At 44.4% G+C, this 144,179-nt stretch overlaps 2 protein-coding genes and 4 pseudogenes across 2 annotated transcripts; 3 read left to right on the forward strand and 3 right to left on the reverse strand.

The window, feature by feature from the left end:
- Positions 1–31,182: 31,182 nt before the first annotated feature.
- On the reverse strand, positions 31,183–33,085 carry LOC105733997 (proline-rich nuclear receptor coactivator 1-like; annotated as a pseudogene).
- A 10,457-nt stretch (positions 33,086–43,542) lies between these two features.
- Positions 43,543–62,481, reverse strand: LOC105708086 (solute carrier family 2, facilitated glucose transporter member 3-like; annotated as a pseudogene).
- A 951-nt stretch (positions 62,482–63,432) lies between these two features.
- Positions 63,433–63,950, forward strand: LOC105710572 (myosin regulatory light chain 2, smooth muscle major isoform-like; annotated as a pseudogene).
- Positions 63,951–64,202: 252 nt separating this feature from the next.
- Positions 64,203–78,045, forward strand: LOC105710571 (NANOG neighbor homeobox-like). The gene is given in 5 exon segments (XM_064379934.1): positions 64,203–64,248; positions 64,616–64,713; positions 74,042–74,365; positions 74,489–74,566; positions 77,947–78,045. Coding segments are annotated over 5 exon segments (645 nt in total).
- A 3,809-nt stretch (positions 78,046–81,854) lies between these two features.
- LOC110568882 (solute carrier family 2, facilitated glucose transporter member 3-like) lies at positions 81,855–110,012 on the forward strand. Its single transcript, XM_064379935.1, has 8 exons — positions 81,855–81,862; positions 85,375–85,555; positions 87,536–87,601; positions 91,897–92,054; positions 95,055–95,242; positions 102,345–102,399; positions 104,039–104,242; positions 108,019–110,012. The coding sequence occupies exons 1-5, from the start codon at positions 81,855–81,857 to the stop codon at positions 95,113–95,115; spliced, it is 474 nt and encodes a 157-aa protein (XP_064236005.1). The 3' UTR covers positions 95,116–95,242; positions 102,345–102,399; positions 104,039–104,242; positions 108,019–110,012.
- LOC110568881 (myosin regulatory light chain 2, smooth muscle major isoform-like) lies at positions 88,043–89,371 on the reverse strand (annotated as a pseudogene).
- Positions 110,013–144,179: the final 34,167 nt, after the last annotated feature.

The raw sequence follows: 144,179 nt of genomic DNA on the forward strand, positions 1-144,179 counted from the left end.
ATTTTTATCTTTACATTGAAAATGACCTAATCCGTTTGCAGCACAATCTGTGCTCCTTGCCACTGGGAGTATTTTTAGCATGGAAGAAAGCAGAAACTGCCTATGCATTAATTTTCTTCCATTCATTTGCTTTTAAGTTTATTTATTTTCTCTGTCAACTTAATGATTTCACACAAAGGTTTCACTTCCAGCCAGAGTCATGATCCACTGAGTAGAAGCATGCTAAAATGGCATCCAGGACACAGAAGCCATGACTAGTCCATACATCTGGGGACAAAGATGTATAAGATGTATAAGCCTCAAATCTCGTGTCCTGGGGAGCTAAACATTGAGCCACTAGATTGCAAGAGCCCACTGTTTTCCTAAAAAATGAAGATCTCAAAAAATGGAAACAAACCAAAATCCAATTCAGGAACATAAAATAACAATTTGTGCTATGCACGTACACTAAAATGCTATTCAGTTATGAAAGGGAAATATTGCTAAGATATGCAATAACATGAATAAAAACATTTCACTTTCTTTTTGAGTGAAAGTAGCTATATAAAAGGAACACATACCTGTGATTCCAATAGTATAAAGTTCTAGATTAGGAGAAACAAATATAAAGTTATAGGAATTCAATCACTACTTATCTGAGGAGGAAGTGGAAGAAGATTGAGAACAAAGGGCAAGGCAAAACTTTCTGGAGTGACAAAATCGGTTTACCTATTCATTGGGAAGTGATTATACTAAATATCCTCATACGATTAACAACCAATTTGCAGTCTAAAAAGGGGTACATTTCCTTTGATGTAAATTATACTAAAATAACATTACAATTTTGAAATGAAACAGGTCAGTGGTAGTAATAACAGACTAATTTAAAATATATATATATTTTAATTTCAGGACACACTGAAGCCTTCACAAATTAGTCATAATTCTGGTAAGAGTAAGTGGTTCTTATAGTGACTGAAATGTAATTACTTGGCATCCAAGTTTGATGGCGATGTGTAGACAGAATTAAGATAATTTATAAGCCTAATTTATTGACTGAAATATGTCCCTGGAAATAGCATTACATAAGTAAAATTATCTTAAAATGAATGAATGCAGCAATTCTACTATCAGTAATATTTAAAATGCACATAATGATTTAAAAACCCTTCTATTGGTGTGAAGTATGTGAAATAATATCATCTTAAATGACAGAGTAGATACTACAATAATCTCCGATGTGGAAGACAGAAAATTTCTGAGTTTGGGTTTTGGCTGTCCCATTGTCAAGCCTTAGAATATCATGTACCCTTTCAGTTTATCCAACTCCTCTTCTTATTTATATTTCTGGACTACCAGCACATTTTGAGTAATACAACTTACAGCACTAATCAACTATAACATGTTATTTTATTTTTTCTTTGTCTAAAAACTTCCTACCTACTGCACAGCTTATCAGTGTAGATTTTAGCATCTCACAGTCCCAAGGTCAACTTCTGTTTATGAGCTGTAGATCTTAGATAAGTTATTTAATGTCTCTCAGCCTCTGTGTTCTCATGTATAGGAGGGGGCTCTTACTCATTCTTACCTTCTTGGATGCAATGCCAGGTGTGGAGGGCATGCCACAGTACCTATCATTTATGGTAGTCTTCACCTATAGCCCAGAAGCAAGGGCATATCAAAATGTACTCTTTGGTTAACTACTTCAAATTTTTTTCTATGCTTCATTTCAATATGTTAAATAAGCATTAATTTCATTTTATGAATAAGAAGACCAGGTAAAAAGTTGGTTCAAAAGGTTGGTAAGAACATGTTAGAAAATTGGGTGAGAAGCCAGTCCACAGCCTCACTCATTATTGCTCAATCTAATGTTCTTCCTCCAACTGGTCACTACACTGGGAAATCTGAAGTAGGCAAGCAGACAAAAGGTGCTGTTTGTGTCAGTGAAAATTAAATTCTGAGTTAAAAGCATCTAGACTATGATCATTTATAACAATCAGCCTCAGAAAGGTATTTAAACTGATCAGATGGGCAATAGGAAACCATTGCAACTTTCTAGGTAGGAGAGTCATGTTAACATACTTTTAAAGTAACTATTTCATATTGAGTGTTTAACAAGGCCCAGACCCTGCAATAGGTAATCTGTATTGGTTCCACTAGTTGAACCATTTAAAAATATTGGTACTTGGACTAACCCCAGATTATAAAATCAAAATCTCATCCTGAGCCTCACCCTTGTGACTGCATACATCACCCCATCCAGAATTTAAAAGGGCATGTTCTTTGAGGCATTGCTGGTCCCATATGAACCAGGAGCTGGGCCCTGAGTGGCCTGCATGTTGGTGACAGGAGAAGGGGTAAGAATGTCTGGGAGTTGTTGCTGACTACAGAAAGAAGCTGCAGAAGAGTAGGAAGGAGCTAGGATGAAGCAGTAAAGAGCTTGCCTGGACAGGCAGGAAGCCAAGAGGTGTGTGGTCTCCTTGTGTCAGATTTCTATACCAATAGCATAGTTAACAACTGATGTATAAAACCTCTACAAGTTATAAAATCTCATCTTGGAACCAGATAGAGCCAAATCCCTGAGGATGGATCGACATGGTCTTGGGTGTGGGGTGTTGCCTAGCAGCAGGAGCAGAAGCCATTCTTCTCCTTCAGCCCACTCAAAATATAAACTACACTGACAGACAAAGTACATAAATACACTGGAAAGCAAGTCAGTATGAGGATATATCAGCAGCAACAAGAAACTATAAATTTTGATCTTGAAGGGCATTCAGATGTTGAACCAATCAAATATTAAACATACAATGAAAGTGTATGAAGGATTTAAATAAAGGGAGTAAAAAGTAATTATTCTGTAATAAGAAATAATTAGAAAACCAATAAAATTGAGCATGTATAAATATAAAACTTATATTTAATAATTAAGAAAATAAAAAATAGACACACAAAGTCTGTGAAAGTGTAAAGAAGCTGGAATATACAGAGAAATACAGTTGACCTTTGAACAGTGTAATACTTAGGGGTGCTTATCCTCACACATAATTGAAAATCTGCATATAATTTTGACTCTTCCCCAAACTTAAGTACTAATGGCCTGCTATTGAAGGGAAGTCTTGCCAGTAACAAAAACCACTGATGATCAAATATTTTGTACGTTATATGTATTATATGTTGTTATATGTATTATATGTTGTAATATAAAGTTAAAGAATATATTATTAAGAATATCATAAGGAAGAGAAAATATGTTTACTATTGATTAAGTGTAAATGGATCATCATAAGGTCTTCATCCTCATTGTACTCACATTGAGTAGGCTGAAGAGACAGAGAAAGGGGATGGCTTAGTCTTGCAGTTTCATGGGTTGCAGAGGTGAAAGAAGAATCAGTGGTGAAATGGAAGGCAGGAAAAATGGGCATACTGTGCGCATCTTTGTGGAAATACATAGATATTTCTATCTTTTTTTTTTGCTTTTCCATTTTCCTAAAATTTTTCCTAGGCAGTACCAATCTTACTTTCACTATTTCCTGTCGTTTCAGTGCTCATATCATAGAATGGTCTTTGTTGTGAAACAGGTCAAAAGCTGCCTTGAATAATCAGAATCTTTTTGCCAAATTATAATGCCAATTTATGCTCTGGCACTGCTTCTTCTACATGGTCTTCTTCATCATTTGGAGCGGGTTCAGAAGCACTCATCTCTGTCAAGTCATCTTCATTTAATTTCTCTAATGTGCAATTAGTTCTTGAATTTTTATAAGATCCATGTGGTAAAACTCTTCACATTTTTTTTTAACCATATCCACAATCTCTTTCATTATTTCCTTCATTTATTTTTTCATAAATCGTACTGCAGTCATGAAAAGCTTCTGGTCACAGTTTTCTCTGGCAGAAATTTATTGGGCTCTTGCTCTTGCTCTTTCCTAGGTTGGCCTTAAACTCCTGGGCTCCAGAAATCCTCCCACCTTAGCCTCTTTAGTATCTGGGATCATATGCCCACACCACTGCACCCATAATCATGGCTTTTACTTTTTTAATACCAATGATGTCATCTTCAGTGCTGTAGCCCTTCCAGACTTTCATGATGTCAACTTTACCAATGGTCTCTTCCTTGGCATTCACAAGTATTTCCATAGAGTAATGTGTGTAATGGGCATTAAAATTCCTTTTGACCTCCTGATTCAGAGGCTGAATTAGAGATATTGCAATTGGGGGCAAGTAGACCACTTTGACCTTTGTTGTGTTGAACTCATGAGGTTTTGGGTAGCCAGGGGCATTGTCCAACATCAAAAGAATCATAAAAGGCAGTTCCTTATTGGCAAAATATTTCCTGACTTCAGGGACAAAGTATCAATGAAATCAATAGACAAAAAATATTCCTGTTTCCTGGGCATTCTTGTTGTACAACTAAAACACTGGCAGCTGGTGTTTGCCATTTCTGTTCAAGGCTCAGGGGTTAGTTGCTTTATATATAAGAGCAGTCCTGATGATAAACCTGACTGCATTCTCTCAAACCTCAGGAGTTAGTTGTTTTATATATAAGAGCAGTCCTGATGATAAACACTACTGCATTCTCTCAAAACAGTAGAATTAGCTTATCGTTTCCTGATTTAAATCCTGGTGCTTGCTTCTATTTCTTACTAATAAATGGCATTTTTGGCATCTTTTTTCTAGAATAGGACACTGTCATCTGTATTGTAAACCTATTTAGGTAGTATAGTTTCTCTTCAATGATTTTCTTAATAGTTACTGAAAACTAATCTGCTGCCTCTTGATAACCAAAAGCTGCATCTCCTGATATCTTAACTTTTTTTAAACAAAAGCACTCTAAAACTATCAAACTGTCTTTGGCTGTCATTAAAGTATCCAACTTTAGATCCTTCACCTTTCTTTTGCTTTAAGTTGTATACAATGACTTAACATTTTCTGGAATCATATTAGAGTCTATAAATACACCTTCTGTATAAAAATTCTGCAACCAGAGATTGGATCCAAGATGGCTGGTGAGGAGGAACTCAGGATTGCAGGTCTGAGAGAAAACACAGAGGGTGAGTGGACACTGCATTTCCAGATGGATTTTTACTGCCCACAGACCAGGAGATTCACAGGTGGAGGACCCCCACGGGTCACCAGTGCCACTGTTTTGGCCAGCGTGGCCACTTGGCTTGTGCCCTGATGCAGTGGCTCCCAGTGCAGAGTGAGCGAGACTGAGTCCCCTCTAAGCCAGTAAGGGGAGCTGAAATGGGGAGCTAGGCCAGGAGATTTCTGGGCAAAAAAGCACCACAAATCTCAGAGCCACAGTTGAAGCTGACATAACGGCTCCTGGGGCAGAGCAAATGAGATGGTGTCCCCTCTTAACCAGCAAGGGGAGCTGAAACAGGGAGCCAGGCCATGAGATTCCCAGGCAAAAAAGCTCCATGGCAAACACAACTGAACCTGGGATGGTCAAGCTCTGTGGAGGAGGGGTGTCCATCATTATGGAGGCACCCTGCAGTTCCCAGGGCAATCTTCCATCACCAAGGCAACCTGCCACTACAGAGACTCCATCACTACAGGGGCGGGCCAACATAGTGTAAGCAGTTCTAACTACACCCACATAAACAGAGTGCAGGGAAGTACACACAGAAGCTGGGTAGAGCCCACAGCAGCTCAGTGAAGCCTCGGCAGGCTGAGTGTGACTAGGCTGCCACCTTGTGGGCAGGGAAAATGGCAGCAGCACAGCGGAAATTCATAAAGCCCTAACTCCCTGGGACAGAAGACCTGGGGGGAAGAAAAGGGGGTTTATCAGTTCGGCTGCTGCAGACATAAAATTACCAAAATCAGAAAGACAGCACTACAAAGTCAACAGGTGGATAAATCCACAAAGATGAGAAGAAACCAGCACAAAAAGAATGAAAACACCCGAAACCAGAACACCTCTCCTCCTACAAGGGATCACAACACCTCACCAGCAAGGGAACAAGACTGGATGGAGAATGAGTGTGATGAAATGACAGAATCAGCCTTCAGAAAGTGAATAATAAGAAACTTCCATGAGCTAAAAGAACATGTTCTAACCCAATGCAAAGAAACTAAGAACCTTGAAAAAAGATTTGACGAAATGCTAACGAGAATGGACAACTTAGAAAGGAATATAAGTGAATTGATGGAGCTGAAGAACACAACACGAGAACTTCACGAAGCATGCACAAGTTTCAACAGCTGAATTGACCAAGAAGAAGAAAGGATATCAGAGGTCGAAGATCAACTCAATGAAATAAAACGAGAAGGCAAGATTAGAGAAAACAGGGTAAAAAGGAATGAACAAAGTCAACAAGAAATATGGGACCATGTGAAAAGACCTAATCTACGTTTGATAGGTGTACCTAAATGTGACAAAGAGAATGAATCCAAGCTGGAAAATATTCTTCAGGATATTATCCAGGAAAACTTCCCCAACCTAGCAAAGCAGGCCAATATTCATGTCCAGGAAATACAGAGAACCTCACAAAGATATTCCTCAAGCAGAGCAAGCCCAAAGCACATAATCATCAGATTCACCAGGGTTAAAATGAAGGAGAAAATACTAAGGGCAGCCAGAGAGAAAGGTTGGGTTACCCATAAAGGGAAGCCCATCAGACTCACAGCAGATCTCTCAGCAGAAAGCCTACAGCCAAAAGAGAGTGGGGACCGACATTCAACATCCTTAAAGAAAAAAACTTTCAACCCAGAATTTCATATCTGGCCAAACTAAGCTTCATAAGTGAAGGAAAAATAAAATCCTTTGTGAACAAGCAAGTACTCAGAGATTTCATCACCACCAGACCAGCTTTACATGAGCTCCTGAAAGAGGCACTACACATAGAAAAGAAAAACCAGTACCAGCCACTCCAAAAACACACGAAATGGTAAAGAGCATCAACACAATGAAGAATCTGCATCACGTGATGGGCAAAATAGCCGGCTAACATCAAAATGGCAGTATCAAATTCACACATAATAATATTAACTCTAAATGTAAATGGACTAAATGCCCCAATCAAAAGACACAGACTGGCAAATTGGATAAAAAGCCAAAACCCATCAGTGTGCTGTATCCAGGAAACCCATCTCACATGCAAGGATACACAAAGGCTTAAAATAAAGAGGTAGAGGAAGATTTACGAAGCAAATGGAGAGCAAAAAGAAGCAGGAGTTGCAATTCTCATCTCTGATAAAATAGACTTCAAAGCAACAAAGATCAAAAGAGACAAAGAAGGGCATTACATAATGGTAAAAGGATCAATGCAACAAGAAGAGCTAACGATCCTAAATATATATGCACCTAATACAGGAGCACCCAGATATATAAAGCAAGTTCTTAATGGCTTACAAAGAGACATAGACTCCCACACAATAATAGTGGGAGACTTTAACACACCATTGTCAATATTAGACAGATCGATGAGACAGAAAATTAACAAGGATATCCAGGACTTGAACTCAGACCTGGAACAAGCAAACCTAATAGATATTTACAGAACTCTCCACCCCAAATCCACAGGAAAAAAACATTCTTCTCAGCACCACATCACACCTACTCTAAAATTGACCACATAATTGGAAGTAAATCACTCCTCAGCAAATGCAAAAGAATGGAAACCATAACAAACAGTCTCTCAGACCACAGTGCAATCAAGTTAGAACTCAGAATTCAGAAACCAACCCAGAATCACACAGCTTCATGGAAACAGAACAACTTTCTCTTGAATGTTGACTGGTTAAACAATGAAATGAAGGCAGAAATAAAGATGTTCTTCGAAACCAACAAGAACAAAGACACCACATACCAGAATCTCTGGGACACGTTTAAAGCAGTCTCTAGAGGAAAATATATAGCAATAAGTGCACACATGAGAAGAAAGGAGAGACAAAAAATTGACACCCTATCGTCAAAACTGAAAGAGCTAGAGGAGCAAGATCAAAAAAACCTCAAAACGTAGCAGAAGACAAGAAATAACTAAGATCAGAGCAGAACTGAAGGAGATAGAGACACGAAAAACCCTTCAAAAAATCAATAAATCCAGGAGCTGGTTTTTTGAAAAGATCAACAAAATAGACAGACAACTAGCCAGATTAATAAAAAAAAAAAAGAGGGAATAACCAAATAGATGCAATAAAAAATGATAAAGGGGATATCACCACAGATTCCACAGAAATTCAAACCATCATCAGAGATTATTACAAACAACTCTATGCACATAAACTAGAAAACCTGGAAGAAATGGATAAATTCCTGGACAGTTGCCTCCTCCCAAGCCTAAACCAGGAAGAAGTCAAAACCCTGAATAGACCAATAACAAGGTCTGAAGTCGGGGCAGCAATTAAGAGCCTACCACCCCAAAAAAGCCCAGGCCAGATGGGTTCACAGCCGAATTCTACCAGACATACAAAGAGGAACTGGTACCATTCCTTCTCAAACTATTTCAAATAATCCAAAAAGAGGGAATCCTTCCCAAATCATTTTATGAGACCAACATCATCCTGATACCAAAACCCGGCAGAGACTCAACAAAAAAAGAAAACTACAGGCCAATATCCATGATGAACATAGATGCAAAATCTTCAATAAAATACTGGAAAGCCAATTGCAACAGCACATCCAAAAGCTTATCCATCATGATCAAGTTGGATTCATTCCGGGGATGCAAGGCTGGCTCAACATATGCAAGTCTATAAATGTAATTCACCACATAAACAGAAGCAAAGACAAAAACCACATGATTATCTCAATTGATGCAGAGAAGGCCTTCGACAAAATTCAACAGCCCTTTATGCTAAAAACCTTCAATAAACTAGGTATTGACGGAATGTATCTCAAAATAATAAAAGCTATTTATGACAATCCAACAGCCAATATCATGCTGAATGGGCAAAAACTAGAAGCATTCCCTTTGAAATCTGGCACTAGACAAGGATGCCCTCTCTCACCACTCCTATTCAATATAGTACTGGAAGTTCTAACCAGAGCAATCAGGCAAGGAAAAGAAATAAAGGGTATTCAATTAGGAAAGGAGGAAGTCAAATTGTCTCTATTTGCAGACGACATGATTGTGTATCTAGAATACTCCATCATCTCAGCCCAAAATCTCCTGAATCTGATAAGCAACTTCAGCAAAGTCTCAGGATACAAAATCAATGTGCAAAAATCACAAGCATTCCTATACACCAATTACAGACTTAGAGACACTCAAATCAAGAACGAATTGCCATTCACAATTGCTGCAAAGAGAATAAAATACCTAGGAATACAACTAACAAGGAACGTAAAGGACCTCTTCAAGGAGAACTGAAAACCACTGCTCAATGAAATAAGAGAGGACACAAACAGATGGAGAAACATTCCATGTTCATGGTTAGGAAGAATCAAAATCATGAAAATGGCCATACTGCCCAAAGTAATTTACAGATTCAACGCTATTCCCATCAAGCTACCAATGACCTTCTTCACAGAACTGGAAAAAAACACCTTAAACTTCATATGGAACCAAAAGAGAGCCCGCATAGCCAAGTCAATTCTAAGCAAAAAGAACAAAGTGGGAGGCATCACATTACTGGACATCAAACTATACTACAAGGCTACAGTAATAAAAACAGCATGGTACTGGTACCAAAACAGAGATATAGACCAATGGAACAGAACAGAGGCCTCGGAGGCAACACAACCTATCTACAACCATCCTATCTTTGACAAACCTGACAAAAACAAGCAATGGGGAAAGGATTCCCTGTTTAATAAGTGGTGTTGGGAAAACTGGCTAGCCATATGCAGAAAGCAGAAACTGGACCGCTTCCTGATACCTTAAACTAAAATTAGCTCCACATGGATTAAAGACTTAAACATGAGATCTAACACCATAAAAACCCTAGAAGAAAACCTAGGCAAAACCATTCAGAACATAGGCGTAGGCAAGGACTTCATGACCAAAACACCAAAAGCATTGGCAACAAAAGCCAAAATAGACAAATGGAACCTAATCAAACTCCACAGCTTCTGCACAGCAAAAGAAATAGTCATTAGAGTGAATCAGCAACCAACAGAATGGGAAAACATTTTTGCAGCTTACCCATCTGACAAAGGGCTGATAGAATTTACATAGAACTAAAACAGATTTATAAGAAAAAAACAAAGAAGCCCATTCAAAATTAGACAAAGGATATGAACAGATTCTTTACAAAAGAAGACATACATGAGGCCAATGAACATATGAAAAAATGCTCATCATCACTAGTCATTAGAGAAATGCAAATCAAAACTACATTGAGATACCATCTCATGCCAGTTAGAATGGCGATCATTAAAAAATCTGGAGACAACAGATGCTGGAGAGGATGTGGAGAAATAGGAACACTTTTATACTGTTGAGTGTAAATTAGTTCAACCATTGTGGAAGACAGTGTGGCGATTCCTCAAGGACCTAGAAATAGAAATTCCATTTGACCCAGCAATCCCATTACTGGGTATATATTCAAAAGATTATAAATCGTTCTATTATAAGGACACATGCACACGAATGTTCATTGCAGCACAGTTTACAGTAGCAAAGACCTGGAACCAACCCAAATGCCCATCAATGATAGACTGGACAGGGAAAATGTGGCACATATACACCATGGAATATTATGCAGCCATCAAAAACGATGAGTTTGCGTCCTTTGTAGGGACATGGATGAACCTGGAAACCATCATTCTCAGCAAACTGACACAAGAACACAAAATCAAACACCGCATGTTTTCACTCATAGATGGGTGTTGAACAATGAGAACACATGGACACAGGGAGGGGTGCACTATACACTGGGGTCTGTTGTGGGGAAATAGGGGAGGGACAGCAGGGGGTGGGGAGTTGGGGAGAGATAGCATGGGGAGAAATGCCAGATATAGGTGAAGGGGAGGAAGGCAGCATGGACATGCTGGTGAGGACATCATTTTAGCCACAAGCCAACTTACTTGGTCATTTATGACAGCTGGCTTTGCCCAGATGGTGCAGGACTCACCTGCAGCCACTGTTAGGGGACCCACAAACCACCAGCTTCAACTTCCCTTCACACAGGCAATCACACCTCAGGGAGACCCTGGCATGGGCCCCCAAGCCCCCTGTCTGATATACATAGGGAAGAGGAGGCAAAAATGGCCCCTAAAGTGACAGGTGATGCACTGACAAACTTCCCACCCTGGACCACCTCTTCTTCAAAAAGAAAAAAAAACAGATTCATCCAACAGAGGAACTGCCTGCTGGGATCTGGGCATGTCCACAGTACTGGGGACACAGCAAGGTAGAGAGCAAAGTCTACCTGCAGCAACTTCACTCTCCCACCTTTGAGGTTGGTGCCTCCTAGAGAGCAATTGATTACAGTGAGGTGCTGGCCATCTCCCTTGGAAATGACTTCAGTGACAATAACCCTGAGTGTCTGAGTCACTGGCTGCCCTGGTTCTTCCCTGCCAGCCTCAGTGACACAGCAAAGCAGCAAATCTTTGGAGCTCTGAGCCATAAAGGACAGAGCACATGCACTCCATGATTTCCAGGGATCCCCCCAGCCTTGGTATCTGGTTTGGTGGCAGGGGATGGGGAAGGCTATGCCCTGAGCAATCACTATTTGCCATTCCAATCACCTGCACTCCAGGCTGCAGAACACAGCCCCAATTCTGGGGAGCTCTGTTTCTACAGGTAAAAGACATAAGCCGTGATGCTAGTACAATAAGCACAAAGTAAAAGGAGGACATTTGGGTCACTTTTAACTCCTAGTTAAAAAAAAAAGAGAGAGAGCAAGCTGGGCTTGGTGGCTCATGCCTGTAATCCCAGCACTTTGAGAGGCCAAGGCAGAAGGAACACTTGAACCAACGAGTCAGGCAACAAAGTGTGACCCCATCTCTAGAAAATATTGAAAAATCAGCCAGCACATTCTTGTAGTCTCAGCTACTTGGGAGGCTGAGATGGGAGGATTGCTTGAGCCCAGGGAGTCAAGGCTGCAGTGAGCTGCTGCATTCATGCCACTGAACTCCAGCCTGTGTAACAGAGAAAGAAACTGTCTCAAAAAAAAAAAAAAAAAAAAAGGCACTCCTGTTCTGGTTTTCTGGCAGATCCCAGCAACATCCAGGCCAGGTCCAAACCCCAGGACTCAAATTGGCACCATTTCCTTTGATCCCAGTGCAGAATTGCACAGACTAGCTTTTTTTTTTTTTTTTTTTTTTTTTTTTGAGACGGAGTTTCATTCTTGTTACCCAGGCTGGAGTGCAATGGCGCGATCTTGGCTCACCACAACCTCTGCCTCCTGGGTTCAGGCAATTCTCCTGCCTCAGCCTCCCGAGTAGCTGGGATTACAGGCACGCACCACCATGATCAGCTAATTTTTGTATTTTTAGTATAGACGGTGTTTCACCATGTTGACCAGGATGGTCTCGATCTCTTGACCTCGTGATCCACCCGCCTCTACCTCCCAAAGTGCTGGGATTACAGGCTTGAGCCACCGCGCCCGGCACACAGACTACCTTTAAGCCAGCTTCTTATTTCTGATGGTCTTTGCAGAATGCCTGAAACTCATCCTTAAAGGCCTGAAGACTCCAGGGAAGCCTTCAGCACCTGCAGCTGGGAAGGCAGGAGTTTTTGACAATATCTTGGTACTGGTAACAGGCAGTACATACATTGACATTAGTGAGACTTAAAAAGCCACAGCATCTGGCTGCCTGGTCAGGTGGAAAGAAAATTCAAAGCAGCATGTGTACAAATGCACTGCGTCTATTTCCCTCCAGAAATCAGCAGAACTCAGGTAAGAACTGCTGGTTCACCTGGCTACCTGTATAAAAACAAAGCCAAGGATGAAGCACACACGCTTACTTCCAAGGTAGAGAGCAAAGTCTACCTACAGCAACTGCATTCTCCCACAGAGTAAGCAGCAAGTAAACAATTCAAATGAATGACATCTAGGGCTGGAGGGACCCTAGCCTTCCCATCCTCAAGACCCCTTGAGGTGATACACTGGTGTCCTCAAACTTGTGTGTATTTCATATACTCACAGGTTGCAATTCGTGTGTCAGAATGAGCCCGTGATTCTGTATTTCCTGGAGGCACTCAGGGTTTTCCAGTGATTTTGGGTCGTCATTGACATTGCAAAGAGCAAGACTCAGTACTGCTCTTTAGAAATAAGAAGTGTCGACGTAGGGTCTGCATTGAAAGGCCTTTTCCGGATATAGCCTTCATTTTTCTGCCTAATTACTTTCGTGGTATCACTAAAACACACTGATTGGCAATATCAACAGAAACAGATAGAGAGATCGTCAATTTACTCCTTTGGAATGGCTAATTTAGTTGAATCTCGGCTATCTAGGGACTGATTATATGGTATGAGTTAGGTATGAAGTAACAGTGGGCTTGGTATCACGAAGAACTGAAATATCACTAATGTAAGAAAACATGAATCTATTTATACTACAATGTAATTCACTTCAGCATGATTTGGTGTCGACTCTAGCTTGGGAATGTTCCTTGATCTCAGCTGTCCCAGTAATTTTTGACAACATTGCCTGCTTCAGTCTCTAAGGAACAGCGGTCTGCATATGGGAATTACAAAATGTACACAGAGGCTGTGGTGCACTGATTGGTGGAGGGTTCTAACCTATTGGCTGCAAATGCTCATGTAGTTAGAGTTCTTTCAACGTTTGAGTGTATTCTTTAAAACGGTAAATGTATTCTGAAATGTAGGATGTGAATTTAGCAGTTAGTTTAAAAATGATTTTTATATGACATTTTAATTGGTTTTACGTTAATTGGGATATGTGAGACCTTTTCATTCTCTTTTGCTTGCCTAAAAATTATTTCTCTACATAAACATGAATGAACATGCATACATGTGGGCAAATGATGTGTGTAGTATAATCCCATGTTTAGCATTTCAGCCATTGAAGTCATAGTTGATCATTTCTGAAAACGTAAACGCTCTGAGTAAATCACAATTATGGACAATTATGAAATCTTGAGAAAAACCTTGAAAATGATTTGTAGAATTGATTTATTCTATCAGTTATATGTTTATTTACGAGTAAAGTACTATAAAGTATACTGAATTGGTTATGTTTTATTTCCTGTGGCATAAATGATAATAAAACGCAGGGGTCCAATTTAGTATTAATGAGAAATAGCTAAGTTTTCAAGTACCTAACTTAAGCAATAATGTTTAACAGAGGACATTTATTTTTCCATTCATTAAATATTAGATCTATCTCTCTATATTTTTTCCAAAGAACCAGAGGAGTAAAACAATGCTTTGATCCTGAGGAAGAAAAGCATGAGATTGGAATAAGTTAAGCACTTTGACACAGTGCCAAGTTTGAGAAATGTTCTTGCTTAAAATTGTTTCCCTCGTATCCTTATTTTCTCCTTTTAAGTTTTATTTGATTATCTCTTGTATGGCAGGAAAGAGTTCCTAGAGAGAGGAGACAAAGGCAGTCTGTGTTGAAAAACCAAACAAGACAAGAACCCAAGGCTGAAGATTGAAGAACTGAATCTGTAACTTTGGAAGCGAACTGGAGACAAGGAAAATCTTGTCAGGTGTGTTGGACATTGAATCCTTGTCTTAGGGGTTATGTTTCCATGTTTGTTATTTTCTCCTCACAAAACAAATGTAACAACATTTGCAAGGTAGGCCCTTGCTTAAAATATTATGTAGTGGAAACAGTACTTCAGCGACAGATTTCGTCCACTTATTGAACTCCCACACATGGTTATAGCCTGGATGTAGATGTAAATAAGAGTGATAATCTGACACAGGGAATTGTTTCTTTCTTGGCAAGAGATGTTGACAAAGGTCTCCCTTTAGAAGCCATAAAAATGATTTGGCCTAAACACTTTGTACTCAGATTATGATGTTTTATGTCAAAACAATAAAATTACTGAGCTCTGTCAGCATGCTGGTAAAGGAGAATTATGTAAGCCATGGTGAGAAGACAGAAGTTTTATTGACAAGAACAAACTTGGCACTTTGTGATTGCTTACCAAAGCAAATGTGTGAAATGCTTTTCTCTGACGACATAAAGAAAGGTGAAAAGATGTCCCAGGTAGATTTTACGTTTCTGTTTTGTTTTCCGTTCTTTGTAGGTCTGGTACTTTTTTCTTTTAGTGAGTCATAATGCTAATCAGGAGTCTCAGTTGATGCATCCCATTGGCTCTTCTCAACAGTCCAGAAGAAATTGATCAAAACTCTGAGTGTTGTGTGGGGAGTGAGTGGGTGAACAAAAAGAAAGCTAATTTCAAAGAGGCATCAGAGCTTCAAAGAACCATGGATTACGGGCCTGTGTCACCGCGCCCGGCCCAGAAGCATAGCCTTGTGTCCCTGTGGGTTTTCACTTTTTTTCCTTTCTTCCCAAAAATTCACTCATTGATTCATTAGTTCAATCCTGTTTGATTCTGTTCCATTCTGTTCCATTGTATTCCATTCTAAGTTTTTTTTTTTTTTTTTTAAATATGGGGTTTCTCCGTGATGGTCTGCTGGTCTTGATCTCCTGACCTCAGGTGTTCCACACACCTTGTGCTCCCCAAAAACTAGGATTACGGGCCTGAGCCATCGCGCCCGGCCCAGATGTGTAGCTTTGTGTCCCTGTGGGTTTTCATTTTTTTCCCTTTCTTCCAAAAAATTCACTCATTGATTCATTAGTTCAATCCTGTTTCATTCTGTTCCATTCTGTTACATTGTATTCCATTCTAACTTGTCTTTTTTCTTTTTTTTTTAAAGATGCGGCTTCTCCGTGATGGTCTAGCTGGTCTTGAACTCCCGACCTCAGGTGTTCCACACACCTCGGCCTCCCAAACAGCTAGGATGCCTGAGCAACAGCGCCCGGCACAGAAGCGTAGCCTTGTGTCCCTGTGGGTTTTCATTTTTTTCCTTTCTTCCCGAAAATTCACTCATTGATTCATTAGTTCAATCCTTTTTCATTCTGTTCCATTGTATTCCATTTTAACTTGTTTTTTTTTTTTTTTTTTTTTTTTTTATTTTTATTCTTAAAGATGGGATTTCTCCTTGATGGCCAGGCTGGGGGTTTCTCCTTGATGGCCAGGCTGGTCGTGAACTCCCGACCTCAAGTGTTCCACACACCTCGGCCTCCCAAAGAGCTAGGATTACAGGCCTGAGCCAGCGTGCCCGGCCCAGAAGCATAGCATTGTGTCTCTGTGTGTTTTCATGTTTTTTCCTTTCTTCCCTAAAATTCACTCATTGATTCATCAGTTCATTGTATTCCATTCTAACTTGTTTTTTTTTTTTTTTTTTTTTTTTTTTTTTTAAGATGGGGTTTCTCCGTGATAGCCTGGCTGGACTTGAACTCCCGACCTCAGGAGTTTCACACACCTTGGCCTCCCAACGAGCCAGGATTATGGGTTTGAGCCACCGCACCCGGCCCAGAAGCGTAGTTTTGTATCCCTGTGGGTTTTCATGTTTTTTCCTTTCTTCCCGAAAATTCAATCATTGATTCACTAGTTCAATCCTGTTTCATTCTGTTCCATTCTGTTCCATTGTATTCCATTCTAACTTGTTTGTTTTTTTTTGGTTTTTTTTTGTTTTTCTTTTTTTTTAAATATGAGGTTTCTCCGTGATGACCTGGCTGGTTTTGAACTCCCGACCTCAGGTGTTCCACACACCTCGGCCTCCCAAAGAGCTAGGATTAGGGGTCTGAGCCACCGCGCCCGGCCCAGAAGCGGAGCTTTGTGTCTCTGTGAGTTTTCATTTTTTTCCCTTTTTCCCAAAAATCCACTCATTGATTCATTAGTTCAATCCTGTTTCATTCTGTTCCATTCTGTTCCATTGTATTCCATTCTAATTTGTTTCTTTCATTTTTTCTTTTTTTAAAGATGGGGTTTCTCCGTGATGGCCTGGCTGGTCTTGAACTCCCGACCTCAGGTGATCCACCCACCTTGGCCTCCCAATGTGCTAGGATTACAGGCCTGAGCCACCCTGTCTGGCCTCATTCTAATGTTTTTGAGAAGCAGTCTTGCTCTGTCACCCAGACTCGGTGCAACCTCTGCCCCGTGGGTTCAAGCGATTCTCCTACCTCAGCCTACCGGGTGAGTCAGCAGCTGGGAACACACTACAGGCACGTGCCACCACAGGCCGCTAACTTTTTCGTATTTTCAGTAGAGGCAGGGATTTCACTATGTTGACCAGGCCGGTCTCGATCTCCTGACTTCTGAACCACCCGCCGTGACCTCCTGGGCTGGCATGAGCCACCCCACCCTGTCCAGAAGCGTAGCTTTGTGTCACTGTGGGTTTTCTTTTTTTTCTTCCTTCCCGAAAACCCACTCATACATTCATTAGTTCATTCCTGTTTTATTCTGTTCCATTCTGTTGTATTATATTCCATTCAAAAATATATATATATATATTTTAATCTGGGATTTCTCCATGATAGCCAGGCTGCTCTTGAACTCCCGACCTCAGGTGATCCACCCACCTCGGCCTCCCAAAGTGCTAGGATTACAGGCCTGAGCCACGCCATCTGGCCTCATTCTAATGTTTTTGAGCAGCTGTCTTGCTCTGTTGCCCAGGCTTGGTGCAACTTCCGTCCCTTCAGTTCAAGCGATTCTCCTACAGGCCTCCTGAGTGAGTCAGCAGCTGGGACTGCACTACAGGCACGTGCCACTACGGTCCTCTAAGTTTTTTGTATTTTCAGTAGAGGCAGGGCTTTCACTATGTTGACCAGGCCGGTCTCGATCTCCTGACTTATGAACCAGCCGCCGCCACCTCCCGGGCAGGCGTGAGCCACCCCACCCGGCCCAGAAGCGTAGCTTTGTGTCACTGTGGGTTTTCTTTTTTTTTTCCTTTCTTCCCGAAATATCACTCATACATTCATTAGTTCATTCCTTTTTTATTCTGTTCCATTCTGTACTATTGTATTCCATTCTAGTTTTCTTTTTTTTTTTTTTTTCTAAAGATGGAGTTTCTCTGTGATGGCCAGGCTGGTCTTGAACTCCCGACCTCAGGTGATCTACCCAGCTTGGCCTCCCAAAGTGCTGGGATTAGAGCCCTAGCCACCCCGTCCTGCCTCATACTAATGTTTTTGAGAAGCAGTCTTGCTCTGTCACCCAGGGTCGGTGCAACCTCAGCCCCCTGGGTTCAAGCGATTCTCCTACCTCAGCCTCCCAAATGAGTCCGCATCTTGGACTACACTACAGGCATGCACCACCACGGGCCGCTAACTTTTTTGTATTTTCAGTAGAGACAGGGGTTTCACTATGTTGAGCAGGCCAGTCTTGAACTCCTGACTTCTGAACCACCCGCCGAGACCTCCTGATCAGGCGTGAGCCACCCCGCCCGGCCCAGAAGCATAGCTTTGTGTCACTGTGGGTTTTCTTTTTTTTTCCTTTCTTCCCGAAAAATCACTCATACATTCATTAGTTCAGTCCTGTTTTATTCTTTTCCGTTCTGTTCTATTGTATGCCATTCTAATTTTCTTTTTTTTAAAAAAAAAAAAAAGATGGAGTTTCTCCGTGATGACCAGGCTGGTCTTGAACTCCCGACTTCAGGTGATCCACCCACCTTGGCCTCCCAATGTGCTAGGATTACAGGCCTGAGCCACCCCGTCTGGCCTCATTCTAATGCTTTTGAGAAGCAGTCTCGCTCTGTCGCCCAGGTGCTGTGCAACTTCTGCCCCCTGGGTTCAAGTGATTCTCCTACCTCAGCCTCCCGAGTGAGTCAGCAGCTGGGACTACACTACAGACACCCGCCACCATGGGTTGCTAACTTTTTTGTATTTTCAGTAGAGGCAGGGGTTTCACTATGTTGACCAGGCCGGTCTCGAACTCCTGACTTCTGATCCACCCGCCGCGACCTCCTGGGCAGGCATGAGCCGCTGCGCCCAGCCCAGAAGCGTAGCTTTGTATCACTGTGTGTTTTCTTTTTTTGCTTTCTTCCCGAAAAATCACTCATACGTTCATTTGTTCAGTCCTGTTTTATTTATTCTGTTCCGTTCTGTTCTATTGCATTCCATTCTAATTTTTTTTTTTTTTTTTTTTTTAAAGAGGGGATTTATCTGTGATGGCCACGCTGGTCTTGAACTCCCGACAGGTGATCCACCCACCTCGGCCTCCCAAAATGCTAGGATTACAGTCCTGAGCTACCCCGTCCGGCCTCATTCTTATGTTTTTGAGAAGCAGTCTTGCTCTGTCGCCCAGACTCGATGCAACCTCCGCCCCCTGGGTTTAAGCGATTCTCCTACCTCAGCCTTCTGAGTGGATGGGGTTATAGGCATGCGTCACCATGCCTGGAGAATTTTTTTCTTTTTTTTACATTCAAATTGAAGAAGTTTTTTTTGTATTTTTAGTACAGATGGGGTTTCACCATGTTGGCCAGCCTGGTCTTGAATGCCTGACCTCAGGTGGTCCACCCGCCTCAGCCCACCAGAGTGCTGGGATTACAGGCCTGAGCCACTGCACATGGCTCATAGTCACTTTCTACGGTTACGTTAAGTGTAATATTTTTATTTTCCTGGCCAACATGTTCGTAAGGTGGAAGGTGTGTTGTAGCCTCTCCCTGGGCCTTACTATGCTTTTAAAGGTTTAAAAAATAAAAATCGCAGGTTGTGGTGGCTCACGCCTGTAATCCAAGCACTTTGGAGGCCAAGGCGAGTGGATCACCTGAGGTCAGTTCAAAAACAGCCTGACCAACATAGTGAAACCCTGTCCTAAAAAACAAACAAACAGGGCCGACCACCATGGCTCACGCCTGTAATCCCAGCACTTTGGGAGGCTGAGGAGGGTGGATCACGAGGTCAAGAGATCGAGACCATCCTGGTCAACATGGTGAAACCCCGTCTCTACTAAAAATACAAAAAATTAGCTGGGCACCGTGGCGCGTGCCTGTAATCCCAGCTACTGAGGAGGCTGAGGCAGGAGAATTGCCTGAACCCAGGAGGCAGAGGTTGCAGTGAACTGAGATCGCGCCATTGCACTCCAGCCTGGGTAACAAGAGCGAAACTCCATTTCAAAAAAAAAAAAAAAAAAAAAACAGACAAACAAACAAACGAAACTTTCTATCCTTTCTCCTTTTGTTTCTGTCTTCCTAATTTCCTTTTCCAGTTCTTTCTTTCTTTCTTTCTTTGTTTCTTTCATTGTTTCTGTGTTTCTTTCGTTGTTTCTGTGTTTCCTTTTTTCTTATTTTGAGACAGAGTGTCACTCTGTCACCCAGACTGGAGTACAATGGCGCGATCTCAGCTCACTGCAACCTCCACCTCCCGGGTTCCAGTGATTCTCCTGCCACAGCCCACTGAGTAGCTGAGATCACAGGTGCTCACCACACCCGGCTAATTTTTGTACTATTAGTTTCCCCATGTTGGCCAGGCTGTCTAGTTCTTGTGACCACCGGTGATCCGCCTGCCTCGGCCTCCCAAAGTGCTGGGATTACAGGACTGAGTCACCACGATGGGCCCTGAGTCAGGGTTTTCTATGGAGCAGAGCAGCTCCCTCACTGCAATCTATTGAAACTCAGTCCTCCACACAAGGTTCTCTCCTCACATGCGTGGGGAACCTGGAGATGTGGCATGTTCCGTGTAAGTTAGCTGTGTTGCTCTACCTTCCGTTCTTCCTCCTTTTGCCCCTGGAGACATCCCTCCAAATCTGCTTATGTCCACCGGCCCCGGAGCCCCGGAATATGCAGCCCGTCTCTCTTTTCAGAGCCCATCGGTGGCTACCGGGCCATTGGGAGCCTCCCATCCCCATTCTCCGGCTTTCCAAAGTGACTTGACGATGGTTGCTGAAGTAACAGTGGCATTTTTGCTTGGCTTTCCCCTCTTTGATTCTGTGTTATCCCTCCACCGAACTGGAAACTACTGCACTGGCTGGGACCAGACTCGTCCAGCCTAGTGACAGTGACTGAGGTGAACAAGTCAGATGACAGATCCTTACTAAAATCTGTAACTGACACCTCCGGGATGGTTGAATATGGTGGGTGCAAGCTTTTCCTCCTTGTTGCTTAAGATGTGTTTGCTGTTCTGTTGTATTGTTAGTAGAGACAGGGTTTCAACATTTAGACCAGGCTGGTCTCGAGCTCCTGACCTTGTGATCCACCCGCCTCGGCCTCCCAAAGTGCTGGGATGACAGGCATGAGCCACTGCGCACCGTGTCTGTGTTTCTGTGTTTCTTTCTCTCTCTCTCTCTCCCTCTCTCCCTCCCTCCCTCTCTCCTTCCCTCCTTAGGTAAACTCAACCACCCTGGCCCTGGCTCTCGTAGTCATTTTTTTTTTCTTTCTTTCTTTCTTTTTTAAACAGAGTTTCATTCTTGTTACCCAGGCTGGAGTGCAATGGCACGATCTCGGCTCACCGCAACCTCCACCTCCTGGATTCAGGCAATTCTCCTGTCTCAGCCTCCCGAGTAGTTGGGATTACAGGCACGCATCACTGTGCCCAGCTAATTTTTTGTATTTTTAGTAGAGACGGAGTTTCACCGTGTTGAGCAGGATGGTCTCGATCACTTGACCTCATGATCCACCTGCCTCAGCTTCCCAAAGTGCTGGGATTACAGGCATAAGCCACCATGCCCGGCTCCTGTAGGGTTTTGTTTTTTTTTTGAGACGGAGTTCCACTCTTGTTACCCAGGCTGGAGTGCAATGGCGCGATCTTGGCTCACCGCAACCTCCGCCTCCTGGGTTCAGGCAATTCTCCTGCCTCAGCCTCCTGAGTAGCTGGGATTACAGGCAGGCGCCACCATGCCCAGCTAATTTTTTGTGTTTTTTTTAGTAGAGATGGGGTTTCACCATGTTGACCAGGATGGTCTCGATCTCTTGACCTCATGATCCACCCGCCTCGGCTTCCCAAAGTGCTGGGATTACACGCGTGAGCCACCGCGCCCGGCCTTCTGTAGGGTTTTTAATAATGACTGGGTGGTCTCTTTACAGGTCTCCTGGGTTTCTGTAGCCAAGAGTAAATTATTCACATATTGGAGTCGGGTGTACTCAGGGAACTCAGCTCATAAGGCAGCAAGATCTTGGCTAAATACCTCATCAAACAGAATGGGGAATTTTTAACCCCCTGAGGCAGTCTTGTCCAAGTGAGTTGACATGAGACCCTAGTGTCGGGGTCAGTCCATTGAAATTCAACTATGGGCTGGCTAACAGGGGCTAGTGGGATGCAAAAGAATGCATCTTTGAGATCCAAGTTAGTGTAATGGTGGTGTTCTGCACCCAAGAGACTTAGGACGGTGTATGGCTTTCGAACGATAGGGTGGAGAGTTTCCACTCCTTTGTTTACCTCCCTTAAGTCCTGTACAGGCCAATAGTCCTTTGTGCCTCATTTTAAGACGGGGAGCAAGGGGTTATTTCAGGAGGACTTACAGGTAGTATGGACCTCTCCTTTGAGGAGTCTTGTTATGTATGGAGCAATTCCCCATCTGGCTTCCTGGCTCATGGGATATTGTCGTATCTGGACTGGAGTTGCCATTGCCAATAGCTGGACCACGACTGGGCTACAGTGACTTGCCAAGCCTGGGAATTTGTCTCGGCCTACATTCCAGGTACATTCTCTTGGAATTGGTGGAGGAAGTCTGATGTTGGTGGTTGATCGGTCTCTGAGGATGAAGTTTCTGGCAAGAGATACTTGTCTGACAGAGCACAGGTGATGAGGATTTGCTGAGGTGGCCCTGATGTCAAGGAAGGAGGAATTGAGAGGCAAGCCTGACTCTCACTGAAAGAAATATTTGCTTGAAGTTTGTGAAGTAAGTCCTGCCCTAGGAGTGGGTACAGACACTCTGGAATGGCTAAGAAGGAGTGTGTGATGGTGCCGTTCCCCAGATCAACCAGTCGGTTAGTGGTCCAAGGGCTTGTTGTGTTTTTTTTTCTCTGTGGCCCCTTGGATACTTGTTTTCTTACTGGATAGTGGTCCCAGAGGCTAAGGACTGAGTGGGCCACCTGATGTTGAGTAAGAAGCTGACAGGTTTGTCCCCAACTCTTAATGTGACCCTGAGCTCTTGGGGGCCTAGTAAATAAGAGCCCCAGTCCCATCAATCCTGACCTTCTAAATTGAGGATAGCCCTCAGTGGATTTTCCTGAGCCATTACTCCTCTTTTTCTCTTGGAGCACTTATTCTTTCTAATTTTCTCTTCTTTACAGTAAACACATTGGTTTCTTCCTGATGGGGCCAGGGAACCCAGGGGCCCTTTTACAAGGCCCCCTGCTCTTGTGGAGTGACTCGTGTCTTCTGAAGGGCTGCTATTACTGTGCCTTAGTAATCTTTTTTGTTTTGTACGGCTCCAGGAGTATTCCTGTTATTAAAAACTTTCTGGGCAATTTTCAGCAATTGGGTTAAACTTATTTTTATTTTGTTTTATTTTATTTATTTATTTATTTATTTTGAGATGGAGTTTCACTCTTGTTTCCCAGGCTGGAGTGCATTGGGTTAAATTTATTCCCTGGAATCCCTCTAACTTCTGTAACTTTCTTTTAATATCTGGGGCTGACTGGGAAACAAAAGCCAGATTGATGGTCCACTGATTTTCAGAGCCTCAGGATCAACAGAAGAGTAGGTGCGATAAGCATCTTGTAGACGGTCAAGGAAGGCAGCCAGAGACTCCTGTGGACCCTGAGTTACAGTCCCTGCCCTGGAGAGGTTAGTGGGCTTGTGGGCTGCCCCCCTAAGCCCTTCTAAAAGATACTGGTGAAAAGTGTTGAGAGCCTGGTGACCCCCCAAGGTGTTGGGGTCCCATTGGGGTCGGGTAGAGGGAAAAACCTTTTTAATTTGGTCCCCCATTTTTTTCCCTACTGTTCCTCACCCTGGACCTATGATGGCTTTCAGGGCTTCCTGTCTAATTTTGCCTCTTTCCTCTGTGGTGAACAGAATCAGTAATAATTGTTGGCAGTCATCCCAAATGAGGTGATGAATCTAGAGTACACATTCTAAGAGCCCTGTCAAAGCCTGGGGCTTCTCAGAGAATGGGGGATGTTGAGTCTTCTGAGAGAACTTACTCCATTGTAAGACCCTGTCACCGCCTTAAGCTCCCCAGCCTCCCAGCACGACCCCCTTTCCATCTCAACGGGTTTCTAACCCTCCCCTCTCACCATCTTAGCAGTTCCCCCGCATGAACCCCTCCCAGGAACTATTAAACTTAGCAGTTCCCCAGCACCTCCACCCCTGCACAGCCTCTCATACTGGATGCATCTGCCGGCTCGCAGGCCATAAAAATTCCCTTTGCCATGCCACGGGTTCTGCGTGCCAATTTTGGGTGCAGCCCGGCAGCTTTTCCCTTGCTCTTAATAAAGCTTGTGTCAGCGCTTGGTGTTTTGGCCCTGTCTTTAATTTCTTTCACCTTCCAGTTATATAAGTCACCTGACAAGAAGGGGATGTGAACAAAGAATGGGCCACCCCGATTGTCTTCTCCTGTTTGGGGTGCCTCTTGGAGAAGAAGGACCACTGGTGGGTGTGGGCCTCCACTGCGGGTGTGCAGGGGGGACAAGGTTTGGTTACTAGTACTGTTCAGGTGGGTGCTGAGGCCCTGGTTCAGAGGGCCTTGTGTAGGGTGGAGGTAATTCCTGATCCTCCGCTAGCGTGGGGAGAATGGCTGGCCCAGAAGGGGCTTTCTTTGGGCTGGCTAACATGACCTGAAGTTTAGCCTGTTTTATGCAGCGTTTCAGCCATGGTGGGGTGGGGGGTGTTTGGGCTAAATCCAACCATCGGTTAATGTGTGGAAACTGTTCAGGGTGTCCAGGAGTTCCTGCGACCATTTTCCATACAGCCTGGGTAATTTTTTTTTTTTTTTTTTGAGTAGATCCCAGTGTCAAGTCACCTAATTCCAAAAGATGGCCATTCTAGTTTAGATAAAGAGCAGAGTTCTCCAGGGGTTAATTTTACCCCATATTGGCCTGAAAACCCAACCTCGAAGTTGGCCGTCATGCATTGGAGCATTGGAGCGGGATACAAGGCCGGCAGCTAGACGACCCCATTTGGTTTTTCCTTCAGTTTTTGAATTTCCCCCAAGAGATTTCACTAATTTAAGACTGGCTTCACTGAGGATTTGAACCAACAACATTGCAGTTGCAGGCCTTACACCTTGACTACTGTGCTAACAAGTCACTTGCATTACAAAGAGTTAGAAAGCTTTCCTTAAAGCCAGATTTTAGATGCAAATACTGCACCCTGAGGCAGTGTGCCCTGCCTGGAAGATGGGCAGGGCTGGTGGCCAGCAGAGAAAGAAAAAAAAAACGCTTTTTGTGTCAGTTTAAAACTGAGCTCTCAGCTGCTGGGCCTGCTGCGAGTTCCCCGACCCTGCAGCTTTTGGTCACCTTGACACAAGGACCCTAAAAAACATTAATTTCTTCTCTCCCGATCTCTCGCCTTCTTTTTTTTCCTTTTCTCTTTGTCTCTTTCTCCTCTCTCCTCTCTTCTGTCTCCTCTCTCTCTCTCTCTTTTCTCTGTCTCCTCTCTCCACTTCCCTTCCCCTACTTTCTTATCCTCTCTCCTCTTTCCCTCCCTGTTTCTGTTTCTTTTAACAGAAGAGACAGTTACTCCTTTTTTAACCCTAAAGTGAAGAAGAGGGCTGGTAGTTTCTTAATAAAGTTTGATTCTCTAAAACAGAGAAAAAAAACTACACCCAAGTCGTCGGGCGCAGAATTTTCTCTCCGACATGAAAGAAAGGAAGAATGGGGCCGGGTGCGGTGACTCACGCCTATAATCCCAGCACTTTTGGAGGCCGAGGCAGGTGGATCACGAGGTCAAGAGATCGAGACCATCCTGGTCAAAATGGTGAAACCCTATTTCTACTAAAAATACAAAAAAATAGCTGGGCATGGTGGCTCGTGCCTGTAATCTCAGCTACTCAGGAGGCTGAGAAAGGAGAATTGCCTGAACCCAGGAGGCAGAGGTTGTGGTGAGCCGAGATCACGACATTGCACTGCAGCCTGGGTAACGAGTGAAACTGCATCTCAAAAAAAAAAGAAAAATAAAAGAAAGAAAGTAAAAATTGGTGTGATGAAGGTATGTTCCTATTTTTTGGGATTGGGAGGCTTTACTTATTTTTTAAAAACAGGTATGGCCGGGCACAGTGGCTCACACCTATAATCCCAGCACTTTGGGAGGTCGAGGCAGGCAGATCACCTGAGGTCAGCCTGGCCAACTTGGTGAAACCCTGTGTCTAAAAAAAATTTTTAAAAACCCTAAGGTAAGGGGTTAAGCTGTAACATACTTTATTGATTTCCTCACCCTTTTTGGCTCTGTTTTACTATATTCCCTGAATTGTTGGTATGCTAATATTTATAGAAAGAGGTCTTATATTGCTGAATCATAATGACATTAGTACTTACTACTTTGGCTGGTTTAAGTACAAATGAATGAAACAACCATTTTTCCTTTAGTTTACCCAGATTTCACGTAGTGTTTCAATGAGTACAAATACAGCGTAAACCTAAGTCTTTGTTACATTTTTGGTTGGCGTGAAGGAAGAAAATAGCTGAGAAGACTGCTATCTTAGAAGTAGCTTAGTGTGGGGGCCCAGGCCTGTAGTCCCAGCTACTTGTGAGGCTGAGACAGGAGAATCGCTTGAACCCGGGAGGCGGAGGTTGCAGTGAGCCAAGATCATGCCATTGCACTCCAGCCAGGGCAACAACAGCAAACTCTCCTAAAAACAAATAAATCTGCCAGTTTTTTTTTTAAGGGCACTTCTGTGCTTTGTATCTAGTCTACAAATATAATGGGTTATTTCGCTATGTGAATATAATTAATGTGAACATTTAAAGTTTTCATCAGAGGCCAATATATAAGTTGACATAGATCTGGACCGGGCGCGGTGGCTCACGCCTGTATTCCCAGCACTTTAGGAGGCCGAGGCGGGTAGTTGACGAGGTCAAGAGATCGAGACCATCTTGGTCAACATGGTGAAACCCTGTCTCTACTAAAAATACAAAAATTAGCTGGGCATGATGGCGAATGCCTGTAATCCCAGCTACTCAGGAGGCTGAGGCAGGAGAATTGCTTGAACCCAGGAGGCGGAGGTTGCGGTGAGCCGAGATGGTGCCATTGCACTCCAGCCTGGGTAACAAGAGTGAAACTCCATCTCAAGAAAAAAAAAAAGTGTGCATGCTATAGGAGGGGCGAGGAAGATCATGCCTGTGATCCCAACACGCCTGTGATCCCAACACTTTGGGAAGCCCAGATAGGCATGTTGCTTGAGACCATTTTGGGCAGCATTGTGAGGCCCCAGCTCTACAAAAAAGACAAATTATATATATATATATAGCATATATATAGCCAAGTGTGGTTGTGTACACCTGTAGTTCCAGCTACCCTGAAGGTGGAGGCAGAATGATCCCTTGAGCCCAGGATTTGGAGGCTGCAGTGAGCTGTGATTGCACCACTGGACTCCAGCCTGTGCACAGAGGAAGCCTCTTGGCTGGAGTGCAGTGGTGCAATCTTGGCTCACTGTAACTTCTGCCTCCCGGGTTCAACAGATTCTTGTGCCTCAGCCTCCCGAGTAGCTGGGAATTACAGGAGCATGCCACCACGCCTGGCTAATTTTTGTGTTTTTAGCAGGTACATAGTTTTACCATGTTGGCCAGGCTAGTCTCGAACTCCTGACCACGTGATCCGCCTGCCTCTGCCTCACAAAGTGCTGGGATTACAGGCCTGAGTCACAGGGCTCAGCTTTTCTTTTTTTCTTTTTTTTTTTTTTTGAGACAGAGTCTCACTCTGTCGCCCAGGCTGGAGTTCCATGGCATGTCTCGGCTCACTGCAATCTCTGCCTCCAGGGTTCAAGAGATTCTCCTGCCCCAGCCTCCCGAGCTGGGATTTTACAGGTGCCCATCACCATGCCTGGCTAATTTTTGTATTTTTAGCAGAGATGGGGTTTCAACATGTTGGCCAGGCTGGTCTCGAATTCCTGACCTCGAGATCTGCCCATCTCAACCTCCAAAAGTACTGGGATTACAGGTGTGAGCTATTGCACCTGGCCCTTTTTTTTTTTTTTTTTTTTTTTTGATATGGAGTCTTGCTCTGTCTTCCCAGGCTGGAGTGCAGTGGCTCACTGTAACCTCTGCCTCCCAGGTTCAAGCAGTTCTCCTACCTCAGCCTCCTGAGTAGTTGGGATTACAAGTGCATGCCACACTCAGCTAATTTTTGTATTTTTAGTAGAAATGGGGTTTTGGCCAGGCACGGTGGCTCACGCCTGTAATCCCAGCACTTTCGGAGGTTGAGGTAGGTGGATCAGCCGAAGTCTGGAGTTTGAGACCAGCCTGACCAAGATGGAAAAACACCATCTCTATTAAAAAAAAAAAAGAAAGAAAGAAATGGGGTTTCACCACATTGTCCAGGCTGGTCTTGAACTCCTGAGCTCAGGTGATCCTCCCATCTTGGCCTCCCAAAGTGCTGGGATTATAGACATGAGCCACTGTGCCTAGTCCACAGCTTATCTTTCAAGCCTGGCCTGTGACATGAGCATTGCTCTTTGCACTAAGGGGCTTCACTTGTCATCTGGAATCTCCACTGGGGTGGTCAAAGCTAACTTCTCCCTAGGACCGTTCATATTAAGGTATAACTCAAACATTGATTAGACTTGACTATACAAGAGGCCTGCTTCCATCCTAATTGAGCAACTGAACTTTAATAATTTTGGACCTCCAAAAAAAAAATAAATAAAGGAATGAAAATGGATAATAATTTTGGAACTCACTCACTATGGGACTAATGTACCTTATCTATTTAAATATAGTTAATGCTTCAACATCAATTGACTATTGAGTACATTGCCTGTCAGGTTTGTTGACAGTATTCTTCCTCCTTAAAAACACTGTGAACCTAAGAAAAAAATTCTCTTCTTGCTGGGCTTGGTGGCTCATGCCTGTAAATCCCAGCACTTTGGGAGACTGAGGCAGGTAGATGGATCATTTGAGGTCACGTCTTGGAGACCAGCCTGGCCAACATGGTGAAACCCCATTTCTACTAAGAATACCAAAAAAATTAGCTGGGGGTGAGGTGGTGGTGGTGCACACCTGCAAGTAATACCAACTACTCAGGAGACTGAGGCAGGAGAATCCTTTGAACCTGGGAGGCACAGATTGCAATGAGCAGAGATGGCATCACTACACCGCAGCCTTGGAGACAGAGCAAAACTCTGTCTCAAAAAGGAAAAGAAAAAATTATCTTTGGATATGATTCATGAAATCATACTTTTTTTTTTTTTTTTTGAGATGGAGTCTGGCTCTGATGCCCAAGCTGGAGTGCAGTTGCTGGATCTCTGCTTACCACAACCGCTGCCTCCCAGGTTCAAATGATTCTCCTGCCTCAGTCCCCTGAGCAGCTGGGATTACAGGCACCCATCACCATGCCCAGCTAATTTTTTAGTATTTTTAGTAGAGATGGGGGTTTTACATTATTTGCCAAGCTGGTCTCAAACTCCTGACCTCAAGTGATCCACCCACCTAGACCTCCCAAAGTTATAGGGTTACAGACATGAACCACCGGTCTGGCTGTGAAATCATACTTTGATCATCTCTTTATTTCTGTCATTTGCAATACACTGTTTCCCAATGAATCCTAATCTAGGCCTTTATAAATAGGCATAATCATTGCAATAGACTAATCACCTGTCTTCCTCTCTTCCAATTTCTTCCCATAGTACAGGGACAGCAATCTAAAATGCAAATTTAATTATGTTACTCCTCAAAGCTTTTAAAGGCTCACATTTGCTTCTCCTATTTTAGTGTTTATCTAGTTTACCCTCTTATACCATCCTCCCCCTACATTTTTTTTTGAGATGGTTGGGGAGCTGTCTCTGTCACCCAGGCTAGAGTGCAGTGGTGCAAACATGGTTTAAGCGATTCTCCCACCTCAGCCTCTCAAATAGCTGGAACCATAGATGTATGTACCACCATGCCCTGCTAACTTTTACATTTTTTGTAGAGACAGGTCTTGCCATGTTGGATAAGCTGATCTCAAACTTCTGGCTTCAATCAATCCACCTGCCTTGGCCTCCCAAAGTTTTGAGATAACAGATATAAGCCACTGCGCCTGGCTCAGGTATACCGCCCTAATCAAAACGATATTTGGAAGTTTTTCTTCTTCTTCTTCAACAACTATGTTAGATATCTTGAAATTTTGTTTTGTTTTGAGACAGAGTCTGTTGCCTGGACTGGAGTGCAGTGGTGAGATCTCGGCTCACTGCAACCTCCACCTCCCAGATTCAAGCGATTCTCCTGCCTCAGCCTCCTGAGTAGCTGGGACTACAGGCACATGTCATCATGCCCGGCTAATTTTTTTTTTTTTTTAGTAGAAACGGAGTTTCACCATGTTGGTCAGGCTGGTTTCCAACTGCTGATGTTGTGATCCATCTGCCTTGGCCTCCCAAAGTTCTGGGATTACAAGCATGAGCCACCGCGTCCAGCAAGTTTTTTTTTTCTTTTTCTTTTTTGAGATGGAGTTTGGCTCTTGTTGCCCAGGCTGGAATGCAATGTCCAGATTTTGGCTCACCGCAACCTCTGCCTCCTGGTAACTGGGAGTACAGGTGCCCGCCACCATGCACAGCTGATTTTTGTATTTTTAGTAGAGATGGGGCTTCACTATGTTGACCAGGCTGGTATCGAACTCCTGACCTCATCATCCACCTGCATCGACCTCCTAAAGTGCTGGGATTGCAGGTGTGAGCCACCTTCCTGGCAAGGTTTTTCTTTTTTTAATGCAGATTTTTTTTTTTTTTTTTTTTTTTTTTAAGATGAAGTCCTGCTCTGTTGCCCAGGCTGGAGTGCAGTGGCGAGATCTCGGCTCACTGAAACCTCAGCCTCTTGGATTCAAATGATTCTTTTGCCTCAGCCTCCCGAGTAGCTGGGATTACAGGCACATGCCACCATTCCCGGCTAATTTTTTTGTATTTTCAGTAGAAATGGGGTTTGCCATGTTGGCCAGGGTGGTCTTGAACTGACCTGAGGTGATCCATCCACCTGGGCCTCCCAAAGTGCTGGGATTACAGGCATGAACCACGGCACCTGGTCTTTACATGCAGATTCTAAGAAATCATAATTACTAAATACAAAATCAAAATCCCTGAGTTTCAGGGCCCAAGAACATGAATTTCTTACAAGTACCCAAACAATGCTTATGCACAGTAAAATCAGAATCAAAAGCATGTTGAAAAAATTTTAAATTCATTTTCATGAGACCACAAAGTCTACTGAAATTGGCCGGGAGTGGTGGTTCATGCCTGTAATCCCAGCTCTTTGGGAGGCCAGTGTGGGAGGATTTTTGAGTCAAAGAGGCTGGGAAACATGGCAAGACCTTCATCTCTATTTAGAAAAAAAAATTTTTTTGAGATAAAGTTTTGCTCTTGTTGCCCAAGCCGGAGTGCAATGGTGTTATCTTGGCTCAATGCAACCCCCACCTCCCAGGTTCAAGCACTTCTCCTACCTTAGCCTCCTGAGTAGCTCAGATTACAGGTGCACACCACCACACCCACCTAATTTATTGTATTTTTAGTAGAAAGAGGGTTTCACTATATTAGTCAGTTGGTCTTGAACTCCTGACTTCAGGTGATCTACCCATCTTGGCCTCCCAAAGTGCTGGAATTATCGGCATGAGCCACAGTAACCATACCCAGACTTTTTTTTTTTAAGGGGGGCCAAATTATTATTATTTTAAAATTTGATTACAACCAATTTCATTGGCATTAAAATTAGAGGCATTAAGCTGGAATGGATATATACCAAAAACCAGAAAATGAGTTTGGCAAAAATGGGAATAGGATTTTTCCAGTAATTTCAGATTAGAAATCAACTTAGAGCAACAAACCCCATGCTTACATTGATTGTGCCACAGATTTAAACTCCAGTAGTGCATTAGCAAACTGTTCACATTTAGATCTTCACCTTGAGATTTGACAGCTGTTTCTTGAAAAAAATCTCAGTATCTTGTGCAAATAAATCAGTCTCCCTGTGCCTTAGCACACACTTAAAATTTCTCCATCGTGTATGTACAAAACACCTGCAATGTGGGCAGGGCAAAATACATACTTTCATAACAAAACTATAATACACCTCTCAAATACTAACAGTATACACATAATAAATGGCACACAGTATTTACAAAATATAAAATATAATACAAGCTGTTTGTGATTTTTCAAACTCATCTTTTGCACTTGTATGCTGCAACAAGGCAAATTTCCATTTCTATCAATTTTCTTAAGAGTCCAGGGATATGGGAAAACTTATGTTTTACACAGATACTGAAACTGAAATCTAAGATTGAACTTTCAGGAGCGTTTTTAAGTGTACCGCCATCAGCTCCATGTTTTGGTTGGAATTTTCAACAGTCTTCCCATCCAGTGACTAGGAGGCTTTGGAAGAATACTAGGAGAAGGTGAATCACTAAACTTTGCCCCAGCGTAATTTTCCTTTTGGCTAACTTCAGTTAGAAATGCTGATTTCTTCAAATGTGTATTTTTAATGTTCTTGGTATTTTTAAAATACTTTTTTTCCTGCTTCTGAATTCTGTCAGATGAAACAGAATCCTGCCAAAAGCTGTTTTGTTTCTTTTTGCAGAGGTGATCTTGGTTAGTGGCAAATTATATTTTCTTTTCTGTTTATCTTTGGTTTATCATACAAGTGTATACCATGAACAAGCTGGCCGTGGGCAAGGGCAATTTTCTCCAATTTTCCCATCTTTGATTTTAAAATCTCTTTCCTGAGCGGGGTTTTGTCGGGCGCCGAGGGCCTCAGCGGGACAAGGTCGGGGCTGGCTCCTTCCGTGAGGGTTGCGGCTGCACGACTCGGGACGAAGACAGCGGCCGGTGCTGCTGGTACTGGTGGAAGCGGCTGGGCAGCTGCCCTGCAGGGCTGGCCCGCACCTTCTTCTTTCGCCGCTTCTTCGGCGCTGCCCGAGGGCTGCCTCCAGCCGCGGGAAGGCTGCGGTTGGGCAGAGATGCTGGAGCGCGAGGCTGAGGGGTCAGATACGGGCCATCTCCCCCTAGGAAGTGAGGGAGGAAAAAGGTTGGGGGCAGTGCCGGGGATCTGGGATCCGGGGTAAAGGTGGCGGAGCCGTGGTCACCATGGGTAGGGCCCCGAAGTAACCGCGGGAGGAAAATCCAAGCGGCGCCAGGCGGCCACCCAGGACGAGCGGCTCCCGCTGCGGGACGGAGTCGACGGTCATAGCGCTAGGAAGCTTGTCGCTCAGCAACGAGGAGACAAGGAGAAGGTGAAGCCTGTGACGACAGGGTAGCGGATACGGATGCTGCTAGGAGAGCCCGAGAGGATCGCGGAACATGACTCGGGCGGTGGCGGCACAGCAACAAATCTTTTTTTGAGATGACGTTTCACTTCTGTTCCCAGGCTGGAATGCAGTCGTGTGATCTCGGCTAACTGCAACCTCTGCCTCCTGAGTAGCTGGGATTACAGGTTCAAGCTGTTCTCTTGTCTCAGCCTCCCAAGTAGCTGGGATTACAGGCACGCACCACCATGCCCAGCTAATTTTTGTACTTTTACTAGAGACAGGGTTTCACCATGTTGGCCAGGCTGGTCTCGAACTCCTGACCTCATGATCCACCCACCTCAGCCTCCCAAAGTGCTGGGATTACAGGTGTGAGCCACCTTGTCAGGCCGAAACTAATTTTTGTGCACTATACTAACTCAACCTATTATAATCTTAAACAAAAAAATTACTCAAAATGAAGGTACCACCATCTTTGGAAAATGGAAACTCTCATTGGGGCTTTGTTTTTTTGGTTTTTTTTTTTTTTTTGAAATGGAGTCTCCCTCTCTTGCCCAGGCTGGAGTGTAATGCAAGCAATTCTCTGCCTCAGCCTCCCGAGTAGCTGGGATTACAGACAGCTGCCACCACGCCCAGCTCATTTTTGTATTTTTAGTAGAGACGGTGTTTCACCATCTTGGCCAGTCTGATCTCCAGCTCCTGACCTCATGATCCACCCACCTCATCCTCCCAAAGTGCTGGGGTTACAGGCATGAGCCACCGTGTGTGGTCTTTTTTTTTTTTTTTTTTTTTTTTTTGTGACAGCTTCTCGCTCTGTCACTCAGTCTGGTGCACAGTGGCTGGATCTTGGCTCACTGCAACCTCTGTCTCCTGGGCTTCAAGCTATTCTCCTGCCTCAGCCTCCCAAGTAGCTGGGATTATAGGTGCCTGCCACCACACCCAGCTCATTTTGTTTTTGTACAATTTGCTGTTGGCCCACTTTACACATTCCTCTAGAATTGGACATTTCTCCAAGAAGCCTTGGTTACTTTTAGCAAGGAATGATATTTACAAATCAAACCTGATCACTGGTGTTGCTATGATTAAAGGCAGTTGCAGATATTGGCTTTATGTGCAGAAAATTGAAAAGCCAGAAAAATCTCAGAAGTCTCTGTGACTTCGCCTCACATATTATCCAAAATTAATGTAAGCCCATGGTTAAACTAACAATTTGGCAAGGCAAATGAGATCATCACAATTTATCTCCCACAGCTGGGTATAGTGGCACACATCTATAATCCCAGTATTTTGAGGCACCAAGGTAGAAGGATCACTTGAGGCCAAGAGTGTAAGACCAGCTTGGTCAACATAGTAAGATTCCATGTCTACAGAAAAGTTTTAAAAATTAGCCAGGTGTGGCTGGGTGCGGTGGCTCATGGCTGTAATCCCAGCACTCTGGGAGGCCGAGGTGGGTGGATCACCTGAGGTCTGGAGTTCAAGACCAGCCTGACCAACATGGTGAAACCTCATCTTTACCAAAAAAAATAAATAAAATTAGCCAGGTGTGACGGTGCGTGGCTTTGGTCCTAGCCAGTCAAGAGGCTGAGAGAAGAGGATTGCCTGAGCCTGGAGTTTAAGGTTGCAGTGAGTTATGATTGTACCACTGCACTCCAGCCTGGGTGACAGAGAGAGATCCTGTCTCTTAAAAAATAATAGCCAACTTTAGTTTAGATCACATATTATTAGTTAGAAAAACAGGCCCCGTGCGGTGGCTCTTGCCTGTGATCCCAGCACTTTGGGAGGCCAAGATGGGTGGATCATGAGGTCAAGCCTGGCCAACATGGCAAAACCCCATCTCTACCCAAAAATACAAAAATTAGCTGGGTATGGTGGTACACACCTGTAGTCCCAGCTATTTGGGAGGTTTGGTCAGCAGAATCACTTGAACCCAGGAGGCAGAGGCTACAATCAGCTGAGATTGCACCACTGCACTCCAGGCTGGTTTTGAACTCCTGACCTTCCAAAATTCTTGGGATTACAGGTGTGAGCCACCGTGCCCTGCAAGTTGTTTTTTTTTTTTTTTTCAGATGGAGTTTTGCCCTTGTTTAGCGGGGTGCAATGGTGGCCACCTGTAATGCCAGCTACTTGGGAGGCTGAGGCAGGAGAATCCCTTCAAGCTGAGAGGCAGAGGTTGCAGTGAGCTGAGATTGTACCACTACACTCAGCCTGGGCAACACAGCAAGATTTCGCTCAAAAACCAAAAAAAAAAAAAAAAAAAAGAGAGAGAAGAAAGACAAAAAGCCATATTAATGATTTATTTAAGACGGAGTTTCGCTCTTGTTACCCAGGCTGGAGTGCAATGGCGTGATCTCAGCTCACCACAACCTCCACCTACTGGTTTCAAGCAATTCTCCTGCCTCAGCCTCCCTAGTAGCTGAGACTACAGGCCCTGTGCCACCATGTCCAGCTAACTTTTGTATTTTTAGTAGAGACAGTGTTTCACCATGTTAGCAAGGATGGTGTTGATCTCTTGACCTCATGATCTGCCCACTTCGGCCTCCCAAAGTGCTGGGATTACAGGCATGAGCCACCACGCCTGGCCCTACCTCCAGTCTTTAGGAGTAGTTCGCAGTCCAACACTTGTGGGTGTGATATGAGCTAGCCATTTTAGGTTGAAAGCTTGATGTTGTAAAAATTACGTTGTAGAAATTCTGGATTCTGTTGTGTTCTTCTGGGGATTTTGTATTTTTGCTCTAGTAGGCATACACGCTATCCTCCCAGCAGCGTGCAACAGCTGATCTCTCTATCCTGATCTGTGGTTTCGTCTGCTGCTTTTTGTCCCGCAGACTTACCTGTGCCTGCAAAATTCGCTGGTCAGCCAGGAATCTTGGCAGAAAGTATGATCAGACTTTTAGGAATGACTTTCTCTGTGTTCCTCACCACCACGACCTTTTTAGTTGTTTTTGGTAGGATTCACTCCTAATTCCAAACTGCTCTGTTGGTGTTGGGCACTTCCAGCCATAAAATTTGAGATTTCTGCACAAGGCCCTGGGTGCATTACTCAGCACCACCACCGAAAGAAAAAAAGATTTCTGTTTTCTGTAGGCTATGGAGGAGTGAGGAATACATTCAGCTTTTAAATCATATTATTATTATTTTATTATTTTTATTTTTATTTTTTAGAGACAGGGTTTCACCATGTTGGTCAGGCTGCTCTCGAAATCCTGACCTCAGGTGATCTGCCTGCCTCAGCCTCCCAAAGTGCTGGGATTAAAGGCATCAGCCACCGTGCCCGGCCTAAATCATATTTTTTCTCATTGCTTTTTTTTTCATTTTACATTTACATGAACATTTAAATTTTATTTTGTTACTATTATTATTAGTAGTAGTAGTAGACAGGGTCTGGCTCTGTCACCCAGGCTGGAGTGCAGTTGTGTGATCATAGTTCACCCCAACCTGAAACTCCTGGGCTCAAGTTATCCTCCTGCCTCAGCCTCTCCAGTGGCTAGAATTACATGCACCACTACACTGATGTTTTATGAAATAATTTATTTATTTTGTAGAGACTGGTGTCTTGCTATGTTGTCCAGGCTGACCTCAAACTCTTGGCCTCAAGCTATTGTCCTGCCTTGACCTTCCAAAGAACTGGGATTATAGGCATGAGTGACATGGGCTGGTCCAAACTTAGTCTTTTCTTTTTTTCTTTTTCTTTCCCAGACTGGAGTACAGTGATGCTATCATAGTTTACTGCAGCCTCCAACTCCTGGGTTCAAGTGATCCTCCCACCTCAGCCTCCTGAGTAGCTGGGATTACAGGCATGCACCACCATGCCCAGCTAATTTTTTTTTTTTCTAGACTGTGTCTCCCACTGTCACCCAGGCTGGAGTGCAATGTGGTGATCTCGGCTCACTGCAACTTCTGTCTCTTGGGTATGAGTGATTTTCCTGCCTCAGCCTCACAAGTAGTTGGGATTACATGTATGTGCCACAACACCTGGCTAATTTTTGTATTTTTAATAGAGATGGGGTTTCACCTTGTTGACCAGGATGGTCTCTATCTCCTTACTTCGTGATCTGCCTACCTCGGCCTCCCAAAGTGCAGGGATTACAGGTGTGAGCCACCAAGTGTAGCCAATTTTTATATTTTTATTAGAGATGGAGTTTCTCCGTGTTACCCAGGCTGGTCTAGAACTTGGGGCACAAGTGATAAATCCACTTTGGTCTCTCAAAGTGCTGGGATTACAGGCAGAAGCCACTGTACCCGGCCTGACTATAGGATTTATGAAGCTTTGCCCTGTCTAAATTTATGGGTTTCTGCTCCTACCACGAAAGGTCCTACTCTTTCCCTGCTTTTCTCAGTGTTCCTACCTTTCAATAATAAGAAAACAATTTCCTGGGTGCAGTGGCTCACACCTGTAATTCCAGCACTTTGGGAGGCCGATGCAGATGGATCATTTGAGGCCAGGTGTTCAAGAGCAGCCTGGCCAATGTGGTGAAACCCCGTCTTTACAAAAATATGAAAAGTAGCAGGGCACGATGGTGGGTGCTTGTTATCCCAACAGCTTGGGGACTTAAGGCAGGAGAATTGCTTGATCACAGGAGGTGGAGGCTGCAGCGAGCAGAGATCACATCATTGCACTTCAGCCTGAGTGAGAAAGTGAGACTCCATCTCAAAAAAATTAAAAAATTTAAAAAAAAAAAAGAAAAAGGCTGGGCATGGTAGCTCATGGCTATAATCCCTGCAATTTGGGAGGCCGAGGTGGGTGGATCATCTGAGGTCAGGAGTTCGAGACCAGCCTGACAAACATGAAGAAACCCTGTCTCTATATAAAAAAAATTAAAATTAAAAAATTAAAAAGTAAATAAATAAATAAAATAAAAATCGAATGTGATCATCTTTTTCTTTTTTTTTGAAAAGCTTATTCCAGTAGTTGCTATTGCTTATATAAGATTTGTTTCTATCATTGTATTGTCAGCTTTCTACTTTGTATTGCTTTTTCTGTCTTCTCTTTCCAACTCCTTCTCTGCTTTTAAAGGTAGTTGGTTGTGTGGTGTGTGACTGTAATTCTAGCTACTCAAGAGGCTGAGGCAGGAGGATCACTTGAGTTTAGAATTCAAGTCCAGCCTTAGCAACATAGTGAGACCCCATCTCTTTTTTTATTATTTTATTTTTTGTTTTTTGTTTTCTTTTTTTAATTTAAAGATGCGGTTTCACCATGATGGCCAGGCTAGTCTTGAACTCCTGACCTCAGGTGATCCACCCAGCTCAGCCTCCCAAAGTGCTAGGATTACCGGCATGAGTCACCACACCCGGCCTATTTTTTATTTTCATGACCCGGAAATATTTATGAGACCCCATCTCTTAACAAGCAAACAAACAAAAAAAGCTGGTTGGTTTGTTTTTCTTTACATAGTCATTTTTTCCCCCATGTAAAATAGTTGGAATTTATCATTTCTAAGCCTTATTCATTTAATAGTGATTGAATTCAAGCGATTTTCCTGTCTCAACCTCCTAACTAGAATTATAGGTGCACACCACCATGACCAGTTAGTTTTTTTTTTTTTTAATTTTTTCCTTTTCAGCCACCCAGAAAACAATTTTTTTTTGAGACAGTATCTCCCTCTGTCACCCAGATTGAAGTGCAGAAATGCAATCTCAGCTCACTGCAACCTCCTTCTTCCAGGTTCAAATGATTCTCCTGCCTAAGCCTCCTGAGTATCTGAGATTACAGGTGCATGCCACTACGCCCAGCTAATTTTTTGTATTTTTTGTTTGTTTTCTTTCTTTTTTTTTTTTAAGTCGGAGTTTCGCTCTTGTTACCCAGGCTGGAGTGCAATGGCACGATCTCAGCTCACTGCGACCTCTCCCTCCTGAGTTCAAGCAATTCTCCTGCCTCAGCCTCCCGAGTAGCTGAGACTACAGGTGCACACCACAATGCCCAGCTAATTTTTTGTGTATTATTAGTAGTGATGGGGTTTCACCATGTTGACCAGGATGGTCTCGATCTCTTGACCTCATGATCCACCCGCCTCAGCCTCCCAAAGTGCTGGGATTATAGGCGTGAGCCACCGTGCCCAGCCTTGTTTGTTTTGATATGGAGTCTCACTCTGTCATCCGGGCTGGAGTGCAGTGTGTGATCTCAGCTCACTGCAACCTCCACCTCCTGGGTTCAAGCCATTCTCCTGTCTCAGCCTCTCGAGTAGCTGGGACAATAGGTGTATGCCACTGTGCCCGGCTAATTATTTATTGTATTTTAGTAGAGATGTGGTTTTGCCATGTTGGCCAGGTTGGTCTCAAACTCTTGACCTCAAGTGATTTGTCTGCTTTGGCCTCCGAAAATTCTGGGATTACAGATGTGAGCTACCAATCCTGGCCAACTTTTTTTTTTTTTAGATGGAGTTATTTTGAGATGGAGTTCTTGTTGCCCAGGCTGGAGTGCAATGGATCCATCTTGGCTCACTGCAACCTCCACCTCAAGGGTTCAAGCGATTCCCCTGCCTCAGCCTCCCTAGTAGCCAGGATTACAGGCATGTACCAGCATGCCTGGCTAATTTTGTATTTTTAGTAGAGACAGGGTTTCTCCATGTTGGTCAGGCTAGTCTCGAACTCCTGACGTCAGGTGATCCACCCACCCCAGCCTCCCAAAGTGTTGGAATTACAGGAGTGAGCCACCGCTCCCAGCCTAATTTTTTGTATTTTTAGTAGAGACGGGTTTTGCCATATTGGCCAGACTGGTCTGGTACTCCTGACCTCAGGTGATCCATCCACTTCTGTCTCCCAAAGTGCTGGGATTCCAAACAAGAGCTACTGCACCTCACCTCTTATTTCATAATTTTGACTACTTTGAACTCTGAGTGGAACTTGCATTCCTCCAGAAAAGATTGATGTTTGCTTCTCAGTTGTTTAGGACCTGTACTAACCTAGAACTGGTTTAAGTTGTATTTTCCATTTGTAGTTTTTTAGTCACACAGGTAGCATAAAATCAGAAAACAAAACTGCATGAGGACCAATGTGTAGCTAAGAATTCTTGGGCCAGGTACAGTGGCTCATGCCCATAATCCCAGCACTTTGGGAGGCTGAGGTGAGTGGATCACCTGTCAAGAGTTTGAGACCACCCTGGCCAACATGGTGAAACCCTGTCTCGACTAAAAATACAAAAATTAGCTGGGCTTGGTGGCCAGTGCCTGTAATCTCAGCTACTCCAGAAGCTGAGGCAGGAGAATTGCCTGGATTTTGGAGGCTGAGGTTGCAGTGAGCCAAGATTGAGCCATTGCACTACAGTGAGGCTGAGGGGGGCAGATCATGAGGTCAGGAGTTTGAGACCAGCCTGACCAAAATGGTGAAACCCCGTCTCTACTAAAAATACAAAAAAAAAGAAAAATTAGTCAGGCATGGTGTCACACACCTGTAATCCCAACTACTCAGGAGGCTGAGGCAGGAGAATTGCTTGAACCCTGAGGTGGAGGTTGCATGGGCCGAGATCACGCCACTGCACTCCAGTCTGGGTGACAGAGTGAGACACCATCTCAAAAAAAAAAGAAAAAAAGAATTCTTAGTGAGAATTTTTTTTTCCTCCTCTGTTCATCACCAAAGTCACAAAGCAAAAGAGGACTGCTGCCTTCTTCTGAACCATGTGTGTATCTCTTATTCATCCTTCATGCAGGGATCTCCTTTTAGACTACCTAGATTTTATGTTTCAGCCTCCATGCTCTGTGAAGCCTTCCTGGGAAAAGTCCAAGATCAATGAAGTTTCCCAAATATGTGAATAAGGAAAAAGCTACAATGTTTTAAAAAGACAGATAATTGCCAGGCATGGTGGCTCATGCCTGTAATCTCAGCACAGTGGGACACCGAGGTGGGTGGATCATAAAGTCAGGAGTTCAAGATCAGCTTGGCCAGAGTGGTGAAACCCCATCTCTACTAAAAATACAAAAAAATTGGTTGGGCATGGTGGTGTGTGCCTGCTACTCAGGAGTCTGGGGTAGGACAATTGTTTGAACCCAGGAGGCGAAGGTTGCAGTGAGCTGAGATTGCTCCACTGCACTCCAGCCTGGGCAACAGAACAAGATTCCATCTCAATCAATCAATCAATAGATGATAGAGAATTTTCTAAATTTTTGTTTTGTGTATATACATTTTCAAAAGTAGAATAGACTCGTGGAATATATTTAAAAAACACAAGATGGGACAAATTGAAAAGTAAAGGTCTTCTCAATAAGATTTCTTTGCATTATTCAGAGGTAACGATTATTAACCATTTATTCAATATCCCTCCAGAAACTCTCCAGGCTTACCTAAGCCTCCATAAGTAAGATTCCTTTTCTTGTCTTCCTTCTTTTTCTAATTTAACAAATGGGGTCATATTGAAGATTTATTCTCTAACTTGTTTTCTTTACTCAGTGATATAAATATTATAACACAGCAGCACAGAATATCTATCTAATTATGCAGAGTATCTGCATACTACTACATTACATGGACATTTAAAAAATTATGTTTACCAGTTTCCCATCAGAGGGTAGTTTGGTTTTACATCTTTTCTTTTATATTTTGAGATAGGGTCTCCTTCTGTCACCCAAGCTAGAGTGCAGTGGTGTGACCTTGGCTTACAGCAACCTCGACCTCCTGGGCTCAAGCTATCCTCCTGCCTCAGCCTCTCCAGTAGCTGGGACCACAGGCATGTGCCATCACACCTGGCTAAATTTTAAATATTTTGTAGAGATGGGGTCTCCCTATGTTGCCTAGGCTGGTCTTGAACTCCTGGGCTCAAGTGACACTCCTGCCTCGGCCTCCTGAAGTGCTGGGATTACAGGCATGAGCTGCCACACTTGGCCCTCCCTGTGTTTTCACTGCCTACTCTTCCCTTCCAAGACCACCACTAAATCTATCTTCTTTCTCACCGTAGAATGGCCTATAATGGAAATCTCACATAAATTGAGTAATATAATATGTGGTATTTTATGACTGGCTTCTTTCACTTTGTTTGTTTTTGATTGTTTGTTAATTTATTTGAGATGGCATCTCTGTCTGTCACCCAGGCTGGTGTACAATGGCAAGATCTTGGGCCATTGCAACCTCCACCTCCCAGGTTCAAGTGATTCTCCCTCTTCAGCTTCCCAAAGTGCTGGGATGACAGGCTCGAGCCTGACCAATTTCCTCATTTTAAAAAATGAAATTTGGGCCGGGTGCAGTGGCTCACACCTGTAATCCCAGCACTTTGGGTGGCCGAGGCGGATGGATCACGAGGTTAGAAATTCAAGTCCAGCCTGGCCAAGATGGTGAAACCCCGTCTCTACTAAAAAAAAAAATTAAAAAAAAAAAAAATTGGGTCATGAGCGGTGGCTCATGCTTGTCATCTCAGCACTTTGGGAGGCTGAGGTGGGTGGATCACAAGGTCAGGAGATCGAGACCATCCTGGCTAACATGGTGAAACCCTATCTCTACTAAAAATACAAAAATTAGCTGGGTGTGGTGGCATGTGCCTGTAATCCAGCTACTCAGGAGGCTGATACAGGAGAATTGCTTGAACCAGAGAATTGGAGGTTGCAGTGAACCGAGATTGTACCACTGCACTCCAGCCTGGAGACAGAGTCAGACTCCATCTCAAAAAAAAAAAAAAAAGAAAAAAGAAAGAAAAAAAGGAAGAAAGAAAAAAAGGAAAAAATAATAGAAATAAATTTGAATCTTATCCCTAAAATATGTCCCGACTCAGCATTCAACTCTATCAAGTTACACAGCCTAGAGCAGTTCAGAAAGGGCAGTTAAATTCACTGACCTGAATTTGAAGCCTGCCTTTGAAAGTAGGTCAAGGTCGCTGGGTTCCAGGTATATCCTGGGTCATAGCAAAGAATATTGGTAATCATGAGCAAAACCATGTAAGAATGACAGGGTTCTGCGGCTGCCCAAGCCTGCACAGTGAAGGGGACTCTCCAGGAGCCAGCGAGACCCAGGTCCTGCCTTTTTATATTTTTACTTTTGTTTATTTATTTGTTTTAATGAATGAGAGGTTCTCATGTCACCCAGGCTGAACTCGAATGCATAGCCTTGCCCCCTCAAGTGCCAGGACAAGCCACTGAGCCTCCCTTTTTTTTTTTTTTTTTTGAGAAGGAGTCACCTAGGCTGGAGGGCAGCATTGCAATCTTGGTTCACTGTAACCTCTGCCTCCCGTGTTCAAGTGATTCTCCTGTCTCAGTCTCCTGAGTAGCTGGAACTGCAGACATGTGCCACTACAACTGGCTAATTTTTGTATTTTTAATAGAGATGGGGTTTCACCATGTTGGCCAGGCTGGTCTCAAACTCCTGGCCTTCTGATACTCCCGCCACAGCCTCCCGAAGTGCTGGGATTATGGGTGTGAGCCATGGTGCCTGGCCAGGCCCAGCCTTTTGCAGGGTCTCCAAGTCTGGGACTGCTGGGCTTGGGCTCAGTGCTCCCCAGGGGCAGGGAGGTGAAGGGGAGGAAGAGGGTGAAGGTTGGTGAGAACTGCAGTTTCAGCCACGTCAGTGCACGGAAGGCTCCTGATTAGAAAGACAGATTTGTTACTAGATGATTCATAGGTGCCATTCTTTGGGTATCCAAAGCTCGTGATGATAGAGGACAGCGTGATGAAGGTCCGCAGCGTGGAGCCAGAGCTAAAGCCAGAGAGGGCCGCGCAAGCCTCACCAGCAGTTTGGCTGTAACAGCATCTTGCGGCTATGACACTCCAGGCCCAGAGGCACTCCCTCCACCTTTTTTTTTTTTTTTTTTTGGTCTTACTTGCCCCCCACTCAGCAAGTGACCCCTAGCTGAACCTCCAAATGGGAAACTTGGCCAAGTTTCTTCCACCACCATTTGATTAAAAAAGAAAAAGAAAAAAAAAAAAAAGGGCCGGGCGCGGTGGCTCACTTCTGTAATCCCAGCACTTTGGGAGGCCAAGGCAGGTGGATCATGAGGTCAAGAGATCGAGACCATCCTGGTCAACATAGTGAAACCCCGTCTCTACTAAAAATACAAAGAATTAGCTGGGCATGGTGGTGCATGCCTGTAATCCCAGCTACTCGGGAGGCTGAGGCAGGAGAATTTGCCTGAACCCAGGAGGTGGAGGTTGTGGTGAGCCGAGATCGCACCATTGCACTCCAGCCTGGGTAACAAGAGTGAAACTCTGTCTCAAAAAAAAAAAAAAAAATAGGAGGGTTTTGTCAGGGTGGGGGCCACATTTTAACTTGAATTTTCTCTGAAAGCCCAGGTGGCTTTGGGAGGTCTGGAAGGGGGATAGCCTGTCAACCAAAACCCACTGTTATCTGCCCAGCCATCTAACACTTATTGTGCTAGTTATCAATGTATTGTCTGTCAGCTCAAATTCATCCCTCAATATCTCCTTTTAAATGAATGGAATTCCTTTAAGCATTTCTTTTGTAGAGTACTAAGAACAATGCTTTCTCAGAAGATGGTCTGGAAGGGTACTGCAGGATGAAGGGGGGTTCCAGTGCTGGTTCCAGTGGCCGCACCGCACCGTAGGTCAAGTGTACATGAGAGGAAATTTGGTGGTGACCTGCCCCAGCCACGCCCTGGCCTGGTGGTCACTTTCCACAGGGATGTCATACTCCAGGCCTCCTACCCCTCTGTGCCTGGACTCCCTCTGCACATATGCATGTCTGGTCACCAGCTGTGTGTTCCCTCCTTGCCCAGGGACTGCGCACCAGCACTGGCCTGGGCAAACCTCCAAACTTCTCTTCTATCCAGTGGCCTGCGACTCTACATTCTCCAGTACAGTGTGCACCTGTTTTGAAGAGATGGCAGTGGCCCTCCTTCCAAGTATGTCCTTTCTTGGATAATCTCCCTCAGCCTTAGGAAACAGCATTTTCTCTTACTTCTTACAGTTACTTTTATTATAGCTTGATATTCTTTTTTTCTCTCTTTTTTTCTTTTTTTTTTCTCTTTTCTTTCTAGTCAAGTGAAGCAGTGGGAGTGGAGAAGGAACAAAGAAATCTGTAACTGGTTGTGATCAATTAGTTGTAAACACCACTGCACTCGGACCAGCCTATAGCTTGATATTCTTTATATTAACCTCTCCCTGTAAAAAAAAAAAAATGTGTAATTTTCGTCTTTTTTTTTTTCTTTTTGAGACAGAGTCTTGTTCTGCTGCCCAGGCTGGAGTGCAGTGATGTGATCTTGGCTCACTGCAACCTCCTCCTCCTAGGTTCAAACAATTCTCCTCCCTCACCCTCCTGAGTAGCTGGGATTATAGGCATACACCACCATGCCCGGCTAATTTTTGTATTTTTAGTAGAGACAGGATTTCATCATGTTGGTCAGGCTGGTCTTGAATTCCTGACCTCAGGTGATCTGCCCGCCTTGGCCTCCCAAAGCTCGGGGATTACAGGCATGAGCCACCACACCTGACCATATGGCCACATTTTTGTCTTCTGATAGGACTCAGACTGATGCACTTAATTAACATCAATCAGGCCAGGTGCAGTGCCTCATGCTTGTAATCCTAGCACTTTGGGAGGCTAAGGTGTGTGGATCACCTGCGTGGATCACCTGTGTGGATCACCTGAGACCAGCCTGGCCAACATGGTGAAACTCCCTCTCTACTAAAAATATAAAAATTACCCAGCCATGATGGGCTGCATCTGTAGTCTCAGCTACTTGGGAGGCTAAGGCAGGAGAATTTCTTGAATCTGGGAGGCAAATGTTGCAGTGAGCCAAGATCACACCACTGCACTGCACCTGGGCAACACAATGAGACTCTTGTCTCAAAAAACCCAAAAATCCCAAATGAAAAACACAACAACAGAAACGACACACAGAAATGTCAATTAGGCCAGGTGCAGTGGCTCATGCCTGTAATCCCAGCATTTTGGGAGGCAAGGTGGATGGAGCACCTGAGGTCGGGAGTTCAAGACCAGCCTGACCAGCTTGGAGAAACCCTGTCTCTACTAAAAACACAAAATTAGCCAGGCATAGTGGTGCATGCCTGTAATACCAGCTATTCAGGAGGCTGAGGCAGGAGAATCGCTTTAACCTGGGAGGCAGAGGTTGTGGTGAGCCAAGATCACACCATTTTACTCCTGCCTGGGCAACAGGAGCAAAACTATCTCAAAAAAAAAAAAAAGTCAATTAAGTGTTAGGCAGTGTTCTAGGCATGAACAAGGCAGACAAAGTATGCTTCTTATGCTTACATTTTACAGAAGCTGTTAACTAAGACCTGACTCCCAAGATAGATTCAGTCAGGGAAAACTGAGGCAGAATATTCCAAGCACTAGCGGACAAGTGCAAAAATAACCTAAGTGATAATGAGTTTGATGTATATGACAACGGGAAGGACCAATGGGGCTGACTTAGGTATACAAGGAGGATAGCAAGACATGAAATTGAAGAGGCAAGGCTTTAGGTAGGCTAACTGTAACAGGCAATTTTGAAAATGAATCAAGGCAACTTAAACTGTGACCTATGGTCACTAGATTTGTTAGTCGTGGTGAAGGAGTCTGGATACGATTTTAAGTGGTAAAGATGTGATTGGAAGACTTTAAGCAGAGAGTGACATGAGTCAATTCTGAAAGATCATTCTGAGCTGAGTGAAGAGGCTCAGGACTGTAATCCTAGCACTTTGGGAGGCTGAGATGGGGAGATCACTTGAGGTCAGGAGTTCCAGACCAGCCTGGCCAACATGGTGAAACCCCATCTCTTACTAAAAATACAAAAATTAGCAGGGTGTGGTGGCACATGCCTATAGTCCCAGCTATTCAGGAGGCTAAGGCAGGAAAATGACTTGAACCCCAGTGGTGTAGGTTGCAGTGAGCCAAGATCCTGCCACTGCACTCCAGCCTAGGTGACACAGCTAGATTCCATCTAAAAAAAAAATCTGGTATACAAGGAATAAATTATATGAAAGAAAGCAATGGTAGAAAAAAGGGAGCTATGACAATCACGGAGAGGCCAGGTACAGTGGCTCATGCGCATAATGCCAGACCTTTGGGAAGCCAGTGGGAGGATCACTTGAGCTCAGGTGGTTCTAGACCAGTCTGGGAAGCATAGCAATACCTCATATCTACTAACAATTAAATTAGCTGGCCATGGGTACGGTGGTACTCCTCTGTAGTCCCAGCTAATGGGGAAGCTGAGGTAAGAAGATCCCTTGAGCCCAAGAGGTCACGGTTGCCAGTGAACTGTAATCATGCCACTGTACTCCAGCCAGGGTGATAGAATGAGAACTTGTCTCAAAAATAACAGTAATAATTGTATACTCACCAGGCCCCTTTGGGACAGTCAGAGTATTTCATCTTTTTATTCTTTCTTTTTTTTTTTTTTTTGAGATGGACTTTCATTCTTGTTACCCAGGCTGGAGTGTGATGGCATAATCTCAGCTTACTGCAAACTTTGCCTGCCAGGTTCAAGTGATTCTCCTGCCTCAGTCTCCCCAGTAGCTGGGATTAAAGGCATGGGCATCACACCCAACTAATTTTGTATGTTTAGTAGAGACGAGGTTTCTCCATGTTGGTCAGGTTGGTCTCAAACTCTCGAACTCAGGTGATCCACCCACCTTGGCCTCCCAAAGTGCTGGGATTACAGGCATAGGCCACCTCACCCGGACTCATTCTCTCTAATATGCACAATTACACAGTGTAAGGAAAATTTTGGGAATATGGAAGGCTTTATGGAGCACATGACTGGGGTAAACAGAAATAGAGAAAGTGGCTCCTCAAATATATTCACTTTGTGGAATGTCAGAACTTATAAATGAAGGCATGGAGGTATGAATAAATGTGTTTTTTTTTTTTTTTTTTTTGAGACAGAGTTTTGCTCTTGCTGTTTAGACTAGAGTGCAATGGTGCTATTTCAGCTCATGGCAACATCCACCTCCCAAATTCAAGCAATTCTCCTGCCTCAGTCTCCCAAGTAGCTAGGATTACAGACACATGCCACCACATCTGGCTAATTTTTTTGTATTTTTTTTAGTAGACAGTGTTTTACCATATTGGCCAGGCTGGTCTTGAACTTCTGACCTCAGGTGATCCACCCACCTCGGGCTCCCAAAAGGCTAGGATTACCGGCATGAGCCACTGTACCCAGCCGGGAAGCTGTTTTGTATAAATAGGAGCTAAGAAATAAATAGTAAAAGTCAAACTGAAGAGGCAGCAGAGATCTTTTCTTAGAGGGATCACATGATCCACTAGGGGGCTCAAAATCCCCACAGCCCTTGCTGCAGTCTTTTATAATGTTGGGATGCATTAGGCCTCAGGAGCAGGCCTCAGAAAATAGAATTCTTCTCTGACTTTCTCCTGTTCTCCCACTTGGTGGGACTCTAATCTGACTGTGGGTCATAAAACCCTCATTTCAGAGAGGCTCTTGCCCCACACCCTAGAGGAAGAAATGCTACACAGAGGCCAACAAATAATCTAAACAGACAGGCCTTGCTGGGTTCAGATCATACCCTTTTTGTCCAATCACATTTCAGAACCTTTGTCCATGCTTCAATCATGGAGAACTAATGAAGTCTGCATAAAAGGCCAAAAGGCAGGGTGTGAGGAGCTTCCAGATATCTGAACCCCTGGAAGCTGACAGGAAGGTCAACAACTCATCTATGTGCTAGGAGTGCACCCACTCCATGGAGACAGAAACTCCCATGCCCAGGACCCCTCTGGACCTCCCCTTATAAATCTCTTCATCTGGTTGTTTATTTCTGTCCTTTAAAATATCCTTTAAAACAAACTAGGAAACAATTTCCCTGAGTTTTGTGACCCACTGTAGCAAATTAGTCAAACCCAAAGAGGGCATCATGGGAATCCTGATCTCTAGCTCATGGGTCAGAAGCACAGGTCAGACAGCCTGGAACCTGTGATTGGCATTAGAGTGGGGCTGTCTTGGGGACTGGGCCATCAACTTGTGAGATGTGATGCTATCTCCAGGGAGACACTGTCAGAATTAAATCAGAGGACAACTAGATGGTATCCACTACAGAACTGATTGCTTACTTGTTGGGGAAAAATCCTCACATATTTTGGGGATCACAGAAATTTTCTGTTATTATTGCTTTTTTAGTGTAAAAACAGAGGAAAAACAAGTTTAATACAAAATTAGCTGGGTGTGGTGGCACATGCCTGCAATTCCAGCTACTCTGGAGTCTGAGGCAGGAAAATCACTTGAACCCAGGAGGCAGAAGTTGTGGTAAGCCAAGATTAAGCCATTGCACTCCAATCTGGGCAACAAGAGCAAAACTCTGTCTCAAAAAAAAAAATAAATAAATTAAACAACAAGAAAGGTGTAACTAAATGATGGTGGAGCCATGCAATCCATCTTTGAGCATCTGTAGTAAGGATTCTTTTCTTCCCTCAAAATTATCAAACCATACAACTTAAAAAAACTACAGTGAAGATAGTATTAACCACACCCATGCCGATGGTGGCATAGATGCGTTCTTGAACACCTGCATCCTTGAAGATCCCTGTTGAGTAATAGAACACCTAGCAGAAAACAAAACATGCAACTTTGATACAATTCTGCATACCAGTTAAACAGAACCTTCAAAAAATACTTAAGGCCAAGCATAGTGGGTCAGGCATGTAATCCCAGCACTTTGAGAGGTCTAGGCAGGAGGATTACTTGAAGTTAGAAGTTTGAGACCAGCCTGGCCGACATGGTGAAACCCCATCTCTACTAAAAATACAAAAATTAGGCTGAGTGTGGTAGCTTACACCTGTAATCCCAGGACTTTGGGAGGCTGAGGCAGGTGGATCATCTGAGGTCCAGAGTTCGAGACCAGACTGACAAAGATGGAGAAACTCCGCCTCTACTAAAGACACAAAATTGGCTGGGCATGGTCGTGCATGCCTGTAATCACAGCTACTTGGGAGGCTGAGGCAGGAGAATCACTTGAACCTGGGAGGCAGAGGTTGTAATGAGCTGAGATTGTGCCATTGCACTCCAGTCTGGGCAACAATGGTGAAAGTCAGTCTCAAAACATAAAACAAAAAACAAACAAACAAAAAAACTAAGAAACCAAACCAAACAAAAAAACAAAAATTAGCCAGTTTGAGGTGGCGCACATCTTTAGTCCCAGCTACTTGAAAGGCCAGACAGAATAAGACTCTGTATCCATAAAATAGAATGAAAGAAAACACTTAAAAGTCCCAGGAAGTAAGAAGTCCTTTTTCTAGGGTTTTTGTTCAATCCTGATACCCCTTCTGCCAATGAATTATCTGTATCTTATTTCCTTTCTTTTTTTTTTTTTCTTTGAGATGAAGTCTTGATGTGTCACCCAGGCTGGAGTGCAGTGGCATGATCTCAGCTCACAGCAACCTCCACCTCCCAAATTCAAGTGATTCTTCTGTTGCAGCCTCACAGGTAACTGGGACTACAACAGCCCAAAACCGTGCCCAGTTAATTTTTGTATTTTAAGCAGAGAAGGGGTTTTGTGTTGTTGGCCAGGCTAGTCTTGAACTCCTGACCACTCACCTCAGCCACTTAAAGTGCTGGGATTATAGACATGAGCCACTGTACCTGGCCTTACTTTCTCTTTTTAAACTTTCTCAATTTTAGCTACTCATTTCCATTGTTTCTTTTAACTATGGGGATACAGACTTCCCAGAGCACTGGGATTACACTTCAATAATTTATATGAAAGTGTAATTCCTACTAAGTGGTTTCTTTTTTATAAGTTGAAACAGCAATTCACTGTGTTATAGCCCAGGCTGGTCTCAAACCCCGTCTCTACTAAAAATACAAAAATTAGCCAGGTGTGGTGGTGTACACCTATAATCTCAGATACTTGGGAGGATGAGGCAGGAGAATCACTTGAACCCAGGAGGTAGAGGTTGTGATAAGCTGAAATTGAGCCACTGTATTCCAGCCTGGGCAAGACTCTGTCTCAAAATAAATAAATAAATAAAAAGTAAAACTAAAGAAAATTATAAAATAAAATTTCTTATAGTAAAATGACTTTGCTATCTAGTACCATCAAGCTAGGTAAGCTAACTCCCAAATCATCTGACCTAAAAACAGTTTACTCTTCTAGGTAAACACTATACAACCTCTCACCCATCTGTCTGTAAGGAAAATTAGAAAACATCATTTGCACAAATGTAGGTTGGAAAAGTGATTTCTAACCCTGCGGTGCATCAGATTGATTAATTGACTTTTTATACACTGGTTTTTGTTTGTTTGTTTGTTTGGTTGTTTTAAGATGGAGTTTCACTCTTGTTGTCCAGGCTGGAGTGCAATAGTGCCATCTCTGCTCACTGCAACCTCTGCCTCCCGGGTTCTAGCAATTCTCCTGCCTTAGCCTCCCCAGTAGCTGGAATTACAGGCATGTGCTACCACGCCCAGCTAATTTTTTGTATTTTAGTACAGACAGGGTTTTTACCATGTTGGCCATGCTGGTCTCAAACTCCTGACCTCAGGTGATCCACCTGCCTTGGCCTCCCAAAGTGCTGGGATTACAGGCATGAACCACCACGCCAGGCCCACTGATTGATTTATAGATGGATTCCTGCTCTCTCTCCCCCATAATTCTGGTGTAGCCAGCTTTGGTTGACGATTATATGTGGAGCAAAATCTGTTCACTGACTAAATTATGAGCCACCTTAGTCCAGCAATAAGTAATGTACAAATCCCAGTACTTTGGGAGGCCCAGGCAGGTGGATCACTTGAGGACAGCCATTTAAGACCAGACTGGACAACATGGTGAAACCTCATCTCTACTAAAAATACAAAATTAGCTGGGTGTGGTGTCAGCTGCCTGGAATTCCAGCTGCTTGGGAGGCTGAGGCAAGAGAATTACTTGAACCTGGGAGGTAGAAGTTGCCGTGAGCTGAGACTGCACCACTGCATTCCAGCCTGGGTGACAGAGCAAAACTATGTCTCCAGGGAAAAAAAAAAAAAAAAAGAAAGAGAAAGAAAGAGAGAGAGAAAGAATGTACATAGCATATTCTGAAGTGGGAGGAGTCTGTCCATCAGAGTGCTCATGGATCATCTGTAATTCCTCACAGGTGATCTTTTATCAGAGTGCTCATGGATCATCTGTAATTCCTCATGGGTGATCTTTTACCAGAGTGCTCATGGATCATCTGTAATTCCTCATGGGTGATCTTTTACCAGAGTGCTCATGGATCATCTGTAATTTCTCAAAGGTGATCTTTTATCAGAGTGCTCATGGATCATATGTAATTTCTCACAGGTGATCTTTTACCAGAGTGCTCATGGATCATCTGTGATTTCTCACAGGTGATCTTTTACCAGAGTGCTCATGGATCATCTGTAATTTCTCACAGGTGATCTTTTATCAGAGTGCTCATGGATCATCTGTAATTTCTCACAGGTGATCCTTTCCTGGTCCTGTTTTGTGGGCCAGGACTGTGGTGAGACAGCTGGGAGTTGCCTCAGGTACATTCTTTTATTCTTTTTTAAATAAGCACAGACCAATACAAGGTACATTCTTTAAAGAGGTGCTCATTCTTAGGGCTACATTTGCAAGTAGCTACCTCACCTGCCTAGTCCCAGCTCTGCTGCTCTGGAAAGTCTCAGAGCATATTTTTGTCCAGTAATATGTGTGGCCTACATTGTCATTTCCAAATGAAGAAAGTTGAGAAAGGGATTCATCAGAATCACCAAGGAGTCTTTCTCAAACTACTGTGCATTTCCTCCGAAGTTTTCTTTTCTTTTCTTTTTAAAGACAGGGTCAAGTTATATTTCTCAGGCTTGACTCCTAGGCTTAAGTGATATTCCCACCTCAGCCACCCAGCTAGTAGCTGGGACTACAGGTATGCAGAGCCACCACACCTGGCTCCTTCTACATTCTGATAAAACAGCCTCTAACCCATCACAAGAAGCACTGCCATTTCAAATACAAGTATCCTGGTATATTAGGTAAGAGAAAAAGCCAAGAACCAATTTACTATTTTGAACATCAAAATGATGCTCAAAATAGTAAGTTTTGCAAAATGCTTTGCTACAGAATGACTTAATTTCATTGATCAAAGACTAATGGAAAAGCCTCAGGGAATGAAGCACAGAGTGCTCTTCATAACGATATTTTATCCACAATTGACTAGAAGTTACAGGAACACTCTCTTCCCACACTCTACACTCAACAGCAGGAAGCTGATATTTGCATGGGATACAAGGACTGTCTGCCAAATGCTAGCTTCCATTTTGCCACACTCTTTAAACTATCATGCTGTCTATTCTAGTTGTAAAAACATATAGACTAGTGACCATGTGTGTAGCTCATGCCTGTAATCCCAGCACTTTGGGAGGCCAAGGCCGGCACATCACGAGGTCAGGAGTTTGAACCAGCCTGACCAACATGGTAAAACACCATCTCTACTAAAAATACAAAAATTAGCCAGGTGTGCTGGGATGTGCCTGTAATCCTACCTACTCTGGAGGCTAAGACAGAAGAAATGCTTGAACCCAGGAGGCAGAGGTTGCAGTGACCTGAGATCACCCCACTGCACTCCAGCCTGGGCAACAGAGTGAGACTCCATCTCAAAAACAATAACAACAACAATAACAAAACATATAGACTGGTAAAGTCAGCTGAGTCTGAATTTGCCAGTGTCCTGTGTCCTTCCAGGCTCTTTTTTCTTTTTGGTAATGGAGTTTCGCTGTGTTGCCCAGGCTGGAGTGCAGTGGCACAATCTCGGCTCACTGCAATCTCCACCTCCTGGGTTCAAGCGATTCTCCTGCCTCAGCCTCCCGAGTAGCTGGTATTACAGACAATGACCACTTCACCTAGCTAATTTTTGTATTAGTAGAGATGGGTTTTCACCATCTTGGCCAGGCTGGTCTCAAACTCCTTATCTCATGGGCCACCTGCCTTGGCCTCCCAATGTGCTGAGATTACAGGCATGAGCCACTATGCCAGGCCTTCTTTCTTTTTTTGAGGAGTTTTGCTTTTGTTGCCCCATGTGGAGTGCAATGCTGCAATCTCGGCTCACTGTAACCTCGACCTCCCGAGTTCAAGCGATTCTCCTGTCTCAGCCTCCCAAGTAGTGGCATGATCTCAGCATACTGCAACCTTCATCTCCTGGGTTCAAGCAATTCTCCTGCCTCAGTTTCTGAAGTATCTGTGACTACAGGTGCCTGCCAGCACACCCGGCTAATTTTTGGATTTTTAGTAAAGATGGGGTTTCACCATGTTGGCCAGGCTAGTCTCAAACTCCTGATCTCAGGTGATCTAACCTCTTCGGCCTCCCAAAATGCTGGGATTATAGGTGTGAGCTACTGTGCCAGGTTTTTTTTTTTTTTTAATTTCATAGAAACAGTCTCACTCTGTCTCCCATGCTGGAGTGTAGTGGCATAATTATAGCTGACTGCAGCCTCAAACTCTCAGGCTCAAGTGATCCTCTTACCTCAGCCTCCTGAGGCCTGAGTAGCCGGGACTACACAGGCACACCAATACTATACCCGGCATTTTAAGTGAAATATTGTAAGACACCTTTGACCTCAGGTATCATACTCACAGCATTGATACCAGAGAGCTGCTGAGAGAGCTGGAGCATGATGGAAATGATAATGGGCTGTCAATAGCTGGGTACTCTATAGAGCTCCAGCACGGTGACTTGCTTTTCTTGTGACATCCTTGCACTCTCATCCTTCATCCCCTGGATGTGTTGGGATACATCCTGGGTGCCCCACATCCACTGGAGGACTGGTAAAAAGAATACAGAGGAAAGGATAAAGACAATATCATGTCCCAAATTCATTCTTCCTGTAAGGCAGCTAGGAAAGGGCCGCAAGAGATGAGATGATCAGTAGCATCCATTCTTGTACCTGTCTTCTCACCTCATTCTTTAGGGGCTGAAAATTTTGCTCAAGGGTAATCAGGGTTCAGCATGGTGGTTCATGGCTGTAATCCCAGCGTGTTGGGAGGCCGAGGTGTATGGATCACCTAAGGTCAGGAGTTCAAGAGCAGCCTGACCAACATGGTGAAACTCTATCTCTAACAAAAATACAAAATTAGCCAGGTGTCATGGTGCATGCCTATAATCCTGGATACTCTGGAGGCTAAGGCAGGAGAATCACTTGAACCCAGGAGGCAGAGGTTGCAGTGAGCCTAGATCGCACCACTGAGCTCCAGCCTGGGAAACAGAGTGAGACTCTATCTTAAAAAAAAAGAAAAAACCTCTGGGCCCAGTGGTTCATGCCTGTAATACCAGCACATTGGAAGGCAAAGGTAGGTGAATCACCTGAGGTCAGGAGCTTGAGACCAGCCTGGCCAACATGGTGAAACTCTGTCTATACTAAAAATACAAAAAAATTAGCCAGGCATGGTGACATGCTCCTGTAATCCCAGCTACTTGGGAGGCTGAGGCAGGGGAATTGCTTGAACCTGGGAGGTGGAGGTTGCATTGAGCTGAGATTCCACTACTGCACCCCAGCCTGGGTGACAGAGCAAGATTCTATCTTGGTTAAAAAAAAAAAAAGAGTTATCAGAATCCCCTTCACTTGTATTCCAGGGGGCAGGGAAAGGGTATCACAGAAAATATATTCAGAACCCTCATCCTTAAAACAAACCACAACCATATACTTCATATACTGAAGTGTGAAGGATACTCACTCCACATAGCATTATCCTCTTCTTTTCTGTTAATGGCAAAAATCTGGGACTTTCAGGGCGAAATGGAAGGGCTGCACTTTGTAGGACAGCAAGAAGGATGGTAAAGCCCAATAGCACTGGCCACAGCTCTTCAGACCCAAGGATGAATTCCAGACCAAAGATCTAGAAACCACACAAGATAATGCCATAAACCCCATACTTTATAGGCTACAAGTTCATTAAAAAACAAAAAGCTCAGAAAACCATACATTCTTCTACCATGGGAAAAAATAAACAAATTACCGAGCATGGTGGCTCACGCCTGTAACCCAGCACTTTGGGAGGCCAAGGTGGGTGGATCGCCTGAGATCAGGAGTTTGAGAACAGCCTGGCCAACATGGTGAAACACTGTCTTTACTAAAAATACAAAAATTAGCTTGACATAATGGTATGCACCTGTAATCCCAGCTACTCAGGAGGCTGAGGCAGGACAATTGCTTGAACCCGGGAGGTGGAGGTTGCAATGAGCTGAGATCGAGTTACTGCACTCCAGCCTGGGTGACAGAGTGAAATCCATCTCAGAAAAGAAAAAAGAAATGGTGTTTCTTTTCCTTTCTCTGCTCAGCCTGCTTCCTCAGCTAGTATGTGAGCTATAGTAACAATATCTAAAACTTCCATATATAATCGAACATGTGCCAGATATTATTCAGTGCTTTAACTATGTTAATTTTTTAATGACCCATGAAATGAACACTCATTAGGTATGAGAACTTCTACAGTACCTGGGCCACCAGAATTCCAACAATGTTGCCTAGCTGGTTTAGAGTGCCAAAGGCACCCCACAGGGCAGTAAGCGAGAGCTCTCCAATGTACATGGGCACAAAACCTGTGCACAGTCCACAGAGGAGACCGATAACCAAGTGGCCCAGGATCAGCATTTCAACCGACTCAGCTACTTTACACAGTCCCATAAAGCAGCCACCAGTGACAGCCAGCAGGTTGACAATCAGCATTGAATTGAACCTGTAAGGTGTGGGGTTAGCAAAGTGAGAGGCTCCTAATCTCTCCTCTCCTGTCTTCATTATTCTGCTCTTCTCCAGGCTCATATCATCTTTTTTTTTTTGGTCTAACTTTTCCTTTTCACTTTCTATTATCAGGACATTTCTAGTTGGGAGCCCATCATGATGGTGCCAGACTGTATGTAGTCCCAGCTACTCAGGGAGCAGAGGTGGGAGGTCGAGGCTGTAGTGAGCTATGATTGGGCCATTGCACACCAGCCTGAGTGACATAGCAAGACCCATCTTCTTGGGCAAAGGGAGGGTGTGTGTGGGGAAACATTATCAAGTTAAATAGGTTGCCTTATTAGTTTTTAAATGTGAATTCCACTTGCATTTCTAGAATATCTAATTGACAAATTAAAACACTTCCTGGCCGGTCGTGGTGGTTCATGCCTGTAATATCAACACTTTGGGAGGCTGAGGCAGGTGGATTACCTGAAGTCAGGAGTTCAAGACCAGCCTGGTGAAACCCTGTCTTTAAAAATAAATAAATAAATAAAACACTTCCTTTTCAGTTGTAACTGAAAACATATTATACCTTCTAAAACATATTATTAAGCTAGTATAAAATAAGAAATTTCTGTTTTCTTTTTTTGGCCATCATCTTCGTTTGCCATAGACTAAAAATTACAAAGATAATTCCTACCAATCCTGTGTAAAATAATAAAAATATTCATATGAAACCCCATTTCTTTTTTTTTTTAGAAAAGTAAACAACTTTGGACCTTGAGAATTAAGTATGTTTCTGGAAACCCCATAGTTGACCTTATTAGAGAATAATTCTGAACTAGACCTAGCTGGGCTGCAAAAGCCAGCCACTCACAGAGCTCATCTCCTGCACAGTTAGGTGGGAGCTATGGAGGGTAGCAGAGCTCCAAGCAAGGGCAGTCATATTCAGGGCCCATTGAACTAGGTTTCCCTTGGTTAGAATTCAAGGTGTTCAGATTCAAAGGCATCATCACCTCCCTGACCTAAGTCTCCATGCTTGTCCTCAGTGCAGCTGGTAGAACCCACTTCCTTGCCCAGTTTCTAGTCAATACCTGCCAAAGTGATTGACAAAAAGTCCAATGGAAAAGGAGCCGATCATACCACCAACAGAGAATATGGCCACGGACAAGGACCAGAGGGACGTGAGCAACATCTCAGAAGGAGGGGCATTTTTCTTGTTCTTCAAAGTGTTATTGACAAATTCCTTTATGATCTGCAAAATAAAAGCATTGGTGGCAGGGCCGACTGTTGCAGTTGGATGAGAACAAAAGGCACAAACATGCCAGGTGCAAGGACTCACGCCTGTAATTCCAGCACTTTGGGAGGCTGAGGCAGGTGGATCACCTGAGGTCAGGAGTTCGAGACCAACTGACCAACATGGTGAAACCCCATCTCTACTAAAATCCAAAATTAGCCAAGTGTGGTAGTGGGTGCTTGTAATTCCAGTTACTTGGGAGGCTGAGGCAGGAGAATCACTTGAACCCTTGAGGCAGAGTTTGCAGTGAGTCAAGACCGTGCCATTGCCCAAGCCATTGCACTCCAGCCTGAGTGACAGAGTGAGACTCAGTCTCAAAAAACAAAAAAAACCCAAACATTAAGATAATTTCCTCCCTGGAGAATCAAGGGAATAAACAGATGGGACTGGAAGAGGCAGATAACATATTGGAATTAATGTTAACTCTCTCTGGAATAGTAACTCTTCATTTATCCTAAAAATCCCAGTAAGGGGCAGCACTGATGTTCACCCCAGCCCTCTAGTAAGTGGACCCAGCTGCTTTGTAACAAACCCCTAAGGGATGATATAGGAAATGTGTCACTACGGGGTGAGAAAGTGGGAAGAAGAACAGCCCCTCCCAGGGAACAGGGAGTAAGTGAGCATTCTGCTTTTATTAAATGACCGCACTAGATTTCCCACCAAGATTGTCTCCATCTTCAGCCTTGGCCAGGATAGATACAAAGTTTGTCTCAAATTCCCCTAGTGGCGGGAGGGACCCTCACTAACTGTGCTGCCCTTACCGGTGTTTAACTCCTGGGCTCAAGCGATCTTTAGGCCTCAGCCTCTGGAGTAGCTGGGACTCCAGGCAGGTGCCAACATGGGCCTTAAATTCTGAATTCTTGAAACTCTACTTATAAAGGAATAACTTCCCTATTCCAGGTTCTAATTCTTGTGGCCTAGCACTCACCATCTCAGGAGTGTTGATGACCCCAGTGTTGTAGCCAAATTGGAAAGAGCCAATTGCAGCAACTATGATGGCAAAGATCAGAGCTGGGGTGACGTGGAGGGAGAGAGGACAGGGAAGAGAGAATAGTCCTTATAGCTTGTGATTGACAACAGTTTCTTATGAACTATGGAGCTCTATTAGGAGAATTTGACCTATGAGTGATATGAAAAAGACAAAAATAAAATGAGATTTAGGAGATTAATTGGCAAGACCGGCCTGGCACGGTGGCTCACGCCTGCAATCCCAGCACTTTGGGAGGCCGAGGTGGGTGGATCGTGAGGTCAAGAGATCGAGACCATCCTGTCCAACATGGTCAAACCCTGTCTCTATTAAATACAAAAAATTAGCTGGGCATGGTGGAGCATGCCTGTAGTCCCAGCTACTTGGGAGGCTAAGACAGGAGAATTGCCTGAACCCAGGAGGTGGAGGTGCGGTGAGCTGAGAATACGCCATTGCACTCCAGCCTGGGCAACAAGAGTGAAACTCTGTCTCAAAAAAAAAAAAAAAAAAACTGGGCAAGACCAAGGAATAGATTATACTAAAGAACTTATCTCGAGGTAAGGATGTGAAGTTAACTTGGTAAAAGTGGCAAGAAAATTGGGGAAGGAAGAAGTTTTTTTTTTTTTTCTTTTTTTCTCTCGAAGAAGTTAAGAGAAACTGGGTTAGCCAGTTTGGAAACATTTAAAAACCTGCACCAGGTAAAGGTAGGCATAGAATTCCACCAAGAACTGGGAGGGCAGAGGAAAGCACAGGCTTGGGTAGGATGACTGAGAACCGGCTAATTTGGAAACAAATACAGTGTAGTCTGATCTGTACCCCAGACTCCACGGAAGCCTGAGTAGTGGTGGGGGTGGTAGTTTGTGTCTTCACTGCTGGGCTGCTCTTTGAGTCTCTTCTCTCAGGACCATGTAATCTACTGGATCTACCCACTGCATCCTGGCCCCATTTCAGTCTTCCATTTATTAAATGCTGCTCTGCTATCCCTAACCCCCGGGCAGGGGAAGAAAAAACACTCAGCTCACTACAAACCCAACGTATAAGAGACATTTCTTAGTGCGGTGGGGGGCAGTCATCTTCACCTTGCCTGGAATAATTCAGCTGGGCAAGTGGATATTATTTTAGATTTCCACCTTGGGGCAGGCAGCTCAATGTTTATACTTGAGGCCATCTCCTATGCCCTTTCCCTGCCCAACCCCTCAATCCCTTCAACCTTTCTGATCTTAAACTCCTTTCCTTTCAGGTCAGATAGGGTAGGTATCGGGCTGGCAGCTTCAGTAGGTGAACTGACCTTGTCTGCAGTCTCCCAGATATCTCAGTCACAAGTAAGCATGCATAACCTGGAGGACACTGCCAGTACAATGCTCTCTGTTAAACCTTCTTCCTTTCAGTAAAAATCTCTTCTTTCAGCTGGGTGTGGTGGCTCACAACTGTAATCCCAGCACTTTGGAGGCTGAGGCAGACGGATTACGAGGTCAGAAGTTCAAGACCAGCCTAACTAACATGGTGAAACTCCATCTCTACTAAAAACACAAAAATTAGCTGGGCGTGGTGGCATGCGCCTGTAATCACAGCTACTCAGTAGGCTGAGGCTGCAGTGGGATGAGATTGTGCCACTGCACTCCAGCCTGGGAAACAAAGTGAGACTCCATCTTATAAAAAAAATTATAGGACATCCTTGAAAGAAATAGAAGAAAAAGAAAAAGGCCAGGCGCTGTGGTGCACGCCTGTAATCCCCAAACTTTGGGAGGATGAGGCGGGCAGATCACAAGTTCAAGAGATCGAGACCATCCTAGCAAAGGTGGTGAAACCCCATCTCTACTAAAAATAACAAAAAACTTAGCTGGGCGTGGTGGCAAGCACCTGTAATCCCAGCTACTCAGGAGCCTCAGGCAGGAATCAGTTGAACCCAGTAGGTGGAGGTTGCAGTTAGCTGAGATCTCAGCACTGCATTCCAGAGTGGGACTCCATCTCAAAAAAAAAAAAATCCCTTCTTTCTCCTCTTGTTGTTTGTTATCTTTGAGAGCCTTTTTTAGTTTTCTTTCTTTTTTTTTTTTCTTTTAAGACAGTCTCGCAGGCCAGGTGCGGTGGCTCAAGACTGTAATCCCAGCACTTTGGGAGGCCGAGGTGGGTGGATTACGAGGTCAAGAGATCAAGACCATCCTGATCAACATGCTGAAACCCCGTCTTACTAAAAATACAAAAATTAGCTGGGTATGGTGGTGCGTGCCTGTAATCCCAGCTACTCAGGAGGCTGAGGCAGGAGAATTGCCTGAACCCAGGAGGCAGAGGTTGCAGTAAGCCTAGATCGCGCCATTGCACTCCAGCCTTGGTAACAAGAGGGAAACTCTGTATCAAAAAAAAAAAAAAAAAAAAAAAAAACAGTCTCACTCTGTCACCTAGGCTGGAGTGCAGGGCCCAATCTTGGCTCCCTGCAACCTCCACCTCCCAGGTTCAAGCAATTCTGCCTCAGCCTCCCAAATAGCTGGGATTACAGGCACCCGCTACCACCCCCAGCTAAATTTTCTTTTTTTTTTTTTAAGTAGAGATGGGGTTATGTCATGTTGGCCAGGCTGGTCTCCAACTCCTCACCTCAGGTGACCCACCAACCTTGGCTTCCCAGAGTGCTGGGATTACAAGCATGAGCCACCGTGTCCAGCCAATATTTTATCATTCTTATTCTTCAGATAACATTAAAGCACAAAAGGCCACAAATGGCAAAAAGTAATTACTTATGAATAAAAAGAACTGTGGAATGTACCAAATTGGCTGGAATAGTCTCTCCCACCACCATTTATGTATATTACACAATAGCAAAACAGGAAAGATTTAGGAAGATGATAGGTATTGTGATTATCAACATAACCAAGACAAACCAATTTGATATCTGACATCAGTTTTTTTTGTTATTTTTTTGAGACAGAGTCTCGCTCTGTTGCCCAGGCTGGAGTGCACCAGCAGGATCTCAGTTCACTTCAACCTCCACCTTCTGGGTTCAAGCAATTTTCTTCCCTCAGCCTCCTGAACACCTAGGATTACAGGCGTGCACCACCACACCCAGCCAATTTTTGTATTTTTAGTAGAGACGGTGGGGGGGGGGGTTTCTTTTTAAAGAGATGAGGTTTCACCATGTTGGCCAGGCTGGTCTTGAACTCCTGACCTCAGGTGATCTGCCCACCTCAGCCTCCCAAAGTTCTGGGATTACAGGCATGAGCCACCATGCCCGGCCCAAGATGGGTATTTACCACATTGGCCAGGCTGGTCTCAAACTCCTGACCTTGTAATCCACCCACCTCAGCCCCTCAAAGTGCTGGGATTACAGGCATGAGCCACTGCACTCGGCTCTTTTTTTTTTTTTTAAAGATGAAGTCTCACACTGTTGCCCAGGCTGAAGAGAAGCTAATTTTTTGTATTTTCAATAGAGATGGGGTTTCACTATGTTGACCAGGCTGGTCTCGAACTCCTAACCTCAGGTGATCTGCCCACCTTGGCCTCCCAAAGTGCTGGGATTACAGGCATGAGCCACTATGCCCAGCACTGACATCAGTTTTAATACTCACATTCTGTTTGTTGTCCATCTCTCTGCTATCCTAGGAATTGACTCTCCAATTTCTCTTCAAGATACTGCTTCCTGTAAATTGTAATTGGCTTGTTATTCATTCACTCCATCTACTTAAGCTCCTTGAGGGAAGAGGCTGTGATTTAGTCCCTGGCCAATGGGCACTCCAATAAATACTTATGGAAGAAAGTGAAAATTCACATAATTCCCATGATGTTTTACATAAACTCAATTTTGGGATCCTCAATAAAGCTGATTCTAGTAGCCAGTGAGAAACATTTTATCAAATAAGAGGAGAGACAGCTGAAGTTGAGGTAAAAACATCTCTCGTATATTTTGAGTCGTTTCTCCGTCACCCACCAGCAGTTTCCCCATCTGCAAAATGAGCAGGGATTGGATTAGGCCATCTTGCTGTCATAAAATTCTGTGATTTAATGTGGCTTACCTTGTCATATAGAATTTAAAACACTTAGAACACGCCACCTCTCCTCATAGCATCACCTTAGCCCAAACTGCTTCAGTGAGCCGCAGTGAAGCTGGAAATCATGATTCTGCTTAACCAGTTATCAAATCTGAGTCTGTTTCCTCCTCTACCAGCTCTCCTGACTTGGGTTGATACTTCCGAGGGTCCGCTGAGATACGTTCTGTTGAACACCTATATTATTTCCTGAGTCTATCAGGAGGAGGAGGAGAATTAGGACAGACTGTCCCTATCACTGTTCCACATCCTCCTTACTTCATTTTCTTTTCTCTCTGCTACCTTCACACTCCCAAACTCACTCTTTTTGTTCCTCTGTCAGCTAGATTTTATCTTCTAGGTCATTCTCACTTGGGAAAAACAAATAAAGCCAAACCAAAAAACTTCACAACTCTCTTAACTCAAACACTTATACTTTTCAAAAAATGTAAAGTACTATGACCAGCGCAGCTCCAAGCACCCAGTGAAACCCCCCACCCACCTGCAACCAAAATGTCCAGCAAGTGGACCAAAGCCAAGACCACCACCAATCTAGCACAGCAGGCTGCATCTAATGTCTTCACGATGTTTGACCAGCTCCACATCCAGGAGTTTAAGAAGGCTTTCAACATGATTGACCAGAACTGTGAAGTCTTCATTCCCAAGGGTGACCTGAAGGACAAGCCGGCCTGGCCAGGGAAGAACCCCAAGAATGAATACCTGCAGAGTATAATAAGCAAGGCCCGAGGCCCATCAACTTCACCACTTTCCTCACCATGTTTTGGGAGAAGCTGAACGGCAGGGACCCCCAGGATGTGATCCAAAACACCTTTGCCTGCTTCAACCAGGACGCCTCAGGTTTCATCCATAAGGACCACTTCTGGGAGCTGCTCACCACCATGGATGACAGCTTCACAGATGAGGAAGTGGATGACATGTACCAGGGGGCACCCAATGATAAGAGGGGCAAGTTCAACTAGGTAGCATTCACCCGCATCCTCAAACATGGCTCCAAGGACAAAGATGACTAGGACACCCCAGCCCTCCCAATGCCCCGGCCCCCTACTCCCACGGGTCACCCCTCCCAGCGCACACTCCTCTGTACCAGCTAACTGCCCATGGGCCTCTCTCAGAGGATCCTCTCTTTGAGGGCTTAGAGTCCCAACTCCCAGTGGAGAAATCGGGCCAAGAGAAGTGAAGTGCAGGACTGAGGTAGATGTTCACACCGTGACCCAAGAGCCCTGGGCTGGAGTCTCTGACCCCTCCAAGGAAAGACTGAAGAGATGGGCCAGAGGGCAGGACCTAGTGGCACTGAGGGAAGGCCCCCATGTGAGCCCATTCCTAGGCTGCTCCCCAAGGAAGAAGGGGTCCTGTGTGCCTCCAGGCGGAAGGGACCCTTAGTCATGGGATCCAATACCACTTCACATGCATCGCCACCCAAACCCAAGTTCACCCAAGTCCTCTCTCAGAGGACAGGATGCCAGACCCCTCCCCTACACCCTGTCAGGCCACCAGTGCACACCCACCCAGAGCAGCCACCCACCTTGGGACTGTGCTCAAGAAGACATCTGTTCAAGAGGAGGCAGAATCTCCAACAGAGGGCTAAGCACTGGAAAAAAAAAAAAAGTGAGGTAGTGTTTACTAATCTGTCAAATTAACTCAAATTAACACTTCTTAAAAATCAATGGAAATTCAGGCTGGGCACGGTGGCTCAAGCCTGTAATCCCAGCACTTTGGGAGGCCAAGGAGGGTGGATCACAAGGTCAAGAGATCGAGACCATCCTGACCAACATGGTGAAACCCTGTCTCTACTAAAAATACAAAAATTAGCTGGGCGTGGTGGCCTGCCCCTGTAGTCCCAGCTACTCAGGAGGCTGAGGCAGGTGAATTGCCTGAACCTGGGAGGCGGAGGTTGCAGTGAGCCAAGATTATGCCACTGCACCCCAGCCTGGTGCCTGGTGACAGAGTGAGACTGTCTCAAAAAAAAAAAAAAAAAAAAAAAAATCAATGTAAATTCAGCCAGACAAAGTGGCTCATGCCTGTAATCCCAGCACTGTGGGAAGCTGAGCTGGGTGGATCACCTGAGGTCAGGAGTTTGAAGCCAGTCTGACCAACAGGGAGAAACCCCATCTCTATTAAAAATTCAAAATTAGGCCAGTCGTGGTGGCTCACACCTATAATCCAAGCACTTTGGAGGCCAAGGCAGGTGGATCACCTGAGGTCGGGAGTTCCAGACCAGCCAGCCTAACCAACATGGTGAAAGCCCGTCTTTAAAAAAATACTAAAAAAAAATACAAAAAATACAAAATTAGCCGGGCATGGTGGCACTTGCCTGTAATCCCAGCTACTCAGGAGGCTGAGGCAGGAGAATTGCTTGAATCCGGGAGGCGGAGGTTGTGATGAGCAAAGATCGTGCCATTGCACTCCAGCATAGGCAACAGAGTGAGACTCAGTCTCAAAAAAAAAAAAAAAAAAAAAAAAAACAATGGAAATTCTAAATTTAGTCTGTGTATTAAACCTGGACAAAACTAATAACAGTATTTTGCCAAGGACACTTAGCCTTACTCCCATTCTCTCACACTTCAGATATAAATCATTGATTGAATGAATCCAGCACTGAATAAATGAATGATCTGTAATTTCCTAAGACAATTCCAATTGTCATCTTGCAGAAATCTACAAAGCTGATCCCACCCCCACAGCACTTTAACTCCTGGTAGGTTTCTTTCAAGGCCAAGGCCGTTCCACCTCCGGGGTCCAATTACCTCCACAGGGATCGTGCTCCCACAGGGATCGTGCTCCCAAGGCTCCGTCAATTCCTTCGGGTCTCCCGACAAAAGACATTCTTACAAAGGCCTCTCAGACTGACCCCTTCCCCAATTCCAACCTAACATACAGTCCCCTCTCCCCTTCCTAGCCCTACTACAGATTTACGGCATTCTGTTACATATCTATGCATTTTATTTTATTTAGACGGAGTCTCGATCTGTCCCCCAGGCTGGAGAGCAGTGGCGCAATCTCGGCTCACCGCAACCTCTGCCTCCTGGGTTCAAGCAATTCTTTGTCTCAGCCTCCCAAGCAGCTGGGATTACAGGTGCCCACCACCGCGCCCAGCTAAATTTTTGCATTTTTAGTATAGACGAGGTTTCACCATCTTGGTCTGGCTGGTCTCGATCTCCTGACCTCGTGATCCACCCGCCTAGGCCTCCCAAAGTGCTGGATTACAGGCTTGAACCACCGCGCCCGGCCATATCTATGCACTATCTTGTCTCTTTCCTAGAATATACAGTCTAAGAAGGCAAGGGCTGAGGTGGCTTCGTTTGCTATGAGATCCCAGTACCTATAGCGGAGTCCGGGACATAGTAGGTACTCAGCAAACCACGAATCTCCTCTCCAAGGCTCCGAGGCGGGTTTCCCAGAGCCGCAGGACCCTTCCCTCTTAGGCCAGCCCGCCTCCGAGTAGCCGGCCACCTCTACTCGAGGTTCCCCCACCCCCGGCCGCAGGGATCGCGCGGTGCACCCACCTCCCAAAACCCGCGACTGCGGTTGGGCCCTGCGGTTTCGCTCAACCGCGCGCCTCCTGGGCCGTTGCGCCTCTGCACTGGCCCCAGGCCGCCGCCGCTCCCGCAGCCCTTGGGACCCAGTAACTACCTCGAAAGGCCTAGGATTCGACTTTGAATGGTCCGTTAATGTGGTCACAACATGTGACTCGGTTCTTCAGGTGCCCTCTGTAAGCACGGCAAGCACCACCCGCGGTCCGAGCAAGGGTCCCGCTCGCGGTCGGGGTCGCCCGGCCCCACCCGGGTTCTCACCTTCGCACCACAGAGTCCTGTTCGGGCTGCTGCTGGGGGTCCCTCAGGGCGCCCCCTCTGGTGTCCTCCTGCGACTAGGGCGGGGGGAGTCCTTTAAGGGGAAACAGTCCCGGGCCCCACCACACTTGGCGCCGCCGTTAGAAGGGTGTGAACATTTCTGCCTTAAGAGATACCGTATCCCCTCACCCCTCAACCCCCACCCTCAGACCCCGGCAGGGCGGCGGTGCCCCGGATGTCACCGCAAGCGGACCGGCGGGGCTGGGAAGACCCTAGGTAAGATGGGCTAGAGAATCCTTTCAGGCCGCGCGCGGTGCCTCGCACCTGTAATCCCAGCACTTTTGGAGGCGGAAGAGGGCGGATGACTTGAGGTTAGGAGTTCGAGACCAGCCTGGCCAATATGGCGAAACCCGATCTCTACTAAAAATACAAAAATTAGGCCAGGCAGGGTGGCTCAAGCCTGTGATCCAAGCACTTTGGAGGCCAAGGCGGGCGGATCACCTGAGGTCGGGAGTTCAAGACCAACCTGACCAACATGGTGAAACCCTGTCTTAAAAAAAATACAAAAATTAGCTGGGTATGGTGGTGGGTGCCTGTAGTCCCAGCTACTTGGGAAGCTGAGACAGGAGAGTCGCTTGGACCCAGGAGGTGGAGGTTGTAATGAGCCGAACTCCCACCATTGCACTGCTTTCGGACTCAGGAGTTCTTTTTGGATGAAAAGCCCTGCAGTCGTTCTCTTCACCTCTTGGAAAACACTCTCTAGGGTTTTGGGCTTTGGAGGAATAAAGATTATCCCTTGTTGCCTCGTTGGTGCCATCCAGCCTAAGGCCTCTATGGACAGCACAAAGGTGTTTTTAAGAGATCGTTTTCCCTTAGCCCAAGCATAGAGCTTACCTTGGAATTACCTGGAGCCTCACCACGACAGTGGGGCTTTCAGCAAAGGGTTGGTAAGTCAGTATCAAGCAAGGGCTCTTAAAAGGGTCTATACTCCACTTCTCACGTGAGACTATCCCAGTCAACAATAAACACGTCAAAAGGCGTGCAACTGAATTGTTCATCAGGGAACTTCAAATTAAAACTACATGAGATACTAGTACTCGCCCACTAGAATGGCTAAAACAAAGGTAAGGGTGGGGGTGTGGAGAAAAAAGGAAGTGAATGCCAATCCTGAGGAATGTGGAGTATCCAGGACTCTCACGCATTTTTTAATGGGGTATAAAATTGGGCCGGGCATGGTGGCTCACGCCTGTAATCCAAGCACTTTGGAGCCCAAGGCGGGTGGCTCATCTGATGTCAGGAGTTCAAGACCAGCCTGACCAACATGGTGAAACCCAGTCTTAAAAAATAATAATAAAAAAATAAGTAAATTGATGAATTGCTTGGCAATACTTATTAGAACATATACCTACCCCTGAGAACATATACCTACCCCTGAGCCAACAATTCTACACCTAGGTATACACTCAACAGAAATGCATGCATATGTTCACCAAAAAGTAAGTACTAAAATGTTCATCTCAGCCTGGCCTTTGAGTTGAGTATTTAAAATATATTTAGGTGGGGTGTGGTGGTTCATGCCTGTAATCTCAGCACTTTCAGAGGCCGAGGTAAGCAGATGGCTTGAGCTTAGGAGTCAAAGACCAACCTGGCCAAGATGACGAATCCTGGTCTCTACCAAAAATACAAAAATTAGCAGGGCTTAGTGAGGTACAAGTGTAGTATCAGCTACTTGGGAGGCTGAGGCAGGAGAATGGTTTGAACCCTAGAGGCAGAGGTTGCAATGAGCCTAGATCATGCCACTCCAGCCTGAGCTACACAGAGCAAGACTCTGTATTAAAACAAAACAAAAAGTAAACCAAAAGAATCCAAACCCCTATCCCACCACCATGATACCCTTAAAAAAAAAAAAAGGGATTGGAAATTGGCAATTTGATTTCTTTTCTTTTTCTTTTTTTTTTTTTTTTTTTTTTTTTGAGGTGGAGTTTTCCTCTATCACCCAGTTTGGATTGCAGTGGTATCATGTGTGCTCACTGACAACTCTACTTCCTAGGTTCAAGCAAGCACATCCTTCTAATTTTTGTATTTTTAGTAGAGATAGGGTTTCACCACATTGGCAAGGCTGGTCTTGAACTCCTGACCTCAAATGATCTGCCTGCCTCAGCCTCCTACCACACCCAGCATTTTTTTGTTTTTGTTTTTTTGAGATGGAGTCTCACTGTGTTGCCCAGGCTAGAGCACAGTGGTGGGGTAATCTCTACTCACTGCAACCTCTGCCTCCTAGATTCAAGCAATTATGCCTCAGCCTCCAAAGTAGCTGGGACTACAGGTGTGCACCACCAAGCCTGGCTAACTTTTGTGTTTTAGTAGAAGTGAAGTTTCTCCGTATTGGCCAGGCTGGTCTCGAACTTCTGACTTCAGGTGACCTGACCATCTCAGCCTTTCAAAATGCTGGGATTACAGGCAAAAAGCACCATGCCCAATGGCCATTTTATTATTTTGTAATGTTAAGGTCATTAATATGTGACTCAGAAGAGGACTGTGTCTAGAGTCTCAGAGAAGAGACTCTCAGAGAAGTAGGATGTGAAAGCCTAATTAGAGAATAGTCAAGAGAGAATGAGGTGACTTGCATTGGAATGGGGTGGGGAGGGCAGGAGAGAATAAGGGGACAAAAATCACCAAGAGGCACAGAACCAATACGGAGAACTCTTTAGAGGAATGTCAGAAATTTCCTTACACTTTATCACATTCTGTAAAAGAAAATGATGAGTGGTAGGAATAGAAAGATATGCATTTCAAGAGATACTCTTTTTTCTAACAAAAGAAAATTTTTGGCTTTGTGTGGTGGCTCAGGCCTATAATCCCAGCAATTTGGGATGTTGAGGCAGAGGGATCGCTTGAGCTCAGGATTTCAGGAGAAACAACAGCACAGTGAACTACCATGCCATCTTCCCTGCCATCTCTTAAAAATAAATATATATTTTTTTTTGAGAGGGAGTCTTGCTCTTATCACCCAGGCTGGAGTGCAATGGCACAAGCTCAGCTTACTGCAACCTCTGCCTCCCAGGTTCAATTGAATCTCCTGCCTCAGCCTCCTGAGTAGCTGGGATTACAGGCACCTGCTACAATGCCCAGCTAATTTTTGGATTTTCAGTAGAGAAGGGGTTTCTCCATGATGGCAAGGCTGGTCTTGAACTCCTGACCTCATGTGATCCACCCACCTTGGCCTCCCAAAGTGCTGGGATTACAGATGTGAGCCCCAGTACCTGGCCTAATTTCATCACTTTGGGAGGCCAAGTCGGTCAGGTCACCTGAGGTTAGATGTTGGAGACCAGCCTGACCAACATGGAGAAACCAAAACTAAAAACACAAAATTAGGTGGGTGTGGTGGCACATGCCTGTAATTCCTGCTATTTGGGAAGTTGAGGCAGGAGAATTGCTTCAATCAGGTAGGTGGAGGTTGCGGTGAGCTGGTATCTTCCCATTGCACTCCAGCCTGGGCAATGAGCAAAAGTCTGTTTCAAAATACATACACACACACACACACTGCCGTCTCGGTTATCAGATTTGCATGGTATCACAGTGTCTGTGTTCAAGGAACCCTTATTTTATGAAATAGCCCCAAAGTGGAAGAATAGTTGTGTTGCTAATTCAGATATTCCTTTTTTGTTGTTGTTGACTGGGCTGGAGTGCAATGGTGCAATCTTGGCTCACTGCAACCTCCACCTCCCCGATTCAAGAGATTACAGGGGTATGCCACCATGCCCAGTTTTTTTGTTTTTGGTCTTATTAGTAGAGATGAGGTTTCACCATGTTAGCCTGGTTAGTCTCGAACTCCTGACCTCAAGTGATCCACCCACCTCGTAAACCCAAAGTACTGGGATTATAGGCGTGAGCCACTGGGCCCAACCGGTAATTCACATATTCCAAAGAGAAGCTATAAACTGCTCCCTTTAAGTGAAAAGGTAAAAAGTCTCAATGAAAGAAAGAATCAATCATATGCTGAGGTTGCTAAGATTTGTGGTAAGAATGAGTCTATCATGCCTGTAATCCCAGAACTTTGGGAGGCCCAGGCAGGTGGATAGCCTGAGGTCAGGAGTTTGAGACTAGCCTGACCAACATAGTGAAACCCTGTCTCTACTAAAAATGAAAAAACTAGCTGGGCATGGTGGTGGGTGCCTATAATCCCACCTACTCACGAGGCTGAGTCAGGAGAATCACTTAAATCCGGGAGGTAGAGGTTGCAGTGAGCTGAGATCAAATCATTGCACTCCAGCCTGAGCAACAAAAGCAAGGCTCCATCTCAAAAAAAAAAAAAAAAAAAAAAAAGATTCTACATATGAAATTGTGAACAGTATATTGTTATAATTATTCTATATTATTATTAATTATTTTTAATATCTTAGTGTATCTAATTTATAAATTAAGCTTTAAAGGGCAGTTACAGTGGCTCACGCCTGTAATCCTAGCACTTTGGGAGGCCGAGGTGGGTGGATCACCTGAGGTCAGGAGTTCAAGACCAGCCTGGCCATCATGGAGAAACCTCATCTTTAAAAAATAATTAACCTTTATGTAAGCCTTATGTATGTATGCACAGGAAGAAACACAGTTTATATTAGTTTTGATACTATCTGTGGTTTCAGGCATCCACTAGGGGGTCTTAGAACTGTGGATAAGGGGGCCTACTGTATATATCATAATTCTTGTTTATTTTATTCACTTATTTATTTTTACATGGAGTCTCACTCTGTTGTCCAGGCTAGAGTGAAGTGCCATGATCTCAGCTCACTGCAACCTCCACCTCTTGGGTTCAAGCAATCCTCCCACCTCAACCTCCTGGGTAGCTGGAATTACAGGTGCACACTACCATACCTGACTTTTTAATGTATTTTTAGTAGAGATTGGGTTTTACCATATGGCCAGGCTGGTCTCAAACTCCTGACCTCAAATGATCCACCTGCCTTGGCCTCCCAAAGTGCTGGGATTACAGGCATAAGCCACTGTGCCTAGCCCATAATTCTTGTTTAGATCTTCAACCTACACCTTGTTTCCAGTTCTAGATCTGTACACTGTATCTACCTGCCTGTTTGACCTCTCACCATGTTGGCCAGGATGGCCTCAATTGCCTGACCTCATGATCTGCCCACCTCAACCTCCCGAAGTGCTAAGATTACTGAGCCACTGCACCTGGCCGATACCAATAACTTTTCAGTTATTATCTGTTACATGTATTTTCTTAGATATGTGACTTGTCTCCAGATTTGTTTATGAGATCTTAAGTAGAGAAACCATAAAATATGTGGTTTAAATCAGAGTACTATATGGTACAAGGGGGTATTTCTAATGATTATGCCAGGGCAGGGACATATTCAGAACTATCCTAGGCACACTGTAACATGTGGACACTTATGTAAAGGACTATAGGCACCTATGTAAAGGACTATTTAAGCTTTCTAGTTCTTGAGTCCATTTTGGTAAGGTGTGTAATTCTAGAAATATGTCCCTTAGGGCTGGGCTCAATGGCTCACACCTGTAATCCCAGTGCTTTGGGAGGCCAAGGTGGGGGGATCATGAGGTCAGTAGTTCCCGACCAGCCTGGACAACATGGTGAAACCCCATCTCTACTACAAATACAAAACATTAGCCAGGAGAGGTGACAGGCATCTGTAATCCCAGCTACTTGGGAGGCTAAGGCAGGAGAATCGCTTAAACATGGGAGGGGAATGTTGCAGTGAGCCGAGACCCCAGCACTACACTCCAGCCTGGGCAACAGAGCAAGACTCCATCTCAAAAACAAACAAACAAAAAATATGTCCATTAAAGATAAAAGTACAATAAACTTGTATTTTCTTCATGGTAATATTATTTATGTGTGCACTCTTGTTACTTGATCAGTCTTTTCAGATGATTTTATTAATTTCATCAAATAACCAATTTTTGGCGCTGTTGATTGTCATTTCACTCTGAAGTTTGTTGTGAATTTGTTGCATCTCCTGATTTATTGATTTCAATGTCATTTATTTTTGACTTACATCACAAGAAAATGCATTAATTTCAACAGATAGCCCTTTTCTTTTCTTTTCTTTTCTTTTTTGAGACTGAGTCTTGCTCTGTCACCCAGGCAATAGTGAAGTGGCATGATCTCAGCTCACTGCAACCTCCACCTCCTGGATTCAAGCAATTCTTATGCCTCAGCCTCTCAAGTAACTGGGACTACATGCATGTGCCTCCACATCCAATGAATTTTTGTATTTTTAGTAGAGATTGGGTTTCACCATGTTGGCCAGGCTAGTCTCAAAATCCTGACCTTGTGATCTGCCCACCTTGGCCTCCCAAAGTGCTGGGATTACAGGTGTGAGCACTGTACCTGGTCTTTTCTTTTCTTTTTTTTTTTCCCTTTTCTTTTTAGAGATAGGGTCTCACTTGGGCACCCAGACTGGAGTGCAGTGGTGTGATCATAGCTCACTGCAACCTCAACCTCCTGAGCTCACACTGACCTCCCACCTCAGCCTTCCATGCAGCTGGGACCACAAGTGCATGCCACCACACCCAGCTAATTTTTAATTTTTAGTAGAGATGAGGTCTTGCTATATTGCCCAGGTTGGTCTCAAACTCCTGAACTCAAGCAATCCACCTGCCTTGGCCTCTAAAGTGCTGGGATTACAGGCATGAGCCACTGTACTGAGCAGGAAATTATTATTATTATTATTATATGGAGTTTGCTCTTGTTGCCCAGGCTGGAGTGCAATGGTGTGAGCTCAGCTAACTGCAACCTCCACCTTCTGGGTTCAAGCAATTCTCCTGCCTCAGCCTCCCAGGTAGCTGAGAGTACACGCATGGGCCAACCACAGCCTGATAATTTTTTGCATCTTTAGTAGAGATGGGATTTGCTCTTGTTGCCCAGGCTAGAGTGCAATGGTGGGATCTCTGCTTACTGCAACCTCCCACTATGGGATTCAAGCAATTCTCCTGCCTCAGCCTCTCAGGTAGCTGGGATTACAGGCATGTACCACTACACATGACTAATGTTGTATTTTTAGTAGAGATGAGTTTTCACCATGTTGGCCAGGCTGGTCTCAAACTCCTGACCTCAGGTAATCCACCCACCTTTACCCTCCAAAGGGCTGGGTTTACAGGCATGAGCCACCATGCCCAGCCAATAAGTTTACTTTTCTTTTGCTCTAGGATTTCCACCAGTGTACAACATTGCTAACTTAGGAAAATCAAATATAGTCTCACATGGAACATTGTTAACTATGATCTGAAAATCAAATTTCGCTTCAGCTTGATTTTATTCCACAGATCTTCTTATACAGAAACAACCAGCTATGCCTTGGGATCAAAATCCAGAACAATCAAATGGAAATCACAGTGAAGATGAGTGAAAGGGAAAGCAGAAATAAAGAGGAGGAGGAGGAGAAGCTGGCAGAAAGAGAGAGCATGAAAAAGATGAGGAAATTGAAAAGGAGATGGAAGATCAACAGGAAGTAAAAAGGAAAAGGGAAAATGAGAAACAATGTCTCAAGAAAAGATTAGTCAGCAAATCCCTCATGGTCATTCTCTGGGCAAAGTTTAACAGGTGCCCTACAATACAAGAGAGTCTATCACTCTCATTTGAATTTGGCATGACACATAAGCAGGTATGACAGCATTAACAGACCTTTCTGCATTGACAGACAAAGTCACTTTTGTAGTACTATTACCCATATAGACCAATATACTTATTCCTGTATTAATCACCTCCCACACCTCATTTTTTGCAGATAAGTCAATGGTTTTGTAAAAAGAGGAAGAAATATAATAAAGAAATATCCAACAGAAAGCATAAGGAAAAACAGGAGGTAAGAAAGTGTTTTTTTTTTTTTTTTTAGAGACGGGGTTTCACCATGTTGGCCAGGATGGTCTCGATCTCTTGACCTCATGATCCACCCACCTCGGCCTCTCAAAGTGCTGGGATTACAGGCATGAGCCACCATGCCCTGCTAGAAAGTGTTTCTTGTAAAATATAAGAAAGTAGGAGGACTATATTGACTTCTGGAGGTGGCCGGTGTTTCCATCACTATTGGACATGCCTATAAACATTTTCACGTTCCAGCCAGTTTAAGAAAAACCACTTACTGCCTTATTTTTCACTCTACTCAAAACACGTACAGGCACACACTCACATACATGTGCCATCATTTAACATGTATTACCAAATTTACAAATATAGACATTAGCTTTTTATTGATTGTGGCACAGAATTAATAATTTTGTCCTTTTTGTTCCTTCAATGCTAAATATATCTGATTGTCTTTCCTGTCTAGGTATTGGCAGAAACTCATATGATTTTTAGAAGGAATTAAGGACAATATCAACTTTTTTTTTTTGAGATGAAATTTTGCTCTTGATACCCAGGCTAGAGTGCAATGGCATGATCTCGGCTCACTGCAACCTCCACCTCCCAGGTTCAAGTGATTCTCCTGCCTCAGCCTCCTAAGTAGCTGGGATTATAGGCATGTGCCACCATGCCCAGCTGAGTTTGTATTTTTGATAGAGACCAGGTTTTACCATGTTGGCCAGGCTGGTCTTGAACTCCTGACCTCAGATGATGAGCCTGCCTCAGCCTCCTTGAAAGTGCTGGGATTATAGGTGTCAGCCACTGTGCCCAGCCTCATTTGATCATTGTTAAGCAAAATATGGTTCACCTGGTTGTCAATTCCAGGCGAGCAGAACACTGAACATTGGTTACCATCAGCCAGGGGATGCCTCCCACCACATGGAGGACTGCAAAGTTCATCACTGTGCCAACCAACAGGAATAGAAGTCCAAATGCTTCCACCCCATGTACCTTGGTATCAGAGTTGTGCAAAACAATGCAGTGAAGCTGTGGGTGCAGCAACGCTTTACTCACCGAGCAAGATCAGCTTCCTGGCAGCCAGTGCAGGGAAATTGGCTATGTGTGCTCCTCTGGTGCACTGAGCTTGCCACAGGGAAACGTAGCTGCACAGAAGCAATAAGCCACCACAGGTCACATGGGCTCTTTTTCCTTTGTTTCTTTCTTTCTTTTTTTTTTGAAATGGAGTCTTGTTCTGTCTGAATTGGAGTGCAATAGCACGATCTCCACTCACTGCAACCTCTTACTCCCCAGTTGAAGCAATTCTCCTGCCGTTGCTTCCCAATTAGCTGGGATTACAGCTGCCTGCCACCATGCCAAGCTAATTTTTGTATTTTTGGTAGAGACGGGATTTCACCATGCTGGCCACACTGGTCTCAAACTCCCCAACTCAGGCAATTGCCTGCCTCAGCCTCCCAAGTGCTGGGATTACAGACATGAGTCACTGCACCCAGCCTCTTTTTTTAAAAATTTGAGACAGAGTCTGGCTCTATTGCCCAGGCTGGAGTACAGTGGTGCAGCTTACTGTAACCTCCACCTCCCAGGTTCAAGCATTTCTTGTGCCTCAGCCTCCAGAGTAGCTGGGACTACAGACATATGCAACGACACCTGACTCATTTTTGTATTTTTAGTGTAGATGAAGTTTCACTATGTTGAGCAGACTGGTCTTGTAGTCCTGGCCTCAAGTGATCTGCCTGCCCTACAAAGTGTTGGGATTACAGGCGTGAGCCACTGCACCCAGCCGGGCTCTTTCATCCCTTGGTAAAGAAGTATTCCAGGGCCATGGTCTATTTGTATGAGCCCAAGTGGGGATGAAAAGACGGCATGAGACTGCATTTCCCAGCAATCATTACTCTAAACTATACATGAGGAAGCTGAATTGCTGGGAAATAAAGTAGATTCATCAATAAACAGTTCCTGTCTGAGCCTGAATTTGTACTCTGATGTGTTAGTTTCATAAGCTGTGTATTTTCAGTTATATATATATAACCTGAGACACAGTCAAGGCTCTATCAATTTGTTCTATATGTAGTGTTTGTATACTCTTTTTTTTTTTTTTTTTTGAGATGGAGTTTTGCTCTTGTTACCCAGGCTGGAGTGCAATGGCATGATCTTGGCTCACCACAACCTCTGCCTCCTGGGTTCAGGCAATTCTCCTGCCTCAGTCTCCTGAGTAGCTGAGACTACAGGCACGCGCTACCGTGCCCAGCTAATTTTTTGTATTTTTAGTAGAGATGGAGTTTCACCATGTGGACCAGGATGGTCTCGATCTCTTGACCTTGTGATCCACCCACCTCGGCCTCCCAAAGTGCTGGGATTACAGGTGTGAGCCACCGCGTCTGGCTAGTGTTTGTATACTCTTAATGTCCTCTATTGAAATCCCACTGTGATAGTTTTTTTTTGTTTGTTTTTAGAGATGGAGGTCTCACTATGCTGTCCACGCTGGTCTCAAACTCCCTGATTACAGTGATCCTCCTCCCTCAGCCTCCCGCGTAGCTGGGATTGCAAGTGCACATTACCATGGTCACCTGCTGTGATGTTTCTAATGTACTTGCAACATTTCTACCTCCCTCACTTCCTTACCCCTTTGAAATTTAAAAATGTATCTTAGAAAGATTACCTTGTCCTTCAATAAAAATTGTTTTCCAGGGCCCAGTGTGGGGGCTCACACCTGTAATCCCAGCACTTTGGGAGGCTGAGGAGGGTGGATCACCTGAGGTCAGGAGTTCAAGACCAGCCTGACCAACATGGTGAAACCTCATCTTAAAATAAAAATAAAAAATAATAATAATATACAAGAAAAATACTTTTCATTTATTATATAAGAAACTTTATATGAAAAGCTAGAAATATATATTCACATTGCAAATCCCAAATGAAACCCAACTTAATACAAAGTGAACTGTAGGGATGACAGAAAAATGGGTAGATATCAGAATTCAGCTAAGTTTACAGTTCTGCCTTATATCTTTTTTAAATTTTGTTTTTGAGGTGGAGTCTTGCTCTGTTGCCCTGGCTGGAGTGCAGCGGTGTGATCTTGTCTCACTGAAATCTCTGCTTCCTGGGTTCAAGCGATTCTTGTACCTCAGCCTCCCCAGTAGCTGGGATTACAGGAGTGTGCCACCATGCCTGGCTAATTTTTGTATTTTAGTAAAGACGAGCTTTTGCCATGTTGGCCAGACCGGTCTCAAACTGCTAGGCTCAAGCAATTCACCCACCTCAGCCTCCCAAAGTCATGGGATTACAGGCGTGAGCCACTGCGCCCAGCTGACAAATACAGGCATTCTGATGGGAACTGGGGTATTAAAGTAACAGATGATCGAGTTTGTTTGGTGTCTAAAACAGAAAGCTCAAGATGCAAAGAAGATTGAGAAATTCCACAGTCAACTAATGCGACTGATGGTAGCCAAGGAATCCCCCAATGTTACCATGGAAACTGAGTGAATGGTTTGAAAGGAAGACTTTGTCATGTACTTAGGAAGTAAATATCTTTTGAAGTTGAGAAAGTGTTGGGTTGTAGTGAGCTATGATCACACCACTGCACTCCAATCTGGGTGCCCAAGTGAGACCCTATCTCTTTTTTTAATGTAATTTTTAAAAAATTTTTTTTAATAAAATTAAGATGGAGTTTCATCATGTTGGTCAGGCTGGTATTGAAATCCTGACCTCAGTTGATCCAGCAGTCTTGGCCTCCAAAGTGCTTGGATTACAGGCATGAGCCACCACGCCTGGCCATGAGACCCTATCTCTAAAAAGGAAATAAAAAAAAAAAAAAGAAAAGACTAGGTACAGTGTTCATGCTTGTAATCCCAGCATTTTGGGAGGCCAAAGTGGGCATATCATAAGGTCAGGATTTCTACACTAGCCTGGCCAACGTGGTGAAATCCCATCTCTACTAAAAATACAAAATTCACTGGATGTGGAGGCACATGCCTGTAGTCCCAGTTACTTGAGAGGTTGAGGCATAAGAATCTCTTGAATCCAGGAGGTGGAGGTTGCAGTGAGCTGAGATCGTGCCACTGCACTATTGCCTGGGTGACAGAGCAAGACTCAGTCTGAAAAAAAAAAAGAAAAGAAAAGAAAAGAAAAGAGCTATCTGTTGAAATTAATACAATTCCTTGTGATGTAAATCAAAAATAAATGACATTGAAATGAATAAATCATGAGATGCAACAAATTCACAACAAACTTCAGAGTGAAATGACAATCAACAGCGCCAAAAATTGGTTATTTGATGAAATGAATAAAATCATCTGGAAAAACTGATCAAGTAAAAAGAATTCACACATAAATAATATTACCATGAAGGAAATATAAGTTTATTGTCCTTTTATCTTTAATGGACATATTTCTTTTTTTGTTTGTTTGTTTTTGAGATGGAGTCTTGCTCTGTTGCCCAGGCTGGAGTGTAGTGCTGGGGTCTCGGCTCACTGCAACATTCCCCTCCCATGTTTAAGCAATTCTCCTGCCTTAGCCTCCCAAGTAGCTGGGATTATAGATGCCTGTCACCTCTCCTGGCTAATGTTTTGTATTTGTAGTAGAGATGGGGATTCACCATGTTGTCCAGGCTGGTCGGGAACTCCTGAACTCATGATCCACCCACCTTGGCCTCCCAAAGCACTGGGATTACAGGCATGAGCCATTGAGCCCAGCCCTAATGGACATATTTCTAGAATTACACACCTTACCAAAATGGACTCAAGAACTAGAAAGCTTAAATAGTCCTTTACATAGGTGCCTATAGTCTTTTACATAGGTGTGCACATGTTACAGTGTGCCTAGGATAGTTCTGAATATGTCCCTGCCCTGGCACAAACATTAGAAATTCCCCTTTGTGGCTGGGCACAGTGGCTCACGCCTGTAATCCCAGCACTTTGGGAGGCCAAGGTGGGTGGATCACGAGGTCAAGAGATCGAGACCATCCTGGTCAACATGGTGAAACCTTGTCTCTACTAAAAATACAAAAATTAGCTGGGCATGGTGGCACATGCCTGTAGTCCCAGCTACTTGGGAGGCTGAGGCAGGAGAATTGCTTGAACCCAGGAGGCAGATGTTGTGGTGAGCCGAGATTGTGCCATTGCACTCCAGCCTGGGTAACAAGAGCAAAACTCAGTCTCAAAAAAAAAAAAAAAAAAGAAATACCGCCTTGTACCACATAGTACTCTTATTTAAACCACATATTGCATAGTTTCTCTACTTAAGATCTTATAAACCAATCTGGAGACAAGTCACATATCTAAGAAAATACACATAACAGATATAACTGAAAAATTATTGGTATTGGCCAGGTGCAGTGCTTCAGTAATCTTAGCACTTTGGGAGGGGCAGATCATGAGGTCAGGCAATTGAGACCATCCTGGCCAATATGGTGAGAGGTCAAACAGGCAGGTAGATACAGTGTACAGATCTAGAACTGGAAACAGAAGGTGTAGGTTGAAGATACAAACAAGAATTATGGGCTGGGCACAGTGGCTCATGCCTGTAATCCCAGCACTTTGGGAGGCCAAGGCAGGTTGATCAGTTGAAGTCAGGAGTTTGAGACCAGCCTAGACACATGGTAAAGCCCAATCTCTACTAAAAATACATTAAAAAGTCAGGTATGGTGGTGTGCACCTGTAATTCCAGCTACCCAGGAGGTTGAGGTGGGAGGATTGTTTGAACCCAGGAGGTGGAGGTTGCAGTGAGCTGAGATCTTGGCACTTCACTCCAGCCTGGACAATAGAGTGAGACTCCATGTAAAAATAAATAAGTGAATAAAATAAACAAGAATTATGATATATACAGTAGGCCCCCTTATCCACAGTTCTAAGACCCCCTAGTGGATGCCTGAAACCACAGATAGTATCAAAACTAATATAAACTGTGTTTCTTCCTGTGCATACATACATACCTCTGATAAAGCTTAATTTTTTTTTTTTTTTAAAGATAGTGTTTCTCCATGATGGCCAGGCTGGTCTTGAACTCCTGACCTCAGGTGATCCACCCACCTCAGTCTCCCAAAGTGCTAGGATTACAGGCATGAGCCACCGTGCCTGGCCTTTAAAACTTAATTTATAGATTAGATACCGTAAGATGTTAACAATAATGAATAATAATATAGAATAATTATAACAATATACTGTTCACAATTTCATAGGTAGAATCAATCTTTTTTTTTTTTTGAGATGGAGACTTGCTTTTGTTGCCCAGGCTGGAGTGCAATGATGTGATCTCAGCTCACTGCAACCTCTACCTCCTGGGTTCAAGTGATTCTCCTGACAGCCTCCTGAGTAGGTGGGATTATAGGCACCGGCCACCATGCCCAGCTAATTTTTTTATTTTTAGTAGAGACAGGATTTCACTATGTTGGTCAGGCTAGTCTCAAACTCCTGACCTCAGGCGATCCACCTGTCTGGGCCTCCCAAAGTGCTGGGATTACAGGCATGAGTCACCACACCTGGCCGATAGACTCATTCTTACCACAAATCTTAGCAACCTCAGCATATGATTGATTCTTTCTTTCATTGAGACTTTTTTTTTTTTTTTGAGACAGAGTGTCACTCCATCGCCAGCAGCCAGACTGGAGTGCAGTGGAAGGATGTCAGCTCACTGCAAACTCCGCCTCCCGAGTTCAAGCAATTCTCCTGCCTCAGCCTCCCGAGGAGCTGGGACTACAGGTGTGCACCACCATGCCCAGCTGATAGTTTTTTGTATTTTTAGTAGAGACAGGGTTTCACCATGTTGGCCAGGATGGTCTTGATCGCTTGACCTTGTGATCCACCCACCTCGGCCTCCCAAAGTGCTGGGATTACAGGCATGAGCCACCGCACCCAGCCATTCATTGAGACTTTTTACCTTTTCATTTAAAGGGAGAACTTCATAGCTTCTCTTTGGAATATGTGAATTACTGGCCGGGCGTGGTGGCTCACGCCTATAATCCCAGCACTTTGGGATTACAAGGTGGGTGGATCACCTGAGGTCAGGAGTTCGAGACTAGCCAGGCCAACATGGTGAAACCCCATCTCTACTAATAAGACCAAAAACAAGAACCAAAACTGGGCATGGTGACATACCCCTGTAATCTCTTGAACCAGGGAGGTGGAGGTTGCAGTGAGCCAAGATCACACTATTGCACTCCAGCCTGGGCAACAACAACAACAAAAAAGGAATATCTGAATTAGCAACACAACCATTCTTGCACTTTGGGGCTATTTCATAAAATGAGGTTTCCTTGAACACAGGCACTGTGATACCATGCAAATCTGATAACCGAGATGGCAGTGTGTGTGTGTGGGTGTGGGTGTGGGTGTGTATGTGTTTTGAGACAGACTTTTGCTCTTGTTGCCCAGGCTGGAGTGCAATGGGGAGATACCAGTTCACCGCAACCCCCACCTCCCTGGTTCAAGCAATTATCCTGCCTCAGCTTCCCAAATAGCTGGAATTACAGGCATGTGCCACCACAGCCAGCTAATTTTGTATTTTTAGTAGAGACCTGGTTTCTCCATGTTGGTCAGGCTGGTCTTCAACTTTTAACCTCAGGTGATCTGCCTGACTCAGCCTCCCAAAGTGCTGAAATTAGGCCAAGCACTGGGGCTCATGCCTGTAATCCAAGCACTTTGGGAGGCCGAGGTGGGTGGATCACCTGAGGTCAGGAGTTCAAGACCAGCTTGGCCATCATGGAGAAACCCCTTCTCTACTGAAAATCCAAAAATTAGCTGGGCATTGTAGCAGGTGCCTGTAATCCCAGCTACTCAGGAGGCTGAGGCAGGAGATTCAATTGAACCTGGGAGGCAGAGGTTGCAGTGAGCTGAGCTTGTGCCATTGCACTCCAGCCTGGGTGACAAGAACAAGACTCCCTCTCAAAGAAAAAATATTTATTTTTAAGAGATGGCAGGGGAGATGGCATGGTAGTTTACCGTGCTGTTGTTTCTCCTGAAATCCTGAGCTCAAGTGATCCCTCTGTGTTGACATCCCAAACTGCCAGATTATAGGACTGAGCCACCACACAAAGCCAAAAATTTTCTTTTGTTAGAAAAAAATTTCTCTTGAAATCCACATCTTTTATTCCTACCACTCATCATTTTCTTTTACAGAATGTGATAAAGTATAAGGAAATTTATGACATTCCTCCAAAGAGCTCTCTGTATTGGTTCTGTGCCTGTTGGTGATTTTTGTCCCCTCATTCTCTCTCTCTTCCCTGCCCCCCCATGCCATTCCAATGCAAGTCACCTCATTCTCTCTTGACTATTCTATAATTAGGCTTTCACATCCTACTTCCACACACTCCTCTTCTGAGTCATACATTAATGACCTTAACATTGCAAAATAATAAAATGGCCATTGGGCATGGTGATTCTTACCTGTAATCCCAACATTTTGAAAGGCTGAGATGGGCAGGCCACCTGAGGTCAGGAGCTCAAGATCAGCCTGGCCAACAGGGCAAAACTTCACCAATATTAAAAATACAAAAGTTAGCCAGGCTTGGTGGTGCACACCTGTAGTCCCAGCTACTTGGGAGGCTGAGGCAGAATTGCTTGAGTCTAGGAGGCAGAGGTTGCAGTGAGCAGAGATTACCCCACCACTGCACTCTAGCCTGGGCAACAGAGTGAGACTCCATCTCAAGGAAACAAAACAAAAACAGAAACAAAAACAAAAAAATGCCAGGTGTGGTAGAAGGCCGAGGCAGGCAGATCACTTGAGGTCAGGAGTTCAAGACCAGCCTTGCCAATATGGTGAAACCCTATCTCTACTAAAAATACAAAAATTAGAAGGACATGCTTGCTTGAACCTAGGAAGTAGAGGTGTCAGTGAGCACACATGGTACCACTGCAATCCAAACTGGGTGACGGAGCAAAACTCCATCTCAAAAAAAAAAGAAAAAGAAAAAGAAAAGAAATCAAATGGCCAATTTCCAATCACCCCCCCCCCCCCTTTTTTAAGGGTATCATGGTGGTGGGTTAGGGGTTTGGATTCTTTTGGTTTACTTTATTTTTTTGTTTGTTTTGTTTTGATACAGAATCTTGCTCTGTAGCACAGGCTGGAGTGGCATGATCTAGGCTCATTGCAACCTCTGCCTCTAGGGCTCAAATGATCTCCTGCCTCAGCCTCCCAAGTAGCTGGTACTACACTCATACCTCACTAAGCCCTGCTAATTTTTGTATTTTTGGTAGAGAGGAGGTTTCATCATCTTGGCCAGGCTGATCTTTGACTCCTAAGCTCAAACGATCTACTTACCTCAGCCTCTGAAAGTGCTGAGATTACAGGCATGAACCACCACACCTCACCTAAATATATTTTAAAATACTCAACTCAAGGAACAGGCTGAGATGAACATTTTAGTACCTACATTTTGGTGAACATATGCATACATTTCTGTTGAGTACATACCTAGGAGTGGAATTGTTGGCTCAGGGTAGGTATATGTTCTCAGGGGTAGGTATATGTTCTAATAAGTGTTGCCAAACAAGTTATCAATTTATGATTATTATTAATTTTTAAGACAGGGTTTCACCATGTTGGTCAGGCTGGTCTTGAACTCCTGACCTCAGGTGATCCACCCGCCTTGGCCTCCAAAGTGCTTGGATTACAGGCGTGAGCCACCATGCCCAGCCCAATTTATCAATTTATACCCCATTAACAAATGTATGAGTACTGAACACTCCACATTCCTCAGGTTTGGCATTCACTTCCTTTTTTCTCCACACCCCCACCCCTACCTTTGTTTTAGCCATTCTAGTGGGCGAGAGCTGGTATCTCATGTAGTTTTAATTTGAAGTTCCCTGATGGATAATCAGTTGCACACCTTTTGACGTGTTTATTGTTGACTGGGATATTCTCACGTGAGAAGTGGAGTATAGACGCTTTTAATAGCCCTTGTTTGCTACTGACTTATCGACCCTTTACTGAAAGCCCCACTGTTGTGGTGAGGCTCCAGGTAATTTCAAGGTAAGCTTTATGCTTGGGCTAGGGGAGAACACTCTCTCACAAACACCTTTGTGCGGTCCATAGAGGCCTTACGCTGGATGGCACCAACGAGGCAGCAAGGGATAATGTTTATTCCTCCAAAGCCCAAAACCCTAGAGAGTGTTTTCCAAAAAGTGGAGAGAACGACTGCAGGGCTTTTCATCCAAAAAGAACTCCTGAGTCCGAAAGCAGTGCAATGGCGGGAGTTCGGCTCATTACAACCTCTGCCTCCTGGGTTCAAGCGATTCTCCTGTCTCAGCTTACCAAGTAGCTGGGACTACGGGCATCCACCACCACGCCCAGCTAATTTTTGTATTTTTTTTTAAGACTGGGTTTCACCATGTTGGTCAGGCTGGTCTTGAACCCCAGACCTCAGATGATCCGCCCGCCTTGACCTCCAAAGTGTTTGGATTACAGGCGTGAGCCACCACACCCGGCCTAATTTTTGTATTTTTAGTAGAGACTGGGTTTCGCCATATTGTCCAGGCTGGTCTCGAACTCCTAAGCTCAAGTCATCCACCGCCCTCCGCCTCCAAAAGCGCTGGGATTACAGGTGCGAGGCACCGCGCGCGGCCTGAAAGGACTCTCTAGCCCATCTCACCTAGGGCCTTCCCAGCCCCGCCGGGCCGCTTGCGGCGACATCCGGGGTTGGAGGGCGGGGGTTGAGGGGTGAGGGGCTACGGCATCTCTTAAGGCAGAAATGTTCACACCCTCCTAATGGTGGCGCCAAGGGTTGTGGGGCCCGGGACTGTTTCCCCTTAAAGGGTTCCCCCCACCCCGACACAGGAGGACGCCAGAGGGGATGCCCTGAGGCATCCTCTGGGACATCAGCGGGATTCTGTGGTGCGAAGGTGAGAACCCGGGCGGGGCCGGGCGACCCCGACCGCCAGCGGGACCCTTGCTCGGACCGCGGGTGAGTGCTTGCCGTGCTTACGGAGGGCGCCCGAAGAACCAGTCACATTTTGCGACCACATTAACGGACCATTCAAAGTCGAATCCTAGGCTTTTCAAGGTAGTTACTGGGTCCCAAGGCTGCAGGCGCAGCGGCGCGGGAGGCGCGCGGTTGAGTGAAGCCGCGGGGCCCAGCCGCTCTCGCGGGTTTTGGGAGGTGGGTGCACCGCGCGATCCCAGCGGCTGGGGGTGGGGGAACCTCGAGTAGAGGTGGGCAGCTACTCGGAGGTGGGCTGGCCTAAGAGGGAAGGGTCCTGCGGCTCTGGGAAACCCGCCTCGGAGCCTTGGAGAGGAGATTCGTGGTTTGCTGAGTACCTACTATGTCCCGGGCTCCGCTTTAGGTGCTGGGATCTCATAGCAAACGAAGCCACCCCAGCCCTTGCCTTCCTAGACTGTATATTCTAAGGGAGAGACAGATAAGAAAATGTGTAGATATGGCCGGGCGCGGTGGTTCAAGCCTGTAATCCAGCACTTTGGGAGGCTGAGGCGGGTGGATCATGAGGTCAGGAGCTCCAGACCAGCCTGGCCAAGATGATGAAACCTCGTCTATACCAAAAATGCAAAAATTTAGCTGGGCACGGTGGTGGGCACCTGTAATCCCAGCTGCTTGGGAGGCTGAGGCAGAGAATTGCTTGAACCCAGTAGGCAGAGTTTGCGGTGAGCCGAGATTGCACCACTGCCCTCCAGCTTGTGGGACAGATTGAGACTCCGTCTAAATAAAATAAAATGCATTGATGTGTAACAGAATGCCATAAATCTGTAGTAGGGCTAGGAAGGGGGGAGGGGACTGTATGTTAGGTTGGAATTGGGGAAGGGGTCAGTTTGAGAGGCCTTTGTAAGGATGTCCTTTGTCTGGTGACCTGAAGGAATTGAGGGAGCCTTGGGAGCACGATTCCGGTGGAGGTAATTGGACCCTGGAGGTGGAATCGCCTTGGCCTTGAAAGAAACCTACCAGGAGTTAAAGTGCTGTGGCGGTGGGATCAGCTTTGCAGATTTATGCAAGATGACAATTGGAATTGTCTTAGGAAATTACAGATCATTCATTTATTCAGTGCTGGATTCATTTAATGATTTATACCTGAAGTGTGAGAGAATGGGAATAAGGCTAAGTGTCCTTGGCGAAATACTGTTATTAGTTTTGTCCCAGTTTAATACACAGACTAAATTTAGAATTTCCTTTTTTTTTTTTTTTTTATTTCGAGACTGAGTCTCACTCTGTCACCCATGCTGGAGAGCAATGGCATGATCTTGGCTCATCACAACCTCTGCCTCCTGGGTTCAAGCAATTCTCCTGCCTCAGCCTCCCGAGTAGCTGGGATTACAGGCAAGCACCACCACGCCGGGTTAATTTTGTATTTTTTGTATTTTTTTTTATTATTTTTTTAAAGACAGGTTTCACCATGTTGGTCAGCCTAGTCTTGAACTCCCTACCTCAGGTGATCCACCCGCCTTGGCCTCCAAAGTGCTTGGATTATAGGTGTGAGTCACCATGACTGGCCTAATTTTGTATTTTTAATAGAGATGGGGGTTTCTCCATGTTGGTCAGGCTGGCTTCGAGCTCCTGACCTCAAGTGGTCCACCCAGCTCAGCTTCCCACAGTGCTGGGATTAGAGGCGTGAGCCACATTGGCTGAATTTCCATTGGTGTTTTTGTCTTTTTTTTTTGAGACAGAGTCTCACTCTGTCACCAGGCACCACGCTGGAGTGCAGTGGCACAATCTCAGCTCACTGCAACCTCCACCTCCCTGGTTCAGGCAATACACCTGCCTCAGCCTCCTGAGTAGCTGAGACTACAGGCGCAGGCCACCATGCCCAGCTACTTTTTGTATTTTTAGTAGAGACAGGGTTTCACCATGTTTGTCAGGATGGTCTCGATCTCTTGACCTTGTGATCTGCTTGCCTTGGCCTCTCAAAGTGCTAGGATTACAAGCTTGAGCCACCTTGCCTGGCCTGAATTTCCATTGATTTTTAAGAAATGTTAATTTCAGTTAATTTTACAGATTAGTAAACATTACCTCACTTTTTTGTTTGTTTGTTTTCAGTGCTCAGCCCTCTGTTGGAGATTCTGCCTCCTCTGGAACAGATGTCTTCTTGAGCAAATTCCCAAGGTGGGTGGCCGCTCTGGGTGGGTGTGCACTGGTGGCCTGACAGGGTGTAGGGGAGGGGTCTGGCATCCTGTCCTCTGAGAGAGGACTTGGGTGAACTTGGGGTTGGGCGGGGATGCATGTGAAGTGGTATTGGATCCCATGACTAAGGGTCCCTTCCTCCTAGAGGCACACAGGACCCCTTCCTCCTTGGGGAGCAGCCTAGGAATGGTCTCTCTTTGGGGCCTTCCCTCAGTGCCACCATGTCCTGCCCTCTGGCCCATCTCTTCGGTCTTTCCTTGGAGGGGTCAGAAACTCCAGCCCAGGGCTCTAGGATCACTGTGTGAACATCTACCTCAGTCCTGCACTTCGCTTCTCTTGGCCTGATTTCTCCACTGGGAGCTGGGACTCTAAGCCCTCAAAGGGAGGATCCTCTGAGAGAGGCCCATGGTCAGGGAGCTGGTACAGAGGAGCGTGCATTGGGAGGGCTGACTGGTGGGAGTACGGGGCCGGGGCATTGGGAGGGCTGGGGTGTCCTAGTCAGCTTTGTCCTTGGAGCCATGTTTAAGGATACAGGTGAACACTACCTAGTTGAACTTGCCCTTCATATCATTGGGTGCCCCCCAGTACACCTCATCCACTTCCTCATCTGTGAAGCTGTCACCAATGGTGGCAAGCAGCTCCCAGAGGTGGTCCTCATGGATGAAACCTGAGGCATCCTGGTTGAAGCAGGCAAACGTGTTTTGGATCACATCCTGGGTGTCCCCGCCATTCAGCTTCTCCCAAAACATGGTGAGGAAAGTGGTGAAGTTGATGGGCCTCGGGCCTTGCTTATTATACTCTGCAGGTATTCATTCTTGGGGTTCTTCCCCGGCCAGGCCGGCTTGTCCTTCAGGTCACCCTTGTGAATGAAGCCTTCACAGTTCTGGCCAATCATGTTGAAAGCCTTCTTAAACTCCTGGATGTGGCCTGCTGTGCCCGCTTCGTGGTGGTCTTGGCTTTGGTCCACTTGCTGGACATTTTGGCTTCAGGTGGGTGGGGGTTTCACTGGGTGCTTGGAGCTGGGCTGGTCATAGTACCTTACATTTTTTGAAAAGTATAAGTGTTTGAGTTAAGAGAGTTGTGAGGTATTTTGGTTTGGCTTTATTTGTTTTTCCCAAGTGAGAATGACCTAGAAGATAAAATCTAGCTGACAGAGGAACAAAAAGAGTGAGTTTGGGAGTGTGAAGGTAGCAGAGAGAAAAGAAAATGAAGTAAGGAGGATGTGGAACAGTGATAGGGACAGTCTGTCCTAATTCTCCTCCTCCTCCTGATAGACTCAGGAAATAATATAGGTGTTGAACAGAACGTATCTCAGCGGACCCTCAGAAGTATCAACCCAAGTCAGGAGAGCTGGTAGAGGAGGAAACAGACTCAGATTTGATAACTGGTTAAGCAGAATCATGATTTCCAGCTTCACTGCGGCTCACTGAAGCAGTTTGGGCTAAGGTGATGCTATGAGGAGAGGTGGCGTGTTCTAAGTGTTTTAAATTCTATATGACAAGGTAAGCCACATTAAATCACAGAATTTTATGACAGCAAGATGGCCTAATCCAATCCCTGCTCATTTTGCAGATGGGGAAACTGCTGGTGGGTGACGGAGAAACGACTCAAAATACACGAGAGATGTTTTTACCTCAACTTCAGCTGTCTCTCCTCTTATTTGATAAAACGCTTCTCACTGGCTACTAGAAACAGCTTTATTGAGGATCCCAAAATTGAGTTTATGTAAAACATCATTGGAGTTATGTGAATTTTCACTTTCTTCCATAAGTATTTATTGGAGTGCCCATTGGTCAGGGACTAAATCACAGCCTCTTCCCTCAAGGAGCTTAAGTAGATGGAGTGAATGAATAACTAGCCAATTACAATTTACAGGAAGCAGTACCTTGAAGGGAAATTAGAGAGTCAATTCCTAGGATAGCAGAGAGATGGACAACAGACAGAATATGAGTATTAAAACTGATGTCAGCACTGGGCACGGTGGCTCATGCCTGTAATCCCAGCACTTTGGGAGGCCAAAGTGGGCAGATCACCTGAGGTCAGGAGTTCGAGACCAGACTGGTCAACATAGTGAAACCCTGTCTCTACTGAAAATACAAAAAATTAGCTTGTGTGGTGGTGGGCACCTGTTATCCCAGCTGCCTGGGCGGCTGAGGCAGAATAATCACTTGAACCTGGGAGGCAGAGGTTGCAGTGAGTAGAAATTCTGACACTGCTCTTCAGCCTGGGCAACAGTGCGAGACTTCATCTTTAAAAAAAAAAAAAGCCGGGTGCAGTGGCTTATGCCTGTAATCCCAGCACTTTGAGGGGCTGAGGTGGGTGGATTATGAGGTTAGGAGTTTGAGACCAGCCTGGCCAACATGGTAAATACCCATCTCGGGGCGGGCATGGTGGCTCATGCCTGTAATCCCAGCACTTTGGGAGGCCAAAGTGGGCAGACCACCTGAGGTCAGGAGTTCAAGACCAGCCTGACTAACATGGTGAAACCTCATCTCTTTAAAAAGAACCCCCGCCCCCCGCCGTCTCTACTAAAAATACAAAAATTGGCTGGGTGTGGTGGTGCACGCCTGTAATCCTAGCTATTCAGGAGGCTGAGGGAAGAAAATTGCTTGAACCCAGGAGGTGGAGGTTGAAGTGAACTGAGATCCTGCTGGTGCAGTCCAGCCTGGGCAACAGAGCAAGACCCTGTCTCAAAAAAATAACAAAAAAAAACTGATGTCAGATATCAAATAGGTTTGTCTTGGTTATGTTGATAATCACAATACCTATCATCTTCCTAAATCTTTCCTGTTTTGCTATTGTGTAATATACATAAATGGTGGTGGGAGAGACTATTCCAGCCATATACTTGGTACATTCTGCAGTTCTTTTTATTCATAAGTAATTACCCTTTGCCATTTGTGGCCTTTTGTGCTTTAATGTTATCTGAAGAATAAGAATGATAAAATATTGGCTGGGCACGGTGGCTCATGCTTGTAATCCCAGCACTCTGGGAGGCCAAGACTGGTGGGTCACCCGAGGTCAGGAGTTGGAGACCAGCCTGGCCAACATGACATAACCCCGTCTCTACTAAAAAAAAAAAAAAAAAAAAAGAAAATTTATTTGGGTGTGGTAGTGGGTGCTTGTAATCCCAGCTATTTGGGAGGCTGAGGCAGAATTGCTTGAACCTGGGAAGTGGAGGTTGCAGTGAGTTGTGAGTTGAGATTGGGCCACTGCACTCCAGCCTAGGTGACAGAGCGAGACTGTCTTTTTTTTTTTTTTTTGAGACGGAGTTTCGCTCTTGTTACCCAGGCTGGAGTGCAATGGCGCAATCTCGGCTCACCGCAACTTCCGCCTCCTGGATTCAGGCAATTCTCCTGCCTCAGTCTCCTGAGTAGCTGGGATTACAGGCATGCACCACCATACCCAGCTTATTTTTGTATTTTTAGTAGAGACAGGGTTTCACCATGTTGACCAGGATAGTCTCGATCTCTTGACCTCATGATCCACCTGCCTCGGCTTCCCAAAGTGCTGGGATTACAGGCTTGAGCTACCGCGCCCGGCCTGCGAGACTGTCTTAAAAAAAAAAAGGAAAGAAAACTAAAAAAGGCTCTCAAAGATAGCAAACAACAAGAGGAGAAAGAAGGGATTCTTTTTTTTTTTTTTTTTGAGATGGAGTCCCACTCTCGAGTGCAATGGTGAGATCTCGGCTAACTGTAACCTCCACCTCCCGGGTTCAAGTGATTCTCCTGCCTGAGGCTCCTGAGTAGCTGGGATTACAGGTGCTTGCCACCACACCCAGCTAAGTTTTGTATTTTTAGTAGAGATGGGGTTTCACTACCTTGGCCATGATGGTCTTGATCTCTTGAACTTGTGATCCGCCCGCCTCAGCCTCCCAAAGTTTGGGGATTACAGGCGTGTGCCACAGCACCTGGCCTTTTTCTTTTTCTTCTATTTCTTTCAAGGATGTCCTATAATTTTTTTTCTAAGATGGAGTCTCACTTTGTTTCCCAGGCTGGAGTGCAGTGGCACAATCTCATCCCACTGCAGCCTCAGCCTCCTGAGTAGCTGTGATTACAGGCACATGCCACCATACCCAGCTAATTTTTGTGTTTTTAGTAGAGATGGGGTTTCACCATGTTAGGCTGGTCTTGAACTTCTGACCTCATGATCCATCTGCCTCAGCCTCCCAAAGTGCTGGGATTACAGGTGTGAGTCCCCACACCTGGCATGTTTGTGCCTTTTGTTCTCATCCAACTGCAACAGTCTGCCCTGCCACCAACCCTTTTATTTTGCAGATCATAAAGGAATTTGTCAACAACACTTTGAAGAACAAGAAAAATGCCCCTCCTTCTGAGATGCTCACGTCCCTCTGGTCCTTGTCTGTGGCCATATTCTCTGTTGGTGGTATGATCGGCTCCTTTTCCATTGGACCCTTTGTCAATCACTTTGGCAGGTATTGACTAGAAACTGGGCAAGGAAGTGGGCTCTACCAGCTGAACTGAGGAAAAGCATAGAGACTTAGGGGAGGGAGGTGATGATGCCTTTGAATCTGAACACCTTGAATTCTAATCAAGGGAAACCTAGTTCAATGGGCCCCGAATATGACTGCCCTTGCTTGGAGCTCTGCTACCCTCCATAGCTCCCACCTAGCTGTGCAGAAGATGAGCTGTGTGAGTGGCTGGCTTTTGCAGCCCAGCTAGGGCTAGTTCACAATTATACTCTAGTAAGCTCAACTATGGGGTTTCCAGAAACATATTTAATTCTCAAGGTCCAAAGTTGTTTACTTTTTTAAAAACAGAAATTGGGGTTTCATATAAATGTTTTCATTATTTTACACAGGATTGGTAGGAATTATCTTTGTAATTTTTAAGTCTATGGCAAATGAGGATGACGGCCAACAAAAGAAAACTGAAATTTCTTATTTTATACTAGCTTAATAATATGTTTTAGAAGGTAGAATATGTTTTCAGTTACAACTGAAGAAGGAAGTGTTTTATTTTATTTATTTATTTATTTTTAAAGACAAGGTTTCACCAGGCTGGTCTTGAACTCCTGACTTCAGGTGATCCACCCGCCTCAGCCTCCCAAAGTGTTGAGATTACAGGTGTGAACCACCACGACCGGCCAGGAAGGGTTTTAATTTGTCAGTTAGATATTCTAGAAATGCAAGTGGAATTCACATTTAAAAACTAATAAGGCAACCTATTTAACTTGATAATGTTTCCCCCCACACACCCTCCCTTCACCCAAGAAGGTGGGTCTTGCTGTGTCACTCAGGCTGGGGTGCAATGGCCCAATCATAGCTCACTAGAGCCTCAACCTCCCACCTCTGCTCCCTGAGTAGCTGGGACTACATACAGGCTGGCACTATCATGCTGGGCTCCCAACTAGAAATATTCTGATAATAGAAAGTGAAAAGGAAAAGTTAGACCAAAAAAAAAAAAAAGATGATATGAGCCTGGAGAAGAGCAGAATAATGAAGACAGGAGAGGAGAGATTAGGAGCCTCTCGCTTTGCTAACCCCACACCTTACAGGTGCAATTCAATGCTGATTGTCAACCTGCTGGCTGTCACTGGTGGCTGCCTTATGGGACTGTGTAAAGTAGCTGAGTTGGTTGAAATGCTGATCCTGGGCCGCTTGGTTATTGGTCTCTTCTGCAGACTGTGCACAGGTTTTGTGCCCATGTACGTTGGAGAGATCTCACCTAATGCCCTGCGGGGTGCCTTTGTCACTCTAAACCAGCTAGGCATCATTGTTGGAATTCTGGTGGCCCAGGTACTGTAGAAGTTCTCATAGCTGATGAGTGTTCATTTCATGGGTCATTAAAAAGTTAACATAGTTAAAGCACTGAAGAATATCTGGCACATGTTCGATTATATATGGAAGTTTTAGATATTGTTACTATAGCTCACATACTAGCTGAGGAAGCAGGCTGAGCAGAGAAAGGAAAAGAAACACCATTTCTTTTTTCTTTTCTAAGATGGAGTCTCACTCTGTCACCCAGGCTGGAGTGCAGTAACTAGATCTTGGCTCATTGCAACCTCCACCTCCCGGGTTCAAGCAATTGTCCTGCCTCAGCCTCCCGAGTAGCTGGGATTACAGGTGCGCACCATTATGTCAAGCTAATTTTTGTATTTTTAGTAAAGACAGTGTTTCACCATGTTGGCCAGGCTGTTCTCAAACTCCTGACCTCAGGCGATCCAACCAGCTTGGCCTCCCAAAGTGCTAGGTTACAGGCATGAGCCATCATGCTTGGTAATTTGTTTATTTTTTCCCATGATAGAAGAATGTATGGTTTTCTGAGCTTTTTGTTTTTTAATGAACTTGTAGCCTAGAAGGTATGGGGTTTATGGCATTATCTTTTGTGGTTTCTAGATCTTTGCTCTGGAATTAATCCTTGGGTCTGAAGAGCTGTGGCCAGTGCTATTGGGCTTTGCCATCCTTCCTGCTGTGCTACAAAGTGCAGCCCTTCCATTTCACCCTGAAAGTCCCAGATTTTTGCCATTAACAGAAAAGAATAGGAGAATGCTACATGGAGTGAGTATCCTTCACACTTCAGTATATGAAGTATATGGTTGTGGTTTGTTTGAAGGATGAGGGTTCTGAACCTATTTTCTCTGATACCCTTTCCCTGCCCCCTGGAATCCAAGTGAAGAGGATTCTGTTAACTCTTTTTTTTTTTTTTTTTTAACCAAGATAGAATCTTGCTCTGTCATCCAGGCTAGGGTGTAGTAGTGGGATCTCAGCCCACTGCAACCTCCACCTCCCAGGTTCAAGCAATTCCCCTGCCTCAGCCTCCCAAGTAGCTGGGATTACAGGCACATGTCACCATGCCTGGCTAATTTTTTTTGTATTTTTAGTATAGACATTATTTCACCATGTTGGCCAGACTGGTCTCAAACTCCTGACCTCAGGTGATTCACCTACCTTTGCCTTCCAATGTGCTGGTATTACAGGCATGAGCCACTGGACCCAGAGGTTTTTTCTTTTTTTTTTAAGATAGAGTCTCACTCTGTTGCCTAGGCTGGAGTTCAGTGGTGTGATCTCGGCTCACTGCAACCTCTGCTTCCTGGGTTCAGTGATTCTCCTGCCTTCACCTCCAGTGCATCCAGGATTATAGGCATGCACCATGACAGCTGGCTAATTTTGTATTTTTGTTAGAGATAGAGTTTCACCATGTGGATCAGGCTGGTCTTGAACTCCTGACCTCAGGTGATCCATACACCTCGGCCTCCCAACATGCTGGGATTACAGACATGAGCCACCATGCTGAACCCTGATTACCCTTGAGTAAAATTTTCAGCCCCTAAAGAACAAGGTGAGAAGGCAGGTACAAGAATGGATGCTACTGATCATCTCATCTCTTGCGGCCCTTTCCTAGCTGCCTTACAGGAAGAATGAATTTGGGACATGATATTGTCTTTTTTCTTTCCTCTTTCTTCTTTTTACCAGTCCTCCAGTGGATGTGGGGCACCCAGGATGTATCGCAACACATCCAGGGGATGAAGGATGAGAGTGCAAGGGTGTCACAAGAAAAGCAAGTCACCGTGCTGGAGCTCTATGGAGTACCCAGCTATTGACAGCCCATCATCATTCCCATCATGCTCCAGCTCTCTCAGCAGCTCTCTGGTATCAATGCTGTGAGTATGATACCTTAGGTCAAAGGTGTCTTACAATATTTCACTTAAAATGCCAGGTATAGTATTGGTGTGCCTGTGTAGTCCTGGCTACTCAGGCCTCAGGAGGCTGAGGTAAGAGGATCACTTGAGCCCGAGAGTTTGAGGCTGCAGTCAGCTATAATTATGCCACTACACTCCAGCATGGGAGACAGAGTGAGACTGTTTCTATGAAATTAAAAAAAAAAAAAAACCTGGCACAGTAGATCACACCTATAATCCCAGCATTTTGGGAGGCCAAGGAGGGGAATCACCTGAGATCAGGAGTTTGAGACCAGCCTGGCCAACATGGTGAAACCCCATCTTTACTAAAAATTCAAAAGTTAGCCGGGTGTGCTGGCAGGCACCTGTAGTCCCAGATACTTCAGAGGCTGAGGCAGAGAATTAATTGAACCCAGGAGATGAAGTTTGCAGTATGCTGAGATCATGCTACTACTTGGAAGGCTGAGACAGGAGAATCGCTTGAACTCGGGAGGTTGAGGTTACAGTGAGCTGAGATTGCAGCATTGCACTCCAGCTGGGGTAACAAGAGCAAAACTCCTTCTCAAAAAAAGGAAGAAGGCCTGACATAGTGGCTCATGTCTGTAATCTCAGCACTTTGGGAGGCCAAGGCAGGTAGCCCATGAGGTAAGGAGATTTGAGACCAGCCTGGCCAAGATGGTGAAAACCCATCTCTACTAATACAAAAATTAGCTAGGCCAAGTGGTGGGTGTCTGTAATACCAGCTACTCAGGAGGCTGAGGCAGGAGAATCGCTTGAACCCGGGAGGTGGAGGTTGCAGTGAGCTGAGATTGTGGCTCACTGCAACTTCTGCCTCCTGGGTTCAAGCATTTCTCCTGTCTTAGCCTCCAGAGTAGGTAGGATTACAGGCACATCCCAGCACACCTGGCTAATTTTTGTATTTTTAGTAGAGATGGTGTTTTACCATGTTGGTCAGGCTGGTTTCAAACTCCTGACCTCGTGATGTGCCGGCCTTGGCCTCCCAATGTGCTGGGATTACAGGCATGAGCTAAGCACATGGCCACTAGTGTATATGTTTTTACAACTAGAATAGAGAGCATGATAGTTTAAAGAGTGTGGCAAAATGGAAGCTAGCATTTGGCAGACAGTCCTTGTATCCCATGTGAATATCAGCTTCCTGCTGTTGAGTGTAGAGTGTGGGAAGAGAGTGTTCCTGTAACTTCTAGTCAATTGTGGATAAAATATCGTTATGAAGAGCACTCTGCTTCATCCCCTGAGGCTTTTCCATTAGTCTTTGATCAATGAGATTAAGTCATTTTGTAGCAAAGCATTTTGCAAAACTTACTATTTTGAGCATCATTTTGATGTTCAAAATAGTAAATTGGTTCTTGGCCTTTTCTCCTACCTAATATACCAGGATATTTGTATTTGAAATGGAAGGGCTTCTTGTGATGGGCTAGAGGCTGTTTCATCAGAACATAGAAGGAGCCAGCTGTGGTGGCTCTGCATACCTGTAGTCCCAGCTACTAGCTGGGAGGCTGAGGTGGGAATATCACTTAAGCCCAGGAGGCAAGCCTGAGAAATACAACTTGACCCTGTCTTTAAAAAGAAAAGAAAAGAAAAACTTGGGATGAAATGCACAGTAGTTTGAGAAAGCCTCCTTGGTGATTCTGATGAATCCCATTCTCAGCTTTCTTCATTTGGAAATGACAATGTAGGCCACACATATTACTGGAGAAAAATATGCTCTGAGACTTTCCAGAGCAGCAGAGCTGGGACTAGGCAGGTGAGGTAGCTACTTGCAAATGTAGCCCTAAGAATGAGCACCTCTTTAAAGAATGTACCTTGTATTGGTCTGTGCCTATTTAAAAAAGAATAAAAGAAGGTACCTGAGGCAACTCCCAGCTGTCTCACCACAGTCCTGGCCCACAAAACAGGACCAGGAAAGGATCACCTGTGAGAAATTACACATGATCCATGAGCACTCTGATAAAAGATCACCTGTGAGGAATTACAGATGATCCATGAGCACTCTGATAAGAGATCACCTGTGAGGAATTACAGATGATCCATGAGCACTCTGGTAAAAGATCACCTTTGAGAAATTGCAGATGATCCATCAGCTCTCTGATAAAAGATCACCTGTGAGGAATTACAGATGATCCATCAGCACTCTGATAAAAGATCACCTGTGAAGAATTACAGATGATCCATGAGCACTCTGATAAAGGATCACCTGTGAGAAATTACAGATGATCCATCAGCTCTCTGATAAAAGATCACCTGTGAGGAATTACAGATGATCCATCAGCACTCTGATAAAAGATCACCTGTGAAGAATTACACATGATCCATGAGCACTCTGATAAAAGATCACCTGTGAGGAATTACAGATGATCCATGAGCACTCTGATAAAAGATCACCTGTGAGGAATTACAGATGATCCATGAGCACTCTGATAAAGAATCACCTGTGAGAAATTACAGATGATCCATGAGTACTCTGATAAAAGATCACCTGTGAGAAATTACAGATGATCCATGAGCACTCTGATGGACAGAGTCCTTCCACTTCAGAGTATACTATGTACATTCTTTCCCTCTCTCTTTCTTTCTCTTTCTTTTTTTTTTTCCCTGGAGACATAGTTTTGCTTTGTCACCCAGGCTGGAATGCAGTGGTGCAGTCTCAGCTCATGGCACCTTCTACCTCCCAGGTTCAAGTAATTCTCTTGCCTCAGCCTCCCAAGTAGCTAGAATTCCAGGCAGCCAACACCACACCCAGCTAATTTTGTATTTTTAGTAGAGATGAGGTTTCACCATGTTGTCCAGTGTGGTCTTAAATGGCTGTCTCCAAGTGATCCACCTGCCTGGGCCTCCCAAAGTGCTGGGATTTGTACATTAATTATTGTTGGACTAAGGTGGCTCATAATTTAGTCAGTGAACAGATTTTTCTCCACATATAATCATCATCCAAAGCTGGCTACACCAGAATTATGGGGGAGAGAGAGCAGGAATCCATCTATAAATCAATCAGTGGGCCTGGAGTGGTGGCTCATGCCTGTAATCCCAGCACTTTGGGAGGCCAAGGCAGGTGGATCACCTGAGGTCAGGAGTTTGAGACCAGCTTTGCCAACATGGTAAAACCCTGTCTGTACTAAAATACAAAAAATTAGCTGGGCGTGGTAGCACATGCCTGTAATTCCAGCTACTGGGGAGGCTTATGCAGGAGAATTGTTGGAACCCGGGAGGCAGAGGTTGCAGTGAGCAGAGATGGCACCATTGCACTCCAGCCTGGACAACAAGAGTCAAATTCCATCTTAAAACAAACAAACAAACAAAAAAAAACAGACTATAAAAAGTCAATTAATCAATCTGATGCACCGCAGGGTTAGAAATCACTTTTCCAACCTACATTTGTGCAAACGATGTTTTCTGATTTTCCTTACAGACAGATGGGTGAGAGGTTGCATAGTGTTTACCTAGAAGAGTAAACTGTTTTTAGGTCAGATGATTTGGGAGTTAGCTTACCTAGCTTGATGGTACTAGATAGCAAAGTCATTTCACTATAAGAAATTTTATTTTATAATTTTTTTAGTTTTACTTTTTATTTATTTATTTATTTTGAGACAGAGTCTCGCCCAGGCTGGAATAGAGTGGCTCAATTTCAGCTTATCACAACCTCTACCTCCCAGGTTCAAGTGATTCTCCTGCCTCATCCTCCCAAGTATCTGAGATTATAGGTGTACACCACCACACCTGGCTAATTTTTGTATTTTTAGTAGAGACGGGGTTTGAGACCACCCTGGGCTACAACACAGTGAGTTGCTGTTTCAACTTACAAAAAAGAAACGACTTAGTAGGAATTACACCTTCATATAAATTAGTGAAGTGTAATCCCAGCACTCTGGGAAGTCTGTATCCCCATAGTTAAAAGAAACAGTGGAAATGACTAGGTAAAATTGAGAACATTTAAAAAGAGAAAGGAAGGCCAGGTACAGTGGCTCATGTCTATAATCCCAGTACATTGAGAGGCTGAGGTGAGTGGTCAGGAGGTCGAGACTAGCCTGGCCCACAACGCAAAACCCCTTCTCTGATTAAAATACAAAAATTAGCTGGGCATGGTTTTGGGCTGTTGTAGTCCCAGTTACTTGGGAGGCTGCAACAGAAGAATCTGGGAGGTGGAGGTTGCAGTGAGCTGAGATCATGCCACTGCACTCCAGCCTGGGTGACACATCAAGACTTCATCTCAAAAAAAAAAGGAAATAAGATACAGATAATTTATTGGCAGAAGGGGTATCAGGATTGAACAAAAACCCTAGAAAAAGGACTTCTTACTTCCTGGGACTTTTAAGTGTTTTTTTTTCATTCTATTTTATGGATATAGAGTCTCACTCTGTCTGGCCTTTCAAGTAGCTGGGACTATAGGTGTGTGCAATCCCAAACTGGCTAAGTTTTGTTTTTTTGTTTTGTTTGCTTTCTTGGTTTTGTTGTTTTGTTTATTGTTTATTGTTTGTTTTTTTTTTGAGACTGAGTTTCACCATTATTGCCCAGACTGGAGTGCAATGGCACAATGTCAGCTCACTACAACCTCTGCCTCCTGGGTTCAAGTGATTCTCCTGCCTCAGCCTCCCAAGTAGCTGGGATTACAGGCATGCACCACCATGCCCAGCTAATTTTGTGTTTTTAGTAGAGGTGGGGTTTCTCCATCTTTGTCAGACTTGTCTTGAACTCCAGACCTCAGGTGATCCACCTGCCTCAGCCTCCCAAAGTCCTGGGATTACAGGTGTAAGCTACCACACCCAGCCTAATTTTTGTATTTTTAGTAGAGATGGGGTTTCACCATGTTGGCCAGGCTGGTCTCAAACTTCTAACTTCAAGCAATCCTCCTGCCTACGCCTCCCAAAGTGCTGGGATTACAGCCTGACCCACATGCTTGGCCTTAAGTATTTTTTGAAGGTTCTGTTTAACTGGTATGCAGAATTGTATCAAAGTTGCATGTTTTGTTTTCTGCTAGGTGTTCTATTACTCAACAGGAATCTTCAAGGATGCAGGTGTTCAAGAACCCATCTATGCCACCATCGGCATGGGTGTGGTTAATACTATCTTCACTGTAGTTTTTTTAAGTTGTATGGTTTGATAATTTTGAGGGGAGAAAAGAATCCTTACTACAGATGTTCAAAGATGGATTGCATGGCTCTACCACCATTTAGTTACACCTTTTTTGTTGTTTAATTTTTTTTTTTTTTTTTTTTTTTTGAGACAGAGTTTCGCTCTTGTTGCCCAGATTGGAGTGCAATGGCTTAATCTTGGCTTACCACAACTTCTGCCTCCTGGGTTCAAGTGATTTTCCTGCTTCAGACTCCAGAGTAGCTGGAATTGCAGGCATGTGCCACCACACCCAGCTAATTTTGTATTAAACTTGTTTTTCCTCTGTTTTTACACTAAAACAACAATAATAATAGAAGATTTCTGTGACCCCCAAAATATGTGAGGATTTTTCCCCATCAAGTAAGCAATCAGTTCTGTAGTGGACACCATCTAGTTGTCCTCTGATTTAATTTTGACACTGTCTAGTAGCGACGGGGTTTTTCCATGTTGGTCAAGTGGGTCTCGAACTCCCGACCTCAGGTGATCTGCCCACCTCAGCCTCTCAAAGTGCTGGGATTACAGGCATGAGCACCACACCTGGCTGGTGCTATCACTTTTTACTTGGCCTGCCCAAGTAGCTGGGACTACAGGTGTGCACCACCATGCCCAACTAATTTTTGTATTTTTAGCAGTGACGGTTTCACCATGTTTGCCAGGCGGGTCTTGAATTCCTGACCTCAGATGATGTGCCCTCCTCGGCCTCCCAATATATTGAGATTATAGGTGTGAGCCAGCTTGCCCAGATGGTTTAGTTGTCAATGGGAAAAAAGAGATCTATTCAATGCTGGGTTTAGTCTTCACTCTTAAAGCAAATATGGGTTGGATGGGAAAGGAGGAAATATACAAGGGACTACATAGTATGCTTTCAATTTGGAATTGGAGAGGTGTTTGGAAAAACTCTGAAACTGTGTTTTTCCTCTGTTTTTACACTAAAACAACAATAATAACAAGATTTCCATGATCCCCAAAATATGTGAGGATTTTTCCCCATCAAGTAAGCAATCAGTTCTGTAGTGGACACCATCTAGGTGTCCTCTGATTTAATTCTGACAGTGTCTCCCTGGAGATAGCATCACATCTCACAGGTTGATGGCCCAGTTCCCAAGACAGCCCCACTCTAATGCCAATCACTGGCTCCAGGCTGTCTGACCTGTGCTTCTGACCCACAAGTTAGAGATCAGGATTCCCGTGATGCCCTCTTTGGGTTTGACTAATTTGCTACAGTGGGTCACAAAACTCAGAAAGATTGTTTCCTAGTTTGTTTTAAAGGATATTTTAAGGGACATAAATAAACAACCAGATGAAGAGATTTATAGTGGGACGTCCAGAGCAGTCCTGAGCATGGAAGTTTCTGTCTCCATGGAGTGGGTGCACTCCTAGCACATAGATGAGTTGTTGACCTTCCTGTCAGCTTCCAGGGGTTCAGATATCTGGAAGCTCCTCACACCCTGCCTTTTGGGCCTTTTATGCAGACTTCATTGGTTCTCCATGATTGAAGCATGGACAAAGGTTCTGAAATGTGATTGGACAAAAAGGGTACGATCTGAACCCAGCAAGGCCTGTCTGTTTAGATTATTTGTTGGCCTCTGTGTAGCATTTCTTCCTCTAGCGTGTGGGGCAAGAGCCTCTCTGAAATGAGGGTTTTATGACCCACAGTCAGATTAGAGTCCCACCAAGTGGGAGAGCAGGAGAAAGTCAGAGAAGAATTCTGTTTTCTGAGGCCTGCTCCTGAGGCCTAATGCATCCCAACATTATAACAAAAGACTGCAGCAAGGGCTGTGGGGATTTTGAGCCAGGACCTGTGAATGGAAAGTGATGTGTATCTATATAAAATCAAAAGTCACAGGAGGTGTGTGTATAACAAGTGTTCTGTGTTAGTAAGGCAGATTTCAAGTAGCTCAGACACTGTTTTCATGGAAAGGAAAACTGGTTTCCTGTCATATTCTTTCTTTTCTAGCTATTTCTGGTGGAAAGGGCAGGAAGAAGGACTCTGCACATGATAGGCCTTGGAGGTATGGCTTTTTGTTCCCTACTCATGACTGTTTCTTTGTTATTAAAGTTGAGTGTCCTTTGAAGAAAAGCAATGGAGGGGGAGGAGAGGTTACATTTGACTTCTGTGATACAGCAGGTGGGTTGTTAAGGTTGAAGTTTGTCAGTAAAGTCAGGAGAGAAGCAAGATGCCCAGAGTTTTTAAGAAAGGTGGGTGATCGGAGAACTGGAGGTTAACTGTTAGAATCCTTACATTTATAGAACATTATTATAGCTTGCAAATTATCTAATTTAATTCTTAAAATAATATCAAGATGGCTGGGTGTGGTGGCTCATGCCTGTAATCCTAGCACTTTGAGAGTCTGAGGCAAGTGGATCAGAGGTCAGGAGCTCAAGACCAGCCTGACCAACATGGTGAAACCCCATCTCTACTAAAGATACAAAAAAAAAATTTAGCTGGGCATGGTGGCACATGCCTATAATTCCAGCTACTTGGGAGGCTGAGGCAGGAGAATTACTGGAACCCAGAAGGTGGAGTTGCAGTGAGCCAAGATCCTGCCATTACACTCCAGCCTGGGCAGCAGAGCAAAACTCCATCTCAAAATAATAATAATAATAATAATAATAATAATAACAATAATAATATGAAGGTAATCACACTTTACTGATAATGACATGGTCTCTGCACAAAGTGGCATATATGAGATCACATAGATGGAATTCAAAAATCCAAGTCTGGCTGGATGCAATCATTCATATCTAACATCACAAAGTTTGGGAGGCCAAGGTGAGAGGATTACTTGAGCCCAGAAGTTCAACACCAGCCTGGGCACCATGGCAAGAAACAGTCTCTACAAAACAACAACAATAAAATGTTTTGATTTTGTTGTTGCTGTTGTTTCTTGAGTTAGAGTCTTGCTATGTCACCCAGGCTGGAGTTCAGTGATGGGATCTCAGCTCACTGCAAGCTTCTCCTCCTGGGCTTAAGTGATTCCCCTGCCTCAGTCTCCGGGGTAGCTGGGATTACAGGCACATGCCACCACACCCAGCTAATTTTCGTGTTTTTTAGTAGAGACAGGGTTTCACCATGTTGGCCAGGCTGGTCTCCAACTTCTGATCTCAAATAATACACTCACCTCACCCTTCCCCAAAGTCCTGGAATTAAAGGAGTGAGCCACAGAGCCCAGCCAAAAAACAATTTTTTTTTTTTTAAGACGGGGTTTCACCATGTTGGTCAGACTGGTCTTGAACTCCCGACCTCAGGTGATCTGCCTGCCTTGGCCTCCAAAGTGCTTGGATTACAGGCATGAGCCACCATGCCCAGCCTACAATTTGTTTTTTTTTTTTTTTTTAATTTGTTTTTTAATTAGGGTATGGTGGCACATGCCTCTAGTCCCAGCTATTTGAGAGGCTGAGGTGGGAGGATCACTTAAGCTCAGGAGATTGATGATACAGTGAGCTGTTACAGCATCATTGCACTCCAGCCTGGGCAACAGAGCAAGACCCTGTCTCAAAAAATAAAAATAAAAATAAATCCAAGCCTTGCCACTTTCTGTACTGTAGGCCAGTACCATAGGAGGTTGCCATTAGTTGCATCTGGGAACCTAGATCCTAGGTCATGCTGTCTTTACATTTAATTTTCTCTGTTCTTTCCTCTTACAGGATGACCATAATGGCATGAGCTTTGTCTGTATTGGGGCTATCTTGGTCTTTGTGGCCTTCTTTGAAATTGGACCAGGCCCCATTCCCTGGTTTATTGTGGCCAAATTCTTCAGCCAGGGCCCCTGCCCAGCTGCGATGGCAGTGGCCGGCTGCTCCAACTGGACCTCCAACTTCCTAGTTGGATTGCTCTTCCCCTCTGCTGCTGTAAGTAAACTCACCTTATCTTAAAAGCAGCCTTTGCCGCATGCTCAGTGGTTCACGCCTGTAATTCCAGCAATTTGGGAGGCTGAGGCAGGTGGATTGATTGAGGTCAGGATTCGACACTAGCCTGACCATTATGGTGAAACCCCATCTCTACTAAAAATACAAAAATTAGCTAGGTGTGGTGGCACATGCCTGTAGTCCTAGCTACTCAGGAGGCTGAGGCAGGAGAATTGCTTTAACCCAGGAGGTGGTGCTCATGGTGAGTCAAGATCACGCCACAGCACTCCAGCCTGGGAGACAGAGACTCTATCTCAGAATCAAAACAAACAAACAAACAAAAATTTTACTAAGAGAGATAGGGTCTTGCTATGTTGCCCAGGCTGGTCTCAAACTCCTGGGTTCAAGTTATCATCCCACCACAGCCTCCCAAAGTGCTGGGATTACAGGCATGCACCACTGCACTCAGCCTAAGTATGTATCTTTTGTCCATAAAATTATGAAGAAGAAAAAAGATGTGGCCTGGTGCAGTGGCTCACACCTGTAATCCCAGCACTTTGGGAGGCTGAGGTGGGCAGATCACCAGAGGTTAGGAGTTCAAGACAAGCCTGACCAATATGGGGAAACCTCATCTCTACTAAAAATACAAAAATTAGCCAAGGGTGGGGGCATATGCCTGTAGTCCCAGCTGCTTGGGAGGCTGAGACAGGAGAATCACTTGAACCCAGGAGGCGGAAGTTGCAGTGAACTGAGACTGTGCCATTGCACTCCAGCCTGGGTGACAGAGGAATACTCTGTATCAAAAGAAGAAAAAGTTTTGCTCATAAGCGATAAAAAGAAAAGAAAAAGTAAAAAGAAATTTGTGCTAGTTTTGCTGCCATGCCACAAACTGCAAGGATTACAGCCACAGTGCCCGCTAAGTGCTTAGTTAAGATGGAAAAACTGTAAGATTTATAGGTGGAAAACATTATCAGAAGCATGTTCTGGTTCACAGCAATGGGGTTCATAGGTGTCTGCAGTTTCAGGCATCCACGGGGTGTCTTGGGACTTATCCCACATGAATAAGGGAGGTCTAGTTCAGGGGGAATATATCATTCCAAGACAGCTAGTGGATGTCTGATATCTTGGATTGTACCCAAACCTATACCTGTATATACGTCACTGTTTTTTCCTATACATACATACCTATGATAATGTTGTATTTTTGAGACAGTCTCACTGTGTTCCCCACGCTGGTGTGCAGTGGTGCAAACTTCACTCACTACGACCTCTGCCTCCTGAGTTCAAGCAATTCTCCTGCCTCAGACTCCTGAATAGCTGCTACTACAGGCTTGTGTCACCACTCCTGGATAATTTTTTGTATTTGGTAGAGATGGGGTTTCATCCTGTTAGCCAGGATGATCTCGATCTCCCAACCTTGTGATCTGCCCACCTCAGCCTCTCATGTTGGGATTACAGGCATGAGCTACTGGACCGGCTGATAATGTTTAATTTATAAGTTACTCACAACCATAGATTTTTTTTTGTTTGTTTGTTTGAGACAGAGTCATGATCTGTTGCCCAGGCAGTAGTGCAATCTCTGCTCACTGCAACCTCCGTCTCCCCGGTTTGAGTGATTCTCCTGCCTCGGCCTTTTTAATAGCTGGGATTACAGGCATGCATCACCACACCTGGCTTATTTTTGTATTTTTAGTAGAGACGAGGTTTGGCCATGTTGACCAGGCTGGTCTCAAACTTCTGACCTCAGGTGATCTGCCCACCTCAGCCTCCCAAAGTGCTGGGATTACAACTGGTCTCTCACTCACTCTCTTTCTGTCTGTCTCTCTCTCTCTCTCTGATGGCTCCCTTTCCCGCTTCTTCTCCCTCTCCTTCTCCCTCTCCTTTGCCCTTTTCCTCTCTCTGTCAAAATATCTTATTGTACTCTATTCACCCTTCTTGAGATCTGTCAATCTAATGACCAAGATGGCTCCAAAGTGACTAACAAGTGGGTAGCATATATGGCATATACGGCATGGACAAAGGGATGAATCATGTCCCATGAAAGTCAGCATGAGATTTCATCATACTACTCAGAATGGAGGGCAGTTTAAAACTTATGAATTATTTATTTCTGGAATTCTCCATTTAATCTTTTTGGACTGTTGGTAACTAAAACTGTGGACTATAAAGCTGTGGATATTGGCCAGGCATGGTGGCTCAACACTTGTAATCCCAGCGCTTTGGGTGGCCGAAGTGAGGAGATCATGATGTCAGGAGTTTGAGACCAGCATGGCCAACATTGTGAAACCCTGTCTCTACTAAAAATAAAAACAAATTGGCCAGGCATGGTGGCAGGTGACTGTATATAATCCCAGCTACTCAGGAGGCTGAGGCAAGATAATCATTTGAACCCATGAGTCGGAGGTTGCAGTTAGCCGATACCACACTGCTGCACTCCAGCCTGGGCAACAGAGCAAGACTCTGTCTCAAAAACAAACAAATGAAAAACTGGATAACTGGGGACTACTGTAATTACTGATGCCATGAAAGATCACACATTGATCAGGCATGGTAGCTCTTGCCTGTAATCCCAGCACTTTGGGAGGCCAAGGCAGGTGGTTTGCCTGAGTTCAAGACCAGCCTGGCCAGCATGGTCAAACCTTATCTCTACTAAAAATACAAAAATTAGCCAGGCATGGTGGCAGATGCCTGTAATCCTAGCTACTCGGGAAGCTGAGGGAGAAGAATTACTTGAACCTGGGAGGTGGATGTTGCAGTAAGCCAGTATCAAGGGCTATAAACAAGATTTTCCCTACTCATTTTCATTTTCAACAACACAGAAGGAAAAAAATGATGGCAAAAAAAGATTGAAATCAGAGGGCAAAACTGGGAACTTTATGTATGTATGTATTTATTTATATTTTATTTTATTTGAGACAGAGTTTCCCTCTTGTCACCCAGGCTGGAGTGTGATGGTGCAATTATGGCTCACTGCATCCTCTGCCTCCCAGGTTCAAGCAATTCTCCTACCTCAGCCTCCCAGGTAGCTGGGATTACAGGCATGCACCACCATGCCCAGCTAATTTTGTGTTTTTGGTAGAGATGGGGTTTCTCCACATTGGTCAGGCTGGTCTCAAACTCCCAATCTCAGGTGATCCTCCTGCCTTGGCCTTCCAAAGTGCTGGGATTACAGATGTGAGCCACCACGCCTGGCCTATTTATTTATTTTTGAGCCAGAGTCTCACTCTGTTGCTCACGGTGGAATGCTGCAGCTCAATCTTGGCTCACTGCAACTTCTGCCTCCTGGGATCAAGTGGTTCTCTTGCCTCAGCCTCCTGAGTAGGTGAGATTACAGGCACCACCACTCCCAGCAAAAATTATTTTTTTGTATTTTTAATAAAGATGGGGTTGTGCCATGTTGGCCAGGATGGTCTGGAACTCCTGGCCTCAAGTGATCCACCCATCTCAGCCTCTGAAAGTGCCAGGATTACAGGCATGAACCACCATGCTCAGCTCAGAAACACAGATTTTAAAAATAATACTCAAAAGTCCAAAAATACTCAGTAGACATTTGGAAGCATGTAACTCTAATGAAAAGGAATGACAAAAAGAAAAATACAGAGAAATATAATAAGTTAGCAACGGAATCGTAAGTGAATCTCTGAAAAAACCTTTCTGTTTTTATTAAATGTGGAAGGGTTATAGCTTGAAGCCTATTGGAAATATGAATGTGAAGGAAATTGAGTTTGTCAATGACCAGATTTTTATGTCAACCTTCCTTTTTTCTGTCCTTTCACTAGTACTATTTAGGACCCTACATTTTTATTATCTTCACCAGCTTCCTCATTTCCTTCTTGATCTTTACCTTCTTCAAAGTCCCTGAGACCCATGGCAGGACTTTTGAGGATATCACATGGGCCTTTGAAGGGCAGGCACATGGTGCAGATTGATCCTGGAAGGAAGGCATCATGGAGATGAACAGCATCGAGCCTGCTAAGGAGATCACCACCAGTGGCTAAGTCATGCCTCCTTCCACTTCCTTCCTGGCATGGGAAAACCCCCTCTCCCTGAATGTCGGTGAGACCTCATCAGGATGAACCCAGGATGGCTTCTGAATGCTGCTACGTTATTCCTTTCTTATCCCATGCACTCCATGAGCACCCCAAGGCTGGGGTTTGTTAGATTTTTAATGGCTTTTAAGATATTTTGTTTCACTTGGTCTCTTCTGCTTAGGAGAGACCAAGTGAACCTACCTTCATTTCAGGAGGGATTGGCTGCTTGGTGTGTGACAACTTTGCCAGCTTTTCCTCCCTTGGCTTCTAATATTGCCCCACTAGGGGATATAGGAAAGGAAAAGTAAGGTGCAGTTCCCCCAGACTCAGACTCATCAGGAAGCAGATGAGTGTGGAAGGCAGAGGGGGTTTATGTAAGAGCAGCTTCTTCACTCCCACACAGCTCTACATGGCAAGTCAACTTGAATGGTATTTATTTTATCTGGTTTCATAACATAAATATTTAAGTGTAATTTTGCCAAATAATAAAAACAGAAGGCAATTGTGGTTAGAGGGAGGAGTTTAAAGAGAGGTTATAGAGTAGAAGATTTGATACTGGAGAGGTTAAGCTGCAATAAGCAGTTAGGGAGAAATGCAGTTCATTATTGGTGCCTGAGGTCTGCATGTTACCTCTTAACAATTTCTGTCCCCAGATGGAAACTCCTGAGTTTAATTTTTCATGAAAGCCTTATGCCTGTGTATTAAAGCTACTGATTTCCTTGGAACTTTTTTCTTTAATAGTTTACATGTGGTAGTAGCTGGAATCTAGGATTATTAATTAATATGGGCATTGCAGTTAATGGTGGTTGATGGGTTCTAATTTTGGATGGCATCCAGGGAAGGGAAAGTTATTTCTGGAAAGCGTATTCCCCTCACTGGACCAAACAACTCATCGTAGTGGACCCATTACATTTGAAGTAATCCCACCCCCTGTCTGGTGGGAGAGCCATCCAAATGAGAAACCTACAGTAAGTGTTTCGTGGTAGGCATTCATCATTTCTCCACTTTGTTCTTTAGGACATTTTAGGTGTTGGTTTTTGTTTTATTTTAACTCAAGCTTTTAAAGGAATTCCCCAAAGAATGCTTATAGCTAACTTGGAATGTGTAACCTCAGCTCTGGGAGAGGATTTTTTTCTGAATGACTATTATCTGAAGTGTGTTGTTCCTTTAGGGTCACGGCCTGCTTGTGTGTGTCTGTTACCACATCACTGTGGTCCTGTGCCGAGTGCCCTTAGGGGACTTGAATCTTTCCAGAAGACTGCATTTGAGATAGTATGAGTCACTGTGCAGCGTAGCCCACACTGAGACCATGAATGTACGTGCACTGTCACCTTGCTCAGGGTGGAAGTAGGTGATTTTGTTGACTTGTTTTCTCTGTGCTTGTTCCTACAGCCCCTTTTCATATGTTGCTCCATCTCCATTTCCCTTCTTGGTGCTTACACATCTCAGACCCTTTGGCAAAACCCTTGCCAATGACAGTATTTTGGTTCTCAGTTATGACTGTTCCCTCTGGTCATGGAGCCTTTGAATAAAAATGCACGTAGCTATGGAGTGGGGTTTAGCTGGAAAAGGCGACCTTCCAACTTCACGCCAACTTCTGGCTCCTCAAGCAGTAGGCTGGTGGTAAGGCAGGGAAGTTGTTTTCCCATTTTTCACTAAGCAGATTGTGAATGTTTCCATATGGATTTTCTATGGTTAATGTTACTCGGATTCTTGGTTTTAAAATAAAAATTCTGAATGTACACATCACGGGCTCATTATTTACTATTTGTCCTGCCTGTAACAACAAAATCAGCTTTAAATCCTGAGTTGGCTATTCAGTACCTTTTGCACCTTGAGACTTGCATGAGACCCTCATGCTCCTATGAGATTCTGTTCTTAGAGTCTTACACATAAGAGAACACCAATATGTGTTTATTATGCAAGTTGAGTGAAAAAGCCTTTGTACCTTGCTTTTCATACTTGATAAATTATGCTGCTTTCTTTCCCTAGTGAGAACTAGTTCTTAGTTTTTCTGTTTTTTTTTTTTAATGTTATTTTCTAATTCCTTCTTCCTCCAGTCTGCTCTTTAAAATTTATCCCACACTGCTGTCAGGTCATCCATGTGACATACAGTAGTCCCTTGCTGTCCCCAGGGGATTGGTTCCTGGACCCCTTCTTAGATATCAAAATCCAGGGATACTCAAGCCCTTTATATAAAATGCATATAGTTACTATTGTGATGATTTAATTGCAAATAATTTACACATATCATTTCATGCACTTTAAAACATCTCTAGATTACTTTTAATACCTAATACAATGTAAATGCTATGTAAATAATTGTTAAACTGTATATTTTTATTGTTATATTACCTTTTTTTTCCCAAATATTTTCCATCTGTAGTTCTTTGCATCTGCAGATACAGAGGGTGGATTGTATATCACTGTCCCACTTAAAATTCTTCATTAGCTTCCATTTAACTACAGAAAAAACTTAAGGGTAGGTGCGGTGGTCATGCCTGTAATCCCAGCACTTTAGGAGGCCGAGGCAGGCAGATCACTTGAAGTCGGGAGTTCGAGACCAGCCTAGCAACATGGAGAAACTCTGTCTCTACTAAAAATAAAAAAGTAGCCGGGCATGGTGGCCCATGCCTATAATCCCAGCTACTCGGGAGGCTGAAGCAGTAGAAATGTTTGAACCCAGGAGGCGGAAGTTGTGGTGAGCTGAGATCACATCATTGCACTCCAGCCTGGGCAACAAGAGTGAAACTCCATCTCAAAAACAAAAATAAAACAAACTTAAGCCCCCTAGTGCATCATGTAATCCCTCTAAGAAAAGATCTCTGCTGCCTCTTCAGTTTGACTTTTACCATTTATTTCTTAGCTCCTATTTATACAGAACAGCTTCCTGGCTGGGTACAGTGGCTCATGCCAGTAATCCCAGCCTTTTGGGAGCCCGAGATGGGTGGATCACCTGAGGTCAGAAGTTCAAGGCCAGCCTGGCCAATATGGTGAAACACTGTCTACTAAAAAAAATACAAAAAAAATTAGCCAGACGTGGTGGCATGTGTCTGTAATCCTGGCTACTTAGGAGACTGAGGCAGGAGAATTGCTTGAATCTGGGAGGTGGAGGTTGCTGTGAGCCAAAATGGCACCATTGCACTCTAGCCTGGGCAACAAGAGCAAAACTCTGTCTCAAAAAAAAAAAACAAAAAAAAAAAACACGTTTATTCATACCTCCATGCCTTCATTTATAAGTTCTGACATTCCACACAGTGAATATATTTGAGGAGCCACTTTCTCTATTTCTATTTACCCCAGTCATGTGCTCCATAAAGCCTTCCATATTCCCAAAATGTTCCTTATACTGTGAAATTGTGTATATTAGAGAGAATGAGGCCAGGTGAGGTGGCTCATGCCTGTAATCCCAGCACTTCGGGAGGCCAAGGTGGGCGGATCACCTGAGGTCGAGAGTTTGAGACCAACCTGACCAACATGGAGAAACCTCGTCTCTACTAAACATACAAAATTAGTTGGGTGTGATGCCCATGCCTTTAATCCCAGCTACTGGGGAGACTGAGGCAGGAGAATCACTTGAACCTGGGAGGCAAAGTCTGCAGTAAGCTGAGATCATGCCATTGCACTCCAGCCTGGGCAACAAGAGTGAAACTTCATCTCAAAAAAAAAAAAGAAAGAATAAAAAGATGAAATACCCTGACTGTCCCAAAGGGGCCTGCTGAGTATACAATTATTACTATTATTTTAGAGACAAGGTCTCATTCCATCACCCTGGCTGTAGTACACTGGCAACCGTGACCTCTTGGGCTCAAGGGATCCTCTTACCTCAGCTTCCCCATTAGCTGGGACTACAGAGGAGTACCACCATACCCATGGCCAGCTAATTTAATTGTTAGTAGATATGAGGTCTTGCTATGCTTCCCAGGCTGGTCTAGAACCACCTGACCTCAAGTGATCCTCCCACTGGCTTCCCAAAGGGCTGGCATTATATGCATGAACCACTGTACCTGGCCTCTCCATGATTGCTATAGCTCCCTTTTTTCTACCATAGCTTTCATATAATTTATTCCTTGTATACCAGATTTTTTTGTTTTTGAGATGGAGTCTAGCTGTGTCACCTAGGCTGGAGTGCAATGGCAGGATCTTGGCTCACTGCAACCTACGCCACTGGGGTTCAAGTAATTTTCCTGCCTTAGCCTCCCGAATAGCTAGGACTACAGGCATGTGCCACCACACCCTGCTAATCTTTGTATTTTTAGTAGAGATGGGGTTTCACCATGTTGGCCAGGCTGGTCTGGAACTCCTGACCTCAAGTGATCTCCCCATCTCAGCCTCCCAAAGTGCTAGGATTACAGGTGTGAGCCTCTTCACCCAGCTCAGAATGATCTTTTAGAATTGAATCATGTCACTCTCTGCTTAAAGTCTTCCAATCACATCTTTACCACTTAAAATCATATCCAGACTCCTTCACCATGACTAACAAATCTAGTGACCATAGGTCCCTGTTTAAATTGCCTTGATTCATTTTCAAAATTGCCTGTTACAGTTAGCCTACCTAAAGCCTTGCCTCTTCAGTTTCATGTCTCATTATCCTCCTTGTATATCCAAGTCAGCCCCATTGGTCCTTCCCGTTGTCATATACATCAAACTCATTATCACTTAGGTTATTTTTGCACTTGTCTGCTGGTGCTTGGAATATTCTGCCTCAGTTTTTCCTGACTGAATCTATCTTGGGAGTCAGGTCTTAGTTAACAACTTCTGTAAAATGTAAGCATAAGAAGCATACTTTGTCTGCCTTGTTCATGCCTAGAACACTGCCTAACACTTAATTGACATTTTTTTTTTTTGAGACAGTTTTGCTCCTGTTGCCCAGGCAGGAGTAAAATGGTGCGATCTCGGCTCACCACAACCTCTTCCTCCCAGGTTCAAGCAATTCTCCTGCCTCAGCCTCCCGAGTAGCTGGTATTACAGGCATGCACCACTATGCCCGGCTAATTTTGTGTTTTTAGTAGAGACAGGGTTTCTCCAAGCTGGTCAGTCTGGTCTTGAACTCCCGACCTCAGGTGCTCCACCTGCCTTGCCTCCCAAAATGCTGGAATTACAGGCATGAGCCACTGCACCTGGCCTAATTGACTTTTTTGTGCATGGTTTTTGTTGTTGTGTTTTTCATTTGGGATTTTCAGGTTTTTTGAGAGAAGAGTCTCATTGTGTTGCCCAGGCTACAGTGCAGTGGTGTGATCTTGGCTCACTGCAACCTTTGCCTCCCAGATTCAAGAAATTCTCCTGCCTTAGCCTCCTGAGTAGCTGAGACTACAGGTGCAGCCCATCATGGCTGGGTAATTTTCATATTTTTAGTAGAGAGGGAGTTTCACCATGTTGGCCAGGCCAGTCTCAAACTCCTGACCTCAGGTGATCCACCCACCTTGGCCTCCCAAAGTGCTAGGATTACAAGCATGAGGCACCGCACCTGGCCTAATTGATGTTAATTAAGTGCATCAGTCTGAGTCCTATCAGAAGACAAAAATGTGGCCATCTGGTCAGGTGTGGTGGCTCATGCCTGTAATCCCCAAACTTTGGGAGGCCGAGGTGGGCAGATCACCTGAGGTCAGGAATTTGAGACCAGCCTGAACAACATGGTGAAATCCTGTCTCTACTAAAAATACAAAAATTAGCCAGGCATGGTGGTGTATGCCTGTAATCCCAGCTACTCAGGAGGCTGAGGCAGGAGAATTGCTTGAACCTAGGAGGAGAAGGTTTCAGTGAGCCAAGATCACATCACTGCACTCCAGTCTGGGCAACAGAACAAGACTCTGTCTCAAAAAAAAGACAAAAATTACACATTTTTTTTTTTTACAGGGAGAGGTTAATATAAAGAATATCAAGCTATAGGCTGGTCCGAGTGCAGTGGTGTTTACAACTAATTGATCACAACCAGTTACAGATTTCTTTGTTCCTTCTCCACTCCCAATGCTTCACTTGACTAGAAAATAAAAGGAGAAAAAAAAAGAGAGAAAAAAAAAGAATATCAAGCTGTAATAAAAGTAACTGTAAGAAGTAAGAGAAAATGCTGTTTCCTAAGGCTGAGGGAGATTATCCAAGAAAGGACATACTTGGAAGGAGGGCCACTGCTGTCTCTTCAAAACAGGTGCACACTGCACTGGAGAATGTAGAGTCACAGGCCACTGGATAGCAGAGAAGTGTGGAGGTTTGCCCAGGCCAGTGCTAGTGTGCAGTCCCTGGGCAAGCAGGGAACATACAGCTGGTGACCAGACATGCATATGTGCAGAGGGAGTCCAGGCACAGAGGGGTAGGAGGCCTGGAGTGTGGCATCCCTGTGGAAAGTGACCACCAGGCCAGGGCATGGCTGGGGCAGGTCACCACCAAATTTCCTCTCATCCACACTATTGACCTACGGTGCGGTGCGGCTACTGGAACCAGCACTAGAACCCCCCTTCATCCTGCAGTACCCTTCCAGACCATCTTCTGAGAAAGCATTGTTCTTAGTACTCTACAAAAGAAATGCTTAAAGGAATTGTATTCATTTAAAAGGAGGTATTGAGGGATGAATTTGAGCTGACTAGACAATACATTGATAACTAGCACAATAAGTGTTAGATGGCTGGGCAGATAACTGTGGTTTTTGGTTGACAGGCTGTCCCCCTTCCAGACCTCCCAAAGCCACCTGGGCTTTTAGAGAAAATTCAAGGTAAAACTTGGCCCCCACCCTGACACACCCGTCCTTTTTTTTTTTTTTTTGAGATGGAGTTTCACTCTTGTTACCCAGGCTGGAGTGCAATGGCGCGATCTAGGCGCACCGCAACCTCCGCCTCCTGGGTTCAGACAATTCTCCTGCCTCAGCCTCCTGAGTAGCTGGGATTACAGGTGTGCACCACCATGCCCAGCTAATTTTTTGTATTTTTAGTAGAGACGGGGTTTCACCATGTGGACCAGGATGGTCTCTATGTCTTGACCTCGTGATCCACCCTCCTCGGCCTCCCAAAGTGCTGGGATTACAGGCATGAGCCACTGCGCCCAGCCCATTTTTTTTTTTTTTTTAATCAAATGGTGGTGGAAGAAACTTGGCCACGTTCCCCAAGTGGAGGTTCAACTAGGGGTCACCTGCCGAGTGGGGGGCAAGTGAGACCAAAAAAAAAAGGTGGAGGGAGCGCCTCTGGGCCTGGAGTGTCATAGCCACAAGATGCCATTGCAGCCAGACTGCTGGTGAGGCTTGCGCGGCCCTCTCCAGCTTTAGCTCTGGCTCCACGCTGCGGGCCTTCATCACGCTGTCTTCTATCATCACGAGCTTTGGATACCCAAAGAATGGCACCTATGAATCATCTAGCAACAAATCTGTCTTTTTAATCAGGGGCCTTCCATGCACTGACATGGCTGAAACTGCAGTTCTCACCAACCTTCACCCTCTTCCTCCCCTTCACCTCCCTGCCCCTAGGGAGAACTGAGCCCAAGACCAGCAGTCCCAGACTTGGAGACCCTGCAAAAGGCTGGGCCTGGCCAGGCACCATGGCTCACACCCGTAATCCCAGCACTTCGGGAGGCTGTGGTGGGAGTATCAGAAGGCCAGGAGTTCGAGACCAGCATGGCCAACATGGTGAAACCCCATCTCTATTAAAAATACAAAAATTAGCTGGTTGTGGTGGCACATGTCTGCAGTCCCAGCTACTCAGGAGACTGAGGCAGGAGAATCACTTGAACATGGGAGGCAGAGGTTACAGTGAACCGAGATTGCAATCCTACACTCCAGCCTAGATGACTCCATCTCAAAAAAAAAAAAAAAAAGGAGCCTCAGTGGCTTGTCCTGGCACTTGAGGAGGCAAGGCTATGCGTTCAAGGCCATCCTGGGCAACATAAGAACCTCTCATTCATTAAAACAAATAAATAAACAAAAGTAAAAAACTAAAATAAAAAGGCAGGGCCTGGGTCTCACTGGCTCCCCGAGAGTCCCCTTCACTGTACAGGCTTCGGCAGCCGCAGAACCCTGTCATTCTTACATCGTTTTGCTCATGATTACCAATAATCTTTGTTATGACCCAGGATATACCTGGAACCCAGCAACTTGACCTACTTTCAAAGGCAGGCTTCAAATGTAGGTCAGTGAATTTAACTGCCCTTTCTGAATTGCTGTAGGCTGTGTTACTTGATAGAGTTGAATGCTGAGTCAACATTTCAGGGATAACATCCAAATTTATTTCTTTTTTTTCTTCCTTTTTTTTTCTTTCTTTCTTTCTTTTCTTTTTTTTTTTTTTTTGAGATGGAGTCTCACTCTGTCTCCAGGCTGGAGTGCAGTGGTACAATCTTGGCTCACTGCAACCTCCAACTCTGTGGTTCAAGCAATTCTCCTGTATCAGCCTCCTGAGTAGCTGGATTACAGGCACATGCCACCACACCCAGCTAATTTTTGCATTATTAGTAGAGACAGGGTTTCACCATGTTAGCCAGGATGGTCTCGATCTCCTGACCTCATGATAGGCCCACCTCGGCCTCCCAAAGTGCTGAGATGACAAGCGTGAGCCACCGCTCACGACCAAATTTCTTTTTTTTTTAATTTTTTTTTTTAGTAGAGACGGGGTTTCACCATCTTGGCCAGGCTGGACTTGAATTTCTAACCTCGTGATCCATCTGCCTTGACCTCCCAAAGTGCCGGGATTACAGGCGTGAGCCACTGCACCCAGCCCAAATTTCATTTTTTAAAATGAGGAAATTGGTCAGGCTCGAGCCTGTCATCCCAGCACTTTGAGAAGCTGAGGAGGGAGAATCACTTGAACCTGGGAGGTGGAGGTTGCAGTGGCCCAAGATCGTGCCATTATACACCAGCCTAGGTGACAGATGGAGACGTCATCTCAAAAAAATTAACAAACAATAAAAAAAAAAGTGAAAGAAGCCAGTCATAAAAGACCACATATTATATTACTCAATTTATGTGAGATTGCCATTATAGGCCATTCTATGGTGAGAAAGCAGATAGATTTAGTGGTGGTCTTGGAAGGAAAGAAGAGGTGGTGAAAACAGGGAGGGCCAAGTGTGGTGGCTCACGCCTGTAATCCCAGCACTTCAGGAGGCCGAGTCAGGAGTGTCACTTGAGGCCAGGAGTTCAAGACCAGCCTAAGCAACACAGGAAGACCCCATCTCTACAAAATATTTAAAATTTAGCCAGGTGTGATGGCACATGCCTGTGGTCCTAGCTACTGGAGAGGCTGAGGCAGGAGGATAGCTTGAGCCCAGGAGGTCGAGGTTGCAGTAAGCCAAGGTCACCCCACTGCACTCTAGCTTGGGTGACAGAAGGAGACCCTATCTCAAAATATAAAAGAAAAGATGTAAAACCAAAATATCCTCTGATAGGAAACTAGTAAACATAAATTTTTAAACGTTCATGTAATGTAGTACTATGCAGATACTCTGCATAATTAGGTAGATATTTTGTGCTGCTGTGTTATAATATTTATATCACTGAGTAAAGAAAACAAGTTAGAGAATAAATCTTCAATATGACCCCATTTGTTAAATTAGAAAAATAAGGAAGACGAGAAAAGGAATCTTACTTATGGAGGCTTAGGTAAGCCTGGAGAGTTTCTGGAGGGATATTGAATAAATTGTTAATAATGGTTACCTCTGAATAATGCAAAGAAATCTTATTGAGAAGACCTTTACTTTTCAATTTTTCCCTCTTGTGTTTTTTAAATAATTTCCATGAGTCTATTCTACTTTTGAAAACATATGTACACACAACAAAAATTTAGAAAATTCTCTATCGTCCATTGATTGATTGATTGAGATGGAATCTTGTTCTGTTGCCCAGGCTGGAGTGCAGTGGTGCAATCTCAGCTCACTGCAACCTCTGCCTCCTGGGTTCAAACAATTGTCCTGCCCCAGACTCCTGAGTAGCAGGCACACACCACCATGCCTGACTAATTTTTTTGTATTTTTAGTAGAGATGGGGTTTCACCACTCTGGCCAAACTGGTCTCGAACTCCTGACCTTATGATCCACCCACCTCGGTCTCCTAACATGCTGAGATTACAGGGATGAGCAACCGCGCCCGGCAATTATCTCTCTTTTTAAAACATTGTAGCTTTTTCCTTCTTCACATATTTGGGAAGCTTCATTGATCTTGGACTTTTCTCAGGAAGGCTTCACAGAGCATGGAGGCTGAAACATAAAGTCTAGGTAGTCTAAAAGGAGATCCCTGAATGAAGGATGAATAAGAGATACACACATGGTTCAGAAGAAGGCAACAGTCCTCTTTTGCTTTTTGACTTTGGTGATGAACAGAGGAGAAAAAAAATTCTCACTAAGAATTCTTCTTTTTTCTTTTTTTTTTTGAGATGGAGTCTCACTCTGTCACCCAGACTGGAGTGTGGTGGTGTGATCTCGGCCCACACAACCTCCACCTCAGGGTTCAAGCAATTCTCCTGCCTCAACCTCCTGAGTAGTTGGTATTACAGGTGCGTGACACCATGTCTGATTAATGTTTTTTTTTTTTGTATTTTTAGTAGAGTCGGGGTTTCACCATGTTGGTCAGGCTGGTCTCAAACTCCTGACCTCATGATCTGCCCCCTCAGCCTCACTGTAGTGCAATGGCTCAATCTTGGCTCACTGCAACCTCTGCCTCCAAAGTTCAGGGAGTTCTCCTGCCTCAGCCTCTGGAGTTGCTGAGATTACAGGCACCCGCCACCAAGCCCAGCTAATTTTTGTATTTTTAGTCGAGACAGGGTTTCACCATGTTGGCCAGGGTGGTCTCAAACTCTTGACCTCAGGTGATCCACTCACCTCAGCCTCCCAAAGTGCTGGGATTATGGGCATGAGCCACTGTACCTGGCCCAAGAATTCTTAGCTACACATTGGTCCTCATGCAGTTTTGTTGTCTGATTTTATCTACCTGTGTGACTAAAAAACTACAAATGGAAAATATAACTTAAACCAGTTCTAGGTTAGTACAGGTCCTAAACAACTGAGAAGCAAACATCAATCTTTTCTGGAGGAATGCAAGTTCCACTCAGAGTTCAAAGTAGTCAAAATTATGAAATAAGGTACTGCACCTTACCTTCCAGGCAAGATGCAGTAGCTCTTGTCTGGAATCCCAGCACTTTGGGGGGTAGAGGTGGATGGATCACCTGAGGTCAGGAGTACCAGACCAGCCTGGCCAATATGGCAAAACTCATCTCTACTAAAAATACAAAGAATTAGGCTGAGAGTGGTGGCTCATGCCTGTAATTCCAATACTTTGGGAAGTTGGGGTGGGTGGATCACCTGACGTCAGGAGTTCGAGACTAGCCTGACCAAATGGAGAAACCCTGTCTCTACTAAAAATACAAAATTAGCCGGGCGTGCTGGTACATGCCTGTAATCCCGGCTACTGGGGAGGCTGAGGCAGGGGAATCACTTGAACCCTTGAGGCAGAGGTTGCAGTGAGCCGAGATGGATCCATCGCACTCCAGCCTGGGCAACAAGAGCTCCATCTCAAAAAACTCCATCTAAAAAAAAAAAAAGTCGGCCAGGATTGGTAGCTCACATCTGTAATCCCAGAATTTTCAGAGGCCAAATCACTTGAAGTCAAGAGTTTGAGACCAACCTGGCCACCATGGTGAAACCACATCTCTACTAAAATACAAAAAATAATTAGCTGGGTGCAGTGGCATACACCTGTTGTCCCAGCTACTCAGGGGGCTGAGACAGGAGAATGGCTTGAACTCAGGAGGTGAAGGTTGCAGTGAGCTGAGATCACACACTGCACTCCAGCCCAGATGACAGAGTGAGACTCCATATCAAAACAAACAAGGCCGGGCATGGTGGCTCACGCCTATAATCCCAGCACTTTGGGAGGCCAAGGTGGGTGGATCACGAGGTCAAGAGATCGAGACCATCCTGGTCAACATGGTGAAACCCCGTCTCTACTAAAAGTACAAAAAAAAAAATAGTTGGGCATTGTGGTGTGCACCTGTAGTCCCAGCTACTCGGGAGGCTGAGGCAGGAGAATTGCTTGAACCCAGGAGGGAGAGGTTGCAGTGAGCTGAGATCGTGCCATTGCACTCCAGCCTGGGTAACAAGAGCGAAACTCTGACTCAAAAAAAAAGAAATAAAACAAACAAACAAACAAAAAATACAAAAATTAGCTGGGCATAGTGGCATACACCTGTAATCCCAAATACTCAGGAGGCTTAGGCAGGAGAATCGTTTGAACCTGGAAGAAGGAGGTTGCAGTGAGCTGAGATTGCATTTCTGCACTTCAATCTGGGTGACAGAGAGAGATACTGTCTCAAAAAAAAAATTGTTTTCTGGGTGGCTGAAAAGGAAAAAATAAAAATAAAAAAAAACTAGCTGGTCGTGGTGGTGTGCACTTGTAATTCTAGTTAAGAGGCTGAGACAGGAAAATAGCTTGAATTCAATCGCTATTAAATGAATAAGCCTTAGAAATGATAAATTCCAACTATTTTACATGGGGGAAAAATGACTAAGTAAAGAAAAACAAGCCAACCAGTTTTTTTTGTTTGTTTGTTTGTTAAGAAATGGGGTCTCATAAATCTTTCCTGGTCATGAAAATAAAAAATAGGCCGGGTGTGGTGACTTATGCCTGTAATCCTAGCACTTTGGGAGGCTGAGTAAGTGGGCGGATCATCTGAGGTCAGGACTTCAAGACTAGCCTGGCTATCATGGTGAAACCCCATCTTTAAATTAAAAAAAGAAAATAAAAAATAAAATAATAAAAAAAGAGATGGGGTCTCACCATGTTGCTAAGGCTGGACTTGAATTCTAAACTCAAGTGATCCTCCTGCCTAAGCTTCTTGAGTAGCTAGAATTACAGTCACACACCACACAGCCAACTACCTTTAAAAGCAGAGAAGGGGTTGGAAAGAGAAGACAGACAGAAAAAGCAATACAAAGTAGAAAGCTGACAAAACAATAATAGAAACAAATCTTATATAAGCAATAACAAATAATGGAATAAGCTTTTTTTAAAAAAAAAAGATGATCACATTCGATTTTTATTTTTTTATCTATTTATTTTTTAATTTTTAATTTTTTTTTTTTTTTTTTTGAGATGGAGTTTTGCTCTTGTTACCCAAGCTGGAGTGCAATGGCACAATCTCAGCTCACTGCAACCTCCGCCTCCTGGGTTCAGGCAATTCACCTGCCTCAGTCTCCTGAGTAGCTGGGATTACAGGCACATGCCACCATACCCAGCTAATTTTTTTGTATTTTTAGTAGAGACGGGGTTTCACCATGTTGACCAGGATGGTCTCGATCTCTTGACCTCGTGATCCACCAGCCTCGGCCTCCCAAAGTGCTGGGATTACAGATGTGAGCCACCGCACCCGGCCTTTTTTTTTAAATTTTTTTGAGATAGAGTCTCACTTTCTCACTCAGGCTGAAGTGCAATGGTGTGATCTCTGCTCACTGCAGCTTCCGCCTCCTGTGATCAAGCAATTCTCCTGCCTTAAGTCCCCAAGCAGTTGGGGTAACAGGCACCTGCCATCATGCCCTGCTACTTTTCATATTTTTGTAAAGATGGTATTTCACCAAGTTGGTCAGGCTACTCTTGAACACCTGGCCTCAAGTTGTCCATCCACATCGGCCTCCCAAAGTGCTGGAATTACAGGTGTGAGCCACTGCACCAAGTCAATTGTTTTCTTATTATTGAAAGGTAAGAACACTGAGAAAAGCAGGGAAAGAGTAGGACCTTCGTGGTAGGAGCAGAAACCCATAAATTTAGACAGGGTAAAGCTTCATAAATCCTATGGTCAGGCCGAGCACGGTGGCTTGTGCCTGTAATCCCAGCACTTTGAGAGATCAAAGTGGATTTATCACTTGTGCCCAGAAGTTCTAGAACAGCCTGGGTAACACAGAGAAACTCCATCTCTAATAAATATATAAAAATTGGCTAGACTTGGTGGCTCAACCTGTAATCCCTGCACTTTGGAAGGCGGAGGTAGGCAGATCATGAGGTAAGGAGATAGAGACCATCCTGGCCAACAAGGTGAAATCCCATCTCTATTAAAAATACAAATATTAGCCAGGTGTGGTGGCACATACATGTAATCCCAGCTACTTGTGAGGCTGAGGCAGGAATATCATTTGTACCCAGGAGGCAGAAGTTGCAGTGAGCCAAGATCACCACACTGCACTGCAGCCTGGGTGACAGTGGGAGACACAGTCTAAAAAAAAAAAAAAATTAGCTGGGCATGGTGATGCATGCCTATAACCCCAGCTACTCGGGAGGCTGAGGTGGGAGGATCACTTGAACCCAGGAGTTGGAGGCTGCAGTAAACTATGATAGCATCACTGTACTCCAGTCTGGGAAAGAAAAAGAAAAAAAGAAAAGACTAAGTTTGGACCAGCCCATGTCGCTCATGCCTATAATCCCAGCTCTTTGGAAGGTCAAGGCAGGACAATAGCTTGAGGACAAGAGTTTGAGGTCAGCCTGGACAACACAGCAAGACCCTAGTCTCTACAAAATAAGTAAATTATTTCATAAAAAAAATCAGTGTAGTGGTGCATGTAATTCTAGCCACTGGAGAGGCTGAGGCAGGAGGATAACTTGAGCCCAGGAGTTTCAGGTTGGGGTGAAATATGATCACACAACTGCACTCCAGCCTGGGTGACAGAGCCAGATCCTGTCTACTAATACTACTAATAATAATGGTAATAAAATAAAATTTAAATGTTCATGTAAATGTAAAATGAAAAAAAACAGCAATGATAAAAAATAATATGATTTAGGCCGGGCGCTGTGGCTCACGCCTTTAATCCCAGCACCTGGTTGATCACCTGAGGTCAGGAGTTCAAGACCAGCTGACTAATATGGTGAAACTCTGTTTCTACTAAAAATGCAATAAATTAGCTGGGCATGGTGGTGTGCACCAGTAATCTGAGCTACTCAGGAGGCTAACATAACAGAAGTGCTTGAACCTGGGAGGTGGAGGTTGCATTGAGCCAAGATAACACCATTGTACTCTGGCTTGGGCAACAAGAGCAAAACTTTATCTCAAAAAAAAATTTTTTTTTCTAAATAGAGATGAGGGTCTTGCCATGTTTCCCAGCCTCCTCGACTCAAAAATCCTCCCACACTGGCCTCCCAAAGAGCTGGGATTACAGGCGTGAACCACCACACCTGGCCAATTTCAGTAGACTTTGTGGTCATGAAAATGAATTTAAAATTTTTTCAACATGCTTTTGATTCTGATTTTACTGTGCATAAGTGTTGTTTGGGTACTCGTAAGAACTTCATATTCTTGGGCCCTGAAACTCAGGGATTTTGATTTTGTATATAGTAATTATGATTTCTTAGAATCCGCATGTAAAGACCAGGTGCCGTGGTTCATGCCTGTAATTCCAGCACTTTGGGAGGCCCAGGTGGATGGATCACCTGAGGTCAGTTCGAGACCACCCTCGCCAACATGGCAAACCCCATTTCTACTAAAACTACAAAAAAAATAGCCAGGCATGGTGGCATGTGCCTGTAATCCCAGCTACTCGGGAGGCTGAGGCAAAAGAATCATTTGAACCCAAGAGGCTGAGGTTGCAGTGAGCCGAGATCTCGCCACTGAACTCCAGCCTGGGCAACAGAGCAGGACGTCATCTCAAAAAAAAAAAAAAAAAAATGCATTAAAAAAAGAAAAAACATGCCGGTAAAGGTGGCTCACACCTGCAATCCCAGCACTTTAGGAGGTCGAGGCGGGTGGATGATGAGGTCAGGAGTTCGATACCAGCCTGGTCAACATAGTGAAACCCCATCTCTACTAAAAATACAAAAATCAGCTGGGCATGGTGGCGGGCACCTATAGTCCCAGTTACCCAGGAGGTGGAGGTTGCGGTGAGCCAAAATCTCGACATTGCACTTCAGCCTGGGCAACAAGAGCCAAACTCCATCTCAAAAAAAAAAAAAAAAAAGAAAGAAAGAAACTTGCTGGACGCGGTGGCTCATGCTTGTAATCCCAGAACTTTGGGAGGCCAAGGCAGATGGATCACAGCATCAGCAGTTGGAAACCAGCCTGACCAACATGGTGAAACTCCGTTTCTACTAAAAAAACAAAAATTAGCCGGGCATGACGACATGTGCCTGCAGTCCCAGTTACTCAGGAGGCTGAGTCAGGAGAATCACTTGAATCTGGGAGGTGGAGGTTGCAGTGAGCCGAGATCTCACCACTGCACTCCAGTCCAGGCGACAGACTCCATCTCAGAACAAAACAAAACTTCAAGATATCTAACATAGTTGTTGAAGAAGAAGAAGAAGAAGAAGAAAAGCTTCCAAATATCGTTTTGATTAGGGCGGTATACCTGAGCCAGGTGCAGTGGCTTATATCTGTTATCTCAAAACTTTGGGAGGCCAAGGCAGGTGGATTGATTGAAGCCAGAAGTTTGAGATCAGCTTAGTCAACATGGCAAGACCTGTCTCTACAGAAAATGTAAAAGTTAGCAGGGCATGGTGGTATATACATCTATGTTTCCAGCTATTTGAGAGGCTGAGGTAGGAGAATCGCTTAAACCATGTTTGCACCACTGCACTCTAGCCTGGGTGACAGAGAGAGCTCCCCAACCATCTCAAAAAAAAAAAGTAGGGGGAGGATGGTATAAGAGGGTAAACTAGAGAAACACTAAAATACGAGGCAAATGTGAGCCTTTAAAAGCTTTGAGGAGTTACATAATTAAATTTGCATTTTAGATTGCTGTCCCTGTACTATGGGAAGAAATTGGAAGGAAGCAAGACAAGAGATTAGTCTATTGTAATGATTATGCCTATTTATAAAGGCCTAGATTAGGATTCATTGGGAAACAGTGTATTGCAAATGACAGAAATAAAGAGATGATCAAAGTATGATTTCACAGCCAGACCAGTGGTTCATGTCTGTAATCCTATAAATTTGGGAGGTCTAGGCGGGTGGATCACTTGAGGTCAGGAGTTTGAGACCAGCTTGGCAAATAATGTAAAACCCCCATCTCTGCTAAAAATACAAAAAAATTAGCTGGGCATGGTGATGGGTGCCTGTAATCCCAGATGCTCAGGGGACTGAGGCAGGAGAATCATTTGAACCTGGGAGGCAGCGGTTTTGGTAAGCAGAGATCCAGCAACTGCACTCCAGCTTGGGCATCAGAGCAAGACTCCACCTCAAAAAAAAAAAAAAAAGTATGATTTCATGAATCATATCCAAAGATAATTTTTTCTTTTCCTTTTTGAGACAGAGTTTTGCTCTGTCTCCAAGGCTGCGGTGCAGTGACACCATCTCTGCTCACCGTAATCTGTGCCTCTGAGGTTCAAAGGACTCTCCTGCCTCACCCTCCTGAGTAGCTGGTATTACTTGCAGGTGTGCACCACCACCACCTCACCCCCAGCTAATTTTTTTGGTATTCTTAGTAGAAATGGGGTTTCACCATGTTGGCCAGGCTGGTCTCCAAGACCTGACCTCAAATGATCCATTCCCCTGCCTCAGCCTCCCAAAGTGCTGGGATTTACAGGCATGAGCCACCGAGCCCAGCACGAAGAGAATTTTTTTCTTAGGTTCACAGTGTTTTTAACATGGGAGAATACTGTGAACAATCCTGACAGGGAATGTACTCAATAGTCAATTGATGTTGAAGCATTAACTATATTTAAATAGATAAGGTACATTAGTCCCATAGTGAGTGAGTTCCAAAATTTTTATTCATTTTCTTTCCTTTCTTTTTTTCTTTTTTTTTGAGTTCCAAAATTATTAAAGTTCAGTTGTTCAATTAGGATGGGAGCAGGCCTCTTGTAAAGTCAAGTCTAATCAACGTTTGAGTTATACCTTAATATGAATGGTCCTAGGGAGAAGTTAGCTTTGACCACCCCAGTGGAGATTCCAGATGACAAGTGAAGCCCCTTAGTGCAAAGAACAATGCTCATGTCACAGGCCAGGCTTGAAAGATTAGCTTTGGACTAGGCACAGGGGCTTATGCTTATAATCCCAGCACTTTGGGAGGCCGAGATGGGAGGATCACCTGAGCTCAGGAGTTCGAGACCAGCCTGGACAATGTGGCGAAACCCCATTTCTTTCCTTTTTTTTAAAATAGAGATAGTGTTTTTCCAAGTTGGTTGGACTGGTCTCAAACTCCCGACTTCAGCTGATCCACCTGCCTCAACCTCCCAAAGTGCTGGGATTACAGGTGTGAGCCACCATGCCCGGCCAAAACCCCATTTCTACTAAAAATACAAAAATTGGCTGAGTGTGGCATGCACCTGTAATCCCAACTACTCAGGAGGCTGAGGTAGGAGAACTGCTTAAACCTGAGAGGCAGAGGTTACAGTGAGCCACTGCACTCCAGCTTGGGAAGACAGAGTGAGACTCCATATCGAAAAAAAAAAAAAAAAAAAAAAAAGGCCAGGTGCAATGGTTCACACCTGTAATCCCAGTACTTTGGGAGGTTGAGACGGGCAGATCTCAAGGTCAGGAGTTCGAGACCAGCCTGACCAACATGATGAAACCCCATCTCTTCTAAAAATATAAAAATTAGCCGGGCGTGGTGCTGGGCACCTGTCAAATCCCAGCTACTTGGGAGGCTGGGGCAGGAGAATCACTTGAAGCCGGGAGGTGGAGGTTGCAGTGAGCTGAGACTTGCCATGGCACTCCAGCCTGGGTGACAGAGTGAGACTCTGTCTCAAAAAAAAAAAAAAGAAAAAAGAAAAGCTGGGCCCGGTGGCTCAGGCCTGTAATCCCAGCACTTTGTGAGGCAGAGGCAGGTGGATCATGTGATCAGGAGTTCGAGACTAGCCTGGCCAACATGGTAAAACTATGTATCTGCTAAAAATACAAAAATTAGCCAGGTGTGGTGGCATGCGCCTGTAATCCCCAGCTACTTGGGGAGCTGAGGCACAAGAATCTGTTGAACCCGTGAGGTGGAGGTTACAGTGAGCCAAGATTGCACCACTGCACTCCAGCCAAGAGGCTGAAGTGCAGTGGTGCAATCACAGCTCACTGCAGCCTCCAAATCCTGGGCTCAAGGGATCACCCTGCCTCCACCTTCAGGGTAGCTAGAACTACAGGTGTACACAACCACACTTGGCTATATATATATATATATATATTTGTATTTTTTGTAGAGCTGGGACCTCACAATGCTGCCCAAACTGGTCTCAAGTAATCTGCCTATCTGGGACTCCCAAAGTGTTGGGATCACAGGCGTGATCTTCCTCATCCCTCATATAGCATGCACTCTTTTTTTTTTTTTTTTTTTGAGACGGAGTTTCACTCTTGTTACCCAGGCTGGAGTGCAATGGCGTGATCTCGGCTCACTGCAACCTCCGCCTCCTGGGTTCAAGCAATTCTCCTGCCTCAGCCTCCCAAGTAGCTGGGACTACAGGTGTTCACCATCATGCCCAGCTAATTTTTGTATTTTTAGTAGAGACAGGGTTTCACCATGTTGACCAAGATGGTCTCGATCTCTTGACCTTGTGATCCACCCACCTTGGCCTCCCAAAGTGCTGGGATTACAGGTGTGAGCCACCGCACCCAGCCCAGATCTATTTCAACTTATATATTGGCCTCTGATGAAAACTTTAAATGCTAACATTAATTATATACATATAGTGAAATAACCCATTATATTTGTAGACTAGCTACAAAGCACAGAAGTGCCCTTAAAAAAAAACTGGCAGATTTATTTGTTTTTAGGAGAGTTTGCTGTTGTTGCCCTGGTTGGAGTGCAATGGCATGATCTTGGCTCACTGCAACCTCCGCCTCCCAGGTTCAAGTGATTCTCCTGTCTCAGCCTCACAAGTAGCTGGGACTACAGGCCTGGGCCCCCACACTAAGTTGCTTCTAAGGTAGCAGTCTTCTCACCTAATTCCTTCCTTCACCCCAACCAAAAATGTAACAAAGACTTAGGTTTACGCTGTATTTGTACTCATTGAAACACTAGGTGAAATCTGGGTAAAGTCAACTAAAGGAAAAATGGTTGTTTCATTGATTTGTACTTAAACCAGCCAGAGTAGTACTAATGTCATTATGATTCAGCAATATAAGACCTCTTTCTATAAATATTAGCATACCAACAATTCAGGGAATATAGTAAAACAGAGCCAAAAAGGGTGAGGAAATCAATAAAGTATGTTACAGCTTAACCCCTTACCTCAGAGTTAAAAAAAAATTTTTTTTTAGACAAAGGGTTTCACCAAGTTGACCAGGCTGACCTCAGGTGATCTGCCTGCCTCGACCTCCCAAAGTGCTGGAATTACAGGTGTGAGCCACTGTGCCCAGCCATACCTGTTTTGAAAAAATAAGTAAAGCCTCCCAATCCCAAAAAAGAGGAACATACCTTCATCACACCAATTTGTACTTTCTTTCTTTTTTTTTTTCTTTTTTTTGAAATGGAGTTTCACTCTTGTTACCCAGGCTGGAGTGCAATGGTGTGATCTCAGCTCACCACAACCTCCGCCTCCTGGGTTCAGGCAATTCTCCTGCTTCAGCCTCCTGAGTAGTTGGGATTACAGGCATGCGCCACCATGCCCAGCTAATTTTTTGTACTTTTAGTAGAAACAGGGTTTCACCGTGTTGACCAGGATGGTCTCAATCTCTTGACCTCATGATCCACCTGCCTCAGCCTCCCAAAGTGCTGGGATTATAGGCGTGAGCCACCGCACCTGGTCCCATTCTTCCTTTCTTTCATGTCCGAGAGAAAATTCTGCACCCGATGACTTGGGTGTAGTTTTTTTTTCTCTGTTTTAGGGAATCAAATTTTATTAAGAAACTACCAGTCCTTTTCTTCACTTTAGGGTTAAAAAAGGAGTAACTGTCTCTTCTGTTAAAAGAAACAGAAACAGGGAGGGAAAGAGGAGAGAGGACAAGAAAGTAGGGGAAGGGAAGTGGAGAGAGGAGACAGAGAAAAGAGAGAGAGAGGAGACAGAGAAAAGAGAGAGAGAGGAGACAGAGAAGAGAGAGAGAGGAGACAGAAGAGAGGAGAGAGGAGACAGAGACAAAGAGAAAAGAGAAAAAACAGAAGAGAGAGAGATAGGGAGAGAGGAATTTAATGCTTTTTAGGGTCCTTGTGTCAAGGCGACCAAAAGCTGCAGGGGCGGGAAACTCGCAGGCAGCCCAGCAGCTGAGAGTTCAGTTTTAAACTGACAAAAAAAGCGTTTTTTTTTTTCCTTTCTCTGCTGGCCACCAGCCCCACCCATCTTCCACACTGCCTCAGGGTGCAGTATTTGCATCTAAAATCTGGCTTTAAGAAAAGCTTTCTAACTCTTTGTAATGCAAGTGACTTGTTAGCACAGTAGTTAAGGTGTGGGGCCTGCAACTGCAAGGTTGTTGGTTCAAATCCTCAGTGAAGCCAGTCTTAAATTAGTGAAATCTCTTGGGGGAAATTTAAAAACTGAAGGAAAAACCAAATGGGGTTGTCTAGCTCCCGGCCTTGTAACCCACTCCAATGCATGACGGCCAACTTCAAGGTTGGGTTTTCAGGCCAATATGGAGTAAAATTAACCCCTGGAGAACTCTGCTCTTTATCTAAACTAGAATGGCCATCTTTTGGAATTGGGTGGCCTGGCACTGGGACCTAGGACTCAAAAAAAAAAAAAAAAAAAATTACCCAGGCTGTATGGAAAATGGTCGCAGGAACTCCTGGACACCCTGACCAGTTTCCACACATTAACCAATGGTTGGATTTAGTCCACCCCCGCCCCCACCCCGCTGTGGCTGAAACACTGCATAAAACAGGCTAAACTTCAGGTCATGTTAGCCAGCCCAAAGAAAGCCCCTTCTGGACCAGCCACTCTCCCCACCCCAGCGGAGGATCAGGAATTACCTCCACCCTACACAAGGCCCTCTGAACCAGGGCCTCAGCACCCACCTCAACAGTATTAGTAACCAAACCTTGTCCCCCTGCACACCCACAGTGGGTCCCCACACCCACCAGCAGTCCTTCCTCTCCAAAAGGCGCCCCCAACAGGAGAAGACAATTGGGGTCGCCCATACTTTGTTCACATCTCCTTCTTGTCAAGTGACTTACATAACTAGAAGGTGAAAGAAATTAAAGACAGGGCCGAAACACCAAGTGCTGGCACAAGCTTTATTAAGAGCAAGGGAAAAGCTGCCGGGCTGCACCCAAAATTGGCACGCAGCACCCATGGCATGGCAAAGGGAATTTTTATGGCCTGCAAGCCAGCAGATGCATCCAGTGTTAGGGGCTGTGAAGGGGGGGAGGTGCTGGGGAACTGCTAAGTTTAATAGTTCCTGGGAGGGTTTCCTTCTGGGGAACTGCTAAGATGGTGAGAGGGGAGGGTTAGAAACCTGTTGAGGTGGAAAGGGGGTCATGCTGGGAGGCTGGGGAGCTTAAGGCGGTGACAGGGTTTTACAATGGAGTAAGTTCTGTCAGAAGGCTCAACATCCCCCATTCTCTGAAAAGCCCCAGGCTTTGACAGGGCTCTTAGAATCTGTACTCTAGACTCATTGCCCCATTTGGGATGAATGCCAACAATTATTACTGATTCTGTTCACCACAGAGGAAAGAGGCAAAATTAGACAAGAAGCTCGAGAGCCATCATAGGTCCAGGGTGAGGAACAGTAGGAAAAAAAAATGGGGGACCAAATTAAAAAGGTTTTTCCCTCTACCTGACCCCAATGGAACCCCAACACCTTGGGGGGTCACCAGGCTCTCAACACTTTTCACCAATATCTTTTAGAAGGGGTTAGGGGAGCGGCCCACAAGCCCACTAGCCTCTCCAGGGCAGGAACTCTAACTCAGGGTCCACAGGAGTCACTGGCTGCCTTCCTTGACCGTCTACAAGAATCTTATCGCACCTACACTTCTGTTGACCTTGAGGCTCCAGAAAAATCAGTGGACCATCAATCTGGCTTTTGTTTCCCAGTCAGCCCCAGATATTAAAAGAAAGTTACAGAAGTTAGAGGGATTCCAGGGAATAAATTTAACCCAATGCACTCCAGCCTGGGTAACAAGAGCGAAACTCCATCTCAAAATAAAAAAATAAATAAATAAAATAAAAATAAATTTAACCCAATTGCTGGAAATTGCCCAGAAAGTTTTTAATAACAGGAATACTCCTGGAGCCATACAAAACAAAAAAGATTACCAAGGCGCAGTAATAGCAGCCCTTCAGAAGATAGATACAAGTCATTCCACGAGGGCAGGGGGTCTTGTAAAAGGGCCCTCGGAGTCCCTGGCCCCTATTAGGAAGAAACCGATGTGTTTACTGTAAAGAAGAGAAAATTAGAAAGAATGAGTACCCCCAGAGAAAAAGAGGAGTAATAGCTCAGGAAAATCCACTGAGGGCTATCCTGAATTTAGAAGGTCAGGATTGATGGGGCTGGGGCTCTTATTTACTAAGCCCCCAAAGCTCAGGGTCAAATTAAGAGTTGGGGACAAACCTGTCAGCTTCTTACTCGACATCAGGAGGCCCACTCGGTCCTTAGCCTCTGGGACCACTATCCAGTAAAAAAACAAGTATCCAAGGGGCCACAGAGAAAAAAAAACACAACAAGCCCTTGGACCACTAACTGACTAGATCTGGGGAACGGCACCATCACCCACTCCTTCTTAGCCATTCCAGAGTGTCTCTACCCACTCCTAGGATGAGACTTACTTCACAAACCTCAAGCAAATATTTCTTTCAGTGAGAGTCATGTTTGCCTCTCAATTCCTCCTCCCTTGGCGTCAGGGCCACCTCAGCAAATCCTCATCACCTGTCCTCTGTCAAACAAGTATCTCTTGCAGGAAACCTTATCCTCAGAGACTGATCAACCACCAACATCAGACCTCCTCCGCCAATTCCAAGAGAATGTACCTGGAGTGAGGGCCGAGACAAATTCCCAGGCTTGGCAAGTCACTGTAGCCCAGTTGTGGTTCAGTTACTAGCAATGGTAACTCCAGTCCAGATACGACAATATCCCATGAACCAGGAAGCCAGATGGGGAATTGCTCCATATATAACCAGACTCCTAAAAGGAAAGGTCCCTACTATCTGTAAGTCCCCCTGGAATAACCCCTTGCTCCCCATCTTAAAACCAGGCACAAAGGACTATTGACCTGTACAGGACTTAAGGGAGGTAAACAAATGAGTGGAAACTCTCCACCCTACGGTTCCAAATCCATACACCCTCCTAAGTCTCTTGGGTGCAGAACACCACCATTACACTATCTTGGATCTCAAGGACACATTCCTTTACATCCCACTAGCCCCTGTTAGCCAGCCCATACTTGCTTTTCAATGGACTGACCCCGATACTGGAGTCTCAGGTCAACTCACTTGGACAAGACTGCCTTAGGGGGTTAAAAACTCCCCCATTCTGTTTGATGAGGTACTTAGCCAAGATCTTGCTGCCTTCTGAGCTGAGTTCCCCGAGTGCACCCTACTCCAATACGTGAATAATTTACTCTGGACTAAAGAAACCCAGGAGACCTGTAAAGAGACCACCCAGTCATTATTAAAAACTCTACAGAAGCCGGGCGTGGTGGCTCACACCTGTATTCCCAGCACTTTGGGAGGCTGAGGCAGGTGGATCACAAGGTCAAGTGATCAAGACCATCCTGCTTAACACGGTGAAATTCCGTCTCTACTAAAAATACAAAAAATTAGCTGGGCACAGTGGCGCGTGCCTGTAATCCCAACTAATTGGGAGGTTGAGACAGGAGAATTGCATGAACCCAGGAGATGGAGGTTGCGGTGAACCGAGATCGCGTCATTGCTCTCCAGCCTGGATAAGAAGAACGAAACTATGTCTAAAAAAAAAAAAAGAAAAAAAGAAAGAAAGAAAAAAAATGACTATGAGGACCAGGGCCAGGGTGGTTGAGTTTACCTAAGGAGGGAAGGAGAGAGGGAGGGAGGGAGAGAGAGAGGGAGAGAGAGAGAGAAAGAAATACAGAAACACAGAGGCCGGGCGCGGTGGCTCATGCCTGCCATCCCAGCACTTTGGGAGGTCGAGGCAGGTGGATCACAAGGTCAGGAGCTCGAGACCAGCCTGGCCAAAATGTTGAAACCCTGTCTCTACTAACAATACAACAGAACAGTGAACACATCTTAAGCAACAAGGAGGGAAAGCTTGCACCCACCATATTCAACCGTCCCGGAGGTGTCAGTTACAGATTTTAGTAAGGGTCTGCCATCTGACTTGTGCACCTCAGTCATTGTCACTAGGCTGGACGAGTCTGGTCCCAGCCAGTGCAGTAGTTTCCAGTTCGGTGGAGGGATAAGACAGAATCAAAGAGGGGAAAGCCAAGCAAAAATGCCACCGTTACTTCAGCGACCATCGTCAAGTCACTTTGGAAAGCTGGGGAACGGGGATGGGAGCCTCCCAATAGCCCGGTAGCCACCGATGGGCTCTGAAAAGAGAGACGGGCTGCATATTCCGGGGCTCCGGGGCCGGTGGACATAAGCAGATTTGGAGGGATGTCTCCAGGGGCAAAAGGAGGAAGAACGGAAGGTTGAACAACACAGCTAACTTACACGGAACACGCCACATCTCCAGGTTCCCCACGCATGTGTGGAGGACTGAGTTTCAATAGATTGCAGCGAGGGAGCTGCTCTGCTCCATAGAAAACCCTGGCTCAGGGCCCGTCGTGGTGACTCAGTCCTGTAATCCCAGCACTTTGGGAGGCCGAGGCAGGCGGATCACCGGTGGTCACAAGAGCCAGACAGCCTGGCCAACATGGGGAAAGTAGCAATGCAAAAATTAGCAGGGTGTGGTGAGCACCTGTAATCTCAGCTACTCAGTGGGCTGTGGCAGGAGAATTGCTGGAACCCGGGAGGCGGAGGTTACTGTGCACCAAGTTCACCCTACTGGACTCCAGTCTGGGCGACAGAGCAAGACTCCGTATTAAAAAAAAAAATTAGGCAGGCATTGTAGTGCATGCGTGTAATCCCATCTACTCAGGAGGCTGAGGTGGGAGAATTGCTTAAACACGGGAAGCGGTGGTTGTAGTGAGCTGAGATCATGCCACTGCACTTGAGTCTGGGTGAGAGTGGGACCTCATCTCAAAAAATAAAAATGGAATAAGAAAATGCTGACCCTTAATCAGGGCATCTAGGACTAGTTTAACATCAGGCTTCCCACAATCTCGTTATGTGATGGGCCAGGGGAAGACTCTCTTTCTGGTCACACCTCATTTCCCAGGAGGAGGTGCTCTCCAAAATGGACCCCGGTCCCAGTGATGGCTGTGGTGGACTGGCCCGCTGAGGAGACATAGGAGACTATCTGAGGCCAATCGAGGCTCTGCGGCTGCCCTATCCTTCCGCCTAGGCGGGAAATTGACTTAGAGGCATCAATAATAATCTCACAGATGGTAGCTTCACCCCATTGGCTACTCGGCCAAGTACATACACCAAACGTCTGAACCTGTGGTTTCTAGAGTACTGTAACAACACATAGGCAACAACACATGGGGCATACATACAGTAAAACTAACCTGTCTCACACGTTTCTAACCTTGATGATTTCCAAGCATATGCACTGCTCTGGGGTGAATCCATTCCAGTCTGCCTTGCCCTTCAAAAAGAAAAGATAACTCACCAGGTGCGGTGGCTCAAGCCTGTAATCCCAGCCTGGAAAACATGATGAAACCCCAGTCTACTAAAAATACAAAAATTGGCTGGGCGCAGTGGTGGGCACTCGTAATCCTAGCTACTCAGAAGGCTGAGGCAGGAGAATCCCTGGAACCCAGGAGGTGGAGGTTGAAGTGAGCTGAGGTCGTGCCATTGTACTCGAGAAAGAAAAGAAAAGAGAACTCTCTCCAGGTCTCCCATCTGCTTTTGCAGGATCAGAAATGTGATTGGGGCAAAGGTTGAGAGGAGGGCCCAGGGGACAAAAGGGGGAGGAGCAAAGGCTGGAGGCACCTTAGCTCACTCTGGAATGTTTCCAATCTGGGTGAGGATGACTCAGGGGAAAAGCTGACTCATTGCTTTTTCCCAACATGCATTCATTTACTTCTAGGAAGTGCCATTTAGTTTCATATAATTTACATATACCCGGCTTCACTGCATCTGTAGAGATTTAGGATAGTTCTTGTTCATGGTAAGTCCAAGTGTGGAGCTTCAGTGCATTTATCATTGTGAACCTTGAAAACCTAAGTCAGGTCTCAGTTATTTTAGAAAGTTTATTTTGCTAAGGTAGGAGAATCGCTGGAACCCAGGAGGCGGATTTTGTAGTGAGCCCAGATGGCGCCATTGCACTCCAACCTTCTGCAACAAAAGCAAAACCCAGTCTCAAAAAAAAAAAAAAAAAAAAAAAAAAGAAAAAAATCAAAAAAGAAAAGAAAAGAAAGAAAGAAAAATAAATAATAAAAGAGCAATGAGGCCCAGCCAGGGTGGAGGTTTCCTAGGCAACAAGGCCTTGTGGGAAGGGAGGGAAGGAGTGCCTCTGAGTTCAGAGTGGGTGGGGCTCCAGAGAAGCCACGGCTTTACCTGGTCGTTCTCCGGCAGCCAGAAGTTTTGCCTGCAAGTTTAACACCTACGTTTTCAATAAAAATGACCGCTAGGTGATGCCAAATGACAAGCGAACGACATGCCAGCCAGGAGTGAGTGGGATCCCTGGTTTAGGGGTGAGTGATGAAGGGGAAGGATGTGAAGGCACATGGGATCGTCAGTCTTCTGATTTCTGTTTGATTATGTTACTGGCCAAGAGCACCCTCCCAGACAGTCCCCACAGCTCTTCGACCAATGCCCCTAGGTAAAAGAATACCATTTCTCAGAAAACAGTCAGACACGCAGGTATGCTAACATGAGCACACCATATGTATACAACTTTATATCATGATAGTGAGCTTTCTTTTGCTAAATGTCTTCGTAATGGATTTCACTAGAAAGTATTGTTAAAAATATCAAATTATAAAAATGGGCACAGTGGCTCATGCCGGTAATTCTAGCACTTCTACAGACCAAGGTGGAAGAATGGCTAGAAACCAGGAGTTTGAGACTAACCTGGGCAACACAACGAGAGAGATTAGCACTACATAAAAAAATTGCCAAGCGTTGTGGAACATGTCTATATTCTCAGCAATGCAGGAAGCTGAGGCAGGAGGAGTGCTTAAGCCCAGAAGTTCACTGTTGCAGTGAGTGAGCTACGCACAGGCGACCAGAGCTTTTTCTGTTCTGTGCTTCTTAAATTTTCTTCTGTTTCTTTATTTTTTATTCTTTATTTTTTTTGAGACAGAGACTTTGTTGCCCAGGCTGCAGAGAAATGGCACCATCTTGGCTCACTGCAACTTCTGTCTCCAGTGTTCAAGCAATTCTCCTGCCTTAGCGTCCTGAGTAGCTGGGATTACAGGCACCCGTCCCCACGCCTGGCTAATTTTTGTATTTTTAGTAGAGACGGGTTTTCATAATATTGGCCACGCTGGTCACGAACACTGCTTAAATTTTCAATATGGGCCGCCTCTAGGTGACACCCAACGACAACCAAAACAAGTGTCAACCTGGAATATGTTGGATCCCTGATGGAAGGGTAAGCAAAGAAGTGGAGGGGACAGAGGCACAGGGAGTCGAGCATTTTCTCGTGATTTCCCTTGGACATTGTTTCTGAATGCAGGCCATCATCCCAGATGGTTTCCAAAACAATTCAACCAGAGCCCCTGAGAATAATAGCCTCACTCTCTGCCCATCGGATCGTCGGGAACTTCCATTTACCCAGAGAGAAGAGTGCTCCATTGGTGCATGGCACAGATACAGATAGAGGCAGGAGCTACCTCAGACAGAAGGCCAGTCTTCAGGCTTTCACAGTAGACCATAGCTTCAATCTCTCACCAACTCAGAGTAGCAATATGTGTCACCATAGAATGAAGTGAATAAAATGCGTACTCTGAACAAAGCGTTTCACAGATAAGATGGTATTCACACTCACTGTTGTCCCTGGCCAGTTGTTTCTTCCACAGTGCTTATTACTTAATCATGTTTCACAATGTTCACCCTCTTGTGAATCAGTTAGGAATCTTGTTCCATGACTCCTGGAATTCCAATATTGGACATCACTAGAAGACCATGAATGCTATCCTAGCCTGGTAGCAATGAAGTACTTTCTAAGAAAATACACCTACACACAAACGCAAGCATATATGGACATATGTGTATGCGTGATATCTGTATAGTTTTACACTGTGATCATGAACTTTCTTTCCCTCGATAACTTTGTGATAGCTTTCACTACATAGTGTTTAAAATATCAAATTATAGGGGCCGAGTGTGGTGATTTATGCCTTTAGTGCCAGCACTTTGCAGGCCAAGCTGGGAAAATTCTTGAGGCAGGTACTGTGAAACCAGCCTGGAAAACACAGCCAAATCCCATCTCTACTAAAAATAACACAAAATCAGCTGGGCATTGTGTCGTGCACATGTAGTCTCAGCTACTAAAGAGGCTGAGGCAGTGACTGCTTAAGACCAGGAATTTGAGATCTCATAATCCCCACTCCTGCAACACATCTGTGACTCATGAATTGATTAGATGGTCAACGACATGTAGAAAACATGATTACAGAATTCATGAAAAAAAAAGGGAAAGTATTTTGTGGATAAACAACTCTCACTGGGTAAATAACATAAAGATATGTATGTTCCATGTGAATGTCCACCATGGGGTGACCACATCAGAGTAGGATGTTGATAATAACGTGGACAGAATGACTTGTTCTGTGGGTATCGGTCGTTCTTATTTTCCTGCCACCCCAGTCATCATCCCATGGACTTATGAACAAGGTGAACATAGTAGCAGAAATAAAAGCAATGCACAGCCTAAGCAACATGAACTTTGAATCCCAAAGTCCAGTATGGATGCAGCCAACTCTGAGTGTTCAATCTGACAGCACCACAGATCAACATTGAGTTTTTGATATGATGTAATTTCTACGATGATTCTCCAGGTGCCTGATAGTACATTTATTACACTTAATAACTTTATAATATAAGGGGAAACAGTTTGTACTCAATGGAGTAGGCTCTCACCATGGATATAAATTTGTTTTCCTTGCATAAAATTCTTCTGCCAAACCTGCCATCCATGGACTCACAGACTCCATTATTTACCGACATGGTATTCCACTTAGCATTGCTCAGACAAAGAAATCCACTTCACAGCCAAAGTGTAGCAATGTGCTCATCTTTATGGAATCCAGTGGACTTACCATGCTTTCCATTATCAAATCAAATCATATCAAATCAAGTCTGTATTTTAGAGTCATGAATGGTGAAGAAAAATAATGAAAGAACTCTGAGTTCCTGAATGACTACATGGAGAGGAGGGACCTTTTTAACCTGGTCACCCAACAGCACTGTTATGTGTGGTAGAATATGCTGTTAACCTACTGCAAATTAGGGAGGTGGTATCTGACACTTCAGCATAAGCTAAAACATGCACTTAAATACCTAGTTACTGAATTAATTTAAAATGCATTCTTATTACTATAAGAATGACTATTTAAGATGACAAATGTTAAGTTGGTCTGGCAATTTTTACCTTTCCATTTTGACCATACTATGTTATATTAGAGAACTTGAACCACACAAAACAATTGTGTTATGAATTTAATAAACAGATAAAATCAAACAAATAATCAAATAAAACAGATTTTATTTATTTGAGAAGGTGTTTTTCACAGTAAACTTAGATAGGACATCTTAACTTCACGATTTTATATTCTACAAAAATATAATTAATTCAATTTAATCTGCTCTAATTTTTAATTAAATTGAATTATTTTTATGAGGATCATGATATTTAAATAAAAGTTACCTGATTTTTTATATCATAATTTACAGATTCTGCTTCTACAAATTGTCTACAGGGACCATTATTTCTACAAATTCCACTTTCCAATATCTTCCACTCTCATCCCATTTGAATAAAAACATCCTTTTTTGGACACACTTACAAGGGTCAAGCAGATACAACTACACGGTGGTTCACATCATTTTCTGGGGGGAATTTAAAAGTGTTTCTATATGCAAACATTCTGTTGGCCAACGATCAAATTAAAAAAACCTGACATTTGTTAAAAATTGGGAAGGAAGACTTTAATACAATTGCAGTAGTTGTTATGGCCATTGTAATAGGGCTCAGAAATTGATCATAACTCTAAACACTGACAACTCAGGATTTGTATTCAATAAGCGGAATAAATCAGTGGATAAAAAATTACTGAAAAATGTTCGCTAAAATATCAAAGGAAGAGGAATTTTTTTTCTTTTCCTTTTTCTTTCTTTCTTTTTTTTTTATTTAGAGGCAGGCAAGCCGGATTGCATTTATTTATTTATTTATTTATTTTTTTTTTTTTAATTTATTTATTTTAGCCAAAACCTTGCTCTGTCACCAGGCTGGAGTGCCCTGGTGAAATCTTGGCTCACTGCAACCTCTGCCTCCTCGGTTCAAGCAATTCTTTGCCTGAGTCTCCCGAGTAGCTGGGACCACAGGCACGTGCCACTACACCTGGCTAATATTTTTGTATCTTTTTTTTTTTAAGAAGGGAGAGAGAGAGGGAAAGGGGTGAGGGAGGAAGAGAAAAAGAGAAGAAAGAAAGAAAGAAAGACAAAGAGAAAGGGGGAGAGAGAACAGGAGTCTTGCTGTATTGCCCAGGCTGGAATGCAATCTAAAAATAGATATTGAAAACCTCTTTTATACCGATAATTGTGCTTAACAGTGAGGACAGGAAAGGATAAGGGAAGAAAATAACAAACAAACAGCCAACCAATATTTAATTTAAGTCTGTGAAATGCTATGCAAATGCTGAAGAGTGATTTACTTCCAATTATGTGGTCACTTTCAAAATAGGTGTAATGTGATACTGAGAAAAATGTATGTTCTATGGACCTGGGGTGAAGAATTTTATATTCACTGAGTTTACTTGTTCCAGGTCTGAGTTCAAATCATAGATGTCCCTGTTAATTTTCTATCTAGTTGATCCATCAAATATTAACAATGTGGTGTCAGAGTCTCCCGCTATTGTGTGGGAGTCCAAGTCTCCTTATAAGTCATTAAGAACTTGTCTTATGTATCTGGGTGCTCCTGTATTGGGTGCATATATATTTATAATCATTAACTCCTGTTGTTGCTTTGATCCTTTTACAACTATGTAATGTCCTTCTTTGTTTCTTTTAGTCTTTGTTACTATTAAAGTCTATTCTGTCAGAGAAGAAAGTTATAACTCCTGTTTATTTATTTATTTATTTATTGCTCTCCATTTGATTGGTATGTCTTCCACCAACCCTTTGTTTTAAGTCTTAGTATGTCCTTGCTTATGAGATGGATCTGGATAGAGCGTACCGATGGGTTTTGACTTTTTATTCAATTTGCCTGTCTGTGTCTTTGATTGGGGCATCTAATCCATTTAAATTTAGGATTAATATTGATATTTGTGAGTTTGATATTGTCCTTTAATGCTAGCTGGCTATTTTTCCCATTAGTTGATGTAAATTCTTCATTACAGAAATACTCTTTACCTTTTAGTAAGTTTTTGGGATGACTGATACTTGTTGTTCCTTTCTGTGTATAGTGCTTCTTTCAGAAGCTCTTGTAAAGCAGGCCTGGTGGTGATGAAATCTCTGAGTGCTTGCTTGTTCACAAAAAAATTTATTTTTCCTTCATTTATGAAGCTTAGTTTGGCTGGATATGAAATTTCAGGTTGAAAATTCTTCTCTTTAGGGATATTGAATATTGACCCCCACTCTCTTCTAGTTTGTAAAGTTTCTGCTGAGAGATCTCCTGTGAGTCTGATAGGCTTCCTTTTATGGATAACCTGACCTTTCTCTCTAGCTGCCCTTAGAATTTTCTCCTTTATTTCAACTCTGCTGAATCTAATGATTATGTGTCTTGGGGTTGCTCTACTTGAGGAATGTCTTTGTGGTGTTTCTGTATTACCTGGAGTTGAGTATTGTCCTGCCTTACTAGGTTAGGAAAGTTTTCCTGAATAATATGCTGAAGAATATTTTCCAGCTTGGATTTATTCTCTTCATGACGTTCAGGTACACCTATTAAACATAAGTTAGGTTTTTTCACATAGTCCCATATTTCTTGGAGACTTTGCTCGTTCCTTTATACTCTTTCTTCTCTGATCTTGTCTTCTCGTTTCATTTCATTAAGTTGGTCTTCGACCTCTGATATCCTTTCTTCTGCTTGATCAATTCGACTCTTAAAACCTGTGCATACTTTGTGGAGTTCTTGTATTGTATTCTTCAGTTCCATTAATTCACTTATATTCCTCTCTAAATTGTCTATTCTTGTTAGGATTTCGTCAAACCTTTTTTCAAGGTTCTTACTTTCTTTACATTGGGCTAGAACATGTTCTTTTAACTCACTGAAGTTTCTTATTATCCACATTCTGAAGCCTAATTCTGTTAATGGAATGCACTCATTCTCCATCAGGACTTGGTCCCTTGTTGATGAGGAGTTGTGATCCCCTGTAGAGGGAGATGCATTCTGATTTTGGGTATTCTCAGCCTTTTTACACTGGTTTCTTCCCATCATTGTAAATTTATCCACCTGTCATCTTTGTAATTACCAACTTTCAAATTAGGTCTCTGAGTGGATGTCGAACTTGTTGATTCCCAGCGCCAGAATCTGAGCAACCCACTGTGTGGCTAAAACAGTGACGTTAAGATTCGTGGTGCTTTTCTGCCTGGGAATCTCTAGTCTGGCTTTCTTCTTGAGCCCCTTTTTCAATTAGCTGAATAGGTGACTCTGCCTTCCAGGAGCTCCAAACATCAACCAAAAGGGGACCCAGTCCGGTTTATTCTGCACTGGGAATTGCTGCACTGGGGCGCCAGCAAAACTGCTGCACCAGCCACAAGATTCGCACTGGTGACCCGTGGGGTTCCTCTGCTGGGAGTCTCCTGGTCAGTGAACAACAAAAATTCATCTGAAAGTGTGGCATCCTCTCGTTCTCTGCACTTTCACTGGGAGCTACAATCCTGAGCTGTTAGTAATCGGCCATATTGTTTATCTAGGAAGAGGAATTTTTTCTAACAGAATTCTGGCTACAGGCTGACTATCAAGAAAGGAGAATCTGAATCTGAGTGGATGCAAAGGATATGTGGAATATGCTAAGTCTTAACAGGATTTCTGAAAATGAGCTTGTTAAACCACAAGCAGCGTAATAAGTCAAGGTTGGCATAGTCAAAGAAAGGGTTCAGTTAATCTTGACTAACCTTTGGTCATGAAGGATGTTTTTATCACAACCAAGACTTTTTTCATTGGGTCTGAAAAGAAATAAACACCAAAAAAATTTTTGTTTGGAAAATGAATGCCCACTTTATCTGTGAAAAGCTCCACCTTCTCCTGTTTATCTTTGAATTTAATGTAGAAAAAGAGCACTTGTCATTGCCACAGTTCTTATTTTTCTTTCATTTTTAAAAACAGATTCACTTTTATGCAAGCATCAACTTACCAAACACAGAGGTTATAGCTCCTGACCACTATTGAAGCTAACAATGACTAGAGGACATTTAAGACAATTGGGCATAATCAAAAGTATTGATGGGACTTTGGGAAGACTCCTCAGATGGAGCTGACACAGTTGCATGAGCCACTTTGACCTTGAGTTTTTCCTCCTTCTTGCTCTTTGAAATGCACATAGTTTTTGGTGCAGGCTGGTGCTCCTACAGCCATCTAGGGCCAGAGACAGCCTACAGGATAAAAACCATCTACCAAAATACTGTAGCAGATAAGGGTGCCAAGAGGGCTGACTAGAAGTGGCTATGGTATGTGGCTCTCATGGAAAGAAATAAAGGGGGAAAGTAAATACAGCACCTTCAACTGAAACACTCAGGTATTTGCATTGGGACTAATGAAGAATGGAAAAAATCAAGGCATGGCAACCACTCACCCAGAAGTAACACAAACCCAAGGGAACCTGCCCTGTCCAGGGAAGCAGTGAGTAAATGTGTGACCCTGGGAAGCCACACTTCTCCCATGGATCTCTGCAACCTCAGTTCAGGAGATTTTCTTATGAACCCATTCCACTAGGGCCTTTGGTTTGACACACACAGCTATATGGTCTTGGTAAAACAACTGCTGAGACACAAACAGAATCTCAGGAGCTTTACATACTTTGCTCTGGGATCTCTGGAAAAGATGACTGCAACTCAGACAAGGTGGGAGGTTAGACCTCTGTAAACATCCCTAGAGAGGAAGCTGAATCCATGGGCCTGAGCAGCATCAGTCTGTGGGCCCCATTTCCATGATGCCTCACATGATAAGACTCATTGGCTTGGAATTCCAGCCAGCTCCCAGCAACAGTGTTGCACTTACTTGGGATGAAACAAAGTTCTTGGAGGCAGGGGCAGGCTGCCATATTCGCTATTTGAATGACTCAGCCATTCCAGCCTAGACTTAGGAGAGTCCAAATAAAACTGATGGCAGACGGAGGGAACCCTCAGCACAGCACAGTGGCTCTACCAAAATGTGGCCAGACTGCTTCTTGAAGTGGGACCCTGATGCATTTTTTATCTAATGGTGGGGCCTTTGCCAGAGCCTCCAGACAGCTCCTTTCATATTCTCCAGCAGGCAGAATTTTGATTTCTTCCTGGATGCAGTGCCCAGTGGAAGGAGTGGGCCTCTATATTTGCTGTTTGGACAACTCAGCCATTCCAGCCTGTTGGCTTAGGAGAATCCAAATCATTCAGGAGCAGAAGGGGTACCCCAGCACAGCACAGTGGTTCCATCATAATGTAATTCAGCCTCTCAGCTATGGAGAGCCCAACCTGATGAGGTGTAGAAATGGTACCAGCACAGCATGGCTGATCTGTGAAAGTGAAGCTAGATGGCTTCTTTAAGTGGGTCTCCAATCTTGTTCCTCTTTGCTGGGTGAGACCTACCAACCAGGGTCTCCAGGCACTTCCTACAGGTGTGTTTAAGCCAGCAAGAGGTCTGCACCTCCCCTGGGATGGAGCTCCCAAAGTGGTGGGCTCCTATATTTCTTGCTTTACAGCCTTCAGTGGTGATACTTCCAGTTACTGG

The sequence above is a fragment of the Aotus nancymaae genome, unplaced genomic scaffold (assembly GCF_030222135.1).
Source record: "Aotus nancymaae isolate 86718 unplaced genomic scaffold, 86718_ANA_hifiasm-v0.15.2.pri h1tg000022l_1, whole genome shotgun sequence".
NCBI lineage: Eukaryota > Metazoa > Chordata > Mammalia > Primates > Aotidae > Aotus > Aotus nancymaae.

Excerpts from the sequence above, each read along its gene's own strand:
- LOC110568882 (XM_064379935.1), top strand. Across the intron at positions 85,556-87,535 it reads CGAATCCTAGGCTTTTCAAG|TGCTCAGCCCTCTGTTGGAG; the intron begins GTAGTTACTGGG and ends GTTTGTTTTCAG. Across the intron at positions 87,602-91,896 it reads TTCTTGAGCAAATTCCCAAG|ATCATAAAGGAATTTGTCAA; the intron begins GTGGGTGGCCGC and ends TTTATTTTGCAG.